Genomic DNA, 134,729 nt, shown 5'->3' with positions numbered 1-134,729 from the left:
AGAGTAACAACATACAGCACAATGAAATAAGAAGGATAAATAAATAAAGGAGGAACTTCATAACAACTTTGTACTTGAAAGTTGTGACCGCTCATTCGTTAAACATTTCTAAATGAATTTCAATCAATGACAAACCTTTTTTATTGGAAGCTAATTTAAGAGAGTTTAAATAATATTCAATTTCAATCAAAAACAAATTAAATGATGGGGTTGAGTTTTGAAATTTACATTTATGTATATGGAATTTCCATAATAAGATATAAAGATTGACAATGGCATTTTTTTTCCTTTAGTTTCAAAATAAGTGATAATGTTCTTCCCTTCAATTTTGATTTCGTATGTTGTCTTGCACTCTCTCCAAAATGTAGCACTATATGAACAGCCATGAAACAAATGAGTAACATTTCAAGTTCAGTTTTACAAAAGGTACATTTTCAATGTCACAGAATCTTGAAACGTACGTGTTGGATGGATATATGTTATGTAATATTTTCAAATGTAATTCTCCAACTTTGTTTGTAATACAAAATCTAAAAGGAACAAGCCACGCTTTATCCCAGTTGATATTATCAAAAATAGCATTCCAAAAAAACTTCCTTCTTGGAGTTTCCCGCAGAGAGCTTAATGCGTCCTCAGCGTCGCACATGGTTTCATATCCGGGGCTATTGCTAGCTACCATGTCACTGCTAGCTTTCGCTCTGACTCCTCGTTTGCATCTTTCTCTCCGTTTGCTCGATCCGGGGTGTGACTCGTCTAAAGACATTTAGACATATATAAACATTCGAGGCAATTTGTTGGCAAAATGATTTAAAATACCAACATTTTAAGCTGTCCAGTGCAGAGCTCACAAACTCACGTCTGCTCAGCTCGACGCATCACGTGACCTCATTTACATTTTTATTTTATGTGTTTTAAACTGTTGTTGACTTTGGGAAGTTTCAGATCGTTTGGATTCATTAATGACTTTTATTATGTTTTCATTTTTCCCCATCTTGTTTTTTTTCCAGCTTGCATTGAAAACAGGAAGTTTCATTTTTCTCCAGAAATCCAAAAAATCAGCACCAGGAGAAGCTCAGGTTTGCTTTACGATGGTCGTTTGTTAGATAGGACAGAGTTTGGGAGAAACTGTGGCAAAGCCGGAAGGAGGCAGAGGTTGTGCCCGTACATGAACCAGGGAAAGACAGACTATCATCTGTAAAATAATGGAGCGAATGAATGAAAGACTAATGCACTACACAGAAAGTAACGGACGCGTATATAAAGATCAAAGTGTTTCAGAAGAGGATCTAAACCAGTGGGCGGATGTTCAGGTGGATAATAGATGTTTAAGAGAAATACCAGTGAGAATTCACTCGGAGAGGTTTCCTGTAGAAAACGGGAGCATAGTGTTATTTTCCTTAATGATAAATGATGTGACATAGAGGGTGGGATGGGGTTTCCTTCCATGGAGCAATTCATCTTTTCCTGCTGGGAGCGACTGGGAAAGATGAAGAGTGGTGGTAAAAGTGGGGTTTAAATTTTTCAGTTGATAAGAGCAAAACAATGTTTTACAGGAAAGAGTTGGAGAGGAAGTGAAGCTTCAGTTACACAGTCAGGAGTTACAGGGAGTAAATTTAAGTTTCTTGGACTGTGGTTGGGTGAAAATCTGGGCTGTGGCTCAGAGAGCATCAGGTCAACATCAGTCAGAGTTACAGCAATACCTCCATGAACAGGGACAGGGCTTTTACTTTAAACGCACATACAGCACAGGCTTACATTCATCAGTATTATTAGTATTTTATGCACAGATGCATCAGAGAACAGAGCCAGTCAACGTGGGAAAAGGGTCACGGATGGACTGAGTACACAGTAATGCTCCCAGTACTGTCAGCTGTTCAATGGACACAAGACACGAGACCGTGACATCATCATCTGTTCAGACTCAAGCTCGTCGTTGGCCAGTTTACAGTGATGACAGACTTACAGGTGGGTTTGTATGGAGCTCACTGTGGAGTCAGAGCCAATGAAATGGCAGATAGAGCTGCGGAGGAAGCCACAAACCACAGGTTAGTAACCGGCTGTTAGCTTCTGTCAGGCAGAGAAACAGAGTCGCAGAGTTTCTATAGGCCTACAGAGGCCCCATATGTGTGACATCATCCCCGAGCTGCTGCTTTGTGAGTGGTTGTTCTGCCTCACAGATGGACAGGGCGTGGCTGATGATGTTTAGAAGAAGCCAAAGCGCAAGTGCAGCTTTTCAGACTAACCGCAAAAGAAATTTTCGTCGTACCGTCGCGGGACCGGTCATTTTTTTATGCAGATGAGGTTTTATTTCATCATTATTTTAATTCCAGAGGTTTTTAAGTTGTTGTTTTTTGTTTTGCACTTGTTGGCCTGTATGACATTTTTTATTTCACCATTCATTAACCGCACAGAGAAAGCATCGTTTAAATATGTTAACATTTTCTTTAAGTAAACATTATTACAGTTCTTCATGACTGGGCCAAGTGTCCTCAAAATATGGTCACCTTTCAGGAATAAGATGTGGACATGCTGGTTCGAACACCACACTGTTGATGTAGGGAAATATAACAGGGACATGTGAGGAAACCATGGATCATGTCACACAGTACCAGGTGGAGCCCACTGACCCACCTCGGTGACATGAAGATGGATCTGGATCTTACTGATTTACTGGACTCGAGAAGTGGAGGTTAGCGGGCCTTGTTTGTGAAAGAGGGTAAATGTTTGGGAGGACTGCGGGTTTTGTAGGGGTAGTTCCGGTGCAGGCCGGCTGGGGGCGGTAATGCGCCGTTTTGTTGTTTGCCAACCGCCAACTACATTCAGAAGAAGACGAATCCGCTGCTCGCTCAGAGCTGCTGCTTCACTCGCTCCAACAAACCGAACCTGCACACGGTGACCGCGCGCTTTGCAACCGAGCCGAACCGAACCGGGCCGAGCGCAACATGAACGAGTCGGCGGGACTGCGCTTCCGGCGGCTGCACCGCCCGCAGGTGATCACCGACGAGCTGCCGGAGCAGCGGCACAAAGGGTCCAGGTAAGAGCCGCTGGGTTCTCATCGAGGCGGTGTCGAGCAGCCCACGGGGACACGCTGCGTGTTTCTGTTAGCCTCCGTGTTCTCACGCACACACGGTGACTCGCGTCGTTAGCTCGTGATGCGCACCTGTAAATGCGCAGGTGTGTTTACGAGGACGGCGGCCTGCAGTAATGGAGCTAGTGTGGGAAACGCGGTTGATGGTGGGGGTCAGGTGGGTCAGCCCGGGTGGGTCCCTGAGGAGCCCCGCGCTGCAGTCACGTCTCTGTTTCTGCTCTCAGCACCTACAGCGGGAAGATCTTCCGGGTCACGCTGCTCTCTCTGGGCGTCCTCCTGCTTCTTCCTCTCCTGGTCATCATCCTCATCCTCGAGTCTCCCATCAAGCCTGAAGTCTTCACGTGAGTGATGCGAGTCAGCCGCTTAATGAACAATTAGTTTGGCTACAAACATCAGAAATTAGTTTGGATGTTTTCAAAATAAAATCGTGTGAAAGATCCCAATGTTTCAATCCTGGAACAACTAATGAATAAACAGAAAGTAACTGTGTAATCTGAAACTCAGAGAAAGTCACAATATTCACGTTAAATCCTTTTTGAAATAAAAGTTAACGAGTTTTTGCTGCTGCCCCTGCTGGTCGGCTGTGGTGCTGCAGGCTGAAGGAGCCGCCCATGATGAAGGGCTGCTGGGAGCCCAACCTGAAGCTCCGAGAAGCTCAGAGACTGTTTGAGGACCAGCTCGTCGGCCCCGAGTCCATCGCCAACATCGGAGGTTGGTGTCAGACGTCGACAGCGACCATGGCGAGGAGCGCCGAGAGCTGACGGATTGTCCCTCTGTGTCTGCAGATGTTCTGTTCTCGGGAACAGCTGACGGGAAAATCGTGAAGCTGGTCGGTCGGAGGATCCACGTGGTGACGAGACTCGGGAAGCTGCCGTGTGGTGAGTCGTGCCCGTGTGTGCTTCCGGTCTTCACGTGCTGTCAGAGTTTGTGGGTGTGGCCTGGACTTCAGGTTAGAAACACTTCAGCATGTCCAGGTTTCATGTGTTAGCCGGCTAGACGAAACCTAAATGATTGGCCGGTGTCCAGGTGCGACGCGGCGCTCACCTGTGTCCAGGTGTACCCGCCTCCCTCTGCTCAGGGCTTTAAACTTTACGTCATGTGACGGAGCTGCAGGTGAGACGGGATCAAACCGTCAGCCTGCGTTGAGCAAGGCGTTACTGTCAGCCGGCCTGCAGCCACACGCTTGCTTCACTTTGGAGTTTCCCCATAAATAACTGACAGTTCGACCTTCAGCCCTGATCCGCTGCTTTCAACACAAACACGCGAGAGACCTCGCATGAACCCGGCGACACGCTCAAACCTGCGTCACAGCACACCTGACACGCAGGTAACAGCACGCCGTCTGCTGGCTCCAACTCAAACCAGCTGATTAAACTGAAGTCTCTGGTTTAAACTTTCAGCCAGGTGTGTCAGGAAGAACCTGAACAGGAAGTTCAGGTCAGCGAAGGTAGCGTGAGCTCGCTGTGGTGCTTCCTCCAGCAGGAAGCAGAAGCTCTGAGTTTTGTTGACGTTTAGAGCCTGTTTGTGCCAAAATAAACGAATCGAACAACCTGAGAAGATTTCTTTTTAACCTTCCTCACACGTCTGTGTCCAAGCACACCTTGCACCCTTTCTGATTGGTCGATGTCCAGCAGGTTCCAGAGAGGACGAGCCCAGCTGCGGGAGGCCGCTGGGGATCAGAGTCGGACCCAACGGGACGCTGTTTGTAGCCGATGCCTACCTGGGTCTGTTCGAGGTCAACCCCACCACAGGTGAGTGGTCGTACAGCCTTCCCACGCTTCCTGCCTGCTGGGCGCCCAAAAGTCAAATTCTGGGTTTTACTGTAGCACATCTGGATCAAAGCTAACAGCTGGACTGTGTTCGTGCTGAGTCACGTGATCAGGTGGAGCGGACTGTGTGTTTCTTTGCAGGTGAGGCGACCAGGTTGGTGAACGGCGGCCAGGTGGTCGCAGGGAGGAAGCTGTCATTTATTAACGACGTGGCGGTGACGCAAGATGGAAAGAAGGTGTACTTCACCGACTCCAGCAGCAGGTGGCAGCGGAGAGACTACATGCACCTCATCATGGAGGCCACGCCCGACGGCCGGTACCTGCGTCCAACGAGCGTCTGAGAGCGCTGACAGTCAAACGCTTTATTAGAATGGCGTTTATTAATTATCCATACGTCGAAACATCTGTGTATCAGTTCACTTTAGTGTGATTGCTACTTCCTGTTTGTGACATGTCACATTAAAAGCCTGTCAGCGGTTCTCTAACACGAGCCGTTTCATCCGCAGCGTCCTCGAGTACAACACCGAGACCAAGGAGCTGACGGTGGTGATGGAGGACATGCGATTCCCAAATGGCATCCAACTGCTGCCGGACGAGGAGTCGGTGCTGGTGGCGGAGACCACCATGGCCCGGATCCGCAGGTAACCCGCCCGACTCACCTGTGCCTGCGAGAGCATCCGAGGCAGAGAAGTTCAGAACGTGCAGCACAAACGAGAAACCTCAGAGTTAAAAAGATTTAACGTAAAATCTCGAGCAAATCAAACCAGGCCGCCATCGGCGTTCTTTACTTCCTGTGTGAGCCGCTCATGTACGATGCATGTTAAACAACCGTCTGCGATGGAGCGCGATGGCGCTGATGCTGGATCTCGGTTGCCGTGGAAACAGGCTCTGAGATCGTCCAACCCTTTTTTTTCTTTCTTTCTTTTTTTAACCTACATCAAGTGTGTGAGTGAGAGAGGGAGTCACGTTCTGCGTTTGTGGGGTTCACATGTTCGCTGCAGTGAGGACGTCTGTTTCACGGGGACGCGTCTGCACTGCGAGGACCGTTAGTGAAGTTCACACCTGCTCAGGCACGGTTACGTAACATGTTACGTCAGCGACACACTGGTCACACACACACAGACAGACGTGAGTGTGTATAGGTATTAATGTCTTTGTGGGGACCAACAGTCCTTATTGGGACACAAATCCACAGCCCCCCCAGTGTGAAAGTATTTGAGACTCAAAATGTGGTTTTGGTGTCAGGTTACAGTTATGTTTAGAGTAAGCAATGAGATGTCCCCACGGGGATATGAATACACGTGTGTGTGTGTGTGTCTGTGTGTGTGTGCGCGCGTCAGGTGTTTTGCTTCCTTCCTGTCAGGCTCTGGCCTGAGCGGCGTGTGAACAGTAAACAGGTCTGTGGTCACGTCTGTTTTGAGTTACAGCCAATCAGAAACATGCAGTTTGATTACACTCAGGTCACGATGACATAAATCAGTGTTTCTGTTGCAGCTGTCAGTCTGACCTCTGCAGGATTTTAAGCTTGAATCATCTTTTCTGATTAAAGAGACTAAAACATAAACATTGCAAAAATGTTTTTTAAGCTGCTTTTGTTTTGAAATAAATAAAATGTTTGTAAACATTTAATAAAAAATGGATATATCTGCTGTGACATCACCCGCTGCTGGGTGAGGTTCCCTGTGACGTGAGCGTTTGGGTTTTGGCGCCCCAGAGGCCGCTCAGCATCACAGACAGCTGATCAGTGTCATGTGACGCTCTTCTGCACCAGGGTCCACGTGGCCGGGCTGAATAAAGGCGGGATGGACACGTTCGTGGACAACCTGCCAGGTTTCCCTGACAACATCCGCCCGAGCTCCACCGGAGGTTACTGGGTGGCCATGTCGGCGGTGAGACCGAACCCCGGCTTCTCAATGCTGGACTTCCTGTCCCAGAGACCCTGGATCAAAAAGTTCATATTCAAGGTAAAAACAGACTTTATACACACGTGACCGCCGCCACGTGACGGCCGCCACGTGGCGGCGGGGAGGTGATGGCGGTCACGTGGCGGCGGGGAGGTGGCGGCGGTCACGTGGCGGCGGTCACGTGGCGGCGGTCACGTGGCGGCGGTCACGTGGCGGCGGTCACGTGACGGCGGTCACGTGACGACGGTCACGTGGCGGCGGTCACGTGGCGGCGGTCACGTGGCGGCGGTCACGTGGCGGCGGTCACGTGGCGGCGGGGAGGTGACGGCGGTCACGTGGCGGCGGGGAGGTGACGGCGGTCACGTGGCGGCGGGGAGGTGACGGCGGAGAGGTGACGGCGGTCACGTGGCGGCGGGGAGGTGACGGCGGAGAGGTGACGGCGGAGAGGTGACGGCGGTCACGTGGCGGCGGGGAGGTGACGGCGGGAGGTGATGCGGTCACGTGGCGGCGGGGAGGTGATGGCGGAGAGGTGATGGCGGTCACGTGGCGGCGGGGAGGTGATGGCGGAGAGGTGATGGCGGTCACGTGGTGGCGGGAGGTGATGGCGGGAGGTGATGCGGTCACGTGGTGGCGGGGAGGTGATGGCGGTCACGTGGTGGCGGTCACATGGTGGCGGGGAGGTGATGGCGGTCACATGGTGGCGGGGAGGTGATGGCGGTCACATGGTGGCGGGAGGTGATGGCGGGAGGTGATGGCGGGAGGTGATGCGGTCACATGGTGGCGGGGAGGTGATGGCGGTCACATGGTGGCGAGAGGTGATGGCGGTCACATGGTGGCGGGAGGTGATGCGGTCACGTGGTGGCGGGGAGGTGATGGCGGTCACGTGATGGCGGTCACGTGGTGGCGGTCACGTGGTGGCGGTCACGTGGTGGCGGTCACGTGGTGGCGGGGAGGTGATGCGGTCACATGGTGGCGGGGAGGTGATGCTCTGACACGTTGTGGATGCTGAGAGCGGATTCTGTTAACATCAGAGCAAAGGCGCCGTTTGTGCAGGAGCACGGCCTACATCCGTTGCCGCCTGAGCGGGGGAGGGTCATTTCTGTGATGTCACCTGACGTAGGCACGGGTGGAGCGTGTGTTAATGTCGCTGACCGTCAGTTTTTATCTGATGAAAACAGACGATGTATTAAAAATAGCGAACGAGAACAAAGATGAAGTTTTCATCAACGAATAAAAGCGAGATGAAAACATCTGCAGAGACGAGAGCCAATCACAGATGATTGAGCTGTGTAGCAGGGTGGGCGAGTTTGGAAGCGATCCAATCAGAAGCAGCCTCTGCTACAGCTAATGAGACGCTTCGTAAACCGCGTGGAGCGGCCATCACCGGGGGTCATCTTCTGATGTTTAGTCTAGGAGGAAACTTCATTCAGTGTTCGACCTTTGACCTTTGGTTTAATTATCCTCTGCACAGACTCGAGTGAGCGCCACGAGTCAGCTGGGTTTGACCCCGACCGATTCAATGATCATTACTAACGACGTTGCTAAAGTTAAAACTGGTTTGTGGGGTAAACGGCGGTGAACTCTAGGGTGATGACGCGTGTCAGAGCGCCTCGCCTTCGTCCTGGTGTTCAGGAACATGAATGAGTCATAACCCAGAGTTTTGTAATCTGATTGGCTGCTCTGTCTGCAGACTTTGACCTGGAGCGAGCGCTGTTGCATCAGACACTGGAAAACATGAGCAGCGGTCACGCCGGGTTCGTCACAGAGCACGCCTGATTTCCCTTTAACTCCTTCCTGTCTGTCTCCTCCCCCCTCCTGCAGCTCTTCAGCCAGGATATCCTGATGAAGTTTGTTCCCCGGTACAGTTTGGTTGCAGAGCTCCACGACGGTGGCGTGTGCACGCGGAGCTTCCACGACCCCAACGGCCTGGTTGCAGCCTACATCAGCGAGGTCCACGAGCATGATGGGAATCTGTACCTGGGCTCCTTCCGCTCGCCGTACATCGCCAAGCTCGACCTCAGCAAGGTGTAGAAGATTCAAAAAGACGACGCGCAGACAGACATTTTTGTGACTTGTTAACACGGCGTTAACCCGTTCCAGCCTTGGAAATATCCCGAGAATGACTTCACCCAGCGCCACCTACAGGCTGTCCCAGGAATTGGGCGGCGTTCCCATTTTTGGCTAATCTCTGTTGATTTTTCCTTTTCAGATTCATGCAGCTTTAGATTTAGATTTTTTTGATAATTTCTTCCCTTCTCGACGGTATTTTGTTTGACTGCTATGTTTAGACTTTTTATTCAGAACAAAAGTGTCCAGACAAACGAGGTTTGTGTTTCTGCTTTTGTCGTTTCTTCACTGAAAACCACTGCGACTACAGCGTTCACCTGCTAGCTAACTCAAGCTAACTAAAGCATACGCTACCTAATGGATTTAAGCTAGCACGTTAGCCTGTGGCCTATTTTATACTCTTAGGGGCGGAGTTTGTTCCCTTCAGTCATAGTGCAGGCTTACAGATGCTTTGATTAGCAGTTAGCCTGAGCTAACCTAGCTGCCTCTGACTAACTTTGTTTACACAGAAGAAGAGCGGTTACTCAGCGTGATGATCAACTTCCTGCTAACGCTGATGTCAGATTACAGGCTGCTTGAGTAACTGCTTCGCCCTCTTGGGACAATTTAATGTGTTTTGATTGGCTATCGTCTGCACTACTGCGCTTGCACTCTTTTTTTTTTAAAATTTTATTTAATCTCACACACGTTGGGATGTGATTGTGGGTGTGTCTTTAGTGACAACCAACCAGTCACGAGAGAGGCTAACACAGGTGTGACTGAGCTAAGCTCCCTACCTGTAACTGTGCTTACGTACTACAGTGATTGATGTCACATTACAAACTGTTTAACCAATCATCTTGCCCCTCCCAGGATTTCTTTGTAATGTGATTTGATTGGCCGACAGCACTGAAATATTTATACAATAGCAGTTTGATGGGCTAGCGTCTGAACGGGTTAGCTTGGGTGCTTTGGGAGGATTCAGGCGTAGCTTTAGGGTTAGATTGATAGATGGATAGGGGAGATCTCTTGTGACAATACTAATGTAGGGATTACCTGGCAACTGCTGGTCGCTAAGGAAAAATGTGTCCTCCCAGCAGGTTGCTGGTTGTCACAAGTGTGAAGTTGGTCGCTCCAGTTTCCCATAGTGGAAGATGCTGACTGCAGATGTTAGCTAGCTAACCAGTGATGGCTCCTCTTCAAAATAAAAGCTGTCTCTATCCACAGAAACTAACAAAATGAGCACCTTTTACTTTGAAGGCACCGTTGCTTAGCGACATGCTTGAGTGTGTCCACAGAGGACTCCTCTGTTAGCGACTAAATCGATCACAAAGACGTTTTGAGCGGCTTCCTCTGTGAGTCCCGATTTCACGCCGGTGACTGTCGGTGACCTCCTGCTGCCACTCGCCCATCAGCTGGGAGCGACCAAGCTTCAGACCTGTGGCACCGAAGCTGCGTCCACACTGGAAGCAACATGGCGGCTTCAAGCCTTTCTTTTCTCAACTTCCAGACAGGTGACTGAAATCTCGTCCAATGAGAGTGCAGGATACCACTGATGAACACGGGTATGGTCTGTTTGTAGAGTTACCTGGGTAACCAGAACCCGGTGCGATCAGCTGTCACGAAACGTGGCGAGCAAATTGCTCCTGTTGTGGACGCAGCTTGATGTCCTCGCTGATCACGTCCCTCACGTTGATGTCTGGACGTCGCGAAGCGTGGACTCACTCTTTGTGTCATCTGAGCGAGTCTGAGCTGTTACGAGGAGCTGTCCTCCTCCTCATGCCCTCCCCCTCATGCCCTCCTCATGCTCTCCTCCTCATGTCCTCCCCCTCATGTCCTCCTCCTCCTCTTGTCCTCCCCCTCATGTCGTCCTCCTCCTCTTGTCCTCCCCCTCCTCTTGTCCTCCTCCTCCTCATGCCCTCCTCCTCTTGTCCTCCTCCTCCTCTTGTCCTCCTCCTCTTGTCCTCCTCCTCTTGTCCTCCTCCTCCTCTTGTCCTTTGTATTAATATATTACAAACTCGTCTTATTCTGCTCGTGTATTAAAGGCGAGCAGCTTTGGTTCCGTAGCGCCGCGTAAACGTCGCCGACTTTAAACGTCGCCGACTTTAAACGTTTCCGTTGGTTTCCTGTTTTGTTGATGACGTCGTGACGCCACAGATTTCCTCCGACTGTCAGCGCAGCTCCGTGCGGCCCCTCAGCAGGCCTCTGGAAGCTGGCCAGTCAGAGGACAGTGGGCTTTGAGGGAGGAGGGGCTTAAAGAGCCGGGAGCTGAAGCAGCTTGTTTCGGACAGAGGATAAATAAGCAGCTGGAAACGAGCAGAATGGTCCCTGTAAAGACTGACGAGTGCTTTATTTAGTTTGATTTTATAATTCAGGCAGTTTCGTGGCTTAGTATGGATGATGTTTCACTGAATGAGCTGCTTAGCATTAGCAGATTTTATAATAATCTTTGGGTTGAAGTTCTTCAGTATTTGTCCGTTAATCTTCAAAACTGGTTTAACTCGTTTAACTGAATCATTTTGTTTTATAAATGTGACGGATGATCCAAACTGGCTGTCGACTTCCTGTTTGACCTTTGACCTCAGGAGAGCGTTAGGTCGTGCAGCGTCTTTCGTGCAGGTCAGAGCACGACGGACGAGCCGAACAAACAAAACCTGAGATTGGAGACGGTGAAGGAGCCCGAGGCTGAAACGCACTCTCCTAATATTCCTGATCAGCGTGTCGTCGTCTCTAACTCGGATCAGAGTAGAGAAGCAGCGTTTCTGTGACATCATCAGTGTGACGTCAGAGCCACAGGTTTCCTCACAGCTGGAGAACTTCACGGTGAAGTCGTCCAGTTTTTTACCTGAACAGTGATGATTGATCAGAGCTTCTGTTGATTTGTGCCAAATGTGTTTCTCTGTGATGAGCTCTGTATTTCAGTCGCACCGCCTCTTCTGTCCTGCAGCCTTTCAATAAAAACTGAACTGTTATCGCAGCCTTCGTCTTCCTCACAGATCAGAGTCTCCATGAGTGATGTAATGCAGACTCCCACAGACAGACTGAAGTGGAGGGTGTTTGTTTGTTGATACCAGATGAAACAGGCTGAGAGGATGCTCAGACTGAACCGAGCTTGCAGGACGTGAACAAACTGCCTGAAGCACCAGCTGAGTTTAAGGCCCCCTCAGGTTCTGTGCTGGTGTGGTGCTGCCACCTGGTGGTGAACAAAAGGAATACCCAGTGACAGTGCAGCTTACAGAAACACAAGCTCAGAAACTGAGACTAAAGCCCCCCGGGGGGGGGGTGAGGATGGACCGCCCAGCTGAGCCACCGTGTCTGTAGCTCCACGCATGATGTCATCCATCATTTAGGTTTACTCTGATTACACAGATTGTGTAGATTACCGGTGAGTAACTCGAGCTTAGAAAATATTACACTACAGTTTGTCACAGACTCTGCAGCTCGGCTTTTCTCCTGACAGTCTTTACACATACAGCAGGTCAGAGAGAGGTAGCTGTGAGGTCAGAGGTCAAATACTTTGTTGTACGGTACTCTCTGTCTGTCACAGAACTAAAAGAGTCCATGCACAACGTCCTCATGCTCCTCGACAGGTGCAGAAGTAACGGTTCTCCCACCGCAGAGCTCCAGAGTCCTTATTTTATGATGTCTCGAGCACACCTGCAAGAATCACAGCTTCTTGGTCTTTAGGTTTGTCAGGTTAAGGAGACGGACCCTCAAAGACATCCCACAGCATGCACATGTAATATATAACACAACATACCCTGCTGTGAGACGGCGTGCTCCTAGAACACGTGGAGCATCGTCTGCTTCCTCAAACATGATCAATTCATCCTAAAGTCGATTCTGTCCAGATGGACGTTTTTCATCAGCTGATGTCTTCATGTCAGCTGACTGCAGGTCCCCGACCTCAAACAGCACATCTGCACAGTGACGCTGACTAACAACGGGCGAGGAGGTCAGGTTAGGATCATTAATATGCAAATTGTCATGACCCCTGATCAAAGCCCATTGGTTGGTTGTGTCTGCAGTGTGAAGTCTGGTTCCTACATCATGCTGCTCTGCCTCAGAGTGATTCACCCTTTAAAGCGGGGGTGTTGACCCAGGTGATATCTAAAACCTGCAGGACCCCGGCCCTCGAGGCCTGGACAACCCAGCTTTAAACCCTCACCCATCGCTGGCGACCGGTTAGCGTTTAAAGGTTTAATAGTGCCTGCAGCACATTCTTCATTCACACATTTGAATCGTGTCCTGGTGTTGGACCTGCAGCCTGGAACAGCCAGACGTGGGCCGTATCCCAAATCAGGGTCTGCAGCCTTAAAGGCCGCATTTTAAGGCCGATTACGTCACCGCGACGAAGGCTGTCCCAATTCGAAGGCTGCTCGAAATGCGGCCCTCAAATGCGTCCTTCATTTCCCTAAATTTTAATAAACATATCCCAGAATGCATAGCGCGGCGGTGGGTGTGGATAATTTTGCCGATAAAAACAGCGGATGAGGGGCGGCCGAAGAGTAAACTTTAAGTAACTACTGAATATTATGTCACTTATTTATGTGCAAATGTTTAATAACGAAGATCATTAAAACATTCCTGTTGGCCACATGTCGGCAAAGTCATGTGACATTAGTGACGTTTGTACTAACTTGGTTTTAAAGCCTTTACTTTAAAATATACGCCGTTCAATAGCTGAGCTTAATCAGAGAATGATCAAAGCTCATGTAGAAACAAACAAATGAACAAAAGATTTTCTCCTTCATTTCTGTCAAACAAAGCTGTATGAAACGTTTTTCAGCTGTTAGTATCATGGTTGCTAGGCAACCTGGGCAGCGCAACGGAGGCTAGTCCGTCCCATTTCACAAGCCTCGCACTTCCGGCCTTAGCGGTCTTTGAGTACGCGGCCCTTGAGGATCGTTGAGGCTGCAGACCCTGAATTGGGACACAGACTTCCAGTTACAACCTTCAGCGGGTCCTCGTGAGCCACAGACAGACAAAGCTCCGGAAACAAAGAGCACTTTTAAATGAAAGATGAGCCACATGCTCATCTCTGCAGGGACTCATGACAGAAACGGTTTTAATGGAGCAAGCAGAGGCGTTCACACTCTGACCAGCAGGGGGCCTCGTCTCCATCAGCAGGATTTAAAGTCCTGATGAATCCACGAGAGAAATCACAAAACTCAGACAGTTCGATGAGTCGATTTATCGCTGAAATAAAGACGTTCACGCAGAGTTCAGAGTTTCATCTTTAATACTGAAATATTCAGAGAACAGATGAACATGGACGACTGACAGTTTCTATTCAGTGGATGAAGACGGGCGACAGCAGCAGGAGGGGGAGGAGTCAGCTGCTGCGTTCACTGTTTGCAAAGTAAGTTGAAATTCTTCTTCTGTGGTTTTTCCCAAGGAATCATCCAAACATCCAGGTGACACTGAAACACCTGAAAAACAAGAAGCATCTCAGGGTTTTCACAGTACAACATACACTCCTGCAAGTTTACTGCAAGTTTTACTGCAAGTTTACTGCAAGTTTACTGCAAGTTTTACTGCAAGTTTTACTGCAAGTTTTACTGCAAGGTTTACTGCAAGGTTTACTGCAAGTTTTACTGCAAGTTTTACTGCAAGTTTACTGCAAGTTTTACTGCAAGTTTTACTGCAAGTTTTACTGCAAGTTTACTGCAAGTTTACTGCAAGTTTTACTGCAAGTTTTACTGCAAGTTTTACTGCAAGTTTACTGCAAGTTTTACTGCAAGTTTACTGCAAGTTTTACTGCAAGTTTACTGCAAGTTTTACTGCAAGTTTTACTGCAAGTTTACTGCAAGTTTACTGCAAGTTTTACTGCAAGTTTACTGCAGTACTTCCACTGCCAGGATTTCCAGTGATACTGCAGGAAGTGGTTTTATGTAATCATTTTATTTCAAACTGTCTCTGGCATCAACAATACTGCACAAATTTCCCATGATGCACTGCAGCTCACAGTGTTTACAGTCTTGTACTGAGCAACTGTACGGACTCTCAGATGAGACGAGGAGGCTCAAGCTTCATCCTAACAGAGTCTTCTCTGCTCTCATTAAAGGTTTTATTATAACCGATGACACATCCTGTTTCTCAGAGTTTGGATGGAGTCAAAGTTAAGAAAGAAAGGTTCAGGGTCAGTCTGTCCTCTACAGCTGGCGGCCCAGACTCACCTGGTGGAGCGGGCCGGGTGGCTGGAAGTCACACCTGGACAGGTCGTTGTTCTTGTCCCGTTTACGACACACCGTTCTGGAAATCTGAAAATCTGCGATGTACCGAACTCCTTTAACAATCTGAAACACACACACACACACTTAGCGAGCGCCTCACATGGATCCGCCCCCTACGCCAGCATGAACCCACGCCTGCCATATTTCCTGCAGATGCAGTGGTTGAACTCTGACCCCGTCATACCTGCTTCTGTGCTCTGTCGATGGTGGCGGGTTTGAAGAGGAAGGCGTCGTTTGATTCGTTGTTGAAGAAGTAGGCGGCGTTGAGGACGACCTGCTGGAGGCCGCGGTCATTCTTGCTGATGTTGCGTGGGGATCCGGGCATGGGGGGGCGGCGATGGCAGCCAGACACCAACGTTACCTCTGGAAGAGACGAGCAGCTACCATCAGAGACGAAGAAGCTTCTTCCTGTTAAAAGGGTGTTTTTCCTTTCCACTGTCACCAAGTCATTCTTCACGGGGGGGGGGGGCATCCGATCGTTCTGTGTTTACAACATGAAGCACCTTCAGCTCTTGCTGTGGTTTGATGCTGGATAAATTAATATTGTTGCCCTCAGGTGTGAATGCGTCTGACTGTCCGTGTTAGCGCTGAGACTGGCAGTCTGTGCCCCGCCCCCACCCTGTGGTAACTGGCCTGCAGCCCCCCCACAGCCCTGACACGCAGAAGAGGACGGACGAGTCAACACTGAGTTTCCATAAAGGTTTTTCAAACAGAGTAGGTCAGCTTCCTGTTTGAGTGTCGTACAACTCAAACACTCCGAACGTTCAGGTATAAACTTCAGAGGAGTTTCAGGCGGGTGTCAAACTGTCAAACAGCCACAGGAAACAGGCTGATGGGATCAGGCGGGGGGCGCTCTGTGGTGATTGGCTGTGGGATGGTGAGTCAGACGGGGTACGTGGTCTGAGAGGAAGCACCATTTTTCTGTGGTGACAGAAGCACTTCCTGTTGCCTCACTGCATTTAAAGACGCTGTGCTGTGTGTTAGCTAGTTTCACACAGAGTTAATAATAATGACACGTGTAGCCATCTTTTAGTTTTTAAGTAGTTTGACCTTTTTAGAGCCTTTTGAAAAATGGCTGACATAAAGGCAGACTCAGCATCTCTGCTCAGTACAAACAGTTTTCACCTTTCATGCTGGAGCGACGAGCATCGCACGGCTGTCACACCTAACGGCGTTCATCTGTCTGTGCCTGTGGTTCAGGTACCTGCAGGTCTGACCTGCATGGATACACGCTCTGATCACAGTTAAAACGCTTATAAATCAAATATGTTCATCAGATTAAAGCCTCACAGTGATTTTCTAACAATGCTGGTTCTGATCTTTAATGATGGTCACACGTGGCTCAGAGCAGCAGCTTGAAATTCACATGAAATCTTTCCTTCCCATCAGCACTCGTGGCGTCACCGCCTCGCTGGTCTAATATTGAGGAAAGTCAAGCTCAACACGACAGACTGAACATGACTTCAATCATGTCTGCAGCCTGAGTGCAAACAGCAACCCGACTTCGTTTAAACGAGAGTCTGAGCCGCCTCTCTCATAAACTGTTTTTAGTCATGCAGCGATCTCTGCTTCTGTTCGGCTGTTTTTGTTTGAGTCTTGCTGATGAGGTTTCCGGTGTTTGGGTGTGAAGGCTGAAGCTGTAAACAGGTCACGGTGAGCGATTAACGGCTGGTTAATGAAACCAGTAACGGTGTTACAGAAACATCCACAGACAGAAGTCCAGCGTTTCTGTTTGTGGGATGAATGTTTGAAGGTTGCCCATAAATCTGCTGACGTGACAAAGTGAGCATCGCTGCAGCAGAAATGTCAGTTAGAAGGTGACCTCAGCGGGTCAGCAGAGGTCAGCGCAGGTGTGGGACGAGCTGACCTCAACATCGTCTAAACACGCCGGCAGGATTGAGACCATCGAGTCTGAAATGTGCCAACGGTGGAGTTCAGTGACGACAGCCTCGTTTAGTTTAAACTGTTTTAAGAAGCTGACACAGCAGCCACATGTGAACAACACTGATGAGGACGATGAAGGCAGGCCGTGGTGACGACGCGCAGCTGACGCTCAGCACAGGAAGTAAATATTTGATCAACTAAAATATCTGAGCGTTTTCCATTAATCAGAAACCAGAGCAGTTATCTTCATCTTCATTTCCTCCACACTAAGCTCAGGTTCATGTCTGGGACAAGTCGCCGCGTTGACGTTGAAGCATAGTTTCTGTTTTAAAGAAAGTGGAGCTGCTGCAGGACCCGACCTGCGTTCAGCTTTAACCTCTGACTGTGCTGAGACACACACAGACTTACCCAGAGCGGCGAGCACCAACACGAGCATCTTCACCTCCATCCTTCTGCAAAGTGTCGAGTCTCAGCCCACAGAGAACCGGTCCGTCCGCCTCGGTGACGTCACTTCCTGTACCTGTTTAGATCAGCGAGGGTTCCTGCTGCACTCTCACATCTGACTCAGCTGATACCAATCAGTCACCTCAGGCTCCACCCCCTCCTCTCTCACCTCTCCCCCTTCCTGTTAGATGAGGGTGAAGCAGTCACGCTCGTTGTGCAAAACGTTTGCAGCTCTGCACATGTGTGAACGTTTATCACAGGCTGGGGACAGGAAGGGTTAATGAGGACTTCCTGACTCTGTGAGACTGCACTTCCTGTTGGCTTTCACTGAGTTTGGCTCAAAGGGTGAACGTGCTGAAGACGAGCTCGGAAACAAAGGAGAGGAAGTGACTCCTGATGATGTTCCACTAAACCCAGAACTGGTCCTGCTGAGACCAGCGGGAGAATAAAAATGAACAAACTCAGCTTCAGGAAACCTCACAGAGCTCGATAAGACAAATATCAAAGCTTATTCTAGAAACAATAAGAGCTCTCCTGAAGCAACAAGCAGGAACTCTATAAATGGGCAAGATGCTTCACCCGCTGCCTCCTGGTGGTGGTCAGAGGTGGCGCCAGTGTCAGCAGCCTCGCCTCTGTCAGTGCGCCCCAGGGTGGCTGTGGCTACAATGTAGCTGCCATCACCAGTGTGTGAATGTGTGGATGACTGGATGTGTAAAGCGCTTTGGGGTCCCTAGGGTCTAAATAAAGTGCTGTACACATACAGGCCTTTTACCATAAATGAGTCCTGACAGGGACTAGAAAGAGAGCAGATTTCTCCTGTTTTGGCTTCCTGTTAAATCCAGAATTCAAAATCCTGCTCCTCACATACAAGGTCTTAAATAATCAGGCCCCATCTTATCTTAATGACCTTGTAGTACCATATCACCCTATCAGAGCACTTCGCTCTCGCTCTGCAGGCCTACTTGTTGTTCCTAGAGTATTTAAAAGTAGAATGGGAGGGAGAGCCTTCAGTTTTCAGGCCCCTCTTCTGTGGAACCAGCTTCCAGTTTGGATTCAGGAGACAGACACTATCTCTACTTTCAAGATTAGGCTTCAAACTTTCCTTTTTGCTAAAGCATATAGTTAGGGCTGGACCAGGTGACCCTGAATCCTCCCTTAGTTATGCTGCAATAGATGTAGGCTGCCGGGGATTCCCATGATGCATTGGGTTTTTCTTCTTACCTCACTATGTGTTAACAGACCTCTCTGCATTGAATCATATCTGTTATTAACCTCTGTCTCTCTTCCACAGCATGTCTTTATCCTGTCTTCCTTCTCTCACCCCAACCAATCACAGCAGATGGCCCCGCCCCTCCCTGAGCCTGGTTCTGCTGGAGGTTTCTTCCTGTTAAAAGGGAGTTTTTCCTTCCCACTGTCGCCTGCTCATAGGGGGTCATATGATTGTTGGGTTTTTCTCTGTATCTATGAAGCGCCTTGAAGCGACTTTTGTTGTGATTTGGTGCTATATAAATTTAATTGAGATGTAATGCTCCAACAATCCATCAAGCGGTGCGGCTTCGTAGCTTAGCAAAGTCGTACTGAAACATTTGACAGATGTTCGAGCGCCGTGAACATAAAATAGTTTCGAGGTCAGTAAACACAACCAGAGTTCATACATAAGGCACACGGGATTATAAGGGGCTCTGTCGACTTTCAGAAAAATCAAAGGATGATTTTAAGTGTTCTTCTGCCGATCATCCTGTTGGTCCGCCCTGTAGTCTTCCTCTGTGTTGCAGACGTGATCATGCCTGTTACATGACGTCCTGCAGCTCATTCAAACGAACTCTTTAATCGTTCTTTCCTTGAGTGTGTAGCTCTGGTTGTGTTTTAGTTTCTTCCCTCTGTGGCTGCTGTCTTATCCTAAAGTTCATTCATCTGTTTGCTCAACTAGTCCTGGTCCTCACTTCCTGTTTTATTCTGATAGTTGTCTCCACTGTCTTTAGTTTTGCGTCTGTTATTCCTGCTGTGGTCACTTCTCAGCGTTAGCATCTGATGGTTTTATCTTATACTATAAGTACCTGGATGCAACTTTTGTTATTTTGTGCTCTATAAATAAAACTGAACTGTAGTTTATCCATCAGCATGTGTTTGTATTTGGGTCCTAAACTCTGCAATTCACGACACATTCATTGCTGCATTGTTCATTTAGTGTCAGGATGAATATGTCTTTAAACTCAGTAAAGTGGATCTGAACCGTTCAGCCATGCACCGTAAGCTGCTCGTGTACAACCCAGTTCCTAAAAGCACTGTGTGCATTTAAACAGAATACAATGATCTGCACATATCAAACTCATATTTAACTCATAATAAATGTGGGAGACAATGAGACCTCAGTTTGACTTCGATGGCAGAGGCATGTCTCACAAAGTTGGGAAGGATGAGTGGAAATGGAGGTGGTGCTAAAACAAAACAGGTGGAGGAAGATTTGGCTACCACTCAGGTTATTTGGAAGCAGGTCAGTCACATGATAAATAAAAAGAGCACGTTGGAGAGGCAGCGGTCCAGCAGTCTGAAGAAGCTGCATCTGTAATCGGTACTCTTGGAAAGGTAAGCTGGAGCTCTTTAAGTTTCTTCTTCTTTAAGAAGTAACTTCTTCAGCTGTAACACCAAACGGTGGAGGGTCCCAGGTATTTAAGCCCTAGTGGGCGTGTCCCTGAGAGGGTCGCTGACCCACTGCTGATCATGTGACTCATCAAATGAGCCAAGGTGTGAAAAAAGGCACGGGTCATTATGTGAGACCCTGCCCACACTATCATGTGACCTATCGAGGTCACCTGATGCAGGATGTGAGTGGGCGTTAAGGCGTCTGGGAAGGATCTCAGACTGGATTATAGATGGCAGACAGCTGGTGTGCTAAGCCCCGCCCTCTGTCCAAAGATGGTCGTTCACAGTGGACATAGATGCTTCCTTCACTCCGTCTGTCTTCTCTGTCCAACATGTAAACATTGGCGTCCTCAAAGAGTGACCTTTGACCTTTAGATGCAGATGAACAGCTGAGTCTCGACCCCTCGAGGTGGCTCTTCTATGTTGTGTGTTTATGAAGTGTGTGTCTGAGTGTGTGTGTCTGAGTCTCTGTGTGTGTCTGAGTGTGTGTCTGAGTCTGAAGTACACTGGGACGTCGTGCTGGGAGAAGACTGAGTATCATCAGCATAGTGAGACAACCTGGAGGAATGAGTGCAGGGACGAGGCTGATGACTGCAGTGGCGCTGCATGAAAAACACGACTGATAAATCAGCGCACGCTCAGGAACACTTCCAGAAGCGGCGACTGTGAGCAGCTCAGCGCGCCGTCCACCCGTGCAGGTTACAGCTCCATCAAAGTCCACGTGACCGGAGAAACAGCACCAACCCGTTGATTTGGATTGTTACTGACCGGTGCATCTTTAGAAATATATTTGCTGATATTTATTTACCTGTGTAGGTGTTCCTAAGAAATATTCCCAAGTATAACTCAAGACTAATCGGATACTTGTTGGCTTGATTGCTGGTTGCTTCACTCTGCATGCCAACCTGTCCTTGGGCAGGATGCTGAACCTTGAGTTGCTCTCAGTGCATGCACCTGAGTGTGAATGTTTGAAACCACTGAAGTATAGAAAAGTGCTTGTGTGAATTTACCATCTAATCCAGTCTGTGTGTTTTTCTCTCCAGAATTGTTCCTGAGAGGATTGTTGTGGTTGGAAAGATTGCAGCAGGAACATCTCAGGTGGAGACGTGTGTGAGGCTGAACTGTCTGCAAACAACCCAATGAAAGTACCTCAGACACAAACATTTACATTTTTATTAGCGACCACTTAAAGTCCAGGAAGTCTTAAAAGCAGCTAACCAGAGCAGCTGTTTGATTTGTAGCTGGGCAGGAAGTTATAAGCTCATGTAGCTTAGCATGTTAGGCTAAGAGTCAAACAACTGACAGACAGCAAACAGGAGGTTTGACGAAAAGCTCCTTTAATTCTGACGTTTATTAAGAGTTCAATCTGAAACATTCAGCAGATGCTAAAGTCAAACACATTCAGTGAGCGTGTGCGGACAGCATGAGTGATGAGGGTTGCAGCCCTTTAGCCCAGACTTTGAAGCTGCCAAGGATGACCATTTCCTGTTTCCAGTCCAGGCTGGTAAAGCGCACCGCAGCTTTTTAACAATCATAACGATCCCGCTACGTTACCCAGTGGCTGCACGGCCACTGTACGCCTACACGCCAAACAAAAGCACCCATCTGAACACCTGCAGAGCCACACCTGCAGCTTAAACCTGAAGTGAACCTCTGATTAAAGGGTCATTCTGCTTGATTTCAGTGAAGAAATGCACGAGACTCATCCCGTTAATTTTAGAAATCCATAACAGCCAACGACTGTTTCAGTCTGACTTTACTATCATTAAAAACAGGCTTTAGTATCCACTCAGGATTTGCAGACTCTATCCGATGGTCTGAAGTCAGAGCCCGATTAGCTTGAAGGTTAGCTTAGCAGTGAATCAGGTGTGGTAGATGGTCCTCCTGGGTGGGCGGAGTCATTAACAGATAATTCTTCAGGGTCTGACAGCAGCGATTGTTATCAGAGTTTCAGGAACATGTGTAGGTGTTCTTCTGTTTGGTTTCACTGCAGCTCTGAAGGTTTGTGCTGGGAAATAATGACTCATCATGGACACAGTCGGTTTCACAGTTAAACACGAGTGCTGGATGGACTTTGAGTTTGAGACCTTCACAAAGCCTGTATAGCTGATATGTATGTTTAACACAGGGGTGGGCAACTCCAGGCCTCAAGAGCCGGTGTCCTGCAGGTTTTAGATATCGCACCTGAATCAAATGATTAGGTCATTGCCAGCCTCTGGAGAACTACAACAAATGTTGAGGAGGTCATTCAGCCGTTTGAATCAGCTGCGTTGGATCAAGGACACCTCTGAAACCTGCAGGACACCGGCCCTCGAGGTCTGGAGTTGCCACCCCTGGTTTAACAGTTTCTCTATGAAGGATCACCATGAGCTCAGTTTGTTTTGGACATGTACAGCCTTCAGTAAGGGACCTGGATGGACCTGGGTGGACTTCCTAAAAAGGAGTGTGCAGACATGCAAACACCAGACTGGTTTCAGATGTTGGTGGAGATTCAACATCAGTTTTGAGACTCTTGGATTTCTGACGGCCTTCAGCAAAGATTGTGAACGGACATTGTGTCCAACAAAGATCAGGACCAAAGAGAAAGACGCAAGGTTTTGTTTACCGAAAGATAAAGGTGGTCTGCACCACGGAGACTGAGACTTAAAGACTCTCAATAACAATCCCGGATCAATGCCCTCAAAATGAAACTTGATGTTTTAAAACCTCTGAAGTTTGACACAGATGTAGAATCCACAGTACGTTCACACATCAGTGGACGTCTAAAGACTCATGTGTTCCCATATCACTCAAAGGATTTTTGTTTTTCGTTTAAAGTCCACCATCAAACCTGCAGTACCAAGGGTGTAGCAGAGAGGCCAGCCCAAAAATCACAATCAGATCTGTGGATGAACAAAAGAATAAAAGTTCTAGACAGAAATCTGCAGTTGGACATCCAGACAAACTTATCTGGACTTGAACATCAGAAACACCCGGACAAACCCCCCACAACGTTCCCGCACCGATACTCTTACAAAACATTTTCTGAATGTCCACACATGGCTATGACACGTCGTTGCCCAGTGCTCACCTGTAGACGAGGACCCGAGTACCTGTCTTACACATCCACCAATCAGGGTCCTGCATTAGGACCATGATTACAACACTTCCTTTTAAGGTTTTCTGCTGAATATTCACTGAGACGTCCTGATTCTGGACCAGAAGTCTGTAGACTTTCAAAGAGAAGAATCAGTGTGCATAAAAACCAAACAGACAATAAGAAAGAATCATAAACGAATGTTTGTCCACATTTCATAACCAAACTGAAGTCCCAGCCTGACCTCCGGATGCTAAACCTGCAGAGACCATGACAGGTGATGATGTGTCTCTACCCTCGGACACGGCGTCCCAGCCGGTGGGTTGTTGGTGTTTCTGTGTTGGTTTAAAGCCAAAAGGACACGATGAGGTCATCGGATCAGCTGACAGAGTTCAGCAGTTTGTCCAAAAATATAAATAAATGAATAAAAAGTCTTTTTCCTGATATGCAAACAGGAAGCAGCCGAGTCCACCTGAGCACAGGTGTGTGGTGATCTCTCCCTTCACACTCTTGTGTTTATCATCTCTGTAGATCCTGTTACAGTTTGGTCCCGTTTAGCCTTTTATGTCTTTAAGTGTGAAGAGAGCAAATTTACAAAAGAAGAATGAAATCCAAAAAGGTCTCACAGGTGTTACATGGAGGCCAACAGGTGAAGTCCAGAGCTAAACCAGGTGAGCTGATGGTTTCCTGCCACAGAGCAGGATATAAATATTTAACTTATTAGTGCTGCTGATGGTGTTCCTATAAACTCCTCCTTTTATTCAGGCTGAACATCTGACATTAAAAACTTGCTGTGAGAGAAACTGTGACACCCTGAACGTTAGCATCACCTCCAGGGTTCATTCGAGCTTTTTGATTCACGTCCTGCAACAGTAATGAGGAACTTTTCATGCAGGTGCAGTTAAAGTGATGGAAATGAGAGTAATCACACCAAAAATGTTCTTTTAAACAAACTGCAACGCCAGCAGAAGCTTTAAAAATGCTGCTGGTTCTTTGTTCTCACACATCTCCTCTCCTTGGATCCGATTGGCCCTTCAGAACAGCACAGCGGCGTGTCCGACGCCATCGTGCGCTCACAGGAAGTCCTCCAGTTCGAGATGACGGCCAACATGCTGAAACACTCACTGGGGAGCTGAACTCCAGGGGAAGGTGAGGGTTCGCTCCGTGATCTTAGGCTACCAGTGGTGATTCTTGGAGAGGTAGGCGATGAGCGCCACGGCCACGCCCACATAGATACCTGTCCCGATGGTAATTGACAGGACGGCGAGGAAGAGAGCCCGCCTGGAGCTGGAGCTGGCCAGGTGAAAGTCTCCTTTGGACACTGCCTTGTTGGTCTGAGAGGGACAGAGACGGAAAAACAAGTCAGACAAAGGTTAGCTCCTTATTTCGTCCGAGTGACACGAGCTGGGAAAAGAAACACAAACACAGGAAACAAAGGTGAGCTGGAACGGCAGTGACAGTGGGAAACTGGGCTAAAGCATCCGTCCACTGTGGGAGGAAGCCGGAGAGAAACAGGAACAAGAAGAACAAACCTCACCGTGAGGCAACTCCACCAACCACTGCTGCTGTTAGAGGATTCAAGTCTAGTCCAGGTACAGTGGGGCAAAAAAGTATTTAGTCAGCCACCGATTGTGCAAGTTCCCCCACTTAAAATGATGACAGAGGTCAGTAATTTGCACCAGAGGTACACTTCAACTGTGAGAGACAGAATGTGAAAAAAAAATCCATGAATTCACATGGTAGGATTTGTAAAGAATTTATTTGTAAATCAGGGTGGAAAATAAGTATTTGGTCACCTCAAACAAGGAAAATCCCTGGCTCTCACAGACCTGTAACGTCTTCTGTAAGAAGCTTTTCTGTCCCCCACTCGTTACCTGTATGAATGGCACCTGTTTGACCTCATCATCTGTATAAAAGACACCTGTCCACAGCCTCAACCAGTCAGACTCCAAAGTCCGCCATGGCCAAGACCAAAGAGCTTTCGAAGGACACCAGGAAAAGAATTGTAGACCTGCACCAGACTGGGAAGAGTGAATCTACAATAGGCAAGCAGCTTGGTGTGAAAAAATCAACTGTGGGAGCAATCATCAGAAAATGGAAGACATACAAGACCACTGATAATCTCCCTCGATCTGGGGCTCCACGCAAGATCTCATCCCGTGGGGTCAAAATGATCATGAGAACGGTGAGCAAAGATCCCAGAACCACACGGGGGAACCTGGTGAATGACCTGCAGAGAGCTGGGACCAAAGTAACAAAGGTCACCATCAGTAACACACTACAACGGCAGGGAATCAAATCCCGCAGTGCCAGACGTGTTCCGCTGCTGAAGCCAGTGCATGTCCAGGCCCGTCTGAAGTTTGCCAGAGAGCACATGGATGATACAGCAGAGGATTGGGAGAATGTCATGTGGTCAGATGAAACCAAAGTAGAACTTTTTGGTATAAACTCAACTCGTCGTGTTTGGAGGAAGAAGAATACTGAGTTGCATCCCAAGAACACCATACCTACTGTGAAGCATGGGGGTGGAAACATCATGCTATGGGGCTGTTTTTCTGCCAAGGGGACAGGACGACTGATCCGTGTTAAGGACAGAATGAATGGGGCCAAGTATCGTGAGATTTTGAGCCAAAACCTCCTTCCATCAGTGAGAACTTTGAAGATGAAACGAGGCTGGGTCTTCCAACATGACAATGATCCAAAACACACCGCCCGGGCAACAAAGGAGTGGCTCCGTAAGAAGCATTTGAAAGTCCTGGAGTGGCCTAGCCAGTCTCCAGACCTCAACCCCATAGAAAATCTGTGGCGGGAGTTGAAAGTCCGTGTTGCTCGGCGACAGCCCCAAAACATCACTGCTCTTGAGAAGATCTGCATGGAGGAATGGGCCAAAATACCAGCTACTGTGTGTGCAAACCTGGTAAAGACCTATAGTAAACGTTTGACCTCTGTTATTGCCAACAAAGGTTATGTTACAAAGTATTGAGTTGTATTTTTGTTATTGACCAAATACTTATTTTCCACCCTGATTTACGAATAAATTCTTTACAAATCCTACCATGTGAATTCATGGATTTTTTTTTCACATTCTGTCTCTCACAGTTGAAGTGTACCTCTGGTGTAAATTACTGACCTCTGTCATCATTTTAAGTGGGGGAACTTGCACAATCGGTGGCTGACTAAATACTTTTTTGCCCCACTGTACACCTCAGTATTTGTTACCGATCCTCTGGTTCAATCAGGTGATGAAGATCTGTCTCCATCTTCTCTCTGATGAAACCTGCAGCGTTCAGGTCTGAACTTAGGGGGAGACGCCACGTGTGACGGCAGATAATCAGCTTTACAAAGAGATGCTGAGCAAAACAGCAGCAGAAGAAATGAGATTAAAAGGCAGAGCAGCAGAGAGGAGCCATCAGTCCCTCTGCTCTTTAATCGCGTTTTAATAAAGATGATGTGATCAAAGCATCCTGCTTGGTTTTTGACCTCAGGGCTCTGTTAGATATCTGCTCCATCAGCTTCTGCTTGGACTCCACTTATTGAGTGAGTGGACCTGAAAAATGTTGCTAACATGACGGCGATGTGCTCAGCTGTCCGTCCTGACAGCGTCATACAGGAGGACCAGACCTGAGTCTGTCTGAATATGTTTACTGCTTTAACGTGTGTCACAGCTGACTGACAGAGCAACACTGTGCAGTGGGACTTGGGCGAGTAACAGGTTAAAACACCAAATTCATCAAACTTCCCGACTGAGACAGCAGCTTGTTCTGTTTATCGGAGGAGTCTGGTGTATGTCAGAGCTCCGAGGCTGATGTTCGCCGTGCGCTGACAGCGACCATCTATCTCTGTGTCAGGTGACAGCTGAGCTAACTCTGTAAACCTGATTAACTGGCTCGTGGGCAGGAAATAACCACTGTAATCACCACAGTTTCCAGTAAGAATGAATTAGTTTCCTTGTCATAGCACATGACAGGGGGCGCCAGTGAGCTCAGGACCTCCTGTGACTGGTCCAGTGGGGAGATGCTCCCACTGTGTGTGTGTGTGTGTGTGTGTGTGTGTGTGTGAAGCCACAGTTATGTAACAAGCTCAAACTGTGTGTGTGTAGCCAGGTTTTGCTGGCGTTGTGGGGTCCTCGGTGTGTTTAGAGACAGGTCTTTCTGACAGGGACAAAAGGGAAATGCTTTTTAAGGTTAGGGTCGTCCCAGTAGTAGTGTGAGTTAATCTCCAGGAAATGAATCTGTGTGTGCGTGTTGGACGTGCTCTGAAAGCACCAAATCAGATTATAAACAGGAGCTTAACAAAAACAGATTGTTTCAGTCTGCACGGCACCGTCTGCTCTCAGGACACTTCCAGCTGTTTGTTCTCTCAGTAAAAGTGTCCTGGCAGCATTTTCTCCTCCATCATGAGACAAAAGTCCTGATGTGGCTTCATACACATACATCACACTGTTCACCGTAATCTGTGTGGAAGCTTGTCTTCCTGTGTGAGCTCAGCTTGTATCGTCCTTGATTTTAAAAGTTATTTCCTGGTGTTTGACCTGCTTGCCTCTGTTAGCATCAGACTGAGGTTACATTTCTACCCTCTGTACCTGACATGTGTCTACCTGAAGGTCCAGGGTGTTTGCCCTGTTAGTAAACTAACTGCAGCAAATACAATAAAAACTAGTTAAAGAAACTTGAGGACTGAAGCTCAGTGTGGAGCAGAGCGTTCAGACGCAGCCGTTTAGCATTAGCACGTCCAACGACCTGCTCATTACAAACGACCTCAGGTCGACTGGCTGCAGCCGCTGTCATGTCAGCACGTTTAGAGCTGCAACATCTCCACGGGACTCAAAGAAGCATTATTACTGAGAACATGTGTCATGTTTCTGACCTTCATCGTACCTTTAACGACGCGCCTGCTCTCAGAGAGGCTGTGGGACTTCTTAGTGTTACGGTTAAAGGTTTGATTCTGGTGTTTCAAACATGATGTAACGCTCACTCTGTGAGCAGGATCCTCTCCTCGTGCTCAAAACGTTTCAAATTTTCACCTTTTTTAATGATTTTGGTTTGATGAACCTCTGACAGAGACAGGACAACCATCCTCCTCCTCCTCTTCCTCCTGCCGCAGTGCTTTCTGTTGTTTCTCACTGACAGATTTCAGTGTGGGAAGGGTTGTCAGTGGCAACCAGCCCAGGCTCCCTTGAAGCTGTAGGTGTGCAGTTGCCATGGAAACCACATATGTGACAACCAGAAAGCTTGTTGCCAAAACCCTCCGCCTCCGATCGCTCCAGAGCTCCATTTAAACTTTTCAGCATTTTTAGCCGCTTCCTTCAGACTTCCTGCCGTCCAATCAGCAATCGGCAGTCGTCAGCCGCCATTTTTTGTCAAACTAACAAAGCCTGCAGAGAGTCTGGAACAGGAAGTTCAAACCTCGTCTACAAACTGTCAGACTGATGCTGGGATCAAGTCTTTGTTTTAATTCTCACTCTGGAACTTTAAGCATGACTGGACTGTAACCAGAGAGCGTGACTGTTTCCTGTTTTATTTTGAAATTCCTGGTCTGTGTGTAGCTGTCTGCTGGTTCGTGGGTTTATTCCTTTCACCTGTTCTCCTTCCTGGACTCTACCTGTGTGAGGTCACAGGAGGCGGAGCATCTCTCCTCCTCCAGCTGACTGCAGATCAGTTATGAAAGGTGAACTGTGTCAGTGTGTGTAGACGCAGCTCTGAAGCAATGATCCACACACACACTGACTCATCAGTGTAACGGTCACTCGACATGTTCAGGTCACGTGATCATGCAGGTAGTTTATTCCAGCATCACGTCTCCATCCCACAGACAGACAAACCACAGCTGCTAACTGTTAGCAGTGACCCCATCATCACATCTGTTAGCATTAACGTAGCAGTTAGCATCTGTTAGCATTAACGTAGCAGTTAGCAGTTGTTAGCATTAACGTAGCAGTTAGCATTTGTTAGCATTAACGTAGCAGTTAGCAGGCTGTAGTTAGACAAACAGGAATAATTATCGCAGCTGAACGATATCGATCGTGTCAGAGCAGAGGACAGGCACGCGGAGAAGCGGGGGGGTTGATGCTGTGCAGCGCAGCCGAACGGGACAGAGAGTCCAGAGTGCGGAGAACCAATCAGAGCAACGAGAGCAGAGCAGCCAATCAGACGCTTTCAGGCCTGACGAGCAGAGCCAAGAGAGCAGAGCGAGGCTGCAGGCGGACGTGGACGTGCAGTTTACAGCCAATAGTGACGAGATTCTGAGCACTCAGCATGTCTGCCTGTTACCTGTTATCGTATCTGCAGTTTGTTAATGTTGCCACGTTTTATTCCAGAGCTTTAGTCTGAACTCTGTAGGACGACTTGAGTTCTGTTGTTAGTCTTTTCATTCAGCCCTCTGTGGTCGCTGTGCGGTGGTGCGGTGGTTACACACTCACGGCGTGGTGCGGCTGACAGGCTGCTGTGTGGCGTCTCTCACTCAGTAACAGGTGTCTGTGTAGTTCTGTGTTACGTCCACACTAACGTGTTGTTTTCTCTCGGGTCTGGCCGCCCGTCCACACTGAGACGCCGTTTTGAAAACGCTCTCGAAAACGCACACATTTGAAGAAGGTGCTCATGCGTCGCAGTGTGGACAGCGAAAACCGAGAAAACGATGACGCATGTTAGTCATGTGATGCAGTCATGTGACCAATTAAACTAAGATAGCGGAGGGCGTTACACAGCAGCTGTTTTGTTTGACTGTACGCGCTGCAGAGAGCTTTTCCTCAAATTCTTTAATTCTCTCTCGCTTTAGCAACTTTGTACTTTTGTGTTACTCGCAGCAACGACTCCACCTCATTGTGAGTCCATTTAACAAACTCGTGCTTTTCCTCGACATTCTGCCGCCACGTTTCAACGAGACGGAAGTAAATAAGCGGCAGACAGAAATGAGGCAGGTCGAATCTTCTTGTGTTTCACGGATGTGCAGCACTAGAACGTCAGCGTTTACGGCCGTTTCAATGTGGACGCACAACTCTGTGAAAACAACTGAACACGCTAGTGTGGACGCGGAGCGTCTTCAGACGAAAACGCCGTTTTCAAATCTATCGGGCCAGTGTGGACGCAGCCTCACACAGACTGGTTCAGGGTGGACTCTGCATCTCGCCCTCTGGTAGCTTGTTAAGGACCAGGGTTTTAATAGTTTTGCAATTTTCATTAGTTTTTATTTTTATTTAGTTTTGACTTCAGATTTTCAATTTTATATCAGTTTTAATGAGTTTTTACCAATTGTTTGCTAGTTTAGTTTAGTTTTTATTTTTTGAAAATCCTTAGTTTCAGTTTAGTTTTGATTAGTTTCAGTTATAGTTTTAGTCGTGTTTGCAATAATTAAGTGTAACAAAATCCCAGTTTCATCATATCAGTCATTCTGCTCATCCTTGGGTATGTTGCTATTCCAGCTACCATACTGCACCCTGCACAGGTCGCCTGTCTGTCGCAGGGCTAACACGCAGAGACAGACAACTCACATTCCCACCTATGGGTTCTTTAAATAAATAAATAAAGGCAGATGAACAACCATTGATACCAGGCAACTATAAAATGTATATCTTGGCCCCAATGAGACTATTAACTCTCGCAGCACCGGGTGTTCGTAATTTTGGTTCAAGTGAATTGATAAACTTTTTGAAGGTAATTGACTCACACAGTTGTGTAGATATCCCCGTCCTGTTGTCTCGGGATGCATCACGCTGCCTTGCCTGAGGTTAGCTTCTGTTTTCTGGGGATGAGGGTTGAGTGTGCTCCCTTACCTTCTCAAGCTAAGCTAGGTTAGCCTTCTTGTGTGAGCTTTTCAAGTGCACTTTAAGGTTTGTGGGATTTTTTCCCTTTAGAAATGTCCCTCATAATTTGTCTGTTTCCACTACAAGACACTTGCTTTATCCAAAACACAGTCATATTCAAAGTAATCCCAAATTGGACTCTGGCTCCCGACTTTTCCTGACATGATTCTGCGCGTGGACGGAGCAGCGACACAGACGACTCGACTAACGTGCTGCCACCTGCTGGCATAATGAGACACAGCAAGAAAAAAATCTGGAAACTAAACTTCATTTTCACCCTTGACTCTTGTATGACACGCACACATCAATGAAAACTAAACACATTTTTGCTATAAATTCAGTTAATTTTAGTTAGTTTTGTGAACACTCATTATAGTTTTAGTTAGTTTTCCTTTTTTTGTTTTTATTTTTATTTCCGTTAACGAAAATGTTTTTTCACTTCTAGTTTTCGTTAACGATAATAACCTTGTTAAGGACAGATGTATTTAACACTTTAACACAGGGGTGAAGACCTCGAGGGCCGGTGCAGGTTTTAGACATCACCCTGGGTCAGCTGACTCATGTGATGAGTTCTTTACCAGGAGAACTCGGAGAACTTGAGGAGGTCATTTAAACCAGCTGACACGTCTAAACCTGCAGAGCACCGGCCTCGACTTCTTCACCCCAGCTTTACAGCCTAACCTGCTGCTGTGACAAACATCTGGAATCTGAACCATTTGCTCAATTAAAGGAATTCCAGTGGTCTGTGCTTTTTCAGAGATTTAAGGGTTATTACAGTAAACCTGGGCACACTACGTAAAGACGAAGGTTGGTGGAGAGAAGAGTTTTCACCGTCGTTTTGTTTTTCCTGTTTGCCGAGATTTGAATCCCTGCCTGGGATTACCATAACGGCCCTAACATCAGTGAAACACACAGTCAGTGCTTCATGTTCAAGAGTAATTTGACCTAAAATGCTCCCGTTTGGAGGGGTTACAGTCTCAGTTTGTGCACTCGCTATTGTTTCCCTCGTTCATGCACATCGCAGGTTAAAGTGTTCGGGGTTCACTCTTCAACACTGCAGCTGAGCCTCTGGCTTCAAAACACGAGAACTCTTTGATTTCTTATTTCAGAGAAACGTAAACATGCAGCTGAGTCCTCACCTCGTGTGACAGGTAGAAGGCGGCGATGCCGAGCGGCCAGAAGCAGCAGAGCATGGAGAAGACGCTGAGGCCCAGGTGATCTCTGGGAGGCATCAGCAGGAAGGCGTCCTCGCTCTCTGATTCACTGGAGTAATCGCTCTGATCAAAAACACGAATCAGTCACTCACCTGGAGCAGCTTTTCAGGCGAGAAGTGTATGTCTGTGTCGCCACCCACCTGTCAGTCAAAGAGGCCACGCCCCCAACAATGCAAACCTTAACCCAGGTGAGTTATTAAAACATCCTCCCACACACAAGCTGTGTCCCAATTAAGAGACCGCACGTTTGAAGTACGCGCACTACGCGTACTACGTACGGTGCGTACTATAAGTACGAGAAGTGCGGAAGTGAGAGGCTTGTGAAATGGGACGGTCTATCCTTGGTCGCGCTGTTCAGGTTGCCTAGCAACCATGATACTAACCACGAGAAACGTCTCATACAGCTTTGTGTGACAGAAATGAAGGAGAAAAATGTTTTGTTGGTCAATCATTTTTGTCATGACATCACTTTGATTAGTTGAGTATCTGAGGCTGAGACCACAGGACTGTAAAACATGATTGTTGGGCTTCATTTCTGTACTGAACAGTTATTACAAGAGTAGTGAGTAAATAACAATTAGCTGATGTTGTTCATGAGACTAAAGTCATCTCACTGTGTAATGTAAATATAATATGGCCAATATTATAGTATTGTCAGATTATTATGATATATATATATATATGAGGCTTTACAACTAAGTTAACGCTGAAAGTACAAACATCACTAGTGTCACATAACTTTGCCGACATGTGGCCAACAGCAATGTTTTAATGTTCTTCATTATTAAACATTCGCACATGAATAAGTGACGTCATGTTCAGTACTTACTTTTGACAGTTCACTCTTCGGCCGCTCCCTTCTGCCGTATTTTGCGGCAAAATTATCCACACCCACCGCCATGCTATGAATTGTGGGATATATGGGACCACGAAGCGTGCACCGGACCACGCTTGATATTTGGGGAAATCGACGGTGCATTTGGAGTATGCGTTTCAAGTACACTTCGAATTGGGACAGCCGTCGTCGCGTGGCGGTGACGTAATCACACTTAAAATGCGTACTTCAAGCGTGCAGACCCTGAATTGGGACACAGCAACAGTTGTTACTTATCAGGACATGGAGATTTTAACGCAGGCGTGTATGGGACTGACTCAGTGCTGCTGCCTCTGCTGGTCACCAGAGGAACTGCAGCACATGGAGCTTCCTGATTGGTTGTGGCCTCACGTTTGTTTCCACAGACGCAGCATGAATAAAGAGAGAGGCCGTCAGCTGGCTGTGGGGTTTGAGGGTGACACATTCAGGAGGCTCGCATCACGCCTCAAGTCAAAATGGAGGCAGCTGTAAAACGTCTCGTGGTGCTGTGACGTCTCAGATGGTGTTTGTGTCCCTGCTGCAGAGGACTCGGGTTCACATCCTCACAAATCTCCCCCAAATGTCCTCACAAATGTCCTCACCCATTACTGATTTAACTTAACCTTCTGAAAAACAAACTTCCTGTGAGCTTCAAACTCCTGGGCTGGTTTCACTTCACAGCTTCAGGTGATTCACCAAAATGTGACACACACACTCTCCTCGTGCCTATGGTACGACAACTTTTCTCCGTGCCCCTGGTACACTGCGCAGAAACACCTTGCCACACTCTCACACACTCACACACACACACACACTCTCACACACTCACACACACACACACACACACACACACTCTCACACACTCACACACTCACACACACACACACACACACACCCATTAGAGCTGCAGAGTAGATTAACGCTGGACTTCAGTGAGACAAAATCTCAGCTAATCGTCTCTGATGCGATTGGCTGTTAGGAGGTCAAACGTGTCGCTCAGAGAGCTGCAGCTGAGTGCTGATCTCACTCTGCAGGAAGCACTCTGACTCCCAGCACGCACCGATGGACGGACTTCCATCCACCTGTCTGTCTGTAATTCCCTCTATCCCTCCTTTCATCCTTCTATCCCTCCTTCCCCCCTTCCATCCTTCCTCCCACCTGCCCTCTTCAAAAATCAGATGCAGATGTTTCTTTACTAGCTTCACTTCCTGTTATCCAGAGGTGTTCCCAGGTCAGACAGAACGTTAATGTTTCCATGAGTCTGTATGTTCTCAGTCGTCCAGGTCATGGTGATCTCAGGAGCTTGAAGTAACTCAAAGGAGCCCGCCCACTTTTCCACATCCTCAGACTGTGATCGTTCTGGATGGATCGGTGGGGTTTCTGTATGGACGACCACAAGAGCCACGCGCATCGGAAAACATTCTGCTTAATTAATGAACTGTAGAATAAAATCTGTAAATTCATTTTTGAATTCAAATTTTATAAACTGCATTTCAAAATCCATTTCCTGTTCGCTCAGGGATTAACATGTCTGTGTCTGACCAACCAATCAGAGAGCTCCTTACATCCCACGGTGTGGCTAATTTGAATAGCAGCAGGATTTTTAAAGTTGTTAATCCAACTGCTAATCCAACTGCTAATCCACATGTTAATCCCTGAGCGAACAGGAAATGGATTTTGAAATGCAGTTTATAAAATTTGAATTCAAAAATGAATTTACAGATTTTATCCTACAGTTCATTAATTAAGCACATTAAGCTCTTGTGGTCCTCCGTATTTCTGGCTAAAACATTTCCAAAGAGAAGCATCCAGGAGCAACCCTGATCTGAAACACCTCCTTCATGCTGAGATCCCTCAAAGTGCAGGTTCCTCCCCTGATCTCTGAAGAGCCCCGACACCTTCAGCTGTTTCTGCCCCTTGGATGCCACAGCTCACAGTCACAATAGTAAACATGTACGTTTATACCCAAAGGGGAGCAACCAGCAGGTCTGAAGTAGTCAGAACATCTGCAACACTTGAAACCTTTGTGTTAGAGCATCTGTGAGCGACTGATGATGACCTGAACTCACTAAGATGATGAGCCGGCAGCCAAAACGCTGCTTCAGAGCTCAGCTAAAACAGCAACACCGCAGACACTTTAAATCTTTCCTGATGTCTCTGATGACAGCAGAGATCAGCTGATATCAACTCTGGATGTGCTTCATGAACGTCACCTACTGCAGCACAGACAGCTTTGTGTTCACACGCTATTTTATTTCGATTTGATGGCCTGACCTCCATCGTGGCGAGCTCGCTGACCACCAAACCAAGCCTCACGAGCTGACTCACAGTGGCTCTCATGTCTTCCTCTGTTAGATCTGACTGGACCACTAATCAATGTCCCACTGTGGTTGTTGTTGTCATAGCAATGACTGTAAATGGCAAAAACACTGGTGTTTCAGCCATGCTTCCTTGGTGTGGTAGCCCCCACGAGGAAGCCCGTTTGACTACAGAGACGTTTCACAGCAGCATCTAGTGGACATGAGAGGAACTGCAGCCTGTTGTCCCTCAGTGAACGTGTCGATGACACTTTTCACTCAGAGCTAGAAAAAGAGTCCCGGCACTCGTTCTTCAGACCGCTGCCCTCACCTCGGGTCAGGAGGCAGAGTGGGTCATCCACCAATCAGAAGGTCGGTGCTCGTCATCAGAGTGTGAGTGTGTGAACATGAGGTGAGCTTATTTACCTCGAGCTCCTGGAAGTCGTCATCGTCGTCGATGTCATAGGACAGCGTGTGAATCTTTGCCTCCTCACCAGAGAACTCCAGATACTTCCCGTCAGCAAACAGCAGCACCTCCTTCGTGGAGACGGCGGCGGCAGAAGAAGAGGAGGCTTCTGGTCCAAGTCCCTCGATGAAGGTGGTCTCACAGCAGTCGCCTCCCCCGGCCTCCCCCCAGGCCCGCAGGACACTCTCCGGGCACAGGAAGAGGCCGGGGGCCGGCCTGAGGCGAGGGTCTGGCACCCCATGCTGGGGCAGGAGAGCGCTGGGGTTCAGAAGCTGGGGAGGACCCCTGCTGTGCTCCTGCTGAGGGGAGGCGCTCACCACCACGTGACCCTGATACTGAGGAGCAGAGTACACTGACAGTAGCACCTCCCGAGGCTCCGCCCCCAGCCTGTGCGTGTTGATCAGGCCATTTTGTCTGCAGGCTTCTCCTCCTCCTCTCCGTGAGACGCTCCCAAGCCCGGAGGAGGTTTCAGGCTCTTCTCGGCTCTCCTTCTCTCCTCCACCTTCCATCTCTCCTCAGAACTCGTTTCCTCCTCAAGGGGTCTCTCAGAGAGGTCAGAGGTCAAGGGTCAGGCATTGCATACTGAACTTTGCTGGAAGACAGAAAAAGAGAAGATAGAATAGAATAGAATAGAATAGAATAGAATAGAATAGCCCTTTGATGTCATTGTGCTGGTGTTCCACACCAACTGTGGCAGCAGGAATAAATACAAAATGAGACACACGGCGCATGCTGGAGAACAACGCAGGAAGTGCAACGAAAGGCGCTGGTCTGTGTGTGACGGTCGCTCAGAACACGGCTCAGATTGGTGTGGCGAGTGGGCGGGGTAACAGTCCGAATGGCCCAGGGGAGCCTGGAGGTGTGGGACCTGACCGACCCAAGGCGTGGTGCAGAGGGTGGGTCAAACAGGTAGTGGGCGGGGTCTGAGGGGATCTCTGTGAAAGCGTCCTGCTGTCCTCACAGCACGGACACATGCACCCGTGGTGTGTGTGTCAGAGGATTCACCTGCTGAGCTGCATCCAATGAGATTGATAAACACCTGAGGTGCTTTATGTTTTGGCAGGAAACCATCAGCAGGAGGACAATCTGACATGCGGGGACATTTCTGCTGAGTTTGCTGCTTCATGTTTGGACCAGATGATGGTCTGTTTGGAGAACCTTGAACACCTGAAGCACCTGGTATATCAGAGCTCTAATAGAGGATCTTGTGCCTCGGCCCCCCCTCCCTACAGCCTTCAGATAGTGTGCTGCTTCCTTGGCTGTGGTGTTGGAGGTGTTCCTGACGGTTTTGGTGTATTTGTGACTCTGAGCTGCGGCTCACATCAAATAATCCACAGCACATTAATAATAAAGCTCATCTTCAAAGCTGCGCCCCCACCACCACCACCAACAGGCGCACGTGCATGGACCGCGCGCACACGCACGTGCACGGATGTTTACAGAAAAACCCTCATCGTAAACCCGAATACCGACACTCACCGGTCTGACGTCAGCACGGTGATAGCCACACGCGCGCACACACAAACACGCGCACATACTCACCTCCCAAGGTGAGACACGAGAGCCGTCCATCCGTTCATCGTCCATCCATCTGCGCATCCAGGCGTGACAGCGACCCCCGCGGCCGTCCCGCAGCCGCGTTGGGTGCGCTCTGAGCAGGCTGAGAGGCGGCGGGTTCCCGATGCGAAGCTCCGTATTTCCAAAAAAGCCGCAAGAGGAGAGAGGCGGGCGGGCAGGTGTCCGTCTGCTCCGAAAATGACTCTCCTGCAGAGAGGAGGTGGAGAGGAGGAGGAGGAGAGAAGAGGCATGTGCGCTGAATACAGAGGAGGTGTGTGTCAGCAGAGACGTCCTCCACAGGGTCCTAAAGCCCCTCAGATCAAACATGACGAAACGTCCAGGTTTGGACTCCTGAAGTCAGACCTGCTGACCAATCGCAGGCTCCGCCTCTCCCGTGGGACATCTTTCTCAATAAAGAACATCTGAAGATATTTGCTCGGACTTGGAAATGCTTTTAGTTTGGAGTTGATCCTGATCTGCATCCACGGATTTCTGAAAAAATGCAGAAATTCAATTAATGTTGAATTTTTTGACATCTTCTGTTTTTAGCTGGGAGACATCGTCCTGATGTTCTAATATTACAAACCAAGTCTGTTCCACATCTCCTTCACACTCAGTTCATGCATGTTTCCACAGGGATTACACTCACAGGCACCAGTACCCAGGAGGCCAGGCAGCTCCTGGAGCAGGAGGAGGCTTCTGGACTGGAATGGGAACGTCCGGGGTGCTTGGATATCTTTTGGGTCGTCAGGGGAGCCAGCCCTACAATTCTATGACTACGTTCACACTGCAGGTCTTAAAGCTCAAATCCGATTTTTTTGTCTACAAATAAAATGCGACAGCAAACACGCTCTAGTGTGAACCCTCAAAGCGCCCGCATGCGCAAACGAAGACGTCACACACGACGCACTATGTTTAGACCCAGACCAACAGTGTTGTTTGATTGTTTCAGACTTTACGTTTCCCAATTATTAGTTATAACATAACATAAGTTATTGTGTTATCTACAATTGGCCTAATAATGATCCTTGTTGCTGTTTTAGAGGAGCGGTGCTTCAAAGGATAGTTACAGATTTCTGTCAGAATCTGCAGATTATACAGTACAAATAAAATGTTCACGTTTCTCCAACGTTGTCTTCCCAACAGTTTCACTAACATCTACACGGGCCGGCCAGGAAGCGTTCACAATGTCTTCTCCGGCGCTGACAATTGGCGTCTGACTTGTGTCGGTGACGTAAAAGACGAATTTAATGCGACATGACCATCAAACAGCAGTCGCTTCCTAAAACATCAGATATGTATCGGATTCAGGACCACATACGAAAGTGACCCAGGTCGGATTTGTGCCGTTCACACTGTCAGACCATGATCGGATATGAGTCGCAGAGGGTCAAAGAAGACGGATTTGATGCGCTTTCGCCTGCAGTGTGAACGTAGCTTTAGATGTCTCAACTCCACCTGCTGCTTTTCATGCAGAAACAATCTAGTAGAGACTAAACAAAATATAAACGAGGGAAGAGTCAAGAGAGAGAATGTCAGGGTGAGATATTCCATCAGGCGTCATGGAAACAGGACATTTTAAAACGAACCACCCTTTCTGTCATAAACACTTTTCAGACAGAGTACACGCACTAAACTTCATCAGGTCCCATTAAACCTGGTATGAGTGATGGTTTGATTTCATCAGTGTGTCACATCACTGTGGACGAGGAGCTTTTGTGCATCATGGACAAACATCTCCACTTTGTTCTGGTTTGTTCCAGTCCGGTGATTTCTGCAGTCAGGACTCTGCAGACCTGAGCAGAACTGCCGTGAGAGAGGAGGCATCAGGTCACCAATGCATCAGATCAGGTCACCAATGCATCGGATCAGGTCATCGATGCATCTGATCAGGTCACCAATGCATTGGATCAGGTCACCAATGCATCGGATCAGGTCACCAGTGCATCTGATCAGGTCATCAATGCATCGTATCAGGTCATCAATGCAGCTGATCAGCTGCTGCTGCCGAGCCCCGTACCTCCAGTGGAAGCACTGGGGACGGAGTCAAGTTTCCACGCAGTTGTTAATTCATTAACGTTGATGTTATAGATCTTGGGTTGGATTTGAACTCTTGGGACCTGCTGAAACCCCGCCCACCTGCTGTTTGTGTGGGGTAGCCAATCAGAGGTAAGCTGTGTGGAAAATGGGGAGGAGTTAAATATCTCGCTTCAGACAGAGGATGAACTGCGGAGAGACCGGTGTCAGGTAAAGAAGGATTATTCTGAACAGGGACTCATGCACAGCTGCTTTCAGAGAGTCCAGGAACAGACCACACGTTACCCTCAGGAGGGAGGAGGTGACGGAGGGGAGATCAGGATGAAGCAGAGACTTTTGGAGGAGGCTGAGGAAAAAAACGTCAAACATCTGAGTGAGAAGAACTTGTCAAAGCAGAAGAATAAGCTCCAAAATAAATTCATGGATAGTAATCGAAACGAAACAGGATGTAGGGCACGCTGTACGCAATGATGGAGTCCTCATTCCCTGTTATCCCGCTCCACCCACACCACCTTTTTTTTAAAGCAAGCAGGAGTGTTTTTGTGTGTTTTACTGTGTAAGATTTGTCCTTATGTTGAATATGAGCTGCACAAAAGGGAAGTGCTGAAGCAGCTTAAAGGTAAAAGTGCCTTCAGTGATCCACACATCACAACATCAGACTCCTGCAGAGGGAAACATGAAAAATGCTGCATCACCTTCACGCTCACTTCTGCACAGCTTCATCCACCTCACAGGTCCAGGCAGATCTAACAGATGCAAAAAAAAAAAGATGCAGCACACTCAGGGCCCACAGTCACACGCTCACGCTGAGGCCTGAATGTTGGAAAATGAAAATCTGATTTTGTCTTGAATTTACTCATTTTTATCTTCACGACTCAAAATTCTTTAGAACCAAATTTCCAGCTGACTCCAAACTTCCTTTCCTGTTTTCATTCTTCGGTCAGTTCCTGCTGCAGTTCACAGATTAAACGTCAGCACCCCCTGCAGCTGTGGACGCTTTACTGCAGGCTGCAGTAAAGGGGAGTAACAGAGTACATGTACCGCCGTTACGTATTTAAAATACAAAATATGAGTAACTGTATTCCGTTACAGTTACCGTTTAAAAAGGTGGTATTTAGAATACAGTTACTTTGTTGAAATAAATGGATTACACGGCGGTACTTCCCTGTTTCATATTGTGGCGGGTCAGGACTGTTTGGGTTTTGTTTGACAGCTACGTTCTGTTGTTCCAGGCAGCGTTACGGTTGCCATGGTTACAGGGTGACGCTCTCTCTGCGTGTTTCCTGGGTGAGAGAGCGCCTGTTGTTGTGCTAAGCTAACAGGCAGAATGCTACAGGTATAGCTCTAAAGAATGTAGCATCATGGGCAGTGTAGTCCGTGCTGCAGGGAGAATGGACTGCCATACCCGTTATGTGTCTGTGAGCGAGGGAGGGAGAAAAAGGAAAAGTACGAGCTGTCATCGAGCAGAAACGGGAGCTGGAAGCATGTAAATATAATAATAACCACTGCAGCCAAGAAGAGAGCCTGACGAGCCCAGCTGTAAGTAAGCTATTAAGACTCGACTGTACACCGTGTTCGTGTTTTCCTCCAAAAACAATAAGTTCTGTTGGAGCAGCCTTTCAACGCCTCTCTCTGTCTCTGCTAGCAAAGTTGACCCAGACAACAAAGTAAAGCTAGTTTTCAGCTATGAGCCGACACGAACCCACCGTATTAGCCAGAGGTCCCTTTACTACGGTTCGGAGCCGCGGACCTTCAGTAACAGTAATAAATCACAGCAATAGTACATTCATGTAGTTGTAAACAGCATGATAATATATTAAGTAATCCAAAGTATTCAGAATACGTTACTCTCATTGAGTAACGTAACGGAATACGTTACAGAATACATTTTGGGGCATGTAATCTGTAATCTGTAATGGAATACATTTTAAAAGTAACCTTCCCAACACTGACTGCAGCACACACACCTGTGAGCCTCCAGGCGCTCCTCCCTGCAGACTGAGGGGAAAGCGTCAGGTAGTGAAAAATGAAGAAAATACAAGAAATTAAAAACTGATATTTAATCTTTAATCAGTGTGAAATGGGATGCTCGTACATCGGAGGAGGACCCCGGGACAGGAGGAGTTACTGCCATGTCTGTAACTCAGAAAACAGAACACTTTTGTTTTTGGAGCTTTCCTCTCCAAACAGCAATAATAATATTAATGTGCAAGAGTTAGCCAGGCCCTTCCTCCATTCACACTGAGTCCTTAGCTTAATATATATCACCTGTACCTGACCCCCTGCGGTTACACTGTTACTTATACCTGTTTGTTGCACCTGTGTACCTGTTAGTTACACCTGTACAGACCTCTCTGATGTGTTCGCCTTTCCTGTTGGACTCGTTGGGCTGATGTCTCACTGCCGTCCAGCGGGGTGCGCGCTACTCATTCAACCGTAGTTTTGAACCCAGCGAAGAAGAAAAGTGTCGGCGCGTGCGTCCAAGAAGAGGCCGTTAGTGACGCTGTTCCTGTCACAGTGCGCAAATGCGCATCCAGGAGTGCGGAGCTCTGGCTGAGAGCGAGCAGAGCCACACCGGCGGGCTGAGAAACGAAACCTTAGGAAGGAAGCGAAAACAGCGCTCCAGGGGGGGCACTCAGAGCGGGGGGAAGGCCTGTGACGCAGTAGGTAAGCCGGACTTAGCTGACACTCGGCTGGTCCTACGGGCCGGGCCGTGGATGCCCGCGGAACCGCTTTCCTGCCGGAGGCCCTCCGTTCACATCCACATAGCCCACCCTGAGCCGCCCTGAGAGCGGCGCACCAAACTCCATTCAGAAAACTGCTAATTCAGAACAAACGCTCTTCGGAGAGCAGAAACACGCGCAGCCCCGTCCTTGTCTGAGACGTGTGGCGAGCTTGTCGGTGGCTCGCTTCGGTTCGGCACTCTGATACGGCACGCTATCGCCACCAGGGCTCAGTCGGGAACTGTTGACTCGTCCTCTGAAGTATGTCTGAGGTGACGATGATGCAGAGCGGAAGACTGTGGATGTAGACTTCATTATAACTTGTATTTAAAAACGGGAAGTTGGAGGCGCCGAATTTACTAGAATATTATATAGAGCGAAAAAGAGTGAGTGCGTTTGATCAGCGGGCGGTTTAAGGTTAAATGGAGCTTTTTTTACACGGGCTTTGGTGTGACATTTTGAGTGCTCCGTCCATATGGCTCACCATGAGTAAAAGTTGGCTGGTTAGGTGTGATGGGTAGTTAGCTGGCAGGTTAACCAACAAAACGTACCGCAGCTTTGACAAAGTGCGCACAAAGCGCAGATTTTTGCGGTTAAAGGTGAAACTAACTGCGGCAGCAAACTAGCCTTAGCAGCCGTGTTAGCTTGTTGCGTTCAGATTAAAAAAAAATCAAGTGCCCGGCTAATTCCTGAATCTACAGGACTGTCAGTGAGCTGATGCAATGAAAAGTCACTTTGACTTCATTAATGACACTGCGCTAAAGGCAGGGCAGCGGCGAGCACGGGTGACTCCAGAAATTAGTCCCCTTCTTACCCAAGTTTTAGACGTAGCCCGATGAAGCTAGCAGCCGTTGGAGCGCACGCTCAGCTGACAGCGGGGAGACGCACTGGGATCGTCCCAGGGCCGAAACACAACTGGAAACCAGCCGACTTTGTGCTCCCACCAAACTCCTGTCAGAAATCCACAAATTTTGCCCTGACATCAAACTAGCGTCACATCTGTTTTATTTCACACCAACATCCACTCGGAGTTGTGATCCTGTTAGAGTGATCTTCTCTATCAGCTGCAGTCACATCTGCAGAGTTCACCCCATCAAATCCAGTGAGTTTGATTTCTGCACATTCTTCAGATTCCAGTGAGAAATGTGCAGATGTGACCGCTGACATCACACTACAGTCACGTGTATTACTTGTCGTTATGCCACAGCTCCATTCACTTTCTGGTCATTTTAGTTATTTTCACGATTTTCTTTGGGTTGATCAACTTTTCCTTTTTTCCCTCTTTCTCAACAAAAACGGAGTTATACTAAAGGTGATGTCATTTTCTCGTGGCCTCCTGATGAAACTTTAGTCGGATTCTGGTTAATTTTAGTTTCTTTATATGAGAAGTCATAGAAGACCTGCTGGTTGTACACTGTTTTAACTCTGACACCAAACTCCAGTTACATTTTTGATCATTTTAGAATACAATAAAACTCGGTGTGGTCTTGCATGACTTTATTCCCGCCACAAAAGTACAGTTAAAATTTGAGGCATTTCTCTTTGGGCCTGCATATTTTACTCTTTCACTTTCATTTCAGAAGTCCTCCTCCTTCACACACATGTTCAGTGAGTAATTGTTTTAAAGAGAGGAACCGAAAGAATAACGATTATAAAATCTGCAGATTTCTGGCTGGAGTTTGGTTTGGAGATCATTGGTTGCCACTTTCCAGTCCAGTCCCTTTTTTGGTCATTTTAGAACGTCTTGACATCAGAATGCAGTAAAGTTTACTGAAACATTAATAAGCGACCTTCTTTTCTTTGAATAACCACTTCTCCTTTTCTGGCTCCTCCCATCAGTGACCATGGTTGGCGAACGCCGCAATGGGAACCTGCTGGTCCAGCTCGGCCCGAAACTGCAGGCGTATCCCGAGGAGCTGATTCGCCAGCGACGCACCCACGACGGGCAGACGGAATACCTGATTCGCTGGTGCCTCGTCGCCATCGACGATGGCTCCACCTCTGGAGGCGGGGCCAGCGAGGCGGGTGGGACAGTCGGCGTCAGCTCCGGAGTGGGTGGGTCCGTGAGCGCCGTGTCTGGAGAAACCAAACCGGAAAACATCCTGATGTGGATGTCGACAGAGGACGTGTACGCCAACTGTCCCACGCTGCTGGGCAAGAGGAAGATGGACTCCCAGCGCCCCCTGCAGCAGGAGAAGCAGCGTGGCGGCGAGGCGTCCGACTCGGGCATTTCAAGCGGCACAGAGTTCCCGTCCGACGTCACCTTTGACGAGGTGGAGCTGTCGGACATGAAGGAAGACGTGAAGAACCTGGTGTGCCGAGCCCGGAAGCAGATGGCCAAGAAGAGCGACTTCTCCATCAACATCATGCACACCATCCACGTGTTGAGCGCCTACGCCAGCATCGGCTCGCTCGTCGGCGTCTTTAAGGAGACGGGCGCGCTCAACCTGCTGATGGAGCTGCTGTGCAACAAGGAGACTCAGACGAGGCGAAGCGCCGGGAAGATGCTGCGCGCGCTTGCCTCGCATGACGCAGGTAAGCAGTCTTTAAACAGCGCTGTGATCGGACACAGGTTTAGTTCCCCCGGTGGGCTGTGAGGGTACTGCAGGCTTGTTTCAGAGTCCTCAGGTGGGTCAGGCGCCGGTGTTCGTTTACAGTCTCAGCGGTAGTTGGTGAATTAACAGCTGGAGCTGCTGTGGGAGATAAAATCATCAGAATATTAAAAAAGGACCGACTGGGTCTTCTGTGTGACGTCAGTTGTGTTTTAAGGTTTGGGGCAGCGGCGGCGCTCTGGAGTTTAAGTGATGAATGAAATGGGAAGTGAAGCGTGAGGAGCGATCAGAGCAATGACGTCTGTGCGCTCTGCGTCACAGCTGTTTGTGCTGAGCACCATCAGCTGATAGACCGAGGCTACGCCGCCGCCTCCTCCCAACTTGCTCTAAAATGTGGCGTAAAATATAAAACTTTGACCAGCTGACCAATCGGAGCAGAGGGGTGTTTTTCAGTGGGTTTGGTTTCAGATACAAGAGCTCGGCGAGGTCGGCGGCGTGCTGCATCAGTGTTTAGGTGTTGCTGATTGGTCAGTGCGTGAGAACGTTCAGCGGGAAACCGCGACAGAGATCGAGCTGCCGAGATCGTGACTCGGGAGAAGAAGCGTTTTCCAGCGGGGAGAATATCCAATCAGAGGCGGTCATGATGTTGGGACTAACGTTTTTAGCTTGTGAACCCTCAGACAGCCTGACATCACGTCACCGTGGCAACAAAAATGTTCAGCTGACTCGAGAAAAAACTGGGTGAGCCCTCGCGTACAGGAAGTTCAGTGTACTGTGTCACCGCGGCCGAGGTTAGCAGAATGATCAAAGACAGAAGCGTGAAGCTGACGTTAAGACGGCGAGATCGTGGTCGCCTTAAGATTTAGATCTGGACTTTGGAGAAGCCGCCTGAGCGTCGAGGGCTGATGACTCAAACCTTTAAACAGGCCTCAGGCAGGGACAGCAGCCATGTTTACACGCCACAAAGGCGTGGAGCAGTTTGATGCCTGCTTGGAGAAGCAACACTGCTCCTCACGTCTCTCCACGTCAGCGCTGGAGTCGCAGCAGAAGAAGAAAGTTCTGAGAATCTCTGAACTCCCGTACTGATGGAGGAGGGAGTCCTGGCGTAGACGGCTCCCTCTGACAGTCGGTGACATCAACGCCTGTCACATGATCAGTACTCTGATCTTTATGTTGCCTGTGTGGCCCCGCCCAGCAGGGGGCGCCGCTGCAGTAAACCTGTTTGTGTGTTCAGGTTCCTGGGAAGCTGCTCGTCTCCCTGGTGTCACATGATCAGTGATAGAACGGTGCTGATGATTAATAATCAATAAGCTGTGATCGCAGCAGCGTGAAGCCGAGCAGTCACTGGAGCTTTCTGTCTACATCCGCCACGTTAAAGCGTGCGTCCTGTCACTTGCTCCGGTCAGGGTCCAGAAACGCACGTGTCGGTGCAGGCAGCCACTCAGCAGCAGCTCCACACTCGGGCTAAAATGAGCGTTTTTATGAATGGACTCTGGTGGCGTTGAACAGAGGTGCACATCTGTCTAAAGCTTTGATTCTTTCAGGTTTATTCTGCGTTCAGCTGCTCGACGTCTCTTAAAGCTCCGCCTCCTTCGTTCGTCGTCACCTCAGAGCTTTGAGCGCTAACGCGGGTCGAGCCTGATGCCGCGTTTACTCTGACACGGTCTGAAAAGATCAGTTAATCAATAAGTTGATCAGATGTTTTAAGCCCCTGTTAAACACCGCCTCCACCCTCCTGGCTCCTCCCCCTGCTGACAGTGTAAATGTATGCTTATGGGCCAGTGCCTCCTATTGATCTGTTATCGAGTCGTGTCAGGCGCTGAGGGCGTGTCCCGCTGTGTCGCCCGCAGGCAGCCGGGCGTACGTGCTGCTGTCTCTGAGCCAGCAGGACGGCATCGAGCAACACATGGACTTCGATAACCGCTACACGCTGCTGGAGCTGTTCGCCGAGACCACGTCGTCCGAGGAGCACGGCATCTCCTTCGAGGGCATTCACCTGCCGCAGGTAAGACTCATTTCTTTATGTCAGAGGTGTGGCCCCGCCCAGCAGGGGGCGCCGCTGCAGTAAACCTGCTTGACTGTGTGTGCTCAGATTCCCGGGAAGCTGCTCTTCTCCCTGGTGAAGCGTTACCTGTGCGTCACGTCTCTGATGGACAAGCTCAACACGGCGGGGGCGGAGTCAGGCTCTGAAAAGCTGGACGCTTGCCCTTCTCCTGCCTCTTCCTCCAGCAGCTCCGCCCACCAGACGGAGCAGCTCCGCGTCCAGCGGGAGTTTGACTTCACCATGGCCATGGCCAACCTGATCTCGGAGCTGGTCCGAGTGATGGGCTGGGACCGTAACCGCCAACCGCTCGATGGCTCCGCCCACCTCACGGGAGTTGTGGTTAGCGGGGAGGATCAAGGCGAGGAGGCTTCCCGCCCCGTCCTCAGGTCCATTTTTCAGCCTCGATTCTGCGCCTCCCCTGTCACTCTAACCACCAGCTCCGGTGGCGCGGCCCCCGCCGCCACACCGCCAAAGAAGAAAGCAAACGGTTTCAAAACGCGCTCGGACTTCACCTGCCGCTCCGCCTACGTGGAGTACGTCCAGGACAACCTGAAGAGCGGCATGATGGTGCGCATGCTGGAGGACTACGAGGAGGTGAGCGCCGGCGACGAAGGAGAGTTTCGCTACAGCAACGACGGCTCGCCACCCGTACAGGTGAGGAAACCCGTATAGGTCGGCTGGAGTGGGGGGTGGGGCTTCGTCCAGGTGTAGAGAAAGATTTGGCTGTCAGTACAGGGTGGAGCATTTCTATGGATACATCGTAACAACATGGGAATGTTGGTGATGTTAAAGTCCTGTTGGTGGCACATTAGTATATGTGAGGGGCAAACTCCTCAAGATGGGCGGTGACCATGGTGACCATTTAGAAGTCGGCCATCTTGGATACAACTTTTGTTTTTTCAATAGGAAGAGGGTCATGTGACACATCAAACTTATTGGTAATGTCACAAGAACAACAATGGTGTGCTTGTTTCAACGTAACTTTATTCTTGGGTAGCTGAACCACAAAGGTGCTAAAGTAAGAAGAAGAGAAACCAACATACAACGCAGGCGGAAAATAAATAAATAAATAAATAAATAAATAGTACAACCCTTGCTTAAGAAACCTGCCCTGGACCACACCGTGTTGGCTAACTACAGGCCTCTTTTACGTCTAAAATCTGAGAGAAAATTGTACACCGCCAGTTGATGGATTCGGTGTCCCAGAGGTCTTCCAATCAGGTTTTAACTTTCATAGCACGGAGTCAGCACTCTTAAAGGCTTTCAGTGATCTCCTCTGTTCCTGTGACTCTGGTAATCATGTTGTTCTTGTCCTAACAGCTGCCTTTGACACTGTAGACCACAACATTTTACTGTCTCGCTTGCACCATCTTGCAGGCATTCGTGGCTTTGAAATGGTTTAGGTCTGATCTTTCTGACAGAACTATTAGTGTTAACCTTTCAGGGTTTGAGTCCTCCTCCACCGCCTTTCAGTCTGGGGTCCCGCAGGGCTCAATTTTAGGGCCTCTGCTTTTTTCATTATATTTACAGGGAACCATCCTCAGAAGCCATGGAGTATCCTTCCACTGCTATTAAGCCACTTCTAGCATCTCTAGAAGACATTAAGTCTCCGATGTCCCTGAACTTTCTAAGATGTAATTCAAGAAAAACTGAGGTGATTCTGTTTGGTCCCAGTGGACCATGTGAACGCTCCGCTATTGATTTGGGACCCCTGGCAGAGTATTTTAAACCTGTTGTTGCTAACCTGGGTTAGGGACAGTTAAATTAGACAGTCAAATTAGGGCTACTGTCAAGTCCAGTTTTTATCATTTAAGGCAAAGATAAGACCTTTTTATCTCAGCCGTATCTTGAAACAGTAATCGACGCTTTTATTCCATCTCGTTTGGATTACTGTGATGTGCTGTATTGTGGAGTTAGTCAGCGTCTTCTCTCGTCTGCAGCTGGTCTAAAATGCTGCTGCACGACTTTTAACCAGAACTCGTAAAAGAGAGCACAATACTCCCATCATCGCCTCGCTGCATCGGCTGCCTGCGTATCTTAGAGTTCACTTTAAAACTCTCATGTTTGTTTTTAAATGCTTAAACGATCTTGCCCCAACTTACCTCTCTGAGCTTCTGCATCCTTACTCGCCCCCCAGGTCTCTCAGGTCAGCTGACAAGCTGCTCCTGCAGGTACCAAGAGGAAGCTCAGAGGGGGCGGGGCCTTCTCTGCCCCTCACCGTCCACCTTTAAAACACATTATGACAGTCTGACCCTGATTTTACTGTTTTAAATGTAATTCTCATCATTTTTATACTATTTTATTATTGTTTTTGCTATTTGTGCTAATTTTATTATTTTAAATGTCATTTTAATTTTTTTTATTATTATTTTTCTTCTTTAACATGTTCAGTGTAGCATGTTTGGCATGTCAAGTGTTCAGCACTTGTGTTCAGCTGGGGGCTGATATATAAATAAACTGCTTGCTTAATGCTGTGAATACTTTCAGAATAAAAGCACTCAGAGTACACGGAGGTGCATCCACATTTCGTGCTCTTATTTTTGAGTCCTTAACTTAGTTAGAAACTGCACTCGGATCAGCGTGAACCTGCTCCTGACCCGCTCTCTCTGTGTTCAGGTGTACTGGAACTCCCTGTCCAGGACGTACTGGGTCCACTGGCACATGGTGGAGATCCTGGGCAGTGGCAGCAGCAGTCAGGCCGAGAAGGAGACGCAGGAGAAGGCCTCCTCGCTGACGGAGACGCTCAAACTCTCAGCAGGTAAGAGCCGAGCACCGTCCGCTGCTCCTCTCCTGCGCAGTCTGAGCACGCCTCTTCTTCTCTCAGTGAGCCAGACCTTCTTCTCGAAGCCTCCCGGCGGGCTCTACTCGCTGCCCTACCTGTCCGAGGGTCTGAACACGGAGCCGGTCACCCTGAGCAGAGCCGAGTGGTGGGAGATCCTCTTCTTCATCAAGAAACTGGAGCCGAAGCAGCAGCAGGAGGTCAACGGCGTCCTGCTGCAGAGCCTCGACGACCAGGTAGGAGACCCCCTCGTCTTTGAGGTTTAAGGTCAGAGCGCAGGGAGGCGGATCGTTGCGGTGATCTGACCGCCAGCTGCCTGTGACGTCAGACATAAGTCACCTCATGTGCTTTGATAAGAGTCGAAAATAAAAATCAGTCTGCAGAGTTTATCGCAGCGACGTGAGCGAGGGCGCCTCCCAGTGACATGGTATAAATAACCTGAGTCTGAGGGCGGGGCGGCGGCCTGGCTCGCCTGCGGCGAGCGGTGAAACGTGATCCGGGTTTGTGTTTGAAAAGCCTGATCGTCACCACGTCTGTCCTCAGGAGGCGGAGCTGGACGACTCGTCTCTCATCGGCCTGTCGGTGCCCGGAGACGTGGCCAAGAAGCTGCTGCACTACCTGAAGCAGAAGCTGCCGTCGTCGTGCCTCGGCGACCTGCTGTGCTCCCACGCCTTCGCCAAACATTACCTGAAGAGAGGCGGAGCCAGCCTAGAGGACGAAGAGCTGCTGGGTAAGAAAACAAACTCGCCTCTCGTAAGCGCGTCCTCGACACTCCCTCGTCTCACCGTGCTCGTCTCTGCAGCTGAAAGCTCGTCCGGGCTGGGTGGCGGCGGCGGAGGAGGGCAGGGCTTCTCGTCTGCCTCGACCGCCGCGTCCTCGGCGATGGGCTCCGTCTCCAAAAAGGCCAAGAAAGAGCTTCCTGTGGATTCTGGCTGCTGCAGCTCGGAGACGGAGAGCGACCTGCCCACAGAGGACGTCAGCAAATACCCCGACGACCTGGAGGACAAGATGAAAGGTGGGGGCGGGGCCTGTTCCAGACTCAGGTATCGGAGCGAGCTGTCGCTCACCTGTGTTCTCTTCCTGCAGTGTTCAACAACCCACGGGTGCAAGGCAAGAAGACCGTGCTGGAGAAGCTGGGGGAGGTGGTGGACGTCCTGAAGAAGGGCGGGGCGGGCTCAGACCACGCCCAGCAGCTCGCCGCCGTCCTCTTCCTCACCCGGCTGGTGGAGGGGGCGCAGGAGAAGAACGCCACGAGGAGCGACTCGGCCCAGACTGTACGGTGAGACAAACGGTCGTCCCGATGTTAACCTTCACGTATGTGGGCGGAGTCTCGTCACAAACGCGGTCAGATTTATTTCTTTGTGGCGTTACCGTAAAAACTGCTGCGCTGGCGGGCGCCGGTCGTCATAGCGTTTGGCAGGAAGTGACGGCGTGTTTCTCTCATAGGGACAAAGTGCTGAAGCTGCTGGTGGAGCTGCTCGGCTCCGCCTCCAAAGACGTGGTCGTCAGCACGCTCCGATTGACCCACCTCCTCATGCTCAAGTACGAGTGGAGGGTCTCCTTCGCCACCGAGGGCGGGGTCAAAGCCATCCTGTCCTGCATGCAGGAGTTCTCGGGCGCGGTGCACGTGCAGCAGCTGGCGCTGGCGGTGAGAAAACTGTTCATTGCTCGTCTGCCGCTTTGCTGTGAAATGATTCCTGACTGGCTCCTCCCCCTCTCAGACTCTGAAGGTCATCACGGGCGCCAGCAAACACGACCTGCGCAGCGTAGGCAGCAGCCCGCCGCTCTCCGAGTCAGGCACCCAGATGATGCTGGAGATCTTTGCCAGCATCGGCTCGGCCACGCCCGAGGGCTCCAGAGGCCTGCTGGACGCCATTCCGGCCGCCATCGACCTCATGCTGACCACAAAAGGGTGAGTGCGTTTTGGGTCAGTACAGTTAACGCCGTGTGCTCGCCGCGCTGACGCCGCCTTCTCTGTGCAGCTGCGTGCCGTCGGTGAGGAACGGGCTCCTCGTCATCATCATGCTCATCTCCAACCACAAGAGCCTCGCGGAGCAGCTGGTCGCCTGCGACGTCACCGGCGTCCTGAAGAAGTGTCTGAGTCTGTCCCGCGCCGAGACCATGCTCGCCATCATTGCGCTCAACCACATCTCCATGGTGCACAAGCTGGAGAGCAAAGGTACGCACGCTTCGATCCCTCGCCAAAGTCATTCAGACTTGTGCTCGTTTTAACTCGCTCGCTAACCTCGCAGAGAGCCGCGAGCAGCTCGACTTCAAGGACACGGAGCTGCAGATGCTGGTCGTCAGCCTGAAGGAGATGACGGCCACCAAGGAGGTCATCCAGACGCTGGAGCAGCTGCTGTGTGACGACGCCTCGCAGCTGGAGGAGGAGCGCAGCCAGGTGATGCGACGCACGCGTGAGCGCACGTGCACGCGCCGCAGGCGTGTTTCTAACCCCGCGTCTCGTCTTCGTGCAGGTGACTCACAGTCGGGACACCTACCAGGACCTGGTCCGTCTGATTGAGCAGCACCGAGGCGATCGGGCCGTCCAGCTGTCCATCCTCAGGTATGCTGACCTTTGACCCTGCTCACCTTGATGATGATTGATCAAACTGCTGTGTTCAGGTGCTGGTAAAGGGGTGTGCCCTCCCACCGCCGCCACACGTTTATAGCTCAGTCGCGCTGTGCAGCTTCTTCCTGAGTGGATGTTTATGTTTAATATTGATGAGGATGCTCTTCTCTGATTGGCTCTTTGCGCTCCGCAGGATCCTGAACAAGTTCCTGGACAACTACCAGGAGGACGTGCTGCCGTGGCACGAGAGCATCGAGCCCTGCCTGTCCTCCATGACGGCCTTCATCAACGACAGAGAGGTCAGCCAGCGCCGAGCGCGCTCAGGTAACGCTGCCAACACCCGCTAACCTCCCGCTTCCTCCCGCAGGTGGTGCAGCTCTTCATCCGCTTCCTGTACCGGCTGGCGTCTCTGAACAAAGACTACGCCGTGGTCATGTGCCGCCTGGGGACCAAGGAGGCGCTGGTGAAGGCGCTGGACAAGCACAGCACCAACCTGCTGCTGGTCACCGAGCTCCGAGACCTCATCACCGACTGCGAGAAGTACGCCAGCCTCTACAAGAAGATGACCACCAGCGTCCTCGCGGGATGCATCCAGGTACACGGGGGTGGGGCTTCTGTCGCCTGAGACGACCGCTCGGTTGAAAGCAAACGTAAAGCAACGTCTTCCCGTTTCCTGTCAGATGGTGCTGGGGCAGATCGAGGAGCACCGCCGCAGCCACCAGCCAATCAACATTCCCTTCTTCGACGTGTTTCTCAGGAATCTGTGCCAAGGTCGGTTAATCGTTTCACCGCAAAACAAAAGATTAGTGAACGTCCAATCCTGGTCGAGTGTTAGCTTAGCTCGCGCATGACTGATGTCTCAGTAACCAATGAGCATGCAGTGTGACAGTCAGAGCCGCCCCCTCAGGGTTCACCATAGGGAACAGATGTGACAGATGTGTTATTGTTGGTGCAGAGTTAAATCCAGCCCTGAGTGTCACAGGTGGAGGATGGCATCAGGTGGAGGATGGCATCAGGTGGCGTTTCCTCACAGGCGGCGCTCTGGTTTCACAGCTCGCTGAGCGCCGTGAGCAGAGCCGCTTCACGCTGCCTTCCCGTGCTGGTTTTCTACCTTAGCTCTGCAGTGGGAGGGGCTGTTGGCGCGCTGGGGGAGGTGTGTCTAACTGTCTGTGCTGCGTTCAGGGTCCAGCGTGGAGCTGAAGGAGGACAAATGCTGGGAGAAGGTGGAGGTGTCGTCCAATCACCATCGAGCGAACAAGCTGACCGACAAGAACCCGAAGACCTACTGGGAGTCCAACGGCTGCACCGGCTCGCACTTCATCAACATCTTCATGCACAGGGGCGTCATCATCAGGTAGGCGGGGCCCCAGCTCCTCGCTGTCTCCTCCCGCCGCTCGGGTAACGCTGACACCTGACAGTCTGTGTCTCCGCTCAGGCAACTCGCCATCCTGGTGGCCAGCGAGGACTCGAGCTACATGCCGGCCCGGATTCTGGTCCTGGGGGGAGACGAGCCCACCAACATCAACACGGAGCTCAACACGGTGAGTGCGAGTCTCCGTGCAACTCGTGCTGCGCTCGCTCCGAGCGTTCCCTCACCCGTCTCGTCTGCGTCTCCGCAGGTGAACGTGCCGCCGTCGGCCAGCCGCGTGGTTCTGCTGGAGAACATGACCCGGTTTTGGCCCATCGTCCAGATCAGGGTCAAGCGGTGCCAGCAGGTCAGACCGCGTTCACGTCAGCTTCCTTCAGCTTCCCGTCCTCTCGCTGACCCCTCCCTCTCTGTCACAGGGCGGCATCGACACCCGCGTCCACGGCTTCGAGGTCCTCGGGCCGAAGCCGACGTTCTGGCCCGTTTTCAAGGAGCAGCTGTGCTGCCGGACCTACCTGTTCTACAGCACCAAGGCCCACACCTGGTGTCAGGAGGTGATGGAGGACAAGACGCAGCTGCTGCAGCTCTTCAACAAGTATGAATACTGCACGCAGAGTAGTGCACGCAGAGTAGTGCACGCAGAGTAGTGCACGCAGAGTAGTGCACGCAGAGCAGTGCACGCAGAGCAGTGCCCGCAGAGCAGCGCCCGCAGAGTAGTGCCCGCAGAGCAGTGCCGCTCTCTAGCACGTACAAGTACTGCAGGAAATACTATTGAAATGACGTGACAGTAAAGTACAGCCTGCAGGAAATGTTAGAGCACAAAGTTTTACATGCAAACCGTTCACGTGCACTCAGACTGTGGGCGTGTCCAATGACAGTCCAGCTCACTGTGAGCGTGTCTGTGCAACCACGAGAAACTTGCCAAGCCGCTCTAATGGCGTTTCAGTCGTGACAGTGAATGTCTGCAGTACAAATACTCACTGAAAATACTGTTAGAGTACTAGTAAATACTCTATTACTGCATCTAGTGAAGTACAAGTATCTGGAAAAACTGTGTGTGTGTGTGTGTGTGTGGTTAGACTGAACAGCGCTCTAAGACATGAGCAGATGTTCGCCGATCGTTTTCTGCCGGACGCCGAGGCGGCCGAAGCCCTGGGTCGAACCTGCTGGGAGGCTCTGATCACCCCCATCGTTCACAGCATCACAGGTACAGACAGACAGACAGACACAGACACAGACACACACAGACAGACACACACACAGGTACAGACAGACAGACAGACACACACAGACAGACACACACACAGGTACAGACAGACAGACAGACACAGACACAGACAGACAGACACACACAGACACACACACACACAGGTACAGACAGACAGACAGACAGACACAGACAGACAGACAGAGACAGACACACAGACACACACACAGGTACAGACAGACAGACACAGACACACACACACACAGGTACAGACAGACAGACAGACAGACACAGACAGACAGACAGAGACAGACACACAGACACACACACAGGTACAGACAGACAGACACAGACACACAGACACACACACAGGTACAGACAGACAGACACAGACACACACACAGACACACACAGACAGACACAGACAGACAGACAGACACAGACAGACAGAGAGAGACAGACAGACACAGACAGACAGACACACACACACACAGACAGAGAGAGACAGACACAGACAGACAGACGGAGACATGAATATTGTGTGTTGTTGTGTGCAGTTGTTCACGTTGTCTTGCTGTATGATGTCAGTCTGAGATTTAGAGTTTTCTGTGTTTGTTGATTTGATCAAAGCGTTTGGATTCATGTCTGTAGTAACATCCTGTTTCCTGTCCCGTTACAGCCGCAGGTCGTCCTTGTTGATTATTAATTATTGAATTCTAATGTTTTATTTTATGACCCCGTCTGTCGGCCGATGTCTGTGTTCCCAGAATCCTCTGCGTGCAGCCCTCTGTCCTGGTTGCTCAGTGAATATCTGGATAACTCGGAGGCGCCTCGCCGCTGTAAGAGTCGGGCCACCATCTTTAACTCCCGAGTGAGGCGGCTCACGCACCTGCTGGTCCACGTGGACACGAGCCGAGTGGACGGCGAGGAGCTCAAACCGCCCGTCAAATCCAGTGAGTCGGAGCATGTTCGTGGCTTTTATTGTGATAGCTTCCTCGTGTTTCTCTGACTTCCTGTTCGTCTGATCCTGGGATTAAAGTTTGTCTTTAGGTGTCAGTGGTGTTCGGGGTCAGAGGATCTTTGATACAAACAGGAAGTTCTGTTTCAGGAGCAATGTGTGTTTAAAAGCTGACCTTTGACCCTTTGTGGATGTTAATAACTTAAAGAGTTTATTTTGTCTCCAGAAGGTCTCAACAGGAGCAAAGAGCTGAAGAGTAAGTAAGAGTTCAGAGGCTGTTCCAGGGTCCGGCTGCGCTCCTCCTCCTCTCTGAGCCAATCAGGTCGAGCGTTCTTATCTGACCTCGGCCGCAGTCTCAGATCTGCTGTCTGAGTCTGGCGTTGTCACGGTGACCGTGAGGACGATGATGTCAGCCGTGCTTCACGCTCACCTGTGACTCCAAAAAAACAGCTGGGCTTGAAGGTCCAAGGGGTCAAAGTGCACGTCAGGGTCAAAGTGCACGTCAGGGTCAAAGTGCACGTCAGGGTCAAAGTGCACGTCAGGGTCAAAGTGCACGTCAGGGTCAAAGTGCACGTCAGGGTCGGACCGATCTCACTTTTCTTCCTGCCTTTGAAACAAAAGCAAAACGCGAGCTCGTCCGCCATCTCCGGGTTGGACCGTAACGCCGTCGTATTTCATCCCGAACAACAGAAAACGCAGACTCAACCCAACGCCTTCTGAGGGCGACCGCTCGCCATTAAGGCCACGGGGACGCCGTCGCAGGTCGTTCATGGGGAGAGTTTAAAAAGACTTCAGTCTCCATAAAACGGTGATCTCGTGCCGTCCTGTTAGTTCTCATTGTCGGCATTCAAACATCACACAGAGCTGATGACTGGGCGGAGCTTAACCCTCTGGGGTCGACGGACACGCCGGTGCGTCAGAATCACATGAACAATTTAAGACGACTTAAGCGACTCTGAGTCTCCGTTTCAACTTGGGTCGAAGTGCAGACGTCAAACTTTATACCAGTTTTTGATTTGTGTCGATGGGCCGCGTAAAACCAGAGTTATGATAACAAACACGCCATGTTTTTATCTGAACAAACGGTTTACAGCGGGAAGGACGTCAAAAATGGCGTTTTCACGGACCGCGTTTTCACGGACCGCGCTCGCAAACAGAACAAACAGCCCTTCACTGTTGGTGTTAGTTTACCATGTCAGCCAATCAAAAAATGATTAGTGACGTTCAGCGTGTTGGAGGCTGCAGTCAGTGTGTTGTGTAGTCATTGTGTTGTTTTGTGTGTCAGTTAAACTGCTGAATGTCACATTTGCTCCAACAAAGCCGTCAAAGGCAGATTCCAGCTGAAGCAGGACTGATGCTGTCAGACTGCAGGTTGACCTGAGCTGTTCTCCTCTTACACTGAACACAGACTAGTTTTAGGACACAAATAATGTGTGTGTCGTCTTATTTGATGCAGCACAGCTGTTCTGTAAATAGATGTAAATGGTTATTGAGGCCTCGGCTGCATTTTTAGGTAAATGGTACCAAATAACTTTGTTTGCAAAACTTGTGCGTAATTTTTAGAAATGTATAATTTATATTTGCATTTCAAGTTATGAAAATGATTCGTTAAACGTGTTTGTGGGTTTTACAGTCAAATATAACTTTTCTACTCTGATTTTTTGTCTGAATTTAGATCAACTGTGCTAATACAGTCACAATGAAAAAATAATCTCAAAAATATCTGAGCTGGTGCTGAAAATAATGAAATATAACCAAAAAATAACCAAACAAGGCGAGATAAAGTTTTTAAAGGTGAGATAGCGGCAGAATCAAAAGTAGTCAAAAACAGCCAATTACACGCTGGACCCAGAGGGTTAAAGACTTCAGCGTGTCGGGAACCTCCAGCCCGTCACACTGAACCTGTTGCATGAAATCGACATGTGACCTGCACTCGCCGAGCGCGTCGTCAGAAACAAAAATAGGAATCGACTTGAAGCGATGACGAGCTGGTTGCAACTTTACTGAACCAGAAAAGGAAGAAACAGATTCTGGGTTCATGCAGCAGCCGTGAGGAGTTCCTGGTCTGATCCTGCAGCTGTTTCACTTAATGTGTTCGTGATGGTTTTAAGACGTTAGGATGTCAGCAGTTTGAGCTCCTGTTGGCACCTGAGTGACACTGAGCAGGTGTAGGTGAGCGTCTCAGGTAAACGGGTCGGTTTCACTGTTTGTCTTCAGCACCGGCGTGCGTTTGGAGCACCAATCCGATGTGTTTATACGTATCTGAAACATCGACCTTAAAATAAATGCCACAGCTTCGTTGTGCACAGTGACGCGTTCGGTGTGAACAGCTGTTACGAATGGATGAAATATTTGCATTGAAGTTACACGTCTGCTGTTTGAAACCTCAAAGAAACATCAAAGACTCGCGGCGTTGAACAATCGCCGTTTGGCCGTCAGATCAGAACATACTGAGAGGAGCTGAAGCTTGTTGTTTGTGAGTTGGCTTTAAAGTGAACCCTTCGGTTTTTAAACGGTGGCGCTCTGTCTTGGTGCAGTACCCCCTCCTCACCAGCAGAGGCGACTAAAACATGCCTGAGAGGGCGGCGGCGCTGCAGTCGGACCCTGTTAGTTTGGTTTTTACGCTTTGACATTTCATGCGTCCACATGAGGGCAGGAAGCTGGTGTCGCCCCCTGCTGGCTGCTGAAACATGTGTGTAGCTGCTGATGCTGGGGGAGGAGTCTGACAGGCAGCCCAAAAGCACCCGTTATTGTTAGAAACGCCTCCAGCAGGCGGCGCCCGGCGCCCTTCCTCATCTGAACCGACTGAAACATTCGGCTTCCTTCAGACGAGCCTGTCCTCCATCTCGTTTCCTTCAGTTGGGCCGCTCTTTGTTTACTTCCTGTTCCCATCGCCGTCCCTGACGCGGTTTCTTTTCAGTGGGAAAAGAAGGACCGACGCTCGGCTTCACTTTTCGTTTGTGGCTGCCGCGCTCTCATCTCACCTCCCCGCCACTCACCGCCGGCGAGCGTGCGCTCCCCAAACGCGACGTCTGACATGTCGTCTTCTTGCAGATGGTAAAGAAGGGAAGAACAAAGAGGCGTCCGCCGCCGCCTCCACCTCCTCCTCCTCCTCGTCCTCAGCCAAACCCAAAGTGAAGAGCAGCAGCAGCATCGCGGGCATCGCCCTCTGTTGGCAGGGAGTGGTACAACGCCAGGTGAGTCAGCTGTTCAATGTTTCCTGTTTGAGGGTTTAGATGCTGATGAGCTAAACGTGACTCCTCCCCCTCAGGTGAAGAAGTTCCTGGAGGCGAGCTGCACTCTGCCGGACTTCGTGGAGCGATATCGGCGGCTCTACCTTCGGCTGAAGAACGCCATGGAGGAGCTGTTTGGCCAGCAGACCGCCTTCGTCCTTGCCCTGCGGCACGGTTTCTCCGCCGCCCTGTTGCAGCTCTCCATCCTCAGAGCGATGCACGTGAGTGCCTGCGCCGCCGTCCGTCCACGCTCTTGTGTTCTCGTGTGACGTTGTTGTGTTTGCTGCACGCAGGTGAGCGAGCGCTTCGCTCAGTACATCGATCAGATGATCCAGGCGAGCGGCATGGCGTCCGGCTGCGTGGAGACTCTGGAGCGGCTGCAGCAGTTCCTGGAGCCGATGCTCTTCCTGTCAGGCCTGGAGCTCGCCAGCACCTTCGAGCACTTCTACAGGTGCGATCACACGAGCGCCGCGCTGCGCCCAGCGTCCCGCGTCTCTAACGCTCTCTCGCTCTCTCGCTCTGCGCAGGTACTACCTGGGCGACCGGCTGCTGGCTCAGGGCAACGTGTGGCTGGAGCACGCCGTGGCGGAGCAGATCGGCAGCTGCTTCCCGAGCCGCTTCCCGCAGCAGATGCTGAAGAACCTGAGCGAGTCGTCCGAGCTGCAGCAGGAGTTCCACCTGTACCGGCTGCAGCAGCTGGACCGCAGCCTGCAGGAGCACGACCAGGTCGCACGTCTGCCCCGCCCCCAGGTACCCGTCGCTGCCTGCGGGGTCTCATCGTGTGTCCTTGTTTCTGCAGGTGATGGAGGAGGAGTGGGCGGAGTTGGAGGAGGAGGCGGAGGTCCAGGTGCTGGTTCTGTCGCCGCGCTGCTGGGCCGTCTCTTCACTCTGCTTCCTGGACGAGCCGGCGAAGCACCTCCCCCCGGAGCTCTGCTCCTACCTGAACCAGTTCACCCAGTTCTACACCCACAGTGAGCACCTCCACCCACATCGGCACCCCTGTTTCCAACAGCAACCACCTCACGCTAACTTACTTCCTGTCTGCAGGTCAGTCCATATACGGTCTGAGCCACTCCAAGCCTCGGCGGCTGCAGTGGACGTGGCTCGGGCACGCCGAGCTGCAGCTGGGCGGCTGGACGCTGCACGTCTCCACGCTGCAGATGTTCGTGCTGCTGCAGTTCAACAGCCAGCAGGTAGCTCCTCGCCGTCTCACTGCCCGCCGCGTTTGTGGCGTTGGAGGAGTGAGTGCGTAGTTTGATGTTTGTGTTTCTGTGCGTCTGCAGGAGGTTCGCGTTGACGCTCTGCTGCAGGCAAGCGGCCTCTCCGCCACCGTGCTGCTGCACGCTCTGCTGCCTCTCATCGGCGAGGGCGGGCCGCTGTCCTGCAGCCACCCGGACGACCCCGCCCGAGGTCAGACCCGCCTCACAAACGCACACGGCGCGTGTCGGCACCGCTGTCCGTCTTTTCTGACTTTGCATCTCTTTGCATCAGGTGTGCTGCAGCTGAACGAGCAGGTGGCGTCTCGCAGCCAGGAGGGCGCGCCGGCGTCCGTGTGGCTGCTGCCCAAACAGACGTATCTGAACGTGGACGAGGACGCGGCGGGCACGCTGGAGAGGAAGAGGAACTACATCTACTGCCTGATCGTCCACATCATGAAGCAGGAGAAGGAGATGCATATCGACAACCTCGTCTTCAAGGTCAGAGGTCGCCTGCGTCCTTCAAAATAAAAGCCCGTGGCGGCATGTCAAGGCTCTGACCTGCGCCGCTCTTTCAGGTGCTGGACTCGTGTCAGAAGCAGGAGGCGTCGCGCTCGCCGGGCTCGGGCCGTTTCAGCTGCAGCACCAGCGACGTCCTGTCCTGCATCATGCACGTCATCAGCAAGGGCTGCATCCGCCGCAACGACGAGAACCCGCACATCGTGGAGTTCGTCCCCGAGGACCCGTCCACGCCGCAGAAGGGCCAGGCCCAGTTCTCCTTCAGCCGGGCCGACGTCGGGAAGGACGCCGCCTCCGACAGCCGGGCCGACATCAGGTGTGACCGCGACCTCTGACTTCACACGTGGGTTCAGTCTGTCGGTCTCAGCTAAGCCCCGCCCTGCTTAGCCAGGAGAGCGCTTTGTTTTACAGACGGCGTTTCTGAACCAGAAGAATTCTCGTTTCTTCTTCTTTGACTTTATTTTCACTCACGTCAGCTTTTTTTATAGCACTTTGTCTTTATTATCATCCAATAGGAATGCAGTTGTAGAAAAGGGCGGGGCTTGTGGCGGTCTGCCAGCCTCAAACGAGGCCACAGACTCGACTGCTGTCAATTTCGATTGATTTTGATCGATCAGAAATCGGACGTCTGTGAAACGAAGCTGCTGAAACGGATCAGACACGATGTTGTAAATATTGTTTGACCTTTGACATCTGATGATGTCAAAGGTCATCACATGATTTTGTTTGTTCTGATTTAAATGCTGATTAACGAGCAAACCTGACAAATAAACTGATGAGGATCAAACTGAGCTGCAGTGATTCTTCAGAGCTCGTCTCTGTGCGTGCACGCCATCGTTGGATTAAAGTGAAACGCTACACGCAGCCCCGCCCTCAGGCTCTCACAGCTGTAACGCTGGCTGTGGACCCGGGTTTAAACACAGGCGTAGCGCCATCGCCTGTCAGGTTGGCGCATTATGATGTCTTGAAGCTGTTCTTTAACCCAGGTTCACAGACAGAGTTGCGCCTGCGTCAGTGTCTGAGGGCGGGGCTCCGTGGGGTAAATGAGGCTTTGCGTGTAGCGCTTCACGTCCACGTTAAACTGAGGTCATCGGGACCTGAGCTGCTCTCCTGCAGCGGCTGGTTTCAGCTGTTTATCAGCTGCACGTGTTCCGGTTCGGCCCTCACGGTTGACAGCGCCGCGAACGAGAGAGGCGGCAGAATGAAACGATGGACAGACGCTGCTGCTGTCAGGCCGTGGGTCATTTCCACGTTCCTCTGACCGTGAGAGTCGGTGAGGGCGAAAACAATGAGACAAAACATGCTGAATACAGGTATCACACACACCGCCGTGCAGTCGGTGGAGGCGCACACTCCTGTCCCAGCACAGGTTACACAAGCAGTCGTACTGTTTACAAAGAGCCATCAGAGACGGAGACTTTCAAAAGAACGTAAACCTTCACAAACGTTTTTAAACAGTGTAAATTTGACAGACGGGTCTGCAGGGGGCGCTGTCTCGTGTCATCTGTTAACTGGTCTGTTTGTTAGTCATTCAATGAAACGACTCCCAGTTTTCTTCACTGTGAAATAAAAACTGAACTAAGATTGAAAGTTAAACACCGATGTGAGCGAGGTGCAATACCGCTGTGTGCCACAGGAGGGGGCAGTGAGTCAGTGTTACCTGTATTAAACCAGGTGAGTTTTCAAAGTAAAAGCACCAGTTTGGAGAGTCTGATACTTTAACTAAAACTAATCGTATTCATTGATTATGAAAGAGTCCTGCAGTGTGTGAGTGTTTCAGCTGTGTGTGTGTTGCAGTCTGGTGCCTGTGCCGCGGCGGTTCGAGGATGGCGTTCTTGATACCGTTCTGTTCTCGATGGGTCGCACGATGACGCAGGATGAAGTTCGTCAGCTGATGCAGAGGACGGTTCAGCAGGTGAGATGCTGCATAGGCGTATGTGAGGTCAGGGGTTCACGGGGCGGAGTCTCCACCCCCTCAGGTGCGTTAGATGACCTCTCTGTCCTCTCAGGTTGCGGGGACGCTGAGTCTGGACCTGGACCGGGCCGAGCACCTCCTCATTCACTGCAAGTGGAACGTGGACCTGCTGGTGCAGCGGTACACCGACGACCCTGACGCCATCATCGTGGCCGCCGGACTCAAGTTCCTGAACCCTCAGACGCCGCCGAGCCCCGCCTCCACCTGCCCAGTGTGCCTGAGCCCGTGGAGCTGCGGCATGGAGCTGGTGCCTTCGCTGAGCTGCATGCACTACTGCTGCAAGGTCAGCGCCGCTCTGTTCTTGATGTTTGCTGTGGGCGTGGCGTGAGTCTGACTGTGTGTGTGTCGTGCAGTCGTGCTGGCAGGAGTACCTGACGGCGAGGATCGAGCAGAACCTGATCATGAACTGCAACTGTCCAATCACAGACTGCCAGGCTCAGCCCACCTCCCAGTTCTTCCTCAGCGTCCTCACTGACAAGGACACCATCGCCAAGGTAACACACCACCTGACCACCCTCAGGTTTGACCGTCCCGTCTATGGGTGTTAAGCTCCTCCTTCTCCGCAGTATGAGAACGCCCTGCTCAGAGGCTACGTGGAGTGCTGCTCCAACCTGACGTGGTGCACCAACCCTCAGGGCTGCGATCAGATCCTCTGCAAGGAGAACACGGGCAGCATGGCGACCTGCTCCAAGTGCTGCTGGTCCTCCTGCTTCAGCTGCAACTTCCCCGAGGTCAGAGGTCACCTTACATGCTTTCAGTTCATAGGTGAAGCTGGAGTTCCCACAGACTGTATAAAAAGATGGCCTAAACCTGCATTCTGCCTGGTGTCAAGCAGGGGGCAACTCCCCTGACGTCTGATTGGCTAAAGTCTCCTGGTCACCTGATCTGGTCCTTCCAGGTCTGAATAAAACATGAAGGTTATGCAGAGCATCCTTGTCAGTCAAATCCCGTTAGCCAATGAGTGAGCGGCTCCATAGTCAGGTGATCTTACACAGAAACCAGTGGGTGCATGTCCATCTTCTCTATACAGTCTGTGTGTTGGAGTCACCTCCATGTGACCGCTGCTGCGTTAAACTGTTTAAAGGCAGGTGTGTAAACATGCGACCCCCCCCCTCCTGCAGGCACACTACCCAGCGAGCTGCAGTCACATGTCCCAGTGGATGGACGACGGCGGTTACTACGAAGGGATGAGCATGGAGGCTCAGAGCAAACACCTCGCCAAGCTCATCTCCAAACGCTGCCCGAGCTGCCAGGCTCAGATCGAGAAGAACGAAGGCTGCCTGCAGTACGAACGCACACAGACGCACAGACACGCGCACAGACACACAGACACACAGACACAGACACACGCACGCAAACAGACACACAGACACACAGACACACAGACACACAGACACAGACACACAGACACACACGCACAGACACACGCACGCACACAGACACACAGGCGCACGCACGCACACACGCACACAGACACGCGCACACACACACACGCACACAGACGCGCACACACAGACACGCACAGACACACACGCACACAGACACGCGCACACACACACACGCACACAGACGCGCACACACAGACACGCACAGACACACACGCACACAGACACGCGCACACAGACACGCACAGACACACACGCACACAGACACGCGCACACACACACGCACAGACACACACGCACACAGACACGCGCACACACACACACGCACACAGACGCGCACACAGACACGCACAGACACACACGCACACAGACGCGCACACACAGACACGCACAGACACACACGCACACAGACACGCGCACACACACACACGCACACAGACGCGCACACACAGACACGCACAGACACACACGCACACAGACACGCGCACACACACACACGCACACAGACGCGCACACACAGACACGCACAGACACACACGCACACAGACACACAGGCGCACGCACGCACACACGCACACAGACACACGCACACAGACACGCACACACAGACACGCACAGACACACATGCACACAGACGTGCTGGTAACGGTGATGTCGATGACCTCTCTCCTCAGTATGACCTGTGCCAAATGCAACCACGGCTTCTGCTGGCGCTGCCTGAAACCATGGAAACCAACGCACAAAGATTACTACAACTGCTCTGCCATGGTTGGTCCACATGCTGTCATGTGACTACACAAGTCAGCCAATCAGAGTGAACATTGTTCCTTATGGACAGCTGTTACAGGTGTTATCTGTCTGCAGGTGAGTAAAGCGGCGCGGCAGGAGAAGAAGTTCCAGGATTACAACGAGAGATGCACCTTCCACCATCAGGCCAAGGTATGACCGTCAAAGAGCGCCGCGGCGGCCCGCTGCAGGCCGTCAGTACGAACAGCGCATAAGTATAAATAACTCACGGTGATGTAGGCGCTTCAAATGAACCCACACCTGCATCTGCTGAAACCCCCGGCCCGGGTCAGGGGTCAGGGGTCAGGGTTCTGAGGCTGCCGCTGCATTTAATCACACAGTGAAGTCGCTGACAGACCAGGTGGTGTGTGTGTGTGTCTGTGTGTGTGTCTGTGTGTGTGTGTGTGTGTGTGTCTGTGTGTGTGTGTCTGTGTGTGTCCGTGTGTCTGTGTGTGTGTGTGTGTGTGTGTGTGTGTGTGTGTGTCTGTGTGTGTGTGTGTGTGTGTGTGTGTGTGTGTGTGTGTGTCCGTGTGTGTGTGTGTGTCTGTGTGTGTGTGTGTGTGTGTCTGTGTGTGTGTGTGTGTGTGTGTGTGTGTGTCTGTGTGTGTCTGTGTGTGTGTGTGTGTGTGTGTCTGTGTGTGTGTCTGTGTGTGTGTGTGTGTGTGTCTGTGTGTGTGTGTCTGTGTGTGTGTGTCTGTGTGTGTGTGTGTGTGTCTGTGTGTGTGTGTCTGTGTGTGTGTGTCTGTGTGTGTGTGTCTGTGTGTGTGTGTCTGTGTGTGTGTGTGTGTGTGTGTGTCTGTGTGTGTGTGTCTGTGTGTGTGTCCGTGTGTGTCCGTGTGTCCGTGTGTCTGTGTGTGTGTGTGTGTGTGTGTGTGTGTGTGTGTGTCTGTGTGTGTGTGTGTGTGTGTGTCTGTGTGTGTGTCTGTGTGTGTGTGTCTGTGTGTGTCTGTGTGTGTGTGTGTGTGTGTGTGTGTGTGTGTGTGTCCGTGTGTGTCCGTGTGTCTGTGTGTGTGTCTGTGTGTGTGTGTGTGTGTGTGTGTGTGTGTGTGTGTGTGTGTGTGTGTGTGTGTGTCTGCAGGACTTTGCCATCAACCTGGAGAACAAAGTGTCGTCCATCAATGAGGCTCTGCAGATGAAGTCTCTGACCTTCGTCATCGACGCCTGTAAAGTCCTCGCTCAGGCTCGGAAGGTATCCTCCCCGTCGTCTTCCTCCTCCCCGTCGTCTTCCTCCTCCCCGTCGTCTTCCTCCTCCCCGTCGTCTTCCTCCTCAGCCGCTCCCGCTGAGGTCCTCACCGTGCCCTCCGCTCTGTCTGCAGGTGCTGGCCTACTCCTGCGTGTACAGCTACTACAACCAGGAGACGGAGAAGATGGACGTGATGGAGCAGCAGACCGAGGCTCTGGACTTGCACACCAACGCTCTGCAGATCCTGCTGGGTGAGGCTCCGGTCCTCTGATCCTCGTCAGGCCTGTGTGAACTGGTCTCACTGGTTTGTCTGCTGGTTTTCTCTCCTCAGAGGAGACTTTGCTGCAGTGCACCGACCTGGCCTCGTGCGTGCGGCTGCTGAAACCCGAACACCTGAACACTGGACTCGAGCTGATCCGCCGCATCCAGGAGCGCCTCCTCGCCATCCTCCAGCACTCCACCCAGGTACTCGCTCCAGAACCAGTTCGGTCTACGTGAGACCGACCTGGGAGCAACCTGAAAGCGAGCTGGTGAGCCGACGAGCGTCACGGCTCTGATGGCAGAACTGGGAACGCGCCTCAGCCCGCATCACGGCTCTGATTCCTCTGACAAGCTTAGATGATCCTGCAGGGGGTGGAGCTAAAAAGTTAGCTCTGCACGTTTTCAGTCTTTGACATTAAATTGAACGCTTTAAAAAGATCTCGCCACGGCGGTGGCTCAGCGTGTTGTTCCTGCGGTGGCGTTTACATGTGAAGAACGGCGCAGGCGAAGGTCGCTTCACTCTGAACTTTATTTCCGAGGCAGACGCGTTCACTACTCTCAGAAAATACACGCCCGTAAACCATCGACAGCCTTTACTGTCAGAGCTGTGACGGCAAGTTCCGCCTCCACGCTGTCGTGTCATGACCACATTAGTCAGCAGCCTCGGTCAACGATAAAACCTATCAAAATAAAAGCTGCTTTAGCTGTTTCTTCAGAGGCGCTGCTCTGACCTGACAAAATGCGATGGGATGTTCTGTGATGTCATCGCTGCTTCCTGTTTCTGTCTCCAGGACTTCCGTGTTGGATACCAGTCCAAGGGCAGCCAGGAACCCGAGTCCACTCAGTCCTCCAACCTGTCCAACCACGCCGACGCCAACAAAGTGTGAGTAACGCCTCCTGCAACGTAAAGCGAGGTTGAAAGTGCGTACTGAGCACGTGCACTGACGCGCTCTCTCTCACGCAGGTCCAAGTCGGACCGGGCGTCCCACTCCGGAGACTCTGACAACAACAACTACACGGGCGAGGAGGGCGGCGACGAAGCAGAGGACGACGACGACGAGTACGATGAAGAGTACGTCCCAGAGTGGCACGAGGACTACGACGAGGACGACATCGACGAGGACGACTTCTTCTCCGACGACGACGAGTCCGAGAACCTGGAGAGGGACTTCAGCCCCTTCGACTGACTCGGGTTTAAGAGCCTGAGGGCGACCCAGGTGCTGCCGTGACCCCTCTGCACCGCCATCCAACGCCACCTCAGGACGTCTGCGAGGGCGCTGGGACAGACGTCCTCCTTCATCCCGAACACAGCTGCACCCGCTTTCTCACTTCTGTATCTCACTTCCTGTATTTGCATTCAGAGTACGGAAGCAGGCGAGGGTCAAAATCAGGAGCGAGCTCGGAGTTTAAAAAAAGATTTCTACGTCCTGACGTGACCACTTCCTGTTTGTTCGCTCTTTAAAACGAGAACGAGCCCGATTAGTTCAAAGGTCTTTGTTTTAATTTGGTCAACCCCAGTTTAACTTGTGCTGACTTAAACCAGTTTAAACCAGTTCACGCTGGTTTTCCTTTTTCTCCTCCCTGACAGAAAAATAGTTCACGTGATATTTTTACGACCTCTGATTGGAGCTTCCGGCTCTGATTTCGGTTTTCCGGCCGGCCTCGGTCCTGCTTCCGCACCTGAATCATATGTTTGTTTTCCTGAAGAGTAAAGGTGAGAAACCGGACGGCGACCCGGACTGCCGGTCCGGCTCTCGCTCGTCCTCCTCATCGCGTTCTGCCTTCGGTTCTGCGTTTGACGGACGTTGCCTTCGTTAGCGAGTGAAGAAACTCACTTCCTGTCTCCGTGTTTGGAGGTTTTTATGTGTCTGCGGTTTCTATGCATCTGAAAAAATCGATGCTGATTGTTCTGATGGGTCGAGCAGAACTGGTGTCTAATGTATCACTGCAATAAACGAGCGATCGCTTCTCATTTGCTAAGCAAAGACTGTCCCCTGCTCCGTTTGACGCTGTTGGACGACTTCCTGCCCTGCGGGATTCTGGGATGTCGCCTGAGCTCCAGTTTTGCTGTAATTTTGAGAGATCTTATATTCATATTATTGATGTTCTGAGATGCTTTTCTGGTTTCTTTATTGGAGTCGAGCGACTTCAGCCAGCAAAACTAAATAAAAGCTTTTTCTGCTACTCTTCAGTTACTTTCAAATGTAATTAGATTACATGCCAACTGTGTCTTCAGTGTATTTTTTGGGGGGGATGGGGGAGATTCAGGCAGTTGCACTTTAACCTCAAGGCTTGTCAGTCTGTAGTGTTGTCCACATGTTGTCCTCCCACATCACGCAGAGAGAATGTAAGAGTAAAATCTCATAATACAGGTTTCAGGTCGTGACTTCCTCAGGTCGTCCACTAACCACACGATCCACATCCCAGTGTCCTGCGGCGCGGTACAAGGTGAGAGGGGGTTAGGATACTTGGCACTCCCACTGTTGTTCTGTAATTATTTTTTGTGTCATTCTTGTTTTGTACCCATCAGCATTCTGCTGTATTTGCACCCTAATATATGAGAATTGAGGAAAACTTACATAATACGTCTGTTTCATGGAACGTTACTAAAGTAATAAATGCATGAACTAGTTTTTCAGCATCACTCTGAGACAGGATATTTCTAACTTTAGAGATGTTGCACAAATGGAAGAACGCAGTCTTACATATTTGTTTAATATGTGCGTTGAAGGACACGTCCTGGTCAAAAATGACTCCAAGGTTCCTCACAGTGTTACTGGAGGCCAAGGTAATGCCATCCAGAGTAAGAATCTGCTTAGATACCATATTTCTAAGCTTTTCAGCGCCAAGTACAATGACCTCAGTTTTATCTGAGTTAAGAAGCAGAAAGTTAGCGGCCATCCAGGTCTTTATGTCTTTAAGACATTCCTGCAGTTTAAGTCATTGGTGTGTGTTATCTGGCTTCATGGACAGATAGAGCTGGGTGTCATCTGCATAGCAGTGTAAATGTATGCTATGTCTTCTAATGATGCTGCCTAGGGGAAGCATGTATAATGTAAACAGAATTGGTCCTAGCACTGAACCCTGTGGAACTCCATAATTAACCTCAGTGTGTGAAGAGGACTCTCCATTTACATGCACAAATTGGAGTCAGATATCAATCAATCAAGGCTTTATTCACCACGTGCAGGTTGCCCTGCAGTGAAATAGGACCCAGCACCACCACCACCAGCACCACCACCTTACACAGACATCACATGGGGATACATGTCGGAGATCGGTAGCGTTACAGAAAAACACTGAAATATACTCTACAATGGGAAAGTACCTCTACTCATGCTGGGCTCCTGGGAGGACAGCATGAGAACAGGAAACAAAATGAGTGTGTGCATATCAGTGTATATGTGTGTGTGTCCATAGTTCAGCTGAGACAGTGTCCTTCGCCCACACAGTCGTTATCAGGGTGTTTTGTTCAGCTCCAGCCTTGAGACCACAGCTGTGGTCTCAAGGCAGAGAGGGTATCCGCATGAAGTGATGGTGTTTTTACTTTAGTGCGAACAGCTCATATGAATGTCAAAGCAGTTCTACAGTCCAACACTGGTCTCTCAATCTCCCGTTGGAGAGCCACGAGCTTCGCCATACTTGCGTTCTGTGATGTTGTCATTTCTTGTGCTCAAGGAGCCGATTTCTGAGAACTCACGGCAGTGTGCCTCCCCGAGATGTATCCAGTCTGCAGTCAGAGATCTTATTCTGAGTATTCACAGCAGCCGTAGCCTCTCCAAGATCTTCTCCGTGCTGACTCAATGAGCCCATTTTGAGAAACTCCCGCCTCTCCCATCGTTCCAATCCCAGCAGGCAGCCTTGTGGGGGTTTGAACAGCCGGTTACGCTTTCTTAATTCTTCGATAAGTCAGGGGCAAGCCAGCTCTGATCAGCCAGAACCCTGTTACCATGGTTCAGAATAGGAAGATATCTTCAGCACTCAGGCTCACCCAAGCCCAGACTTCTCGTTGAGAAAGGGGTGTCGATTGCATTCAGAGACTAGTTGATCCGATCCATAATTCCTCTTTTAGGTTGTACAGAACAGACTGTGAGAGAGTGTCCAGGGAAAAGTAATACAAAAAACACGAGACTAGACGAGGACACAAGAGGCTAAGCAGGGAAGCTAATGGAGAGGAGGAGGAGGAGAAAAGTTCGACCGCCTTCGTCAAGAGCAGAAGATATGATACAAACCACTGCAGAAGAAGCCAAACCTGGACCTGGCACTTCACACAAATTATACACCTATTTCAAAACCTTTGATGGCTAAAATATAAGAAAAGCTTGTTGAGACACAATTTAGGAAAGTGTTGGAGAAGCACAACATTCTTGATAACTCTCAATCTGCCTTTACAAAGTTGCATTAAACTGAAGAGCTCTAGTTAAAGTCACAAACAACCTTTTGGAGGGTGTCTCCTCAGTCCTTCTTTTGCTGGACCGTAGCTCAGCCTTCAATATCTTTAATCATCAAATGTTAATCCACAAATGAAACCACGTGATCAGGATGTCTGGATTTCCAGATTTCTGAAGCTTAATGCAGAAAACAGTCTGTAATTATTGCCCAGAATATCTGAGGCCTTTTCTCGTCCACTGTAAAGGCTAATGCTCTGAATGTTGGCTTCACTCTTTGAAATATCTGACAGTCTCCATCCAGGGAGCCTATCCCAGCGACCACAGGACGAGAAGCAGGGTACACCTTTGACAGGTCATAGAGCGCTCTTATAGTCACATGGTCTCTCTACAGTAAATTTAGTGGCCCAGTTAACCTGAGCCCACTGCATGTCTTTGAACTGTGGGAGGAAGTCGGAGTAGACAGAGAACCCACGCAAACATTTCAGTAATGTTTCAGTAATGACTCTCACACACATCACCGCACTCTGGGTTTTCTTCATCCACACTTCCTATAATTTATAATCTCTTTCTGCTATTTGCACATTTTTTTACTGTAAATTTCTAAGTCAAATCTGTAAATTTTGTATAACCTGTAAATTGTAAATACTGTAAAACCATTGTCATTTAATGGTCGGGCATTGCATTGCACAGCTACAAGCATTTCACCTCATGTCATACTGTGTATGGTTGTGTGTGTGACAAATAAAATTTGAATTTGAATAATGTTTCTGAGTTCATGTTTGTTGTTTTACTTGATTCAGATGTGGTCATATGACTGTGTTTTATTAATGCCTTTGAAAGACACTTTAAATATACTTGACTTATTTAATCACTCTTGCAAAAATGTTTCAGATTTAATTTACTAACATAATTTCTTAATATTCTGTATCTGTTAAATTGAGAGGGTCCAAGGAGCCGCAGGCCTCAGTTTGTCCAAATTGGCCAATCAAACTATTGAACATCTCTAAGACTTTCTCTGGTCCTTAAATAACATCCTCGGCCAGTCAACATCTTTAACAACATTGAAAGTGTTTAAAAATCCTTCTACAGTCATTTTCTGTCCCAGTTTAATGACTTTTCATGCTTATTGAATGTTGAGATGACTGAAAGCTGCAGGGACCGAGCCTGCTTTTCAACATCTGCTGCATCAGTGAAAATTAAACCAGTGCATGTAGCCACCTTAGTACCATTAGATTTACGAGAAACTCTTCATTTGTTTTTTTATTTCAGTTTGGATTTTCTGATTTATTCAAAAATGTTTCAGATAAAAGGAAGTTGGAGATTGGTTTGATTTGTTTATTTTATGAGGCCATGACGGAAACCACGCAGGGTAAAACAGCTTGGAGCACAAAGTCTGCATGAAGAAATCATCGCAGAAGGTGCGCTGGAATCTGATAAATAAGAATACTTTGGAGGGGATCTTATTCTAATCAATTATAAATTGATACATACATAAAGGACAAACGGACTTGAATGAATACCCTGAGTGTATTCATGTGTTCACGGATGGTGCTAAAAGTCCAGATACTGGAAGTACAGGGTTTGGAAAAGCAGTCAAAGAATATTGAAATAAACAGACGCACTTCGGATGGACTGCCAGTGTACACGGTTGAAATGGTAGCAATTTTGGTAGCGTTGAAATGGGTAGAGTGTTCAAAAATCAGGCAGGTGGTAGTGTGTTCTGACTCAGCAGCTGTTCTTTCAAGTCTACGATCATTTTGTTCGAAGACAAGGCAGGGCATGCTGTATGCTATTCTGGAGACTATAAGCAGAATAAGGTGTTGTGGTGGCAATATTCACTTTCTTTGGGTGCCAGCTCATGTAGGCATCAGTGGAAATGAAAAGGTGGATAGGTTGGCAAAAGGAGCGTTGACTAAAAATAGGACTGAGATGGAAATTAAAAGCAGCGGATCCGAAGCAAAAGGTATTGTTTGGAGGCAGGTTGTTCAGGAGTGGCAGAAGCGGTGGGATTCAGGGAGTAAGGGCAGGCAATTGTATCATCTTAAGAAGGAGGTGGCAGGGTGTAGGTTGTATAGGGGTAATAGGAGAGATGAGGTGGTCATTTCCAGGCTTAGACTGGGACATTGTGCATTAAATAAAACACTACAGATGAAAGGAGAACATGACGGGGCTTTGTGGAGTGCGCCAGGAGGAGGAGGAGACAGTAGAGCATGTAATACTGCGGTGCAAGGGCTATGATGTGGAGAGGACAGTTCTGCAGAATAGATTGAAGGAGCGGGGAATTGGGGGATTTAATCTGAAGAGTGTGTTGGAGGGTAGTAGGGCACAGGTGAGGGAACTGGTGGGGTTTCTGAAGGATATCGGTGTTTATGAACGAGTGTAGTTTTTTTTTTTTTTTTGATACAAATTATAAACTCGTTGTCTGACCCATACTCCGGAACAGTAGGAGGCGGTAAGGCTCCTTTACGTTAGTTGCCAACCGCCGTTAAACACAAAGAAGAAGAAGAAGAAGGACAAACGGGGATTTTTCCACAACAGCAGAAGCAGTAGTTGAAGTTTCGTCCTCCTGGCAGTAGGGGGCGGTAAAAAGTCCCGCGGTCAGTTGGAGCGCAGAGCACCGGAGGGAGCCCGAAGTTCGGCTGTAATTGTTTCACTTTCCGCTGAAAATATCCGAAGAAAGTTCTTCGGACGGCCGCGTCAGATGATCCGCTTTTACCCTGAAAAGGAGCGCTAACAGCGGGACCCTCCGGTGAGCTTGGCGGTGTTGGTTGATTAGCTGGCTAACCCCGCTACTAACTTAGCTTAGCTTAGCCTAGCCTCCTCGCCGTCTCGGGGCTCCGGCGCTGCCGCAGACCCTTGCCCACCTCCCGCTACACCCTTCAGTGAACACGGACATCCGCCTGACATGGGTCCACCTGGCTGGGGACCTCCACCTCCTGGGGGCTGGGGCCCTCCACCGCCTGGTGGATGGCCTCCGCCGCCCGATGACTGGGACCTGATAGGGCCTCCGCCGCCCGGAGGATGGGGTCCGAGAGGACCTCCGCCGCCTGGAGGATGGGGGCCGAGAGGGCCGCCTCCTCATGGTGCATGGGACCCCAGAGGACCGCTGCCCCCGGACTGGGATCCAAGGGGACCGCTGCCCCCGGACTGGGATCCAAGGGGACCGCCACATCCGGACTGGGGTCCAAGAGGACCGCCACTCCCAGACTGGCACGGCCGAGGACCCCCACCCCCTGACTGGGATCCACGGGGACCTCCTCCCCCTGGCTGGGGACCGGAGGACTGGGACTGGGACCGTCGTGCTGATTACTGGCGACCCCCACACCCAGAGGCTGACTGGAGGGGACACGACCGGCCTCTCCCTCCGCCAGGATGGGGTCATCCTGGCTGGGATCCGGAGGGCCCTCCTGAACCATGGGGCCCCGAGCCCGTCCCTCCTGCACCCATACCCTCTGTCGCCCCCCCTGTGGTTCCCCCTGTGGTCCCAGCTGTGCCTACGGTTGGGATGCCTCCCCCGGACCCCGCAGCCTTTGTACCCGCAAGCTGCATGCCTCCCTTTGGATACCCACCAGCCTACCCTCCGCCCGGCTGGACAGGAGAGGTGAGAGCTCAGCAGAGTCCACACGAACACTGCCTCAGTCACAGATATCGATCACTGATTATTGATTATTGTGTGTTGCTGTGATAAAAGCGCAGTTTATGTCAGAATAAGTGAATGTTTGTTTGTCTGGTTTCAGCCTGTGGTGGAAGAGCCCATGCCCAACCCTCCGCCTGACCAGCCCGAGTGGGTGAGTCCTGATCCCCGAGGATCCCCGTGCTCTAACCTGCAGCTGTGTGACAGATGTTGGTGATACAGTGATGGCTGTTGAACCTTCGCCAGATGTTCCTGGCTCGTTGTCTCAGAGCGTGTCACAAACTGCAGAAAATATTCAGATGTCACTAAAATGTAAAAGGATGTGACTGAGGCGCTCAGTAAAGACTCCTGCTGGTTTCTTTTTTCTCTTTGTTAGATCAAAGCTCTGATTTCAGCTCCGGCTACGGAGTCAACATCATCTGAGGCTAAAAAGCCCGCTGAGGACCCGGCTGTGGTCAAAAAAATGCCTGCTGCTGAGCCCGCCCCCACCGCCGCTGCTGCTCCCACCGCCCCCACCACTCCTGCCCCGAAACCTAAACCTGAGGTCAGCACAATCAGTAAAGCTCTGGGGCTGCTGGGAAAACGCACATTTGAAAAGTAAGTACAGTTGGCAAAAATCACTCCCACCAGACTCCATTCACATAAACTCTAATTTTACCTCAGAGCATTGGAGCTGCTGCTGAACAGCTGCCTGTGAGCTGGCGGCTGTGTTTGTGTGACTCACACAGGTACTGCACTCCCCTTTAAAGGGACAGTTCACCTAAAATCAAAAGCAGACTGCGGCCAGCTCGGTGGTGGAGACGTCCGTCTCTCTCAGTATAGTGGGACTAACCCTGCTCACGTGGCAGTGCTCAGACTACCAACAAATGCATCAAATTATTCTATTTATTTAATAAATGATGTATTTCTGCTGACACCTGTGGGGCATCTGTAGAACCAGCAGGCAGCAGTTATGTGTGAGACGCATCAGCTGAGTCGAAGCTTTCATTCCAGTTTAGAAATGAAAGTTCCCACCTGGAACGCCGGCTCCTGGGAGCAGTGAGCGGCGTGTTTGTGGAGTTCACAGATTCAGTCACGTTAGTGTGGAGGTCGGCTCGTTTCAGCAGCTTTGATCTCTGTACCCTCCCTTTAACACCTGTGCTGTAAATGTGACATCACTTCCTGTAGCTGCTGTTTAAACTGCTCTCTGTCTGCAGGCCTCCTCCGGGCAGGTCCACGGGGATCATCTCCTTCATCGGGGTGAGAATTCCGTCTGACCCTCACCTGTTTACCCGCTCACCTGTTTACCCGCTCACCTGTTTATCTCCTCACCTGTTCACCCGCTCACTTGTTTACCTCCTCACCTGTTTGTCCGCTCACCTGTTTACCTCCTCACCTGTTTACACGCTCACCTGTTTACCTCCTCACCTGTTTTCCCGCTCACCTGTTTACCCGCTCACCTGTTTACCCGCTCACCTGTTTACACGCTCACCTGTTTACACGCTCACCTGTTTACCTCCTCACCTGTTTACCTGCTCACCTGTTTACCTCCTCACCTGTTTACACGCTCACCTGTTTACCTCCTCACCTGTTTACACGCTCACCTGTTTACCTGCTCACCTGTTTACCTCCTCACCTGTTTACCCGCTCACCTGTTTACCCGCTCACCTGTTTACCCGCTCACCTGTTCACCCGCTCACCTGTTCACCCGCTCACCTGTTCACCCGCTCACCTGTTCACGCGCTCACCTGTTTACCTCCTCACCTGTTTACCCGCTCACCTGTTTACCTCCTCACCTGTTCACGCGCTCACCTGTTTACCTGTTCACGCGCTCACCTGTTTACCCGCTCACCTGTTCACGCGCTCACCTGTTTACACCCTCACCTGTTTACACGCTCACCTGTTTACACCCTCACCTGTTTACACGCTCACCTGTTACCTCCTCACCTGTTTACCTCCTCACCTGTTTACCCCCTCACCAGTTTACCTCCTCACCTGTTTACCTCCTCACCTGTTTACCTCCTCACCTGTTTACCTCCTCACCTGTTTACCTCCTCACCTGTTTACCCGCTCACCTGTTTGAATCTTTGTTGTTTTCTGTGTTTGACCGGCAGCCAACGTTCGGTTACATCATGCGTGAAGACCTGGAGAAGTTCAACTTCAGCTTCGACGCCTTCTTTGGAAATCCTAAAGCCATGACGGCTGGGGTCAGAGTTCACTTCACTGCCTGCAAGGAGAAGGTGAGGCGCCGGCTCGCCGCCTGTTAGTCGCGCGATGCGGATGAGTTCTCTCTGTAAACCTGGTCTTCTGTCACTTCCTGTTTCTGAGCAGAACAGCTCGATAGCGACCGACGTGAAGGTGGCGCCGGGCGGGACCGAGAACCTGGACCCTGAGATCTACGAGGCCGTTGTCTGTCAGCCAATCGTGGAGCCTCAGGTGAGTTCGAGAACCAGCGCTGCTTTGTTTAGTTATTGCATTATTGAAAGCTTTTTCCTCGGGGCTGGACGCATTGTTTCTGACAGAGACCTGATCCGTCCTGGTCGCTCTCTCTGAGCTCCTCCCTCCTGACTGTCTGTTTTAGTTCAGACCCGCTGGTAAAGGTGGAGGTCTAGCCTCGGTTATTAAACATCAAGTGCGGCCTCTGCCCTCCCCTACCCCAGTTTTGAAGTTCAACTTTTGGAGCCGGCCTCCCCCCCCCACAATATGTTTGGTCTACCGACCACCGAAATACAATAAGACTTTTATTGCTGACTTTTAGGATAAGCTCTGGCTGTGCTCTTATCATTGGTGATTTGAATACTCGTATCTGCTGTAAGGACGATCCGCTCGCCAAGGATTTTCTCGCTCTTATTGACTCTTTTAGCCTGTTTCAGTGGGTAAATGAACCTACACATAATAAAGGCCTTGATTTGGGTCTTTCGTGTGGCCTGGATGTTTGTATTAAGAACATTGACATACTGGGATTTCGGACCCTTTCCCAGTTATGTTTGAAGGTGACCTATGCAAATCAAAGCTACACTATGACGGCCCCGACGCCTGGTGCGTATAATCAACCCGATACCGTGGCTAACTTCTCTGCAGCATCTGTAACTGACTGTTCTGTATCTCTTATGACTGTGATTATGCTAATTCTCTGATATCTACATGCTCTCATAACCTTGAGGCTGTTGCTGTTAAGGTGAAACGTCCCAGAACTCTCTCTCAAATTTGGATAAATGACAGCATGCCTTATGTCGTGCTTTTCGCCAAGCCGAGAGGGGATGGAAGAAAGACAGGCTCCAAGTTTCCTTTGACATACTACGTATGAGCCGCTCAGAATTTCAAAATGGCACAAAAATGGCTAAATCAGCTTTTCTATCGGACATTATTGCTACCAGTACTCACAACCCCCGAATGTTATTTAAAATCTTTAATTCAGTGGTAAATCCTTGTCCCAAAGTGCCGTGGGCGCCCCCCAACTCTCTGTTGTGTTTTTAGTTTATTCAGATTCAGGTTTTATTCAGTAAGACCAGAAAACTGTAACAAAGAGATTAAATGATTAAATGTTTTAGCTCCTTTTTAAAGCTTTTTCGTGTCTCTGTTTCTACTTCCTCTCCTCCACGTTTCCACGTGCCGTTGCCGTGCAGCCCGGCGAGCGTCAGTACCCAGGTCAGGTGTACGTGACCATCGGGCCCGTGAGGAGGAACCTGCCTTTCGACAGGAAGGACAGCACGGTGACGCTGCTGAAGAACGACCAGGTGCTCATCAACCTGCTGACCGACATCATCACAGAGAAGACCAGAGCCACCAACATCAAGCCCAAAATCCCAGCGACCTTCAGCCACACCAAGGAGATCCGAGAGAAGGTCAGGCCAATCCTCCTGGCGGTGCTCGTGCGGTGAAACCTGTCTATGCTCAAATGAGAAATGTCTGATTGCTCGTGTTCTCGCTTCTCTGTCTGATGGTTTTACTCTTTCCGCTCGTCTGCGGGCGGCAGGGCGTCATCGTCAGCCTGAAGGAGACAGAAGGCGTCATCAAGAGGCAGGACGACACGGAGCTCGCCTTTGAAACCAAAGAGAACTTCAGCGACGTCGAGTTCACGCAGGAGGACATCAACGAGGAGGTGGAGTTTACCATCATCCAGGTGAGGCCGTTAGCTGAGAGTGGCCGTCGGCGCCATTGACCGGACTGTTTCAAACATTTCTCTGCTCTTACCGTCAGCTGAGAGCGGGAAAACGAGCCGTCAGGATCCAGCGGGTGAAGGAGCCCCTCCTCTTGGCCCTTTGCACCGCCACTGCTGCCGCCGGCGGCGACGAGGAGGATAAGACAGAAAACAGCAAAGACTGCTTCACCAAGCCAATCAGAACCAGGACCAAGCAGGAGATCGGACCCAACATGGTGCTGGACACGGAGCTGTACGAGGGCATTGTCAGCCAGACGATCATCGAACCCAAGGTGACCCTGAACTCAAACGTTAACCGTTTTAAAATGAGACAAACGGGAGACCAAGGAGACGCTAACTAATGTTTTATTGTTATTGACGGAGCCCCGCAGGGGACATGGGAGAAAAAAAATTAAGACGGACTTTTGCGAGGTCTCGCAAAAGTTGAATTCCAACAATGGCGGCAGCTACTTGGTTGTAATGTTCCTCTTTCTGGGTCACAAAATACACTTTTAAGATATTTTGAGGCGTGAATGTAGTTGTGTAAACGTCAGATACCTGCTCGGTTTACAAGACATCACATATTTGCAAAAGTGCTCCGACGTTTTCGGAGATCTGACACCCACTAGCTCGAAGCTAACGGGAGGTCGAGACCTACTACAGCCGGGAGGAACACCGCTTTCCCGGCACGTCGTGCCTCGACCTCCCGGTCGGCTTCGAGCTGGCGGCCTCTGAAGAATGCGGCTAAAACTTTTGCGAGATCTCGCAAAACAAACTCGGGATCTCGCAAAAGTCGGTCTTAATTTTTTTTTTCTCCCATGTCCCCTGCGGGGCTCCGTACTAATTGACTTCAAACAGTGTTAAATGAAATTTATTAACATCTTCACTCGGCAACATCCAATCAGAGTCCCAGAATCTCACTGTGGAGCCAAACTCTTGCTCCGCCCCCTCAGACAGTCTGTTAGTACAGTGACCTCATTAAAACGGCTCCAACAGCACAAACACGCCCACAGGTCCAGTTCAGGTGAAGCATCCACCTGTCGGTCAAACAGGCCACGCCCCTAATCATGCAAAACTGTAAGACTCAATTTAAACAGGTGAGCTATAGAAGCGGTCGTTACACAGAGCAGACTTTAAGCTTATGTTTATTTAATAAGCTCCTCTCCCACGCCTCCAGTCCGGCACGCCTGGTTACCCAGGCCAGGTCCACGCCAACATCGGCACCGTCAGGACCAACGTGACCTTCGACGATCGAGACTGTGGCGTCACGCTTCTGAAGAACGACCATGTGCTGATCAACCTGCTGATCGACACGGTGACGAGGAAGAGGAGAGCGGCCAACATCAAACCCAAAGTCCCGTTCACCTTCAAATACACCAAAGAGGAGCGAGAGCTGGTAACGCAGCACGCACACTGATGACCCGCCTCCTCTGTTCTGCTTCTGGTCTCTCAAGAGCCGCTGTCTTTCAGGGCATCATCACCTCGCTGGGGCCAGAGGTCGGCGTCCTAAAGTCGGAGAAGCACGGCGAGCTTCCCTTTGACGTTTGCGAGAACTTCAGCGATACAGAGTTCAACGGTGACGACGTCCAGAAAGAGGTGGAGTTCACGACCGTCCAGGTGAGTGCGCAAACCAAACGGGAGCGAGCTGCAGAGAGGGGGCGGGTTTGATCCATCGCTTTGTCTCCACAGGTGAAATCGAACACAAGGGCCATCAGGCTGAGGAGGACGAAGAAGATCGAGGACCCGATCCTATACGAGCAGAAGAAACGGGATGAAGAGGAGAGGAAGAAAGAGGAGGAAGAAAGGAAGAAGAGGAAGGAGGAAAAGAGCAAGAAGAGAGAGGAGGAGGAGAGGGAGCTGGAGCGGAAGAAGAAGGAGGAGGTGGCTGCAGCGCTGGCAGCTGCCAAAGACAAGGTGAGGAAAGAGTCGCTCGGGTTGTTCGAGGCGCCGAGTTCAGGCTGCGACGCCACACAACAGCCAACAGAGGGCGCCCCACGCCACCAGCTCAACAATAATATCATTAGCATTGCAAAGTGGGCGGGTCCTGAGCATTCAAGCCACTAATGGTTGTTGAATGAAATCAGGGAGTCATGACTCACCAATCAGAGCTTCTTATTGTTGTGCATTAAAGTTAGAGTGCATTAAACTGTTTTTTTTGACTGTGTCCGTTTATCTTCACAAAAACATCACGAGCCACAAATATAAAACTCGCTGTCCTGCTGACATTCTGCAGTGGACGCCGCTCGGCTTCACAATGCGAGACCCCGACACGCTGGACGACATCAGCAAGGAGCGATTTGAAGGCACCATCCTCAAATCAATTCCCAGACACCCTCCCAAGACAATAAAGAAGGAGCTCGAGGAGAAAGAGGGGGCGACTGAGGAGGAGCAAGGAGCTGCCGATGCTGGACAGGTACAACCTCAAAAGCTCTGTGGAAACTGCAATTTCCCTGAAAAACGAAAAGAAAACACTCAGTTTGTTGTTTTCTTTCAGGTGCAAATAAAAGTGGAGAAAATGGAGGAGGGAGAGAAGGGAGAGGTGCAGGGAGGACAGGAGGTAACGCTGGAGCTGAAGAAGGAGAAGACATGTGAGGAGGTAACGAAGGAAAAGCCTCCTGAAGCTGAAGTCAAAACCAAACCGGACGTAGATGTGGGCCGGCTGGTGATGACCATCGACGGCCAACAGAAACAGCTGACCTTTGGCCCCAAAGACCTCCTGACCACTGCCACCATGCTCGATGGTGACAAGGTGAGGATGCTGGACTTTCTTCTTCTATGTTTCAGACCAGTCAAATAAGGTCTCAGTGTTCAGCATCTGCAGAACGTTTGCTTCTTTTGAACCTGAACTGTGTCTCGCCTGCACAGGTGCGCTTTAACATCGCAACCCATCGGGAGACCAAAGAGGAGCGGGCGACTTGCGTGGAAATTCTCCACGACTCCTTCGAAGAATCTACTGAACAGCGTCAGCACGTAAGACTTGACGTCCGTTACTCCCAGCCTCAGAGTCAAAAACAGAACGAGGCCTCAGTTTGGTTCTCAGGGTCTGAGTCCAGGTCTGCTTTTCCAACCAGGGCATCGTGATCGAGTTCTTGGAGGACTCCGGGCTCATCAAGTGCACTCAGAACCCCCAGCTCTACTTCCACATGTCCGAGGTGATCGAGAAGAAGAAGCTGGAGTTGAACGAGAAGGTTGAGTTTAGCATCGTCCTGGTGAGTCCCCTTGCTGGGTTCTCGGGGTGGAGGGAAAGGTTACCGGATGTCAGGTAAACTCTAGAGGAGGGTCCAAACATTTCTAAATGAACTACCACAAGGTGATCTGTGGAGGTCACACGAGAAGCACACGAACTGCTCTTACTGAAAAATAGTTGGCTGCCTTTCCGGTGAATCCCTCATCTCACGGACAGACTCCGCCTCCAGCTGGTCCAGGCTCTTCCTGGAAAGCCTCCGTGGTGTGCCGAGTAGAACGAGGACTACTAGCTGCAGAGGAGGCGGAGTTTATCCAACCAGTGGATCAGGGATCCACTTGAGAGGCAGCTAAATGATGTTCCGGAACAACTCGTCAAACTGCTGGCAGAGAAACAAGACAGGAAGTGCTGAGGCTTTCTGGTTGGTAGCAACCGAACTTTTAAAATGAAATGAGGGGAACGTCTTCAAGAACATCTTGTTTTCATCTGTTTAGTCCAGTCTCTGTTTTTTCTCTTGATGTTGGTGTTAGATTTAACGCTTCAAGCTTAAACGTGAGGAAATCACACGTTTGGACGCGCCTGGTGACATTTCCGATTAAAATGATGTCTGTCATTTCTTTCAAGCATGAAACAGCAGACGGGGGAGTCCAGGCCATCAGGATAAAACGTTACACAGAGAGCGTTTTCCTCCCAGTGAGGAAACTTGGTGGTGTCGGTGCAAACAAAGGAAAGGTGAGGATGACCTGATTCATGTTTACATTAGTCCAGTGTGGAGGTGCATGGTGAGCAAACTCTCACTAGTTCTGTTGGTAATTTATGCCATCGTTTTTATGGAGTCTTCCAAACTTTCCTTCAAACTGTAAGAAATCTTTTGCGAAGAATGCAAAATCATCATCATTCTAATGAATTTGTCATAACTCTTTTTTTGGCAGATGACCATCAAGCTGACAAAAGCTACCGGAGAGTAAGTTATACATTCAAAATGTTACCACTCTTCATGTAAATACATTTGGCTCTGAATAAATGCCATATTTCTTTTTGTATCTCGGAAAAGTTGTAAAACTTATTAAGAACAACCTCCCCGTAACTTCCTCAGGAAGGAAAAACCAGAGGCAGAGAAGCTGAAGGCAGTGGTGAAAAATCTCAGAGCACAGGACAGTAAGACTAACAAGAAGGATTACAGCGCCACGAGGCGTAGATACAGCAGGAGTCAGAGCAGGAGTCGGAGTAGAAGTCCCCCCAGAGACCAGTTTGGACGTATCAAAAAGAGACGCAGCTCCAGCGCCGACCGTGAACACCGGAGCAGCAGGCACAGGCGAAGCCGAGAGAGATTACACAAGCGCACCCGAAGCCGCTCCAAGAGCAGGAGTCGCAGCCGGAGCAAGAGCTCCAGCAGGAGCCGAAGCAGGAGCAGGGAGAGGAGCAAAGACCGGGCCAGCAAGAGAAGGAGTAAAACAAACAGAGACCATGAAGAAAGTCACAAGAAGAGGAGGGAACTGAGCCCTCCTCCTAGGCGAGGTGGAATTGTGGATGACGAGCTGGCGAGGAAGAAGCGGGAACTGGAGGAGCTGAATGAAATGATCGCCTACAAAAAGTCGCTGGTGGACATTGACCCAAGAGGACTCGAGCCTGGACAGAGGACCTGCATTGACTACGACCACGGTAGGATCGCCGTTCCCCTCGCCGAGTACAAACCGGTCCGTTCCATCTTAAAGAAACGACCAGATGGACCAGAATATCTCCACCGTCCTCCTTACGACGATGTTTATTATGACCGCCCATATAGTGCTTACCAAGACAGGTGCTACAGTGACCCCTACGGGGACTCGTATGCCACTCGGCCACACACACATCCGTATGGTGACCGTCCATACAGTGACCGCTCTTACGAAAGTCACCTCTATAGTGAATCTCCCTATGGTGGCCCGCCATCTACCAGCCGCCGCTACACTGATCGATACGATGTTTATGATGAACCCTACGATGATCGCTACTATGACCCGGCGTATGTGGACCGACCTTACGATCCATATCCCCCAGACAAACGAAGCCACTCTCCAGAACCTCGTGGCCCCTCGCCCCCTTCTCACGGTGGCAAAGCTCACACAGCTTCGACTCACCCGCCTTTGTCCCATAGTGCTGCCACATCCTCATGCCAGACCTCATTCAGACCCCCTTCGCCCATAGACTCACCTCCTAGAAGCCCCTCTCCCAAACTAAAGGAGAAGAAGTCACGCTTGTCTCCTCCAACTGAGAAACCACCCCTGGACCGTTTTCTTGATATGCTTAACCGAAAGGTGGATGCTGAAAAGAATTTGGGACCAGTTCATGTTAATGATGACCTTCTGCCTCATGAGCGGGCTCTTCAGGATGGTAAGGGTTTCTCTCGAATTGTGGGGCTGGCTCAAGAGCCACCAAGCATTAGTCTAGCCCAAGAAGGGCAGAAGAGACCACCGAGCCCTAAACGTTCCTCTGTTGAGAAAACAAATGAGGATCCAAAGACAGAACCCTATGATAAGATCCAGAGTCTACTTCGTACTATTGGCTTGAAGCTGAGTACAGGAGAGGTCTCTAAACTAGCCAGCCAAGCCCAGGAGAAAGTCTTTAGCCCGAGATCTTCCACAGAGAGAGCGACTTCATCGGCTCCACGGGAAGAACTGCGGACAACCAGAACTGGTTCCCTGGAATCGGATCGCATCCATTCCCCCTCGCCTGTCAGATCCTCCAGTTTGGAGCCGCTCGGCAGACAGAAAACTAACGTGTCTGAATATGAAGAGTTCCTGGACCAGCAAGAGTTAGAAGCATTTAAGAAGGCACAACAGCTACAGAGTCTTACCAAAACGATGGGGAGCACAGCCACCACCACTCCTTCTCCAAAACCCCCTCCTGGGCCTCCACCTGCTCACTACCGACATCCAACACCACCATTCAACTGGCCACTTGGCGTCACCGCTGAGATTTTGCCAACGCAGACGTCCACATCCAGCATGGTCACTCAAACTTCTCCTGCAGCTGGTACACAATTCCAAACACTGGGACAACCTCCTGGACCTCCACCTGGACCCCCTCCACGGCGGCCAGGACAGCCTCCTCCGGGACCGCCTCCTGGACCTCCACCACGACGTCATCCTGGACAGCCTCCTTTCTCTCCACCCTCCAATCAATCAGTCTTGCCTTTTATTGAAGTGCCAGACACAGCACCTCCCCTTGGGACCACCAGTCCTACGCAACCTTTAACCACTACTGTGGTACTACCACCGTCATCAACACTGACATCTTCAAGTCCTGCAAGCACTGACCACTCTGCTATCTCTACAACAGTGGCGAGATGCCTGAAGGTCATTGAGACTGTGAAATCTCTAGCTGTTCAGTCACCAGCCAAACCAGTCAAATCTGTCCAGTTCAGTTTACCCACAGAGCCCCCATTAGTAGAGACAGAAGATGACATAAAGCTCAAGCAGAAGGAGAAGGTAGGGTTCAGCACTACTAGACTATCAGATATTTTACTGCACAAGACATAAAACAAATGTACTGCAGAACATCTGTTTTTTGGATTGGTTCTTTCCTTAGATCGTATGTTTCCGGATAACTTGTGCACTTGAGAGTTAGAAACCCAGGAAATGTTAAAAGAATGATAAGATCAACTGCATCATGGTGGAAGTCTTGACACAAGGTATTTATATTCATGTTGCAGCTGGATTTGTACAACCAGAGACTTTTGGAAAAGAGAGAACAGGAGTTCAAGGAGATGCTAGCCCGTAAGAAGCAAGGGGAGACCAGTAAGGATGGCTTGCTGATCTCGTCAGGTATCAGAACCTCTGTTTTTACAATAAGATATTTCATCCTAACTAGAAACCTTTTACTTGCAGGTATTTGAATGACAAATATATTTTCCACTGAATACAATGTATATTATTTTCATGGTTTCTTTTTATTTCACTTGACAGGTACTTTGAGTATTCAAAAAACAAAAAAACAAAAGCAGGTTTTAGTGAGAAGCCCAGCCACGTGGTAAAACATTCAGAAGATAACATCAAGGAAGTATTGCTTTGCTTTCTCTGAAATTGAAAACATGTAACTACCCAAGCCTAGTTAGCCAGGTACGCCCTATTGGAGAGAGACCTATCTATTGCTAAGATAGGGTCACGTCTCTCCACCTAGGTGGCCCTGCCATCTTATAGATTCCTACACAGTAGAGTCAGATATATATGTATATGTGTATATACCACCCCAGCTTTGACACCATTAACTCCTCTAAAAGGCATCATAGACATTGCAATGCTACAATTGTGTGTTCTTCTGCTCCCGTTTACTGAGTCTGGTGGTTCATCCAATGATCGAGAGAAGCCACCAGCTGCGATCTGAATTCCACAAAATAATGCGTTTGGTCTCTTCCATTGGAATATAGACTTTGTTTTGAGTGTAATTACACTGTATGACCAAACATTCAGTACCAGTCCAGAACCTGACAGTTTTTAGCATCAACCCACAGTGATAACTAGACAGGTAGGCAGAGTGATCATGTTTTGGAAAGCTAGCACCATATTCAGCTTAAATTTACTTGCACTCAGTGGTCATTCATACCTACATGTAATTCAGAAGGTATATTCTTTTGCTAAATGGTATTTGCTGACTGCTTGTATGCTGGTTCTCTGGGTCGTCCTAAATAAAGGTCTATAATAATTTTGGATGAAGGATCACATCTCCAATCCAAAGAGGGAATTCCAGGAGACAGTAAAGACAAATCCTGATTTGAGCCCCAAAGAGCCAGTAGATCCTGTGTCGGGCCTCTCAGCCTCAACACAGTACCAGATACTGAGAGGTGTACTGACATTGTGACCACTGAGTGTAAACACTGAACAGCTAGTATAATATCCCATTTCTAAGCTTTGAATGGTTTTATGTTTTTCCTGATACCTGCTTTCATTTAATAAACTCAGTACGTTGATTCAGCTCACCAGGAGGAAGACCATGATAAAGACCATCCCAAAATTCATAGATTGACTCATTCCTATCTATATTTGGTTGGTTGCTCTGTCTTATCAAAATCTTGGGTAGCTACTATTCTTATCTTTATTAAGTCTAAAATTCAAGGTTAAGTAGTCCAGGTCTCAGTCTTATCAGAACTGCCTAGATCCAAGATCTAGGGTTGTATCATAATGAGGGAGCGTCAGTTCAGGAATAAGTTCAGCGTACATGAATTAGTGTTGAACGAAAGTGATCCAGCCCCGTACTCTGAGCCCCGTCTGCCCAAATGCATGCGATGCTAAGAGGTTGTCTAGAGCTGTCATTTTGTGTGTAGTTAGCCGTTATACAGCTAACGTTAGGTATATATCAGCCATCTATGCATGTTACTGATATATACTGTCCGAGATTAAGGATGTCAAAATGGACATTTGACTGAAGTGAGAAAATGTTTTTCTGCAGATAGTGTTAGAAACTATGTCAGCTGTAGCTCATTAACGATGACAGTACCTTAAACACAGCAGAGCTCAGACTGTGTCCATTTTCGCATTGGAAGTATTTTGGAAATGCTAAGCTACAGGTTCTTATGAACTCTGCTCTCTTAAGCCAAAATGTCTCGCGGTCACGAATGCTTTGCCATCTTTTAATGAGCGTTTGTTCCATCTTGAAACAGCTTCTTTTCTGATTGTTTTAAGCGGTAATTATAATTTGGTTGATTATTGCTAACAAGTCCACTTTTCTAGGCATTTAGTCTTTAGTTTTTACATAATTGTTTGCACAAGATTTTTTTGTGTTTTATTTGAAGTTCTTGAGTCCAGTCCTAATGAAATACTCAGGGTAAGTCAAGTTTGCTCATTTCCATTTGCATCGAACTGAAAAGTGTGCAGAAGAAGATCCAGGAGACTACTCGTAATCCGGGCACCAACAAGTAAAGCCTTCCTTATTCATTTACAGTAAAAGGAACTCGGGAATAGTTATTTTTACCAGCCAGGTGTAATACTTAACTGGAAGAGCTCCTGAATCAGGAAAGCTTCCTTGAGAAGGTTGTTTAATTCCACCGCAGGTAAAAATGTTTGGTTATCTAATATTTTATAACTAATTTGGTATCTAATGAGAGATAAGAGAGGTTACTCATTAAGGATATGACTTTTGTTCCAGAGTAGACTTGTTTGGACTGCTAACTACATTATTTCACATCTGCTTGATTTCAGTCTTAGATACAAGATTTTGTGTTTTATAGGCTTCTTTGAATGTCACAAAAGAGTAGCAAGTATGATGAAGAGCATTGTGTCCAGATAAATTTGTCCTTTTTCATTTGGAAAATTTACTCCAGCTATATAATGTCTGTATTAATCTCATTAGATTACCCATCTTGTTACCATAGGCTTCATTACGCAGGTGTCATTAGCTTGAAGTGGACCTATTCTGCTAATTTCCAGCTCTGTATTTGTATCCTGTGACTAAGTCTTTATACTCGCCTGAAGAGCTCCTGCCTCTTGAAGGCCACCTTATATAAAAGCCACTTTGTCCTGATTGGCTGTCTCCTGAAAGAAGACAAAACATAAAGTGACGGTTCAGTCAGAGTTTTTGGATGACTTTTAGTTAGACTTATAACATTATGTGAAAGTTAGTCACATTTAATAAGAACATCAGTTATATATTCTGATATGGAGTAGCAGAATGGGTCCACTGCCCTCAGTACAAATATCGCTTCTGATCATAGAATACTTTTAAAACTTGTTTAAGGCAGCATAGCATTGTGTTTCAGTTTAAGAGATTTAAATCATCCTTTATATAAAATGTGCAAAGTTTTTGTTTTGGGGTTTTTTTTGGGAGGGGGGTTGTTTAACTTAATCACATGGTTGGGATTGTACCTGTTGTTCTGTGACACTGGCCTCAGCTAGAGATCACCGTTTCTTTGGTAGAGCATCAGTATCAATGTAGCACAATCTGATACTGTTATGTTTGAATGTAAAATTAGATTTCAAGAGTTGTAAAACCAATATTTTAAGCCATCCAGCTTTTGCTATATGATAGGGACGTTTTACTTTTCTTGCTTGTCTTACCGGTAATACCAATGTTAGCTCAGAAAGCTAACAGAGAACTCCTTTTGAAGCTGGGACTGACGCACTGCTGATAATCCTGCCTGATGGTCGTATAGATATCTTTATCCGCACCTTTTGGGTTCTGTATTTATTTTCTGTGCCACAAACATGGCCGTGTCACAGGAAGTGGTTGAACTTCAAACCTTTGGACTTCCATCTTCCAAACGGCAGTAGGTCGTCTGTCACAGCTCACACTTTGACGCATTTACATCCAGTGTGACTCCACACACAACAGGTCTCATCTCTGCCTTTAAACATGTGCTCAGGTAACTTCTATTCACGTTGCAGACCTGTGAGGTTTCACAGGTTGGACTTCCAGTTTAGACCAGTTTGGTTTAGATGTCAGTGAAATAATGAGGTCCAATATGGAATTGGGAAATGGAAATGGAAATAAAATCTCTCAAATAATCCAACAACAGGGCATAATGTGAACAGAGGGTTATACTAGATAGGCCTACGCCTTGCACTTTCTAAAGACCTGATCCACACTTAAATGACTCTTTCTTTGGATCCACCCCCTCACTAACTTCATCTTTGTAGTTTGAAGGTATTCTCAATGACTAAATCCCACACTCTAGTCAAGCTGTTAAATATTCACCAGTAGTTTCAGTAGTAATGATCAGATGTAAATGCGTGCCCCGATGATACAAAAGAATGGGCCACTTTAAGGCCATTTTGAAGCCTTGGACACTGCCTGCAGATTCAGCCATTAGTGTTCCATGTGGAGAGCAGAAGAACTTCATACTGGCTGAAATGTGATCTCCAATAGAGATTTCAGCTTTGTTTAAACGTGTCACCATTGTTGGTTGGATTGTAAATGATTAAAAGTTTATGGAAAGAGAATTTTTCTCCCAGATATTGTTTCGGTTACCTGGCTATGACTGGACTGTGCTATAAGCCCTGAAACACTGGCCGTCACCCCCAGTGACAGTCAAGCGAGTGTAGTTGGGGTTCCACATTCCCATTCGTCCGCCCTCGTTGGGCTTTTTTGAGCTTAAGCTCCATTTCCTTTCCCCACATGAAATATTGGTCTCTGAAGCAACCTCGGAGTAAAACGGCCTTAGAATGAAGCTGATAATGAGGTTAAGCAGTATAATTAGTGTTCTTTGTGCATCAGTATTATCTGTAAAAATGAAATGTTTAAGAAATGGGATGTTATTTGGGACTGAGTTATTAGCTAGGGATATAAAAGCTGCTACAGCAACGGTCGCAAACAGCTTGGCATACATTCGATTTTAGGTTTAAAATAAAAACACCGCAGATTTATTTAATATCTTGATGGCGAAGGTAGGTAATCATTTTGGTCTCTTGATTAATCAGGCTGATAGTTTTGATTGCTGTAATATAGTCAAAAGTACATTTTTAAAATATAAACCTATCAAAGTCATGAGTCTGAACATGTAGATACTAATTTATCACAAACCTGTAAACGGTAGGTTTTCTTTTGGCTTAACACTTAACTTTCCTGAAATGGTAATTATCACTTCAGTAATTTATATAGTCACTGATGTATTGAGCTAGAAAGCTTCAGCAAATACGACAAAGAAAAGGTTTAATTATGCACCAAGTAAGCACAATGAAGCAAAATGGAACCTCATCTGCAAATGAAGTTGAGAGGGTGAATATTGCACAGATAATCCTATGTGATGTCACCTGTATTAAGGTTGCTTGTTTCACAAAGGTCGATGGACCTTTAATTCAGCTGTCAGCCGTCACAAATGTCCAAGCACTGCAAATCTCTTCTGGATATTTTAAAATTATAATTTTGCGCTAATTAAAGTTGACCTGATGCTTTGGTCTAAAAGAACTTTGTGAAACCAGCTTGAAGACGGAGTAGTCTTAGCTTTGGGATTGATGCTAAATGTGATGTGGGTTCAGCTTGTGAAGATGTTCCATAAGGCTCTGGCACTTACAAGTATATCCTGTTGAAATTTCCAGGTAAACAAGTCAGCAGTGAGCCCAGGAATGTTTGGATCGTCGGTCATTCGCTGGTTTATTGGGCCGAGTCGCGTGCCAAGTCTCCGGAGGTAGGTATGCAGCTGGGCATGGACCCCGGCAAGGTGACCGTCTGGTGGAAGGGCACCCAGGGCATGACATGGTCTCAGCTGCTGCCGCAGCTCCACCAGCTGAAGGTCACCTGGCCCAACCCAGATGTCCTTATCCTGCACCTGGGGGGGAATGACCTGAGCACCGACAGCCCCACAGACCTGCTAGCCTCCGTCAAGAAGGACTTGACGTCTATGAGGAGCATCTTCCCACAGTGCGTCCTTGTGTGGTCCAATATCCTCCCTCGAAGGGTGTGGCGCCACTCAGTGGACAGCCACGAGGTCGATTTGGTCCGCACTACGGTAAATCGCCGGATCCAAAATATCATCTCAGAGTTGGGCGGCACCTCTCTGACCCACGATAACATCCGCTGTGGCGCAAACACAGGTCTTTACCGGGTCGATGGTGTCCACCTTTCCCAAAAGGGCATCGATGTTTTCAATTTGAACCTGCAGGACCTCCTGGAGAAGTGGGAGATGGAGGTGAACGCAGCCTCTGAGAAGAGCTGAGAGGTTTCACATTCACTTCTTTCTTTTTTTTAGGTTTATTTCTGAGGATAGCTAGGCAGTTTTTCACTGACTCTGTAGCTGCACAGGCCACCTCCTGACTAATGAAACTGTTTTAGCTTACTGTGTAGCATATCTCACATCTTATGGTAATAATAAATTCACTGTATTCTTGAATGTCAGCTCATTTTCAGCCATTACGACTTAATGTTATGCAGCAGGTATGCAGAGACATTTTTCTCATGCATGGAGCTGTTAAACCTACATTTGATTTAAGCAAAAAGCATGTTCATGATTTAAACTGCTTTGTGTTTTTGTTCTGAAAATTAAATAAACACTGATTCAGTCTGGTCTTTGTGATACATGTCTCGTCTAAAACGATGATCTGTGAATATGTGGGAGCTGTCAGAAGCTTCGGTGACATCTTCATCCGCAATATTATCAGAGCGGAGGATGGAGAAGAACCATTTTGTCATTAATAATTATTACTCATTGTACCCAATGTAGATGAAGGCCGGCATTCACATCTGGTCTTTGATAACTGAGACAGAAATGAAAGGATGCTGATTGTTTCAGTCAGAAAAGCATTAAACCTGAATCAGAGTATCTGTCATATAAGTTACTGCTTTGTTCCAAGTGTAAAACAGCTTTTTTTCACCTGTTCTTGTTTTGTTTTCTCTTCAATGTCTTTGTTTAAAGGTCAAAGCTGCTCTGAATCAGGTGACTGTGGGCGGGACTTCCTGTGTGAACGGTTGTGGTTTCAGACAGTGAATTAAACAGAAATTAGTAGTTTTGTTTTGCTTTTTAAAAAAAGGTCCTTTCATCTGGGACGACCTTAAAACAATCAAATCTGTTTAAAAAGTTTTTTTCATGTCATTGTGAGAATTTCAAGCTCAAAGGTCATAGGTCAGAGCAGTGTGACCCTCTGAAGGTGCTGCTGGGCTCCTGATGCATGTTTATTGATAGGTGACCGTAAGTAATGATAATTTATTGGTTAGTGCTCGTGGAGCAAGCTGTGCAACATTTAGGAGCAGGGATGTCCTGTGGAGGTCGAATTCTACATAACACACCTGTGAAAACAGTAAGGTAGGTTAATGTGTGTGTTTTTCCTGTGCAGCCACAGAAGCTCTGAAAAGTGATCGCTTTCATTTAATGAACACGTCTATCCTTTCATTTCAGCTTCCTGTTCATTCTGATCTATTCATATGTTGAGTTGGAAAGTGAGAGTTTGGTCTTTAAATGTTCCATTTAAGCAGTTTGTAACTGAAGATGGTCTCTTATCACCTGCTCAGGAAAGAGAACAAAGCCAAAAACATATTTATGCACATTGAGAGGTCACTGATACCCAAATAGTCCTTGTTAGAAAAATGAAGCTCAGAATGATTTGATGTTCTTAGGGTTGTGTGTGTTGTGGGTTTGCAGCTTTCTGATGTCTCTGTGTTTGTAAGTTAATGACTGAGTTAAAAGAATGATACTTTGAGGTCAGGAAACTGGAGAGACGAAGCTCTTCATCCCTGAAACTAGAAAGACTCGACTGAGCGCAGTAGATCCAAACTCTCCTTTTCTTAACATCTGAGACGACGGTCGTTAAACTCGTCCCCGCTGTGCGCAGAGTGAATGTGAAGGGACGGCTCGATGACTCCGGTCAGAGTTTAGAGCTCTGATGTTTGAGTCGTAACGTTTCAGACGTGACAGACATGCAGTTTGTTCTGCATTCAAGCTTTCATCTCGTGTGGTACCTGTCTGAGCCGACCAGGTGAGTTTCTGGTTTCTTTGCAGGTTTCGCCCAATAAAGACACTCGAGGTGAGTCGAGGACTCAGCAGGTGAACCGTTCTGAGCAGAAACTTTGGACGCTTGCGCTCATCCTCTCCTGTTTCTCCTGGTGGGATTCCTGCCTTCACCTGGATAGAAATGGAGAGGAGGGCACACTCAGAATATCGCAGAAATCTTCAGGTCTAAGGATCTTCCACCTCCTGTAGACGTTCATATATATACTCGAGTTCAACCGAAATGAGTTTTAGAAGAAAATAGATCTTCACTCTGTGACCCTCACAAAGGTGCCTGGAGCTCAGGTAAAATCAGAACCTGTTTGAAGGCCACGCGTTCCCACACAGATGCCTACCTGTGATGGATCAGGTGAGCGAAAACTACCTGCTGAGTCAGTATGCATCAGAGCATCCAATAGAAACAGCTGATCAGATGAGCCTTCGTGAAATTCAACCTAAGTTTGAATATTTCATCAAACAGAAGCTGAAGCAGACAGATGTCTGCAGCCTGAGAAGATGAGCTGAAAGTTTGCTGCTTCCATTGTTTCCCCTGAAAACCTTTCAAAATCCCACCACTGCTAATTTTCCAGCTAATTTCCTGCAAATGTGCTTAGTAATTTCCAACAAGTCAGATGTAAATCTCAGGACGTCTCTCGCAGACCTACAGGGAAAAGTGTTGCTGTTATATTTTCAGGTTTCAAACTAGTAAATAAACTGGCTCTGTGATGAAAAACCAGCCGCCAGACAGACGCTTCGTCCCCCAGGCTTTCATTCTGATGAACACGGTGGAACAACCCACTGTTAGATCACTTGGGTCATATGCCAGTGCCCTGCTCTGTCTGATGTTTTAACATGCAGGGAATGTGCACATCACCTGTTCCAGCTGTTACCCTCAGGCAGCCGGTGCAGGACAATTCAAGCCAAAACTGGCTGTTGCATTAATAAATATACTCGAGGATAAACCACTGTGAAAATGCAAACTCTTAACTCTGCAATATTTTTCTAAGGACTAAATCACTGTGCAATAACCATATTTTCCCTTGTCCATTCTCATATACAGTCTTCTATATAATATATTTATCATTTATTTATTATACTTTTTTTCTCTTGTCACTTGCACTGAATTTGTTTGGATACAGTTTCTGTTGTTCTTAAAGCACAATGACAATAAAGATTCTGACTCTTTAAAAAAAAGTGTGATGATGTTACTTTTGTGAACAATGCATTTCATAAACATCACACAGTCTGTGCAAGTGCAAACCGAAGAGCTGCCATAAGTTTGTTGTCACAGATACATCTGTAGGCGTGTCAGTTTGGGGAGGAGGGTATTTAACTCTTTCATGCATGAATTATGACAACCTCAATCAGGATTGTTTTCTTAAGTATTTTTATTCATCTTTAGGCATGAAAAAAGTATTTTTGAACTTCATTTTTTAAACATGCTTTTCAAAGAGTTTTGTTTTTTGTTACATGTCCACTTACAAATGTCCACTGGCTGACCAGTGGGTGGCGGGGTATGGAGTGACACGTCAATGTCCAATGTAGTGGTTTATGTGCAAGTATACTATCAACACGGACACAAGTGTTTGATCTATCAGTTTGCATACCAATTGGCTTCTGTGAAAATGGCTGATGTATAAGAATTTGCATGCCCAGGAAACCTCTAGAGTGCACGACAGATGTAAAGGAACATGCAGGCAGGGTTTACCCTTCCCAGCCTCCCAAACCCTGAGATGGATAAGCACAAAAGAATACATGGATGGATATGATATGATATATATAATATTGTATTGTACTGCTGTTGTGATGAAAACTGTGAGAAGAATAAAGCCCAGAGGAAGATGAGTTGAAGAACTGATGCCGAGGGGAGTGCTGCTGTGAGTGTGCAGTACAGGTTTCTGCCTGCGGGTGGCAGCAGCTCGTTGCGCGCTGTTTATGTCGGTGAGCAGCAGCAGAGGAAGAAGCAGCGGGAGGCCGTTGTGTTGCACGTAGCTAAAGCTCGGAGTTCCGTTTGTATTGGAATATCCGCAGAAAAAGCTGCAATTTATTCGCGGAGTTCCGCATTTCGGTCCTCCTCGTTCAGTGACCTCCGCAGCTCTCCCGCAGCGTGCCCGTGAGGAGCCGCAGGACCTCCGCGGAAGGAGATGTACCGCGGTCGGCCTCCTCCGAGAGGGGGCTACCCGCCTCCCTTTGAAGGCCGGGGTCCGCCTCCGCCGAGGCCCTACCCGGCCCCGGGCTACAGGGACGACCGGAGCCGGCCCAGACCTCCGTACCACTCCGGCTACCACGATCACGGACCCCCGGATCCCTACCGCCGCTCCCCGCCGCGCAGGAGGTACCCTTCCCCGGGCTCAGACAGCAACCGCGGCGGAGAGTTATGGACCGGAGGTCCGCCGAGAGAGGTGAGAGAGCCGGGGTCCGAACGGGCCGAACACACCGGACAGCCGGCAGGTTACCGCACACACACCGGTGTGGGTGGTCTGCGGGGACGGATACGGCCGAGAGGGAAAATGTCTGTTTCTCATTTGTAAAGAGTGTGTTTGGAATCAGATTTAGACCAAACCCCTTTTAAAAAACGACCAATTCATCGCGAGCTTAGCTTTCAGTTTATGTACCGCGTTTATTATTTAGTTTTATTGTTTAACGTGTCTGCCCGACGACTCGTTTCAACACAGCGAGCCTTGAAACGTTTAACTTGACATCCTCACCCTCATCATAAAAACACATACAGCTGACGGCAGTGATGGTGGTGTTCACATTAGTGTGAAGCAGTAATGATGCTTCGTGGAGGGAGATTCCACGGCTAGCACTGGTTTTGTAGCGAAATGTTCCCAGAGAGAGGGCAGGAGGGGGTGAAAGTCCCGTGGAGAGAGCTTGGACCACGAACGTCGGAGACTCAGCAGCTCAGCTGGCCTGGGAACACCTCGGGATCCTCCAGGAGGAACCTCAGAAAATACTAATACATTTTATTTAAAAGCAAGACTCTTCAAGACTCCCAAGGACATTTAACAATAGAATAAGACAGTAGAACAATGACAAAATGTGAATATACAGATTTGAATGGAGGAGTTTTGAGTTGAGATTTAATCTGGGGGAGATAACCAGTGTTTCTTATATGTGGGGGCAGAGCACTCCACAGCCTGGGAGCAGAGCAGCTGAAAGCTCTGCTTCCCACGGTGCTGAGGTGGAAAGAAGGCACAGCAAGCTTAATAGAAGAAGAAGATCTGAAGAGGTAGTGCTTAACAGGTCAGAGAGGTCAGGAGGAGCCAGGTTATAAAGGGCCTTGAAGGTGAGCAGAAGAAAGGGCACCTGGAGCACGTATGCTAAACAGCAGGACTGTTGGGATGTTTGTTGGTAATAATGATGTTGGTAGACGTTTAGCTTGCAAGACAAGGAGCTTTGTAAAATCTTACTTTGGTTTAAGTGCTGTTTCAGCCATGAAGTTTATGTCCCAGTGACCTGTAAAATTCTAGTTTATTATAGTTCTTCAGAATAAGTGCCTGGAGATACTTCAAGAAGGACTTTGGCTCTGCTCTCACCACACTTGGCGCTGTAAGCTCAGGAACGCTCAGGTTAGAAACTGTAGAGTAATCAGAATCTCAGAAACCTGAAAAAACCCCAAACAAAACACAAAGCTGCCATAAAACATCTCCATCAGGTCACGCTGATGGTGAAAAGGTTTGTTTTTTTCCATTACGTGCCACAGGCGCTGGACTGTCCTGTCGGTATTCTGCTCTGAGAGATGTAGTGCTGAATTTTTGTGTTTCTCGTACAGAGGTCTCTGTCTCCACGTGGCCCGATTCCCCTGGACCACAACCTCGTCATCACTGTTGGCAACGAGCTGAATGGACCTTCTGGCTCCGCCTCCTTATGCCATCTCGAAAGGTGATCATTAGGCAGATTTTATGTTTATTGTGATGGTTGAAGGCAATACAGCTGGATAAAGAAACAGCAAATGTGGTCCTTTTATGTTAGTAGTGAAAAGGAAATGATTTCACCATTAAAAGATGTTCACAGTGAAACGTCTCATCTAAGTCATCTGATACTAGTACTTTTAAATACTCCAGGAACAACAAGTAAGGTTCAAGGTTCTTTATTTGTCACATGCATAGTTATACAAGTATAACCCACAGTGAAATGTAACCTGACACGCTCCTCCACATGTGCAAAAATGGGGGGGTGGGTAAGAACAACATATATATAGTATATACATTGGGTGAATGTGCAGTAGTAGCAGCAAGCAGGTGAATTCTGTACATTAATAAGAATAGACATCTAACTATTTTACAGAATAGACAATATAAACATATTTAAAATTAAAGGAATTTGAAATGTACATTGTGCCTGGGTTTAGAGTGTCTGGAAGAGAGTCCTGTCTCAGTCAAGTATAGATGATGTGAGAGGGCGGGTGTGTGTGTTTAGGACCCGGATGGCTTGGGGATAGAAGCTCCTCTTGAGTCTCTCTGTCCTTGCCCGGATGATGCTGAATCTTCTACCAGATTGCAGAAGTTGGAACAGTTTGTTGCCAGAATGGGACGGGTCCTTCAGTATCTGCTCTAGTCCGGCATCTCCTGGTGTAGGTGTCCTGAAGCGGGGGGAGAGCAATCCTGCAGCAGCGTTCTGCTGTACGGATCACTCTCTGGAGAGCTTTTTGGTCCTTCACACAGCTGTTCCCAAATAGGGATGGGTATCGTTTAGGTTTTATCCGATACCGGTGCCAAACCGGTACTTTTAAAACGGTGCTCAAACCGGTGCTTAAAGAATGGAGAAAACAAACTTGCCCTAAAACCTCTCATGTTCAGCTGTTTTTTTGTAAAAAAGATAACAATGTTAGCCTTTTCTGCAGCTATAAGACATATATGGCATCACTCTTGGCTGGAAGCAGTGCTTAAACAATGGAAAAACACAAACTTTGTCCAAAAACCTCTCATGTTTAGCTGTTTTCCACTTTTTCTTTGGTCATTTTAGCCTTTTTGGCCAGGGTGAAGGGAGTATCTGCCATCAAACAAGAAGACAGCCGCATGTAGCTATGATGGTGTTTGCTAGTTCACCTTACATGCATTAATGTAATAACGTGGTTAGCCTACTCAACGTAAATTACACACGAACAACATTAAGCTACTCACGCAGAGAAGAACGGCTGCTGCTGCATCATCATCATCATCATTTCTGCTACACTGGCAGGGCTAGGGGCCAGGACTCTCCTCTTCGGGTTTTTGGGGGATGTTGCTAACTCCGGGTCGATAACAGGCACCACACCCGCAGTAGATGTGCACGGTGTGAGGTCTCGCAGCAAGCTATCAAATACGGCGCATTTCTCGGCTTTTAAAAAAACGCTATGCGTCGCCAGGTGTTTCATCAGATTCGAGGTGTTACCTCCTTTGACAGTATCACAGTATCAGCTTAAAGCACTTGTTGCAGCTGCTGAGTTTGCATCTTTTGCTGTGAAGTACAGCCAGACTTTTGACCGCTTCGCCTTGGGCGTTTTTAATCTGTAGCTCTGCTCTAAAAGAACGTACGTACCTGGACCCGCCTACTATCCTCAAAACGTAAAATGATTGGCTAGAATCTAAAGTGTATCACAGCTCAGGAAAATAAAGCACCGAAATGTGCGCTACTTTTCAGTCGATGGCACCGGATACCGGTACCCATCCCTATTCCCAAACCAGGATGTTCTGTGTGAGGATGCTCTCCACAGCGCCTGTATAGAAAATCCTGAGGATCTTTGGAGAGACCCTGAACTTCCTCAGTTGTCGTAGGTGATACAGGCGCTGCCTAGCCTTTTTGGTCTGGACCTGAATGTGGGCAGACCATGTCAGGTCTGAGGAGATGTGGACACCAAGATACTTGAAGGACTGCACCCTCTCCACTGGAGCTCCATTGATGATAATGGGCTTGTAGTCTCTGTGTTGACTCCTTCTGAAGTCCACCACCAGCTCCTTGGTCTTGCCGACGTTCAGCTGGAGCTCGTTGTCCTGGCACCATGATGCCAGATTCTTCACTTCGTCCATGTATGCCGCCTCATCGTTGTTGGAGATGGCGCCCAACACCACTGTGTTGTCAGCAAACTTCACAATGGTGTTGGAGCCGTGGGTGGCCACACAGTCTGAAGTGTAGAGGGAGTAGAGCAGTGGCGAGAGGACACATCCCTGAGGTGCTCCTGTGTTGATGGTGATGCTGTTAGACACGCATCTACCCACCCTCACCACCTGAGTTCTGCCAGTCAGGAAGTCCAACACCCATGCACACAGACGGCTGTTGAGTCCCAGATCCCTGAGCTTTGTGAACAGTCTGCAGGGCACTATTGTGTTAAACACTGAACTGTAATCAACAAACAGCAGTCTCACATAGTTACCCTAAGCCTGCAGTGTGAGAGCAAAGTGCTCTAACAGGGTGATATGGTACTACAAGGTCATTAAGGTAAGATGGGGCCATCCAGGTCTTTATGTCTTTAAGACATTCCTGCAGTTTAACTCATTGGTGTGTGTTATCTGGCTTCATGGACAGATAGAGCTGGGTGTCATCTGCATAGCAGTGAAAATGTATGCTATGTCTTCTAATGATGCTGCCTAAGGGAAGCATGTATAATGTAAACAGGATTGGTCCTAGCACTGAACCCTGTGGAACTCCATAATTAACCTCAGTGTGTGAAGAGGACTCTCCATTTACATGCACAAACTGGAGTCTATTAGATAGATATGATACAAACCACTGCAGTGCAATACCTGTAATACCTACAGCATGTTCTAATCGCTCTAACAGGATATTATGGTCAACAGTATCGAACGCTGCACTGAGGTCTAGCAGGACAAGCACAGAGATGAGTCCACTGTCAGAGGCCATAAGAAGATCATTTGTAACCTTCACTAAAGCTGTTTCTGTGCTGTGATGAGCTCTGAAACCTGACTGAAACTCTTCAAATAAACCATTCCTCTGCAGATGATCTGTTAGCTGTTTGACAACTACTCTTTCAAGGATGTTTGATATGAAAGGAAGGTTGGAGATTGGCCTATAATTAGCTAAGACTGCTGGGTCTAGAGATGCTTTTTGAGTAAAGGTTTAACTACAGCCAGCTTGAAGGCCTGTGGTACATAGCTGATTTTTAGAGATAGTTGATCATATTTAAGATCGAAGAATTAATTAATGGCAGGACTTCTTTGAGCAGTTTTGTAGGAATGGGGTCTAAAAGACACGTTGATGGTTTGGAGGAAGTAATTATTGAAGTTAACTCAGAAAGATCAATTGGAGAAAAAGAGTCTAACTTAACATCAATGGTACTAAGAGTAGCTGTAGATAATATTACATCTGTGGGATGATTATTGGTAATTTTTTCTCTAATTCAAATGTTATTTGTGAAGAAGTTCATGAAGTCATTACTAGTTAACGTTAAAGGGATGGTTGGCTCAACAGAGCTCTGACTGTTTGTCAGCCTGGCTACAGTGCTGAAGAGAAACCTGGGGTTGTTCTTATTTTCTTCAATCAGTGACGAATAGTAAGATGTTCTGGCTTTGCGGAGGGCTTTCTTATAAAGCAACAAACTATTTCTCCAGGCTAAATGATGATCCTCTAAATTTGTGACACGCCATTTCCTCTCCAGATTACGAGTCATCTGCTTTAGGATACGTGTTTGAGAATTATACCACGGAGTCAGGTACTTCTGATTAGAGACCTTAGTTTTCACTGGAGCTACAGTATCCAGAGTCGTACGTAGTGAGGAGGTGAAATTATTAACAAGATAATCGACCTCTGTTGGGGTAGCGTTCAGATAGCTGCTGTGTTGGTACAGGTCATTGAAGATGATAACAGTGGGTGGATTATATTCTTAAACTTAGTTACAGCGCTTTCAGAAAGACATCTACTGTGATAAAGTCTACTCTCCACTGCTGTGTAATCAATTATTGTAAATGTAAATGTTATCAGGAAATGATCAGACAGGAGAGGGTTTTCAGGAAACACTGTTAAATGTTCAGTTTCTATGCCATATGTTAAAACAAGATCTAGAGTGTGATTAAAGTGGTGGGTGGGTTCTTTTACATTTTGAGAGAAACCAATTGAGTCTAATAACAGATTAAATGCCATGTTGAGGCTGTCATTTTTAGCATCTACATGGATGTTAAAATCACCCACAATAATTATTTTATCTCAGCTCAGAACTAAATCAGATAAAAGGTCTGAGAAATCAGACAGAAACTCTGTGTAAGGCCCAGGTGGACGATATATGATAACAAGTAAGACTGGTTTCTGAGTTTTACAGCTGGGGTGGACGAGGCTAAGCATCAGGCTTTCAAATGAATTAAAAGTCTGTCTGGGTCTTTGGTTGATTACTAGGCTGGTGTGAAAACTTGCTGCCACACCTCCCCCCCGGCCTGTGTGTCGAGGTTTCTGGCAATTACGTGTCAGTGAATGGTAAAAATGTGTTATCTGCACAACCAGTGAGGTTTAGCTACTTCATGTTTTTGTCTCCATGTAGACGGGAGTACGAGCAAAGTCGGGGCCGGAGCAAACCTCGCAGCCGCAGTCCCGACCGGAGTCGGGCCAGGAGTCTTGGAAGGAGCAAGAGCCGTCCCCGTAGCCAGAGCCGCAGTCCGAAACGGAGCCGGGCCAAGAGCCGGGGCCGAAGCCGCAGTCCGGACCGGAGCAGGGCTAAGAGCCAGAGCCGCAGTCCAGACCGGAGCAGGGCCAAGAGCAGGGCCAAGAGCCAGAGCCGCAGTCCAGACCGGAGCAGGGCCAAGAGTCGGGGCCGCAGCAAGAGTCGCCCCCGCAGCAGGTCTAAATCTAGGCCCAGATCCAGGTCTCGATCCAGAGGAAGGAGTCAAGGACAAAGTTACAGCAAAGGGACGAGCTATGCTCGCAGTAAGAGCCGTCAGAGGAGCCGCAGTCGCAGTGCAAGCACCAGCTCGAGCTCAAGCAGCCGCAGCAGAGGTGATGCTACAGATTTGAATAAAGGGTTTAAGGAGCTAGAAATGGCTCGCCGCAGGAAGGAACTTGAGGAGCTGCTCACGTTACCAACAAAGTCCATCCTGAAGAAACGCAGCTCCGAGGACTCGCCATCCGTCAGGGTAAGTTTGCAGACAGTGTTTTAGTCTGTGTTTCGATACATGCTTCTGTTAGCCAAAAAGCAGAGATGACCACGGTGGAGTTCCTCAAAATGACCATCATAGTATTTCTGTTACAGAGCACGGACTCTCCTCAAACTCAGGATGGCTCCATGTCCCGACTGGCCGATCAGCTCCTGCAGGCCGTCAAAGGCGCTGACCCTCGCATGGTGGCGTCCATGCTTGCGGAGCTGCGGTCTGATCCACAGATGGCTCGACGTGCTGGCCTCGACGCTGAGATCAAAGAAATCCTCAGCCTGCTGGGGATGACAACGCCGGGGCCCAGGACTCAGGAGAAGGTGCTGGACGACATTGACGATGAGGAGAGATTCCTGTATGGCGATTCGGAGGAACCCAAACCACCGCCGGCGCCGGAGCCAGTCTTGACTCACAGTCTAGACTTGTATGGAGACGTAACTGAGGAGGCGCTGTATGGAGACTACCCACAGCAGAAACTGGTCTCTGCTCAGACACACGGATGTACCCTTCAGCCCCCTCACTCCACGGACAGTTATGTGAGCCGGCCCACCATCAGCCCCGACCACAACACCACGGCCCAGGTGTCGAACCCCGCTCCCCCACCGGGGAACGAGCCCCTGGAGGAGAGCGAGCGCCAGGCACTAGAAGAGTACGAGAAGATCCAGGATCTGCTTAAAACCATCGGTCTGGACCTCGGAGTGGCCGAAATTACCAAGATGGCTGCCAGGACCAAAGAGCGTCTCCACGGGAAGAAACCCCCTACAAAGACGCCCACGCGGCGCAGACGGTACTCCTCCGACAGCTCTGATGGCAGCCGGCAGGGCCGTAGGTCACGAAGCCACAGTGGCAGCTCTAGCAGCACCAGCCGGAGCCGGAGCCACGGACGCGGTGCCACTGGCGCCGGCTGGAGCAGCGACGAGGATGACCGCAGGAAGAGCTCAGCTCCGCTCAAATCTCACCAAGACCATGACATTAAAGAGGAGAAAGGCGAGTGGAGCAACACGGCAGCGCCGCCCTGTCAGACTCCAGAGCCAAGCTGCCACCCCCCTCATCCAGGTGTACCCATCCCCACCTACCCCCCCGTGCAGGTCCCCGCCATGATGCACCCCAGCTACCCTCCACCTGTGTACAGTCAGTATGGGAATTACTTGCCCTTCGTACCCCAGCAGTGGCCCCCCACATATCCACCCCCAAACATGAGGATGCCGCCTCCTACAGTTGCTGAGGAGTACCCCCCCACACTGCCCTACAAACAGGCTTATACCCCTGAGCCAGGGGTCAAAGGTCAGTCTCCTTTTAACGAACTCTTATCGCATTTAGTCTGAGCATGACGATTAATTGCGGGATGTTTTCCTCACTGCTAACCAGGTGGCTCCGCCCCTTCCTCTTGTGGATCCTTGCGTGTAGGTTGCTGTAGTGTTTGTCCCCTCACTTCTCCCCCTGCCACCTCTGCAAAACAGCATGTAGGGGAATAAAATAAACTTCATGTTTTATTTAGTCAGACCTGAAAGCAGTGACTGAACCTGTAAGCTAGCTAGTTCTTCTTCTCTACCGTCAGGCCAGTGGAGTCGCCCCCTACTGGACAGTAAAAAAATGCAGCTTTAAGAAGCTACTTCTGTTTTTATATATAGTTTGTTTGCTTCAGAGTACTTAGCCATTTTTATTCGCTGTGTTATTTAATAGGTTGAGAAGGCTGAAATGTGCACTACACAAATGTTTGCACGTAGAAACGAGTCATTAAGTCATAAACATTCAGGGAGTTTTAAAATGTGTTGTTACTATTTTTACCCGCCTCCATAATGAGTGTAACACATGGTTGGCCACAGTTGAATCCAGTGTACAGAACTGGCGAGCGCTGGAAGAATAAACTGGCTTCATCGACCAGCGAGAGCAGGATGAGCAGCTGTGGGTCAGTCGGTGTAAATAAATGTGTCTGTCCATCCTCAGGTTTGGTGAAGAGCTCCACCCAACACGCAGAGAAGGGGAGCGCCAAAGCTGCGAGAGTGTCTGAGGAGCAGAACAACGAGAGCCAGAAACAGAAGGTCAGCCTCCATCGCTTCTTCCCACGTCTTTGCATTTACGTCAGAAGGAAGTTTATGCCTCCACATCCTTTGGCTCCACCTGAAAAACTAAGATGTGGATCATTCCAAGAAGGAAAGATGTAGATTTGGGTGGAGCCTCTGACTCACTGATTCAGCTGATTGGATGTTCACACCTGTGACTGTGTTGGTTTGTTCAGGTTCTGGAAGAGAGAGAGAAGCTGAAGCAGGAGCGAGAGATCAGGATGAAGAAGAAGGAGTATCTGATGAAGGAGCTGGAGAGACTCAGGAAGCAGCAAGGTGTGTTACTGTGTTACAGGTGATTTATGCTCCGCCCACGCAGCAATCCCAGCCAGCATGTGGTGGGACGTCCTATAAAGCTGCTGTTGGTTTTAAGTTTATTAATGACGTATAAAATCAGACACTTTTATCAGCTGAAGTGAGACTGGAGATCCTCAGGGATCGCCTCTGGGACTTTATTTGTTTTTATTCAACATGTGCACAGCTGTGTACAGCTGATCATTTCAGAAACCTGCCGCTGTAGAAAGTTTCATTTGGTGTTTGTTGTTTTAGCTGTGACATGAAAACATGGAGCTGCAGGAGACGCCTCCTCGATGGAACGTCACTGATGGCGCTTTGACACTTGCCGTGCAATGTTTTTCAGGTGAGCTGCTGAGGAAGAAGCGCCGGGAGAAGGATGGCCACAAGGACCCTCTGCTGCAGGAGATCAGCCACCTGCAGGAGGAGGTCATGGCCCAGATCTCCAACCTCCGCAAGGAGCACGAGGCTGCCGAGAAGAAACGCAGCGAGATCGAGAAAGTGGCACTCATCCTTGGCCTGAACCCGTCGGACCGACCCCGCAGGATCAGCAAACCGCCTGAGGTCCAGAAGGCTGAGCAGCAGACTCCACCACAGAAGAAGAAACATGAGGCGGAAAGGAGCCCAGAAGGCCAGCCGGCGGCCAGCGGCCCCATGATGAAGGTACACTCACCTGCAGAGGAGGTAACAGGAAGTGATATCGGAGTTAGAAAGCATAGCTAGGGTCAGTTATTGATCAGTTTACTCAGACGAGATGTGTCGAGAAGCACCGAGAACATGTTCCTTTATTCACTCAGTGAGGTTCACCTGCAGACCACTTCGTCCTCTAGAGCTGTGATTTTGAATTCAATGCTTTTATTTCGGAAGATTTTACTTTGTGCTTGTAGTTTTGTCTGCCTCATCATCACGTCAGCAGTGAAACTAGTTTCACTGAACATTAGTTGTTTTAATGGTTTTATATAAAAATATAAGAAGTTTAAATGTTTCATGACAAGATTCTGCGATCTTGTCGCGTTAGACTGGAAATAGATAGCTCAGAGAAATGAAATGTTTTTAAAGCTTTGCTAACAAACAAGAAGTTTATCGGACATGTAAAGGATTTGTATAATCGCTGGGTGGAGCTAAAGCCTCACTACTGTCTCATGTAAATTAGTTTAATCCATTCATCATCATAGAAATGTCTTTGTACTTTTACTACCGTTTGTTTTCGTTACATTGAGTGTGAGAGCGCGTTTTAGTTTAGAGTGATGTAGTTTAGAGCACAGCTCAGCAAGCTGTGAAACATGGAAACAGGAAGTCAAAAAAGTATTTCTAGAAAATAAAATATTATTTGAATTCCATAAAGGATTAGCATATGGGCTCAAACAGTGGTCATAAATATTTTGTGCTTGTAAATCAGTTTTGTATGTGTAAAAAGAATTTGTGTGTGGACTTAGCCAAAAAGTGTGAAACTCTGCTCTCAAGTTTCAAGTTACAAGTACAAATTTTGACCCTATTTTTCTTCCTTTCAGCTGATTGGTCAGTGTCATGTCAATCACAAATTTATCTAGTTTCACATGTATTTTTTGGCTAAGTCCACACACAAATCTTTTTTACACACACACACAAATCCTGGTTTACAAGCACAAAATATTTATGACCACAATCGGAGCCCATATTAGCAAGCTAACGTACCTCTGCAAACGTGTCCACAGACCGTTTAGGAGGATTCGCGTGTGCTTGTGTCGGGCTTGAATGCGCTCTCCTCTCATTCTGTGTGTTTGTTGTGACATCACTGGACTGTCATGGCCGCCAACATTTATACCTGTGCATGGCGAAGCTCCACCAGTCTGGAGTAGTTGGAGGTGGAGTTTCTGTCTTTGAGGTGATTCAATTCAGCTTTATTTACACAGCGCCAAATTACAACAGTCACCTCAAAGCGCTTTATACTGTAAGGTCGACCCTACAATAACACAGAGAAAACCCAACAGTCCTGTGACCGCCTACGAGCGAGCGCTTTGGCGACAGTGGGAAGGCCGCACTGAGTCGTAGTCGTTGCAGACTGTGATGATAAATGTTTCGGTCACAGCGTACATTTCAGAAGCGTTTGCAGCTTGCCTCATCAGTGATTGGTTGTTGAAGTTGTGACAGCCAACTGAGCCAGGTTACACAAATTGATGATGATCAGTAACTGCTCGCTGATCATTTGGTGCACTTACGCAGCGCTGTTGGTTTGAACAGCGCCCCATCCTCGTCCAGATATATCCAACGTCAGGCAAAAAAGCAGCACATACGTGTGAATCTGCACATGGTCTCAGCTCATTAATGTGCCGAAAGTCCTCCATCAGCACCCCAACAGACCGTGGCGGTGTCCTGGGCTGCTGATGGGTTGAACAGACATTTGAATGTTTGCTGTGAGTAATTATGTGTTTCCTTGAAACCCTCCTCGAGTAGTTAAACGTCAGTTTATTCTAATCCGTTTATTAAAACACGTGGGTCGGGTGCTAGTAGAGAAATCAACATGAATCAGCTCCTGGCTCATGTTTACAGCTGCTGCTCGGCTGGTTTGGCCGTCACACGCTGGCTTCAGCCTCAGGAAGGTGTGACGCTACCAAGGCGTGGATCCTGGACGAGTCAGATCCAGATTTTAGATTGCGTTAATGAAAACGACGCTGCTGAGCGGAGGGTTATAGACTGAATTTAGACTGTTGAGTTTCATTGTGACCGCTGCAAGTTTGTGCTCAAGCTGAAATTTTGCGTAAGAAGTTACTGCCGCTATAAAAACATCTGAGGGATACACGTTGACATCTTCAATGCAGAGTCACACAAGGTAAGAAACTCTTTAAAAGGAGCTCCTGTTTTTGCTCTGAATGCAGGCTGTCGCTCTTCTCCCCGCCATCTTGACTCTCCATCATTTTTCTTTCTTTCTTCTTGTTTAGCAGACTTCCGTGACTCTGTCGCCTTCGAAGGCGTCCCTGCACACGCCGCCCGACGCCACTGCAGCTCCAGCTCCGCCCCCCGAGCCCTTTGAATACTATGACGCTGGAAACCACTGGTGCAAAAACTGTAACGCTACATGTGGTTCCATGTTTGATTTTTTCACACACTTGCACAGCAAAACGCACCTAAAGGTTGGTTTTCACTTTAAAGCATCATCGCCCACATTGTCTGAAATTCTCCCTCTTTGATATTCAGTTGATGTTCATACCTCGGCGGGCTCCTCGTGTTTGCTCTGTTACATTTCATGTTGTTCTCCGTCCCTCAGACTCTGGACCCGTATGACCGACCCTGGGCTTCCACTCCGAGCAAAATCAAAAAGAACCAGCTGCCAGACGAGAAGCTGACTAAACCCGCTAAAGGTACTTGTGCTGCACCTTCAGAGGATCCTGCAGACTTATCACAGTCTGTTTTTTGAACCACTGAATTTTGTTAGCCGTATTTTGGTTCCAGGTGGAGCTCAGTGTGGATCTCTGCTGCCATTTCTGTCTCTTAATGAAAACAGTGTTAACGAAGTGATTCGCATCGAAGCATAGCGGAGACGCCTGTCCGCACCTCCAGTGCGATTCGTTTCCTTTTCATGCCTCACATGGCTCTGAAAGCTGCTGAAAATGCAACAACAGTTGGTAAAGTGCGCTAAGTTCTTGGTGCAGGTGTGTCCGCATCACCCCAAAAACAGCTCGACTGCATCTCCTGCAGGCACCCGGTTATTGCTGAGGAGCTGCAGCATTTTTCCATCTTTCACTGCTCTTAAATAACCACTCAACTCTTTACCATCTGTTTTCCAAAAAAGTCAGCACCCCGTCTCTTTAACCTTCTCCTTTTTTGACAGGTACTGGAAATGGACACTTCCATAAGGTAAACATGATTGGTAGCTCATTTATCCTCCGTTTGAGGGTTGAAAATGTTGTGTGTCGCGCTGCAGGTTCGGAGTTCCTGGTACCCGTCAGAGGATTCTTCTGCCTGCTGTGCAGAGAGTTTTATGGCGACGGCATCTGTGCAGAAGAGCATGTCACCACGCACGCTCACAACGAGAAGTATAAGGTTTGGAACTCAATGACTTAAGCATTGCCAAACATACAGAGATCTGCGCCACCGAAACCTTTAAAGGTGGTCAGGTCTGCCTTTCCTTTTCTTGATATAGATAAAGGATAGATATAAATAAAGCAACACTTCACACATCGGATCTCAGAGGATCCCTCCCCATCCTGGGAATCTGGACAGCCACATGGTTTAATGCACAGGCGTCGAACTCCAGGCCTCGAGGGCCGGTGTCCTGCAGGTTTTAGATGTGTCCTTGATCCAACACAGCTGATTTAAATGGTTAAATTACCTCCTTAATGTGTCTTGAAGTTCTACAGAGGTCTGGTAATGAACTAATAGTTTGATTCAGGTGTGTTGACCCAGGGTGAGATCTAAAACCTGCAGGACACCGGCCCTCGATGCCTGGAGTTCGACAACCCTGGTTTAATGGAAGAGAAAATTATGAACAACTGAATTCAAAGACGTCAAAGGCTCGTTCATTATGCTGAAATTTCATTGCAGCACCTAAACATGCTCCTCAGTTCTCATCCTGTACAAAGGAGCAGACATCAGTTCTGCTGTTGGGCTGAGGGGCATCTATGTCCAGCTCAGAGTAACTGCCTGTCACCTGGAATTTTCCCCATGCTCTAAAAAGTGTTGCTTTGAATTATTTGAGCAGTGTGTTTCTGGGGTTTGATCAATTCTGATGTGTAGATTGTAAGATTACATGTTTATATGTCAAGTGACCAAAGTGGAATTCAATATATATTCTTGACTCTTCCTCACCAGAAACAAATGTATGAGAACCCACTGTACGAGCAGAGGCGGAACCTGGACCGCCAGGCGGGACTGGCCTTAGAGGCGAGTGGAAAGAAACGCAAACACGACGACGATGAGAAAGGCAGCAAAGAGGAAAAGTCCAAACACAAAAAAGAGAAAAAGGAAAAGGAGAAAAAGAAAGAAGAGAATGCTTCAAAGGAGGACAAGTCCAAAATTAAAAAGGAGGAAGACGAGGATAAGCTGAAGCCAAGCAAAAAGGACGATTTTAAGAATGCCAAGAGCCCTGAAAAAGAGTGGCCTTATTACAGCAAGAAAAACAATGATGAAAAGTACAACTACAGCAAGAAGGATGACAAGTACCATTACAGCCGAGAGGAAGACGAGAGGGACAGCCGGCACAGATACAGCAGGGATGAGGAATATCGGTACCATTACCGCACCGATGCTAATGACCGTCCCAAATATGGTTCAAAAGATGATGGGGACAAATTTAAAGGTGGCAAATATTCAGATGCCAGATCCAAATATGAGAAAGAGCGAGATGAATGCAAACCTAAAACTGAGAGGGAAGGTTTTAAAACGTTTGAGCCAGAGAAGCCGGCAGTCAGCAACCCCGAACCACTACCAAAACCCTACGAACCGCCCAAAATTCTTTGTGGCCCCAGTCCGGCCATGAGGGCCAAGCTCCGCAAGCAGAGCCTGGAGGCCGGCAAACCAACTACAGCAGCAACAACCACATTCGGAAAGTTCATTTGGAAGAAGAAGGAGAACATGCTTGCAAAGGAGGCGGAGAAAGTTGCTGCAGAATTCATCAAAGAGGATGAAGCCGCTGCCAAGTCACCCTCGGTGGAAGACTCTTTTGCAAAGTCAGTAGCTGTTGCCAAAGAGATCGCAGAGAAGCTGGGAAACAAACCAAGCGTATCTGCTCCCTGGATGTCCAACCGGGGACGGATCCGACCCAACCTCCCTACACCTGCTCTAGGTCTGAGGAAGCCAACCATGATGGGCAGACCTGCATCTCTGAATACCTTTCTGTCCATTAAACCCCAAAACCCTACTTTAGTAGAGTCTCTTCCAACAGAGGGCGCAGTACTCCCGCCTCCTCCCGTGAGTTCCGGAAATGGTCTGCTTCAGACTAAAATGGTCCCATACGTTGATAAACTTGGGCCATTTGAGGGAGTCCTTCCCCTGTTTCAGGTTAGACCTCCACCCGTGGTGCCTGTACCATCTGAATCTACTCTGCCAGTTTCTGAACCAGCCCCAGTCCAGCCAAATCCTGCCCCTGCTGGTGTTACAACTCCTACACCTTCTAAATTTAACCCTGCTCCACCAGTTTTTGAACCTGCCCGAGTCCAGTCAACTCCTGCCCCTGCAGATCTCACAACTCCTACACCTTCTAAATTTAATACTGCTCCACCAGTTTTTGAACCTGCCCGAGTCCAGTCAAATCCTACCCCTGCAGGTCTCACAACTCCTACACCTTCTAAAGTTAACCCTGCTCCACCAGTTTCTAAACCTGTCCCAGTCGACTTAAAGTCGGTCCCAGTACAGGCAAAATCTTTAACTTCTTTAGCTACCACAGCTACTCCAGCACAACCAGCCATGATAAAGATTGTGTCTGACGTGGCAGCTCCTGGTGTTCCAGAGGGTGAGCAGACTCGTACGGTGTTTGTCAAACCTCCACCTTTCATGAATAAGTGTGATGGAGCTCAGAAATCGGACAAATTTAGGAGCAACCTGGCTGCAGCCAGAGCCCAAGATTTATTTGGCATCTTCTACAGCAGCATCAGCCAAACGGGCCCCTCCTCCTTCAGCAAACCAGCATCAGATACTAGAGCTGAAGGCAGTAGTGGCAGTAAAAGTCCATTTCCAGTTCCAAAAGCCCTAACACCCCAACCACAGTCCAAACCACACCCAGAATTACAGCCCCAACCTGAGTCTCAGCCACAGTCCCAACTAAAGCCCAAACTGCACCCTGAACCTGGGTCCCAGCCACAGTCCAAACCACAGACACAGCAACACCTTGAACTCCAGCCTGAACCACAGCCCAAGGCACAAGGTCTTACTCAGTTCCCGCTTCCAAATGAACTCCAAAGATCTCCACAACGAAATCCAAATGAGCAGCCACAAAACCCACTGACCCCGACAAACTCAGGCATTCAAATTATGTCTGTCTGGTCCCTGCAGTCTGCCAAAGACTCCGCATCTGAGTTGGCTCTACCTAATGAAAGAAACACGCAAATGGCTCAACCAAGAGTGTCTCCCCCGCTTCAGTGTGAGGTTCAGAGTGCACCTGAAGACCGGTCCGTGACAGCCAAATTGGATCCCCAAGTCTTCCCAGAGAGTCAGTCTTCCAGACTGGAGTCCCAGCTCAAACCATGTCCAGAAAGTCAAATAGAGCCCCAACAGTCAGGATTAAGCAAGGTCAACGAATTCCATCCAGAGACTCATTCTGACACAGAACCTGAACCCAAACCAAAAACGGGTCCTAAAACTAGGGGTAAGAAAACCCCGCCTGCTCCTCGGCCAACCCGGCAAACTCGATCCCAAACAAGATACCAAACCCGACAGCAGCTGAACCAGAACCAGCCTGAACCAGAACCCGAGTCAGCTTCAGGTGACACTGATGCTGCAACTACAGACCCAAAGAACTTGGACATGGTAGATGCTGGCTCTGTGTCGCAGCCAGAGGCTGAGGCGTCCAGTGAGGCGAACCCTCAGATTATGAAGATAACTGCAGAAACACTGGGCTTGCCCTCTGACATGACCTCACTGGACTTTGAATATGATTTTAACTTTGAGTAGGAGGCGACTGGGCTTTGTGACATGGGGGCGGGGCTTATTCTAACCGCTCGGCTATCCAGAAAGGCTGAAGCCACAATGTGTCACATAGTGGAGGGACTTCACCTGTCTAAAGGACCAGATTTATTTAGAGTTTAATTGAATTCCTTTGTTCACTGTTTTCTCCAGAATTTGTTTTTAGGTCTGCTTGATCTCATAGAAACGTGTCCTCACCCAGCAGTCTCCTAGTTTTGCAGCTTTTGCTTACACTTCATAGGTTTCCAATAGACTAAAAGAAGAATTTAAATACTCAAATAAACCTGTAAACTGCTTGATTTATGCCATTTCTGTTTAAATAACACAATAAACCTCCTCTCTTTGATCATATTTGGCAGCTGGGACCGCTGGTGTGTTGCGTTTTGGAGTTGCATTTAAATGAATAATGATTCCACCTAACAGGACTAGTGAGCTCATGTAGATGGCTGCCATCCGATCTACTGAACGAGAAACCTTATAAAATCAGAGTGCTCACCCGTCTTTGAAATACATAAACCAGGCTCGGTCAAGCACAGTCTTTTATTGTAATGACACAACTTGTCCTTTGAGGCAGCAGAGTGTCTGTCTGAGGTGCTCTCTGTTGAAAGTGGAGATGCAGCTGACAATGATGATGATTTGGATGAGTCTGCTAGGACTCCTGTGAGTTTCCGTACTCTGAGGGGAACCTGGAACACTTTAATCCTTGAACCCTTTCACAGTTCATCTGGACCGACCGTTTGTTTCACCTCATTTCTGCTTCTTGTCACAGGAAATGTTGGCCTAGAACCTTTCGGGAAATAAAAGATTCCTGAAGTCAAAAAAAGCCCAACAAAGTTCAGACAGTTCATCCCAGGGACATTTCTTAAATTTTCAAGCCATCGGTGTATTTATTTTATTTTTTTATAGGCGACCTTTCTGTTGTTGATCTCAGACTTGCTGGATGTCTTCCCCTGTGTAAAGGGTCTGAACTGAATCATCTGTCTCAGAATAGATGAATGGCTGGGAAATGCTAGAAACCAACCTGAGACCTGGACCTCAAAGTTCCTGAACCTACAGAGAATATGGCATCTCAGAACACGAGGTGAGGCTTAATTTAGCAACCAGACCGTCAAAAGTTTCTTAGTGTCTGGGAAATATGTCAATGTGAAGATCTGAGTCATGGTCCTTTCACTGGTTCTCAGTGTTTGATCCAGCTAACCCAGATTAACTCACTGTAATGTACTAAATTTGTGGTTAACCTGTTTAAGAACTTGCAGATGAGAGGCTGTAATCCCATTTAGGGTTGTAAAGCAGAGCGTAAATTACTAAGAGGAAATGTTGTTCCCTCATCACCTGTTGAGCGGGCTCGTACAGATGAAACTGATGGTTGGAAGTCTGCTCCTGCAAAGAGCACAGTGTAGTTTTGGGGGTTCACAGTTAAGGCCTCGTTTCATCCTGTTTCGACCTCGGAAAGCTTGTTCTGATGCTCCTGAATGAAACAGTTACTGGAACTGCTTCGGATGTTCTTCCTTCATCGTGTCTGAAACTGCTCGTTCTGTAATGTGTTAAAGTTTTAATAAAAGGAGAAACTCCAGCATGTCTCTGTGGGCTCATTACAAGGGAAAGAAACTTTATTCAATCCAAATCGGGACAAAATCGGAGCACACAGGGGACGCTTGACTCAGGTTTAAGTACTTCTACAGATAAAAGGCAAAAATCTGATTTCTTATTAAAATATTAATAGTTATATATTATTAATAAAGTTCTGAGAGCCTAATGTCTGGATGATTGTAGAGTATAAAGCAGAAGGAAATTCTGACCCAGATTAGTTTGAGATATTCTCTCTTATTTAGTTTGTATTTGAAGGTTTGATGAATAATCTGCAGTGATTAAGAAACCTTCCAGAGATTCCTGCAGCCAGAGTTGGGTCGACTCTAGAAGTGTCAAATCTGAGAACCGCGCAGTGGCGTCCAGGCCGAGGTAATCGGGGACAAGTCCAAATACTCAAGCCAATCATACGATTATTAAACTGCAGTTTGTGACCCAACAGGGCTCACCTGTCTCAGGTAAAGTCTCTGATTGAGCCTGTCTCCATGTTGGGGGGCATCTACAGTGTTGGGGAGTAATGGAATACAAAATATGAGTAACTGTATTCTGTTACAGTTACCATTTAAATAGGTGATAATTAGAATGCAGTTACTTTGTTAAAATAAATGGATTACATAGTGGTTGTTTCCTTTTTCAAGTGTTAGGCTGTGCCCTGTGGAACGCCAGGACGGCCATAATGAATTAATTAAATGCACCGTTAAATAATTAATTAAAGATGGCAATAATTAATTAAAAATGTTTTTGACACATTTAATTAATTATTGACACATTTAATTAATTATTGACACATTTAAATAATTATTTAATGGTGTATTTAATTAATTATTTTTGGCACAGTTGACTCCTTCAGGTCTCACCAGGTCTCACCCATTTTATCTGTCAACCTCACCCATCAAACTCAAGGGGCGGGGCTAACGCTGATCGAGTGAAAACCATTGCTTTGGCCTGGTGGCCATTGCTTTTAGCGCACAACAACCAGCATGTGGAAACTAACAGAACCTGTTTGTGTGTCACCAAATACAGTTTTAATATTTTTTAGCGAGAATGTAGCGCGTTAATCTTCATGTGTCTGGTCGGTTTGTCAAGATACAGCCTCTTTGCAAAAGTGCTTCGATGATTTCGTGGATAGACCCGCTCGCCTCGCAAGCAATCGAGCTGTTATTACCGCCGACGAAGCGCAGGCTGCAGGCTAATAACCCCCGCTGACACTGACTTCTTTTACTGAGGTTATATTTATCGGGGTTTTATTTCCTGATGTTCGTATGTGTCCTGCGTGTTTCACTCGCCAATTCTGAATTATAACTAACATTAAAAACATGTTTAAGGAGGAGAGAGAGCAAATAAATCTGATTAACAGCTGATCTTCGGGCCTTTGTTCAGTAATCAACGTGACCTGCGTATAAACGCATAAAAGAGATAACGTTGGTGTTTCCGTCATGTAGTAACTGCTTTAACTGTACAAAGGTTGTTCGACACTATGACACACATACAGACTTCATGATGTTCGGCTAATATTTTTATTGTGAATATTAATCATGAGGGTAAACGGACCTGTACACCACAGAGCGAGGTCAGCATGTCCACGATATCTTCAGCTCTCTGAGGTAACACAGAGTTTCCCAGCTGACTAACGGTCATCTAAGAATATGTCACGGCTCATATCAATATGATTTTACAGAAAAGCATCCTTATTACTGCCAACTATTCCAGAGACGTGAAAATCTACAGCATAAAGAACAAAAAATATAGCAGTCTAACAACACTGTAACAGAGATGAACCGTTTGATCTGCGTCAGTTTGTCGCAGATCAAAGTGGAATGAAAGTGATTGGTTGAACAAGTGTTCATGATCTGTGTTTTCTGCATTTTCATCAGCGTTTAACCCAAGTTCCCACCCGGTCAGCTGGTGGGTAACAGGCATCTCTGAAAACGTCAGAGCACTTTTGCAAATATGTGACGTCTTGATGAATCGAGCAGATATTTGAAGTTTACACAGAAACATTCTCGCATGAAAATATCTTAAAAGTTTATTTGTGACCCAGAAAGAGTAACATTTCAAACTCCGCCCCTCTGTGTTCCTCCGCCACTGCCTCGTTTGAGTTTTGGACAAAATGGATTCTGGGATATTGCATTTCGTCATTTCGAGCTGATTGGAGACCAGAACAGCCAATCAGATTTTTTTGCATCCAAGTCTGTGATTGGCTGGTTTTGTGGCACAAATATAACTGTGTAGAGAAAGTAGTGATGGTAAATTTGATTCTTTTTACTGAATCGAGTTTTAATGAGTCACTCACCAAAGTGAATCGGGTTTTTTGAGTCATTTGATTCACCGAGTCAGTCGACCAGAGAGTGCAAAAAGTGTACATTTTCACTCAAACTTAATTTGTTTCTCTTTTCATGTAAATCCTACTGCTAAGATGAGTGATTCTAAAAGAAAACAATTATTTAATAGAGCAAAAACATTTCTAAAATTAAGCTTTATGAAATCTTTAGGAACATACAACATACATCCCAGCCCCTGCAGGAGACTGACAGCACTGAGCAGCTCCTACAGTGGCGGGCTGCAGGGCTTTCCTCCCCACTGCTGTCAGACTCCACAACAAAGACTTCGCAGCTGACCAAACACACACATCCACACATGTGCAGTAATGCGACAACGTTGTATTTTACTCAGTTGTATACAGTATTTTTATTCTATTGTGTACAGTATCTTATTCTTATCATCTTATCCTATTCTAGTGTTTTTCTTTGTTTTGCTCTGTAACTTTGCACTGTCCTCTTTCTGCTGTAACAAAACTAATAAAGCTTATCTTATACCTGTGGGTCCTCCAGTCACATGTTCAAGGTGAGCACAGGTGAGTGAGTAAAGATCAAAGCACATCAGACCTGATGAGCCTGTGTTGCTTTAAAGCTCAGAAATTTGCTGCACATGTCCAATAAAAATGTTTTCATGGTGCAGGTGGAGGCGGCCAGGTTACAGCCCCTCAGATGAGACCAGCAGGAAAGTAACCAAGTACATTTACTGAAGTACTTCCCTCAAATTTAACATGCCTGTCATTTCTGTGTGATGCTGCTTCCTGTTTCTACTGTATTTCTGATGCAGATATTGTGGTTTATACTCTACACTACTTGGAGTACAGATAACCACCAAGTATAAGTTATGAACAGCTGCTGGATGTAAGAAATGTACACATCAATAATTATGATGCATTAGTAACATGTATATGTTTGTAATGTGGAGTATGTTTGTTTCACATCTGTGCTGTTATAAGTTTTACTTCAGTAAAAGTCTAAAAACTTTCTTCCCACACAGACTGTGTTTAGTCTGCAGCTCCACGTGTCTCATGATCAGGCTGCACATCTTATTTCTGATTGGTGTAACAGGTATGTGTCACATCTGATGGTTTTCAGGTGTGTCCTGGATCCTGGTTCTTTCTGCTTGGAGTAAGGTAAGAGGATGGGAACCTGTATGGAAGTGCGCGTGCATGCCGGAAAAACATGAAGTCAATTATAGTCAAAGCCAGTAAATTACTTTGTTTTTAAAGAGTCACAACTATGTTTTACTTTCTGTTTGTAGTCATTTTAAACATATTTGAATGATTTTTATTGCCAATTAAAACATTTTAAAGTGTGAATATTCCACTTTTTTCTCTCCAAATGTTAGCTTACCATTTTAATGTTTTGTGGTCATTCGATTTGCCCGTTTCAGCTTAAATGCATTTGATTTTCTCCCTTTCAAGTCAATTTTCTGATTAATCTTAAAAAAAACTTTTCTATGATTTCGATGTTTCTTTATTTTTAATGATTTATTTATTCTTTGCATTGTTTGCCTGAATATAAAAATTCAGTTTTGTATTTATTTATTTTTTTACTGCTTTTTATTTCATTGAATTCTTTGATGTTGTTTTGATGATCAAGCCTGCGATCGGCTGATTGGCCGATGGTCTGTCAGCTGTTTGTTCTGTGCTGGATAAATAAAGTTTGGTTGAAGTGAAGGACCACTGCTTTTGTTTGTTTGTTTTTGTTTCCTCTCTGTAAACAACATAAATTAAAAATAAGAAGTTGAAATTCGTCTGGGAGCTCTGTCAGTCTGATGCTAACTGAAAACATCTGGGGGAACGTCTGTCCTCATCGGCGAGCTGATTGGCTGCTGAAGCAGATGTGCAGGTTCACAGAAGCTCATTCAGATGAAAATGTGGGAGAGATGAACAGCAGTATGAACGCGTGAATAAAATTCCTTTGATCGGTAATTTGAATCCATAAACCAAGTTTTCTTTGTATGATGAAATTTACTTTCTAAGGTTCTGTGTTTAAGAAGAGCTTGTTTTCTAAATGTTAATACTTGAAAAATATGGAGATGAAAAAATAAAAGTAAAAGTAAAAAGTAAAATAAAAAAAGAACACCCAAACTTGGTAAACATGAAAATGAAAAAACAAGTGAATTCATCAAAATGAGTAAATGAAATAAGTTTATATATAAAAAAGAAGGAATATTACAAGTAAAACTGCCTGCAGCGCACAGCTGAAAACATCTGGAGCTGCTTAATTCAAACATGTTGCTGCCTCCATCCACCGACCCATCATCCACCCATCACTCATCATCCTTTATCCTCCGCTGATGATGGTGGCAGCAGGTTGAGCAGGGACTCCAGATGTTCTCCTCCTCAACGACACCTCTGGGCCCTCCTGTGGAATCTGAGGCGCTCCCAGACCAGATGAGGGGGTTCGAGGTCTCCCCTGAGGTCTTCCCCCTTTTAGGCACGTTGCTGCAACAAATTCCTGTTGAAGAATCAGAAGTATGATTTCAGGTGCTGAGATGGGTTCTGATTCTGTGAGTGGGTGCAGCTGGAACTTTGAGCTTCGGGCTCCTGTCTGTGTGATTATAACATGTTGCTGCCGCTGCTCCGGGGACAGGCGGGGGACCCGGGTGGTTTTGGCGATTCTCTGGCTCTCTCCGGTCCTCGGAGCTCGGTATCATCAGGTTGAAGGTGTTTTGTTGCTGGGGAAGAATCCAGTTCTTCCTCACCTCCCTGCAGCCTCACCCCCACCGTTATACTCAAACTCAGCCAATCAAAAAAAATCACTCCATGTATCACTAGGCAGACGTCCACGCCGACAGCCAATCGGATTGGGCGGCTCGGGAAAGGGCGCAGGGAGCTGAGACAGACCGAGTGACAGCGTCTGAGTCCCGGGGAGGAACATCAGGGAATCTCCGTGGAAAAGCCCCGCAACGCGGTCAAGATGCCTAACAAAACCAAGAAGGAAAAGGTAATATCCGCGTCACTGGCGTGCCCGGGGCATTTTTCCACTGAGATCCGGTGTGGCGGGTGTTTTTTTCTGCTGCTGGAGACTTCAGACGTTTTATTTCACCGAGCTAATGGCTAGCTCACCTGCTAGCTGTTAGCTGGGGCCCAGCTAGGAGAGGACCGCTAAGCTAACGGCTAGCCGCGAGTCTGTGCTCGGCGCCCGCCGCGGACACGCTTCGTTTAACCGCACACCTGCTGAGTGTTTGAGCGGACACTTAGCAAGGATATTAGCGTGGAGCTGACCGCCGTGATTAGCCGTGTTCTGTTGCCGGAGCTCCGGGAAGAGTCGCTGGCTGTGCCTGAATTATTGATGCAGGGCTCGGCTGAAGAAGAGCGTCTGAAGCGTTCACAGCGGTTAGCCGTTAGCCGTTAACTGAGACCACACGATGACCGGTAGATGTCCCGCTGGATGCTGCGATTCCTTGGCTCACAGCGCAGTCTGAGCCCACCTCACACACCCATATAAATACCGGATTAAGGCGATTTGTTTAATGATGCAGCGCTCAGGGCTGATCAGTCATTGATCGTAATGTTTATAAGCCAGCACTTATGTTCGGTTCAGCGGATTGTTATCGATTATTTGTTTAGTCTGTAAACTTGAATGGAGCAGCAAGAAATCAAAAGAGAAAAACTGCTGATAAGTAACGGCCACAGTTATTGATTATTGATAATCTTCTCTCTGTGACTCACTGATTAATCGGCTGCTTCCGATGTCCGAAATTTTATTATTTATTTAAACTGAAAATAATTTTTTTTAAAAAAGGAGGTTTGAAGTCGCATCTATGTAATGTAAACGACTCGCTCTATAAATCATACAAAAAACTTAACACATTTTAAACATGAGCGACAAAAGTATTAAAGAATAAAAACACAAACACAGCAACGAGTATTTAAAACGCGTTTCAACGATCAAATCTTTTTTGTTCCATTTAAATATCTTTAAAAATATTCTTTGCAAAATACAGCAAAAAAAAAAAAACAAGACTAAAATTAAACCCAAAAATAGTAAAGTTTTAAAATGAGATCAAAAATAACATGTGACTCCAAAATGAGTAAATTCAGTTAAATTACAAAACAGAAAAATTAAAGCTGAAACATATAAAATTAACATTTAAATTAAAAAGAAAGAAAGATGAAAACAGAAAAGTGTACATATGTACGTATAAACATATAAATATATTTAGAAGGAAAAACCCCTCATAAAACAATTGGAAACATAGAAGATCAAAATCAGAATTTGACATCCAAAACATAAATATACAGCTTAAAAATCAGAAACATGTAACTATATAAAAACAAATAAAAACTCTAAGATGCACAAAACCTAATGATAAATAAAAAGACTTTCTAAAAATTAAAATAAATATTAGAAGACTAAAAAATGGAAAATCATTTAAAAAGATGATGATAATAAATCAAACTTAGGCAGAGATCAGCTACTTTTAAGCTGAAAGGGTTTGGCTCAGTGCTGATTTCCTGTCTTCAGGTGACCTGCAGACGTCCTCACGCTGTGGCGACGTGCACATGGCTGTTGTGACAAACACAGCTGAGATCACGTGTTAAATATGTGCAATGAGAACGAAGGATCGCTCTGCAGGTGAGAGGGTTCACCTGTGGGAGCACACCTGAGAGAGCAGAGGGAGCTTCTCGCGGCTCACGCAGCCTTTATTGTGAAAGTATCTGGAATGATTTTGTGAAGTTGGAAAGTAAAAATATGGAGCAGCTGTTGTGATTTCACTGTCAGTGCCTGTGATACGTGCGCTTCATACAGTAATACGTAAAAAGACTGAAAGTCGTAAAAACAGATCAAACACGGTGAGCCGAGTAACTCGCCCTGGAACCTGAATTAGGATCAAAAAGTCAAAATAAGAACTGAAAGTGTTAAACCTGTGCTGCTGCTCGGGTTCACTCGGAGGAGGAGCGCTGGTCGGCGTTCATCGAGTCTTAGCGTACACATCGGAAACTCTGATTGGCCAGCATTTCTTTGGGATGGGTCACGTGACTGCTGCCTGGAAGAAAGATTTATTATTTTTAACATCCCGGCTGAGCGTGACACACACAGTCAGAGCGTCCAATAAAGAGGACGTGGCTGTGATTGGTTGGGACTCGAGCAGAAGTCCCTCCCACACGCGCCTTCACGCAGTCACACATTCACATAAGTTCAGGTTTGTGCCGATCCATACTGAGTATTGATCTGATACCAGCTTTCAATCAGTAATCTGTGTCCCCAGACTGGGAGTCGTTCTTTATGTGAGGAGATGTCAGCCCGGCGGGGGTAACCCTGGTTACCCTAACCTGACCAGCTGACGGGTTACATCATCACGCACAGACAGACTGATGCAGAATAGAAACAAAAATGTCGGGCTGTGACGCTTCCTCCTCTTCCTCGGTGCTCAGTAAACGTTTCGTGTTTCAGCTCAGCTGATTTTCCTCGGCTCTGGTTTGAGTTTGTTCTCACAAAAATTAAAACAAGATCAGCTGATTTATGTTTTTCTCTGTGTGGGAACAGGAAACGACCAAATCTGCCAAAAGCAGTACGAAGAACAGCAACAGCGGCGGCGGCGGCGGGAAGGATGTGACCCCGGAGAACTCGGATGAGGTGAGTGCCGATTTGGTCACATGGCAGCGAGGAGCTGATATGAAAGGTTCCACTTTAAAAAGTCGAGCTGAAGCTCTGCCTGCACTGATTATATGCAGAGTAATAAAGGTGAAAGTAAATATACTCGAGTACTCCCCCTGCAGGCCGCAGGTGTCCCTGCTAGAAACAGACAGAGGGTTAAAATACAGCAGCTTCATCAGGAGTCAAAGCCTGCCTTCAGGTTTCAGGCCCCTCTTCTGTGGAAGCAGCTGCCAGTTTGGATTCAGGAGACAGACACTGCAGCTGTGTCCAAATTCAGGACCCGGCCTTCTCGGTCTACGTGGGCCGGGTCCTCCGAAGGCCGAGAAGGCCGGAAGTGCGAGGCTGTGAAATGTGACGGTCTGGCCTTCTGATTAGCGTCACCGCTGTCTCGGTGGAGTTTAATAAACTCGCCGTCTGCTCCTTGCTGTCTAAAATATAACAGGACACTGGCGTAAACTCTCGACCGTCTCACACTTCTGTTTAATCAGTTTTCTGTTTGACGTTTATTCAGCTGTGTGAAAACCAAGGAGGAACCCACCTGATGGATTAATAAAGTTTTATTTTATCTAATAATCTAATAACTTTGATCTCAGCCAAACCGATTCACTCCGGAACAAATCAAACACTGAAAAAGCCAAACAACAACATTTTTAAGTTATCTGAGTGACTTATATATCATGGTTAACCTGAGTAGTGAAGACCGCGGGTGGTAGAGCACACTGCATCAGTGCGCTCTACAGTCATTGGCCTGTCAGAACTCTGGCTCAGGTTTTCAGCCAACAGGCCTCAGACAGGCAGCCAAAATCATCAACGACCCCTCTCACATTCTTCACCCCGCATTTCAATGGCTCCCCTCTGGGCGACGCCTCCGCTGCATTTCCTGCAGGACTGAGAGGAGGAGCGCCACCTTTGTCCCCTCAGCCACTCTGCTTTTTAACTCCAGCCGATAAGAACATTTCCCACACCACAAACAGAAACTACTCTCTTCTTATACTACCGACACTTATTCACTTTTAGTCACTTTAATTTTAAAACTGTGTAATTGTAAAACTGTATATACTGTATATTTATTATTTCACTCTTATTGCCTGTTCTTATTGTCCTTATCTTCAATGTTATGCTGCACTGTTGTTGGTTAATTGCCCCTTGGGGATAAATAAAGTCTTCTGATTCTGAGACATTCCTCGCCACCACATGCCACCCATCAGTACCATGTGTGGTATCAAACGGCCCTCAGAGGCTCATTCAGGGGAGCAGGTACAGCAGGTCATGTGATAATCAGAAGGTTGGTGGTTCGATCCCTGGCTGCACCAGTCTGTGCCACAGTGGCCTTGAGCAGGATGCTGAACTCCGAGCTGCATTGTGAGTGTTATATAGAAACCACACACTCAGGGAGTGAACCAGTCTGTTCAGAGCAACACAACTGATTCTGTCTCCATGAAGCCTCTGTGACTCTCACCTGTGTGCACCTTTTCATCACCTGATTTAGTGAGCGGCTGCTGCAGGTTCTTACTCCACTGCAGCTAACCTGAAAATAACTGGTATTGATAGTTGATCAATACAGCACAGAGGTCCAGAACAGGAAGTCCCATAGATTCAAGTCAGATATTGAATGGCTGGTGTTTGTTCATTAACATCAGCGACACAAACAGATAATTAAATATCGGCTCACTGTTTCCTCTGAAACCTGTTTTATAACCTGTGTGTGTGTGTGTGTTATCAGTCGCAGCAGCAGAGCGGCAGTAAGCGTCCCAGTAACAGCACGCCGCCTCCCACCCAACTCAACAAGATCAAATACTCCGGAGGTCCTCAGCTGGTGAAGAAAGAGCGCCGCCAGAGCTCGTCCCGCTTCAGCCTGACCAAAAATAGAGAGTTACAGAAGCTGCCCGCCCTCAAAGGTAACACAGATCCAGCTTAAACATAATGCAAACCCAAGTTAAACTCATCTTGAACCAGAACTAAACCTGGTAGTGTCACTCAAACCTGCTGCAGGAGGGGTCTCAGCTGACTGCAGCGGTGGAATCAGCTGACAGTAGAATCATTTACAATAGATTCAGCTGACTGCAGCAGTGGAATCAGCTGACAGCGGCAGTAGAATCAGCTGACAGTAGAATCATTTACAGTAAAATCAGCTGACAGCAGCAGTAGAATCAGCTGACTGCAGCAGTGGAATCAGCTGACAGCGGCAGTAGAATCAGCTGACAGTAGAATCATTTACAGTAGAATCAGCTGACAGCAGCAGTAGAATCAACTTACTGCAGCAGTGGAATCAGCTGACAGCGGCAGTAGAATCAGCTGACTGCAGCGATGGAATCAGCTGACAGCAGCAGTAGAATCAACTTACTGCAGCAGTGGAATCAGCTAACAGCGGCAGTAGAATCAGCTGACTGCAGCGATGGAATCAGCTGACAGTAGAATCATTTACAGTAGATTCAGCTGACTGCAGCAGTAGAATCAGCTGACAGCGGCAGTAGAATCAGCTGACAGTAGAATCATTTACAGTAGAATCAGCTGACAGCAGCAGTAGAATCAGCTGACTGCAGCAGTGGAATCAGCTGACACCGGCAGTAGAATCAGCTGACTGCAGCAGTGGAATCAGCTGACAGCGGCCGTGGAATCAGCTGACAGCGGCAGTAGAATCAGCTGACAGTAGAATCATTTACAGTAGAATCAGCTGACTGCAGCAGTGGAATCAGCTGACTGCAGCAGTGGAATCAGCTGACAGCGGCCGTGGAATCAGCTGACAGCGGCAGTAGAATCAGCTGACAGTAGAATCATTTACAGTAGAATCAGCTGACTGCAGCAGTAGAATCAACTGACAGTAGAATCATTTACAGTAGAATCAGCTGACTGCAGCAGTGGAATCAGCTGACAGCGGCAGTAGAATCAGCTGACTGCAGCAGTGGAATCAGCTGACAGCAGCAGTAGAATCAGCTGACAGCGGCAGTAGAATCAGCTGACAGTAGAATCATTTACAGTAGAATCAACTGACAGTAGAATCATTTACAGTAGAATCAGCTGACTGCAGCAGTGGAATCAGCTGACAGTAGAATCATTTACAGTGGAATCAGCTGACTGCAGCAGTAGAATCAGCTGACAGTAAAATCAGCTGACAGTAGAATCAACAGCAGTAAAATCAGCTGACAGTAGAACCCTTAGCAGTAGAATCAGCTGACAGCAGCAGTAGAATCAGCTGACAGTAAAATCAGCTGACAGTAGAATCAACAGCAGTAAAATCAGCTGACAGCAGCAGTAGAATCAGCTGACAGTGAAATCAGCTACAGTGAAATCAGCTGACAGTAGAACCCTTAGCAGTAGAATCAGCTGACAGCAGCAGTAGAATCAGCTGACAGTAGAATCAGCAGCAGTAGAATCAGCTGCCTGCAGCAGTAGAATCAGCTGACAGTAGAATCAGCTGACTGCAGCAGTAGAATCAGCTGCCTGCAGCAGTAGAATCAGCTGACAGTAGAATCAGCTGACAGCAGCAGTAGAATCAGCTTCCTGCAGCAGTAGAATCAGCTGACAGTAGAATCAGCTGACAGTAGAAATAGCTGCCTGCAGCAGTAGAATCAGCTGACAGTAGAATCAGCTGCCTGCAGCAGTAGAATCAGCTGACAGTAGAATCAGCTGCCTGCAGCAGTAGAATCAGCTGACAGTAGAATCAGCAGCAGTAGAATCAGCTGACAGTAGAATCAGCTGCCTGCAGCAGTAGAATCAGCTGACAGTAGAATCAGCAGCAGTAGAATCAGCTGACAGTAGAATCAGCTGACTGCAGCAGTAGAATCCCCTGGCTGTAAATAGAACTAGGTGATTGGCTGTAAAGCATGTCAATGGTAGCGCATGTGCTTCATCAGTCGGTGGTTCTGGTTGGCTGGACCTTCATCACATTTGGTGAGATCACTGATGATGTCACCACCACTGTGTTGTGTGGTTGTTTCTGACTCCTCCCCTCTCAGACGCACCACCGATAGAGCGAGAGGATCTATTCGTGCAGAAGCTGCGTCAGTGCTGCGTGCTCTTCGACTTCATCAGCGACCCCCTCAGCGACCTCAAGTACAAGGAGGTGAAAAGGGCGGGGCTTAACGAGATGGTGGAGTACATCACGCACAACAGTGAAGTGGTGACTGAGTGCATCTACCCCGAGGCCGTCATCATGGTGAGAATGGTCTCCACCACAGACTTCTGGTTTGTTACTCTGTAATTAAAATAACTTTTATTTTTATTTTGTTCAGTTTTCAGTCAACGTGTTCCGGACTCTTCCTCCGTCCTCCAACCCGACCGGAGCCGAGTTTGACCCTGAGGAGGACGAGCCCACGTTGGAGGCGGCGTGGCCTCACCTGCAGGTACTTCCTGTCTGTTAAAGGATGCAGTGTTTGTGGCGTTTGTGAGCTAATGCTAAAAACTCGAACCATCAGCAGACACTTAGAAACCTCAGAAAACCAGAACCAGGCATCACATGGAACCACAGAAGAAGAGAAGGAGAGGGAACCACAGACACATGAGCTTGGTAAACATCACTTCCTCTCTGGACGCTGCTCTGATTTCCTAAGCTAATCCACGCAGGAAGCAGTGAGCAGACCATAAACACAGTCAGTGACACTGCACAGTGTTCCAGCTCAGACCCAGACACACACTCAACAACACAGCTGTGCAGAGAGGACCTCTACACTGGAGACACCAAACAGTTCATAAACACGGTCACTCTGAGGACACCAATGTCCACATGTAGGACAGAGAAGACAGATGGTTTGAAAGCATCTATGTTCACTGTGAATGTCCATCTTTGAAAAGAGGGCGGGGCTTACGACACCAACTGTCTGCCATCTATAATCCAGTTTTGAGATCCTTCCCAGACGACTTAATGCCCACTCACATCCTGGGTCATCTGACCTCAGGAAATCACATGACAGGGTGGGGCCAGGTTTCACAGTGGGTTCACCTAGAGCAGGGCGATATGACCAAAAATATTTATCACGATATACATTTGAAAATTTGTGATAACGATATAACTGACGATATAATTGACACGAGACAAAATACTTTACAACTCCACAACTTTATTAGTGCAAAAACCCATCAATGTATTTTCACTTAACCCTTTAAGACCTACCATAGAACCAAGTCCACCAGAGCTTATATTATTTTTTTTACATGTCGTAGAGCCATTTTTGGGAGCATTTCAAGTTGATATACATCAATACAACCATTACAGCCCAGATTTTAATAATATGTATGCATTAAGTGCATAGTAATTACATAAATTGCAAAAAAGTGCAATAAACTACAAAAAAAAAAGAAAATCGTTTTTGTTTTTTTAATATATATTTCTAGTTCCGGACTGTTTTTGAAATACAGCAATTTTTATACACTGCAGGAAAAACGAAAATAAATATTATAATGCAAATTTGCAAAAAAGCAGCATGTGCATCAAAATGAACTATTTCCAGCAGTGCAATATGAGTCCTAAGCATCCCAGAGACACAGAAAGTCATAAAGTCAAAGATAACTTTTAAAAACACCAGTATAGGCTCATGAGGCCCTGATGGTGAAAAACTACATTTCCGCGAAAATGACGTCACTTCCGGTTTCGGGCAGGACATGGCGGACATGCGATAGTTCACGCTGATGGACGTAGGAAGTGTTACAAACAGCTGATCGGATCCGCAAAGCAGGTTTCTGGAATATTATGTTTTTGTTGCTGCAAGTGCTTTTTATGCAGTTTTTGCAAAGCTATATGTGGAAGGAAACTGTGACCGAGGACAAGCTGATGGCATAAGATGTAAGTACAACTCCTCCGGCTTCATATGCAGAAAAAATTATTGCGCTAGCTTACGTGGTTGCAGAGCTGCCGGGATTTAAAAATAGTTACGCAAAACAGAGCGTGCTGCTCCGACCGGCTTTAAAGGGTTAAACAAGCAGCTGTTTATATCTGCATTAAAGTTATATAAAAATGTAACAGTGCAAATTCCTCGCTGACAGTTTAACCAAAAGGCATTTCCAGTGGAAACTGGCCGACATATCCTCAGCATAACCATGTATAATATCCACAACACTTAAAAAGAGGTTATACACACACAATACGGTAACATTATGTTGAAGCACAGTACGTATCACTCCGCGAGGCTCCGCCTACGGTAGCCGTAATGCTCCGACAATCCATCAAGCGGTGCGGCTTCGTAGCTTAGCAAAGTCGTACTGAAACATTTGACAGATTTTCGAGCGCCGTGCACATAAAATCGTTTCGAGGTCAGTAAACACAACCAGAGTTCATACATAAGGCACACGGGATTATAAGGGGCTCTGTCGACTTTCAGAAAAATCAAAGGATTGATTTTAAGTGCGCCGTATTTTCCAAACAACACGGTAATAACGACGGTCCGCTAGCATGCGCTACCAAAAATAGTGCTTTGTTGTGTATCTGACGAAAGCTAAACCAGTTCCACACCAGTGAAGCTGCAGCATTTTTACAAACCAGTTCAGGTTCATCTGTTTCATTTAACGATCCACTTTCGCTCTTCTCATTCTGCGCCGCCGCCATGATTTTTCCACCATGTGCGTATGTAAACAAAGGCACTGCGCATGCGTGTTTTACCCATATTCTATCGCCATATTTCATTTTCCTATCGTTGCCCAACATTATACCGGTGTTACCGTGAGCGGTATGATATGGCCCAGCCCTAGGTTCACCTGAAAACTTGGCTGATTGTGACCCACACCTGTTCACACCTTGGCTCGTGTGATTAGGCACAGGATTGATAGGGGGTCAGCGACCCTCTTGGGGGACACTCCCACAGGGTTTTAACCTGTGACTCTCCACCATTTGACCAAAGAACTGAAGAAGCTTCTCAGATGAAACTTAAAGAAGTCAAGATGCTTTTTTCCCCAAGCTCCTTGGACTACGATGACCTGGATGACTGAGAACCTTCACAGATGGCTAAGGAGCTACAGCCTCCTGTGTCCCCAACCACCCAAAAGCCCCCCCCCCCAAAAAAAAAAAAAATCCTTAGGAGTGGTGAAATGATCCGTTCTTACATTAGCTGTGATCATGTTTATTCCTGCTGTAAGGCTGAACATCCTGGTCTTTGTCAAAGCTGCACCTGTCAGAACATGACCTGTTTTTTGTCCAAAGACCAACACGTGTGTGTGTGTGTGTGTGTGTGTGTGTGTGTGTGTGTGTGTGTGTTCACAGCTTGTGTATGAGTTCTTCCTTCGCTTCCTGGAGTCTCCGGACTTCCAGCCGAACATCGCCAAAAAATACATCGACCAAAAGTTTGTACTGTTGGTAAGACGTCAGCTGTTAGTGTTGGTGTCAGAGTTCAGGTGTGACAGGTGTGACCTGTGGACCTCTGACTCGTTGAATTGTGTTGAAGCTGCTGGAGCTGTTTGACAGCGAGGATCCCCGAGAGAGAGACTTCCTGAAGACCATCCTGCACCGGATCTACGGCAAGTTCCTTGGCCTCCGCGCCTACATCCGCCGCCAGATCAACAACATCTTCTACAGGTTAGAGTCCACACACTCGGACAGAACCACGGGCTGTTTGTCCATACTGAAGTACGCAGGCCCATAATTTCACACCGGAGTCCAGACTTCCTGTGAACACGGTGCGATTGTTCTACAATATTTGCAATACAAAATGACACAAGACATAAAACAATTCCACACGATGATGTAGATTTCTTTAAGAAACAAAAATATACTTTTTTAAAATTCACTTTTACGTGTCATCTGTTTCATAATGTCTAACAAGCTTCATACAGTTAATCACAAGCTTCATCTCTTAATAAACACAGTACACGTGTATGCCTGAATAAAAACAAACAGGTGAGATGTTAGAACACTTTTATTTCAGTAAACACTCAAAACCTACAACAGACAGCTGCTGGTGTTTGAGAACTGAACAAATGTTTAAACTATAATCTGATCATTGTTGCAGCAGCCTTCAACATCTTCACGTAGTAACATCTGTTTTTGTTCCCGGGAAAATGTTCCCAGATATTCGAAGGTTACACAGCTGCATTCTCGCTTGAAAATATCTTAAAGGTTTTGTGTCACAGAAACAGTCATGTTTCGAACCTTTTAGCCGCTCTCCTCCGCCTTTTTTCTTTTGGACAAAATGCATTCTGGGATATTTGGCTGCACCAAGTCCACACTTTCATACATTACTGGGTTTTTCCTGTGAGCCAGAGGAGCATGGCTGTCACTGAGATTAAAACTTTTTCCCAGGTTCATGTGTTTGTGATGTACAGACACTGCAGACACAGCTGGAGCACCGAGCTTTGGGCTGCTTGATTGAATGTGATCCTCGGAGAAGAGATTAGAGCAAAGTGAGCTGCAGCTGCTCTGTGTACTGTGCAGTCGCCCTGTTTTTGGTTGTCTTCGGTCCAGATGCTGTAACCACCTATGATCACCGAACACGTCTAAATCCCAGTTTGACAGTGACCAAGATAATCCAACAACTTACCAATCAAAGCAGCCGTACGTACGTGGGAATCGACCCTGGTTACTCAGCGTTCCTCTCCCCAGAAGAGGAGCAGGGAGGTGTGGCCGTGCGGGTCAGAACTCACCTGAAACCTCTGATCATCGCTCTCGGGGAGATGGTTTTCGACACTTGGAAACTGTTGGACTGTCTGTGGGATTAAGGCCAATTGCTTCACCAGCCATCACGGAGCATCCCACACATGGCGGGGGATGTGGGATTGTGGACGCGGCCTCAGCGAGCAAAGATCCGAATGGCTCTGTTGCTAGATCGCTGGCTAACAAAACTTTCCTTCTCAGGGACTTTTTTCCATCCCGGACTTCTGCGTTTAACTGCGACGCGGCTTCATGCTGGTGAGTCTGCTCCTGTTGTTTGTGTAGGTCCCTGCAGACGTCTGTGCTGGACTAGCTTCCATATTTAAATCCAGTTCTCAGTGTTGTCAGGTCTCGGCAGATCTTTGGAGCAGGTTGGAGTCTTCCTCCCCTGTGCTTTGTGCGGTTGTTTACTGACTACTAAAGAGGGCAGCTTATCAGTGACTTTGGTGACTGGTCTCTAAAACACAACTGTTTTTTAAGATTTGTGTTGGTTGTGAGAGTGGACCGCTGGTTAAAGACAACCCTGGATGTGACACGGGTATATCAGGCTGTTTCCTGTTTTCAGCCCCGGCTCTGCAATAACGCTAGCATCCTCTGTGAGACGTGTGCACATAGTTAGTCCTTCAAGTGTTGCAGATTTTATCACTGCTTTTAAAAACTATGACTTTTGGACTTCCACGCAAGCTTGACTACCGAGGACCGTGTTTCCGTGCGCGGCTGCATTCGCTGTATTTTTTGCCCCTTTTCTAACCAAATGGACTAAACCGTCCTGTCAGGGTCGGCCGGCGCTCTAAGACGTACAATCCCTGGAGAGCAAGCTCGATAACCTAAGAGCAAGAGTCACCTTCCAACGTGACATGAGGGACTGCAGCATTCTGTGCTTCACGGAGACATGGCTGACCCCACCGTGCCGGACCGTGCCGTAACTCCGTCAGATTCATTCTTTGAGAGTCAAACAAAACCAAAGGTGGAGGAGTGTGAAAGTGGTTGATGCCAGGAGCATTTCTACCCTTTCCAGCGGCTGCTCCCCACATCTGGAGTTCCTGAGCATTAAGTGCCGCCCTTTCTATCTGCCCCGTGAGTTCACCTCGGTCATCGCCACGGTGGTCTACATCCCACCACAAGCGGACACAGGTGTGGCTTTGTCCGAACTACATGATGTGCTGAGTTCGCTTCAAAACAAGGAGCCCTCGTTGTAGGGAGACTTTAATAAAGCGAACCTCGGACAAGTCATGCCGAAGTTGGCTGTGATGTTTCCTTTATAGTGGACACAAACGATGTTTTTGGAGTGGCACAAATAATTTGTGGCATCTTATTGAAGAACAGCTGATTGTTCTGTAAATAGTTTGAAATGGTTATTTTTAAAAAAGGGTAAAAGTTAAATGGCTGCAAATAACTTGTGCGTATGATTTTTAAATTGACCATTTATGTTTGCATTTAAAGTTATGAAATATGATTCATTAAAGGTGTTTGTGGTTGTTACAGTAAAAATAGAACTTTTTCTACTCGAATTTTGTTTTTTGTTTGATTTTAGATCAGTTGTGTTAATGCAGTCAAAATGTAAACATGACTGTAAATTCAGACACGTGAGGTTGTGCTGAACACACGGCAAAGTAAACAGTTTTTAAAGGTGGAATAGAGGAAACATCAAAAGTAGTTAAAAATGGCCGATACCCTGGACCCCAGAGGGTTCAACTTTGTTTGTAAGTAACGCGATGATTACAGCGCTCTAGAGTGCGACCAAATTTTTCAATGGTGTGACTAAAAGAAATCTTAGGTGGCACCGGTGTGACCACCTGTTCAAGTAACAAAAAAGTCTCCGTGTGGTCAACAACAGACACACATTATGCCCCTGTCGTGGTCTAAACCAATCAGAGATAGTCAGGACCGCTCTGATTGGTTCATGTGGTCCTTCGTGTGTACTTTTGAAAGTGCAGGCGGATAGACAGAGGTGAATATCAATTCATTAAATCCTGAATCAACTTTTAAATATAAATGTTTTTGCCAGAAACGCGAGAATCTCAGGTTAAAGCTCACAAAACTATTTCAACAAACAGTAAGTGAGAGCAGCTACACGGACTCTGCACAGAGACGGAAACGCAGACCCGACGCATCAGAAGCAGCTTTCTCTTTCTCGCCTGTACACGGACACGCCGTCGGGGCTGAACGCCCACAGCTCGCTGACTCTGATGCATCGCGCTGCATTTACGTCTTTTTTGCGCTGATTCTGAGCTGCAGGTTTTGTGTCTCTCCACCCAAAATTCACTGAACCAGCAGCAAAAGAAGCAGCAAACTGCGCTTCACATTTGATGAACATCGTCATGAATTCCCTCTAACTTTTGCTGTTTTGCTTCCCCCACGATAAAATCCCACTTCATGCACAGCTCTCTCTCTCAAGAACAGTTTCCCGTCTCAAATCTGTTTTCGGCATTATTCATTCGCTTATCACCCACCAGTCTACCGTTGTTTACAGCGTTGTCGGCCGCTGCGTTTTGTTTTTTACTTAAATGACCTCGGACGAGAAAGCCTCATTTCTTACCTTGTTTTTTTATAAGATTTGGTAACCAGTCATCAGCCTGATGAACCTGAGTGCTCTGTTTTAACATTTATGTGTGCTGTATCACCACCTTGTTGACTTGCTGTCCACCTTCTGTTGTGTTCTCTTGAAGGTGATTGTTGTATACTGTTCAATTATAAAATCAATAAAAATATATTGAAAAAAACCCTAATTTCTGCTGTTCAATACTGAAGAAATGTAAACTTTTTAAAACTATGCAAAGTTGCAGAATATTTTTAAGCTTATCTGCTATAAACATCCAGGCCAGGAAAATCTGCTTCATGTTTTTCTGTTTTATTCTCAGTTACTTTCACACAGAAGCCTCTGCTGTGATGCTCACACCTCTGATGAAGTCTCACAGTATCAGCACTGATAAATGATCAGAATTATAATATCTCTGACTGTCTGAGGCTAAACTGAATTGAATCAGGATCTCTTGAATCAGGATCGAGTGGATTATAGAAATCAGTGATGATACCCAGCCCTGGTGAGCAGCCTCGGCCCGACAGAGTGGATGTAGCTGTGGGTGATGAGAAAAGATGAAGAACGATTGATAACTTTTTTGTTAAGTTAAGGCCTGATCCGTCTGAAATTCACAGCCAGCTCTGACACGGAGCCATCAACCTCTGAACGCTGAAAAAGCAGCAGTGTGTCCAGGAAACACAATATATGCTGCGATAAATGCCCAAGTGTCCCCGCGGCCCGCGGCCCAGCGAACAGGTCGTCAGAGACGAGATGATGTTTAACATGGTCTACAGTATTACCAAAGAGTGCCAAAGCACTTTAAGCACAAGCACACGATTGTTAGTTAATCATTTACAAATCAATATTGTCTGTGTGGACAGCAGTTCCTCCCCAAAAAAGTGCACGTGTAAAAGTGCACGTGTAAAAGTGCACGTGTCAAACTGCGGTGTTTTTAGGTGTGACTAACGTTTGTGCAACCGTGGCAAAAAGTTGGTCTCGAGCCCTGAATTACTTTTCAAGTAATTAATTACTTTTAGAATCTCAGTTACTAACTCAGTTACTTTTTTGAAGAAGTAACTAGTAACTATAATTAATTACTTTTTCAAAGTAACTTGGCCAACACTGGTAATTGCAGACCTGTATCTAAATGACCCCGTCACAGACGCCGTTGTTTGTATCGTGCGTGGACGAGTTTGAGTCGGGTTCTCGATCAGAGACCGCTCTGTGCTTCTCGTCTGCTGCCTTTGGCGTCCTCCTGTCTCGTCCAATCAAAGCCACTTCTGACGAGGTTCATGCCTCACCAGCAGAGGTGTCTCTGTACTTGTGGGAGACTCACCTCTCGCTTTAGGAGTACCTCAGGGTCTATATTACCTCTTTGCTAACGTGTGTGCTCACTCGGCTGAACAGCAGAGATCCATGGGAGCCTGAGCTAAACTGTTAGCGATTAAGCCCTGGATCAGGATACGTTTGTTAAATCTTAATGACAGAAAGACAGATGTCACAGGCTTTACGTTTGACCCCTAAGCGAGTCTTCTGACACTCGAGTCGGTTGTGTTGCTGTAAAAAGTCTGGGCTGGTTTCATCAGAGCCCAGCTGAAGCCTTATCGTGCTTCACAGGTATCGAACATGCATGCATGACCACACCCCTTATCTTCACCTGAGAAGTGATTTTACGATTTTATTGCTGCGTTTTCACAGCCTGGCACCTGTCTGAGCTGCTCCACATTCACACACCTGTGAGAGCTCTGAGCTCACCTGAGGCGACGCAGCTTTTGCAGCAGTAACAGCAGATCTATGGAAAAGGCTACCTTTCCATACCTGCACACATTTAAGTCTTTATTAAAAACACATTGGTATATATTTGACATCCTCACAGACGATCGCATTTTCTGATTTTATTTTAATGTTGATCGTTGTGTCAGGCTACGTCCACACGTACACGGGTATTTTTGAAAACGCAGATTTTCCGTTTTAAAAAATAATCCGTCCACACGTAAACGCTGCTAGGAACATGCCAAAGCAGCAGGTGGCGCTATATTCCTAACCGTGCAGAAATGTTGGCCAATCAGAAGTCTAGAAGCCTGGGTGGGAAAAAGTAAACAAAGCTGGGGCATAGAAGCAGAACCGTCTGTGTGGAGGGACAGTAACTGTGTGTATGTAAGCATTTAAACACTGCAGAGAGAACAAGTAACAGTGTTGTAGAAATTCATTTCACTGAAACAATAACGTGGCGCACAGTGTGACGTCAAAAAAGGCGCACACCTTTGACGCTGCGTTTTCTGTGTTTTTCTCGTCCACACGTAAACGCAAAAACTGAGTTTTTAGAAA

General features: G+C 48.0%; 7 protein-coding genes across 15 annotated transcripts in view; 5 read left to right on the top strand and 2 right to left on the bottom strand.

Moving 5' to 3' along the window:
* Positions 1-2,799: 2,799 nt before the first annotated feature.
* apmap (adipocyte plasma membrane associated protein) lies at positions 2,800-10,903 on the top strand. 2 transcript variants are annotated; one of them, XM_006806859.3, is made up of 9 exons: positions 2,800-3,034; positions 3,313-3,429; positions 3,684-3,799; positions 3,874-3,966; positions 4,723-4,839; positions 4,999-5,173; positions 5,364-5,498; positions 6,629-6,821; positions 8,583-10,903. In XM_006806859.3, exons 1-9 carry the CDS (start codon positions 2,943-2,945, stop codon positions 8,790-8,792), a joined length of 1,248 nt encoding a protein of 415 aa, XP_006806922.1. In that variant the 5' UTR covers positions 2,800-2,942; the 3' UTR covers positions 8,793-10,903. The 2 variants fall into 2 exon arrangements, with proteins under 2 accessions (XP_006806922.1, XP_006806921.1); XM_006806858.3 differs by having other exon boundaries at positions 4,720-4,839.
* Positions 10,904-14,086: 3,183 nt separating this feature from the next.
* cst7 (cystatin f) lies at positions 14,087-17,623 on the bottom strand. The gene is made up of 4 exons (XM_087849874.1): positions 17,336-17,623; positions 15,228-15,406; positions 14,987-15,106; positions 14,087-14,239 (listed from the first exon to the last, which is right to left on the bottom strand). The coding sequence occupies exons 1-4, from the start codon at positions 17,373-17,375 to the stop codon at positions 14,156-14,158; spliced, it is 423 nt and encodes a 140-aa protein (XP_087706000.1). The 5' UTR covers positions 17,376-17,623; the 3' UTR covers positions 14,087-14,155.
* A 3,550-nt stretch (positions 17,624-21,173) lies between these two features.
* On the bottom strand, positions 21,174-39,125 carry syndig1 (synapse differentiation inducing 1). 3 transcript variants are annotated; one of them, XR_015719904.1, is made up of 5 exons: positions 37,261-39,125; positions 35,679-36,310; positions 32,028-32,165; positions 23,085-24,424; positions 21,174-22,896 (listed from the first exon to the last, which is right to left on the bottom strand). XR_015719904.1 is itself a non-coding variant. In XM_006806856.3 (5 exons), the coding sequence occupies exons 3-5, from the start codon at positions 36,225-36,227 to the stop codon at positions 24,266-24,268; spliced, it is 846 nt and encodes a 281-aa protein (XP_006806919.1). In that variant the 5' UTR covers positions 36,228-36,310; positions 37,261-37,767; positions 37,925-39,125; the 3' UTR covers positions 21,174-24,265. The 3 variants fall into 3 exon arrangements, 2 of the variants coding, with proteins under 2 accessions (XP_006806919.1, XP_087705999.1); XM_006806856.3 differs by having other exon boundaries at positions 21,174-24,424; positions 37,261-37,767; positions 37,925-39,125; XM_087849873.1 differs by having other exon boundaries at positions 21,174-24,424.
* Positions 39,126-41,804: 2,679 nt separating this feature from the next.
* On the top strand, positions 41,805-68,669 carry cul9 (cullin 9). Of its 3 annotated transcripts, XM_087849871.1 has the most exons (45): positions 41,805-41,979; positions 43,875-44,570; positions 46,438-46,592; positions 46,680-47,285; positions 49,248-49,389; positions 49,456-49,646; positions 49,954-50,140; positions 50,213-50,425; positions 50,497-50,689; positions 50,857-51,058; positions 51,132-51,322; positions 51,393-51,589; positions 51,663-51,811; positions 51,888-51,976; positions 52,176-52,281; positions 52,350-52,577; positions 52,663-52,753; positions 53,165-53,336; positions 53,418-53,523; positions 53,602-53,697; positions 53,768-53,943; positions 54,428-54,555; positions 55,323-55,508; positions 55,740-55,769; positions 58,568-58,710; positions 58,785-58,967; positions 59,040-59,197; positions 59,274-59,472; positions 59,546-59,717; positions 59,794-59,939; positions 60,030-60,156; positions 60,238-60,443; positions 60,521-60,777; positions 62,259-62,376; positions 62,471-62,719; positions 62,790-62,930; positions 63,003-63,167; positions 63,558-63,721; positions 64,496-64,589; positions 64,686-64,760; positions 65,686-65,796; positions 65,924-66,041; positions 66,122-66,255; positions 66,843-66,934; positions 67,016-68,669. In XM_087849871.1, the coding sequence occupies exons 1-45, from the start codon at positions 41,838-41,840 to the stop codon at positions 67,236-67,238; spliced, it is 7,947 nt and encodes a 2,648-aa protein (XP_087705997.1). In that variant the 5' UTR covers positions 41,805-41,837; the 3' UTR covers positions 67,239-68,669. The 3 variants fall into 3 exon arrangements, with proteins under 3 accessions (XP_087705997.1, XP_087705996.1, XP_087705998.1); XM_087849870.1 differs by having other exon boundaries at positions 49,248-49,646; XM_087849872.1 differs by lacking the exon at positions 55,740-55,769 and having other exon boundaries at positions 67,016-68,668.
* Positions 68,670-73,013: 4,344 nt separating this feature from the next.
* si:dkeyp-121d4.3 (uncharacterized) lies at positions 73,014-93,925 on the top strand. Its single transcript, XM_006806855.2, has 21 exons — positions 73,014-74,043; positions 74,180-74,230; positions 74,453-74,673; positions 75,273-75,315; positions 76,170-76,295; positions 76,387-76,491; positions 77,682-77,900; positions 78,032-78,178; positions 78,256-78,489; positions 79,374-79,592; positions 79,667-79,813; positions 79,886-80,110; positions 80,430-80,609; positions 80,691-80,945; positions 81,062-81,166; positions 81,268-81,405; positions 82,005-82,112; positions 82,313-82,344; positions 82,477-84,850; positions 85,075-85,186; positions 90,389-93,925. The coding sequence occupies exons 1-21, from the start codon at positions 73,348-73,350 to the stop codon at positions 91,003-91,005; spliced, it is 6,354 nt and encodes a 2,117-aa protein (XP_006806918.2). The 5' UTR covers positions 73,014-73,347; the 3' UTR covers positions 91,006-93,925.
* Positions 93,926-94,724: 799 nt separating this feature from the next.
* Positions 94,725-112,147, top strand: znf318 (zinc finger protein 318). 4 transcript variants are annotated; one of them, XM_087849864.1, is made up of 11 exons: positions 94,725-95,171; positions 96,545-96,654; positions 101,240-101,828; positions 101,945-103,127; positions 103,791-103,885; positions 104,083-104,182; positions 104,547-104,863; positions 107,122-107,310; positions 107,445-107,538; positions 108,102-108,220; positions 108,989-112,147. In XM_087849864.1, the coding sequence occupies exons 1-11, from the start codon at positions 94,914-94,916 to the stop codon at positions 111,782-111,784; spliced, it is 5,850 nt and encodes a 1,949-aa protein (XP_087705990.1). In that variant the 5' UTR covers positions 94,725-94,913; the 3' UTR covers positions 111,785-112,147. The 4 variants fall into 4 exon arrangements, with proteins under 4 accessions (XP_087705990.1, XP_006806914.2, XP_006806915.2 ...); XM_006806851.2 differs by having other exon boundaries at positions 108,009-108,220; XM_006806852.2 differs by having other exon boundaries at positions 107,119-107,310.
* A 6,373-nt stretch (positions 112,148-118,520) lies between these two features.
* Positions 118,521-134,729, top strand: part of ppp2r5d (protein phosphatase 2, regulatory subunit B', delta) — a 20,977-nt gene continuing 4,768 nt past the window's right edge. Inside the window, exons 1-7 of the mRNA XM_087849866.1 lie at positions 118,521-118,650; positions 121,198-121,287; positions 123,032-123,206; positions 125,265-125,464; positions 125,541-125,651; positions 128,498-128,590; positions 128,679-128,809. Of these exons, the coding sequence (XP_087705992.1) occupies positions 118,624-118,650; positions 121,198-121,287; positions 123,032-123,206; positions 125,265-125,464; positions 125,541-125,651; positions 128,498-128,590; positions 128,679-128,809 (827 nt within the window). The 5' untranslated portion in view covers positions 118,521-118,623. The remainder of the gene's footprint in view (positions 118,651-121,197; positions 121,288-123,031; positions 123,207-125,264; positions 125,465-125,540; positions 125,652-128,497; positions 128,591-128,678; positions 128,810-134,729) is intronic.

The sequence above is a fragment of the Neolamprologus brichardi genome, chromosome 13 (genome assembly GCF_056152115.1).
Source record: "Neolamprologus brichardi isolate AB-2024 chromosome 13, ASM5615211v1, whole genome shotgun sequence".
Taxonomy (NCBI): domain Eukaryota; kingdom Metazoa; phylum Chordata; class Actinopteri; order Cichliformes; family Cichlidae; genus Neolamprologus; species Neolamprologus brichardi.
This window is presented reverse-complemented; position numbering and strand designations above follow the sequence as displayed.

What these genes read in the sequence shown, in the direction of transcription:
- apmap (XM_006806858.3), top strand. Translation starts at nt 2,943, where the DNA reads ATGAACGAGTCGGCGGGACTGCGCTTCCGGCGGCTGCACCGCCCGCAG. An exon ending in ATCAAGCCTGAAGTCTTCAC is followed by an intron (nt 3,430 to 3,683) that starts GTGAGTGATGCG and finishes GTGGTGCTGCAG; the next exon opens with GCTGAAGGAGCCGCCCATGA. An exon ending in GAGGCCACGCCCGACGGCCG is followed by an intron (nt 5,174 to 5,363) that starts GTACCTGCGTCC and finishes TTTCATCCGCAG; the next exon opens with CGTCCTCGAGTACAACACCG.
- cst7 (XM_087849874.1), bottom strand. Translation starts at nt 17,375, where the DNA reads ATGGAGGTGAAGATGCTCGTGTTGGTGCTCGCCGCTCTGG. An exon ending in TCGACAGAGCACAGAAGCAG is followed by an intron (nt 15,107 to 15,227) that starts GTATGACGGGGT and finishes TGTGTGTTTCAG; the next exon opens with ATTGTTAAAGGAGTTCGGTA. An exon ending in CACCCGGCCCGCTCCACCAG is followed by an intron (nt 14,240 to 14,986) that starts GTGAGTCTGGGC and finishes CTTGTTTTTCAG; the next exon opens with GTGTTTCAGTGTCACCTGGA.
- syndig1 (XM_087849873.1), bottom strand. Translation starts at nt 36,227, where the DNA reads ATGGAAGGTGGAGGAGAGAAGGAGAGCCGAGAAGAGCCTGAAACCTCC. An exon ending in ACGACTTCCAGGAGCTCGAG is followed by an intron (nt 32,166 to 35,678) that starts GTAAATAAGCTC and finishes GTTTTTGATCAG; the next exon opens with AGCGATTACTCCAGTGAATC. An exon ending in CCTTCTACCTGTCACACGAG is followed by an intron (nt 24,425 to 32,027) that starts GTGAGGACTCAG and finishes TGTCCCTCTCAG; the next exon opens with ACCAACAAGGCAGTGTCCAA.
- cul9 (XM_087849870.1), top strand. Translation starts at nt 41,838, where the DNA reads ATGCGCATCCAGGAGTGCGGAGCTCTGGCTGAGAGCGAGCAGAGCCAC. An exon ending in TCCTCGCGGGATGCATCCAG is followed by an intron (nt 52,578 to 52,662) that starts GTACACGGGGGT and finishes GTTTCCTGTCAG; the next exon opens with ATGGTGCTGGGGCAGATCGA. An exon ending in ACAAGGACACCATCGCCAAG is followed by an intron (nt 62,931 to 63,002) that starts GTAACACACCAC and finishes CCTTCTCCGCAG; the next exon opens with TATGAGAACGCCCTGCTCAG.
- si:dkeyp-121d4.3 (XM_006806855.2), top strand. Translation starts at nt 73,348, where the DNA reads ATGGGTCCACCTGGCTGGGGACCTCCACCTCCTGGGGGCTGGGGCCCT. An exon ending in CTACTGAACAGCGTCAGCAC is followed by an intron (nt 81,167 to 81,267) that starts GTAAGACTTGAC and finishes TTTTCCAACCAG; the next exon opens with GGCATCGTGATCGAGTTCTT. An exon ending in AGCTCAAGCAGAAGGAGAAG is followed by an intron (nt 84,851 to 85,074) that starts GTAGGGTTCAGC and finishes TTCATGTTGCAG; the next exon opens with CTGGATTTGTACAACCAGAG.
- znf318 (XM_006806850.2), top strand. Translation starts at nt 94,914, where the DNA reads ATGTACCGCGGTCGGCCTCCTCCGAGAGGGGGCTACCCGCCTCCCTTT. An exon ending in CCAGCGGCCCCATGATGAAG is followed by an intron (nt 104,864 to 107,118) that starts GTACACTCACCT and finishes CTTCTTGTTTAG; the next exon opens with CAGACTTCCGTGACTCTGTC. An exon ending in GCTGACTAAACCCGCTAAAG is followed by an intron (nt 107,539 to 108,008) that starts GTACTTGTGCTG and finishes CTTTTTTGACAG; the next exon opens with GTACTGGAAATGGACACTTC.